The sequence below is a fragment of the Loxodonta africana genome, chromosome 5 (assembly GCF_030014295.1).
Source record: "Loxodonta africana isolate mLoxAfr1 chromosome 5, mLoxAfr1.hap2, whole genome shotgun sequence".
Lineage (NCBI taxonomy): Eukaryota > Metazoa > Chordata > Mammalia > Proboscidea > Elephantidae > Loxodonta > Loxodonta africana.
The window spans coordinates 23,244,627-23,377,621 of NC_087346.1; the positions used below are offsets into that span (position 1 = coordinate 23,244,627).

The 132,995-nt window shown below is 38.9% G+C and overlaps 1 protein-coding gene across 3 annotated transcripts; it reads left to right on the forward strand.

The window, feature by feature from the left end:
* Positions 1-33,588: 33,588 nt before the first annotated feature.
* On the forward strand, positions 33,589-120,833 carry TRPC3 (transient receptor potential cation channel subfamily C member 3). Of its 3 annotated transcripts, XM_010590530.3 has the most exons (12): positions 33,589-33,803; positions 60,725-61,496; positions 67,494-67,682; positions 79,313-79,477; positions 82,186-82,402; positions 83,959-84,192; positions 89,465-89,729; positions 93,774-93,969; positions 95,135-95,344; positions 98,690-98,773; positions 115,607-115,682; positions 119,629-120,833. In XM_010590530.3, exons 1-12 carry the CDS (start codon positions 33,589-33,591, stop codon positions 119,769-119,771), a joined length of 2,766 nt encoding a protein of 921 aa, XP_010588832.2. In that variant the 3' UTR covers positions 119,772-120,833. The 3 variants fall into 3 exon arrangements, with proteins under 3 accessions (XP_010588832.2, XP_064141463.1, XP_023404400.1); XM_064285393.1 differs by lacking the exon at positions 98,690-98,773; XM_023548632.2 differs by lacking the exons at positions 33,589-33,803; positions 67,494-67,682; positions 98,690-98,773; positions 115,607-115,682; positions 119,629-120,833 and having other exon boundaries at positions 60,451-61,496; positions 95,135-95,505.
* Positions 120,834-132,995: the final 12,162 nt, after the last annotated feature.

Here is a 132,995-nt window from a genome sequence, read left to right on the forward strand (position 1 = left end):
ATTGAAGGGTTGTGAGCAGGGGAATGACATAAGTTCTACAAAGGTCATTCTTGCTGTTTTGTAAAGGAGGACTTTAAGGGGAAAGACTGACAGAGACAACAATTAGAAGGCCATTGAAGTAGTCTACGCAAGGGAAAATAAAGAATGTTAATATATAAATATATATATAAATATATATATATCAGCCAGAAAAAATGGATTTGCCTTGGCCATATCTTAATCAACAGTGTTATTTAAGATGTAGATGAAATTACAGAAATCAGTCTTTCAAATTTGGGAATAATGTACAGTTAGGAACAAGGGAGGCTAGGTGACAAAATTAGTACCCAAGAAAACTTAAAATTCTTAGTGGTGGATCAAAAGGTACAAGCTGAAATTAATCAGCGTAAATGTAATATAGGAGTGACTTAGGACGGCTCATATAAGAAAGCTAGAACGCTTTCCTTTGACATTCAGCCCAAGAGGAGTGAACAATGATTTCAATCTTGTGCTCATTAGTTGCTCTAAGTGATAATACTACTTTGTACTACTTAAATCAAACCTTAAGTGTTAAGGTTATTCATGGGCACCTTGATAAGAAAATGGGGACAAGGATGATAAGGGAAGGCACAAAACCATATCATGTAAAGGAGTTTGGAAGGACAGGGAATATTTAACCTTGATAGTTCAATTAAATTTCATTCCACCAACATCTGTAAAGCATTTCCTTTGTGCCACGGACTGTTACAGGGATGGGAAATACAAGAATATATAGGACTGGCTCCTGTTTTCAGGGTGTTCACAGTTTCATCACAGTGTAAACAATAATAAAAATTTCAGGGTAAACAGGGCACCAAAAACCAAACTTGCTGCCGTTGAGCTGATTCTGCCTCACGGCAGTGCCGTGTGTTACAGAGTAGAACTGAGCTCCATGGGAATTTTCATCCTGAAGCAGATCACCTGCTCTTTCTTCCATGGCACCACTCAGTGGGTTTGAAGTGCCAGCCTTTTAGTTAAGCATTGTTGTTGTTAGGTGCTGCTGAGCCAGCCCTGACTCAAAGCATCCCTGTGTTCAAAAGAAGGAAACACTGCCTGGTCCCTTGCCATTCTCATAATCGTTGTTATGCCTGAGCTCATTGTTGCAGCCACTGTGTCAATCCACCTCACTGAAGATCTTTTTCTTTTTTCACTGACCCTCTACTTTACCAAGCATGATGTTCTTCTTCAGGGTCTGGTCCCTCCTGATAACACATCCAAAGTATGTGAGATGCAGTCTCACCACCCTAGCTTCTAAGGAGCACTCTGGCTGTACTTCTCCCAAGACAGATTTGTTCGTTCTGGCAGTCCATGGTGTACTCAGTATTCAATATTCTTCGCCAACACCATAATTCAAAGACATCAATTCTTCTTCTGTCTTCCTTATCCAGCTTTCACATGCATACGGTTAGTAGCTGAGTGCAAACCATTTGTGCCACCCAGGGATCTACATAAACATGATAACTGTCTTCAAATATTTTAAGGTCTATTATGTAGAAGAATAAATAGATATGACACCTAGGTAAGAATAAAACAACCAAACTCATTGCCATTAAGTTGACTCCAACTCATAAGAACCTGTGAACAAAATATTTAATTTATCAAAATGATTTCCTAAAAATTGTAATTTCTCCAAGATATAATGGACTACCTTTTGGATTAGTGAGTTTTCTGTTACCTGAGGCATTTAAACATAATCTAGACAGGCACTTTGAGGAGACTCACATTATAAGGTAAGGTTGCACTATGTGACTTTTTAAAGTTTCTTCTCATACTAAGAATCTATGATTCTGTGTATATTCTCTGTTAGTGCCTAACAAATTTAGGGGCTTAAGTAATACACATGTATTATCTCACAGCTTCCATGAGTCAGGAATCCTCTCCTGGCTTCACTGGGTCCTCTGCTTCCAGATCTCGCAGAAGGCTGCAGTTAAGGTGTTAGCCAGGACTGGCGTCTCTTCAGAAGGCTTGATTGGGGAAAAACTTGACTGTTGGCAGAATATCTGTTCTTCAAGGCTGTTCAACTGAGAACCTCAGTTCCTAGCTGGCTGTCAGAAAAGGCTATCTTCATTTCCTTCCCGTATGGGCCTCTCCAACATAACAATTTGCCTCATCAAAGCCTGCAAGAGAGAGACTCTGCTAACAAGACAGAAGTCACTATCTTAACCAATCTAATCATGGAAGTGACATCTCATCATATTTGTCATATTAGGTCCTGCCCACACTAAAAAGGAGGTGATTACACAAGGGCATGACCATCAGGAGTTGATGGGCACCATGTTATAAACTGCCTGCCACACTACAAATAAGTACAGCAGAGTGTAATTGGAGTCTTGAGGAGAGTGGGAAAATTTGGAGAGTGGATCATCTAGGAATGAAAAAAGAGATTGCGGAGTAGATTTAAGAACCCAGCTATATTTTATTAATCTGTAGTAAATGTTCTTTAGGATAAAGTCTGTTATATTAGAAATTTCACTTTACAGAGAGCTGTAACTCCCATACCGAGATTTAATTAATGTGGTACAAGAAAGAAAACTACAGACCATTCATAAACAAAGATGTTACCACTAACAATAAAAGGCAAGAAAAGAACAATAAAACACTATAAGGCATGCAAGGAAGTGTCAATATTAGACAATCTACTAAGATAATTCACTACATGGTTCAAAGCAAAAAGACCTCAACCCATAATTATCTCAACACATGCCAAAAAGGCATTTAATACAATTCATTCTTGATTAAAAAGTCTTGATAAAATAGGAATAAAAAGGATATTTCTTGAATAAATGCTTTAAAGTGTTACAAGAACAGTTGCTAGTATGGTAGATTGACCACACTGATGGTCCCAATAAACAGCCACCCTGTATCCCTGCCTTTTTAATCATCCTCTTAATGGGAGGAGGGATCTATTTTCCATTTCTTTAATCTGAGATGGCCTTATGACTTCCTTTGATGAAGAGAACGCAGCAGAAGTGCCCATGTGTCAGTTCTAAGCCTAGACCTCAAGAAGCACTGCATGCTTCCACTTTCTCTCTCTTCCACTCCTACCTCTATCATGAGCACAAGCTCTGGCTAGTCTGCTGGAGAAGGAGAGACCTCGTGGACAAGAGCTGAGGGGTCCCAACTGACAGCCAGCCAAGCTCCAGAAACACAGTTGCCTACGCATCACACAGCCTCATGTTATGAGGGAGCCCAGGTGGGACCAGCCTAAATTGCCAGCTTGACTTGCAGAATTATGATTGAACTAAGCGGTTGTTATTTTGAACCATAAAATTTTGGGGATACAGCCAGCAAGTCTTCAAAATCCTCCATTGATTTCATTAGTTTTGGAATGAAAGAATACAAGGAAGGAAGGAAGAGAGAAAGTGGGATGGAGGAAAAAAAGGAGGGAGGAAGTTTAGATTGCCCCAAATTCATTAATTTCTGAATGACAACAAGTGAATGAAGTAATGAAATGATTATTCTATACAAAAACAAATAACCAAAACTGTTGCCTTCGAGTTGATACCAACTCATAGTGAAGGGCTTTTATTATTGATTTTTAGATTAGACTCAGCATAGTGATATTTCTAAGAATGCTTTGATGTACTTAAAAGACATTTGGCTTGAATGTAAATTTTTGGTAGTTTATGACTTTTTTCCTCATTCTTATGTTAAAATATAGATTCATGATAACTGCTTAAGTTTCTCATTCACTTTTTGCTTTTTACCGACCAAGACATGTTCTATAAGCTATAACACTTTAAATCACAGTGATCACAGTAGAGACATTGACTTGCCAGAGGTATAATATTACCTGCATATTCTGGTGCAAAATCCATTTGCCTCCAAAGACTTCTTGCAGCAGTTAAGCACTTTTTCCACTTGTTATGCAATAAAAGTAGAACACTCGTATTTCCATTTCCTTTTGGAAATTTTCCAGGATCCTCTATACAATCAAATGATGGTTTCAGAAGGATAATTTGGGGTACGCTTTCTCATTACCACTTAATGCTTTTTATTTTTATTACACATTACTAATTGCTCTGCATTAAATGTTCTTTTCCTTTTTCTGGTGCTGTGCAGGATTTACTATAATGTAAGATATAACTCAGGTATTCAAGGTTATCCTTTCAGGGTTAGCTAGTCATTCGAACTATTATGTGCCATACCAATTGGACCTCTACTTTAGATTATACAAAACAATGTTAATCTGAGAAAATAAACTGTCAAACAGCCAAAGTCACAATTAAGTAGTCTTTGTGAGGTGAGCTCTAACCTCAAGTTATGGACCTTGGGGATCCTTCATAAGTTTGCAATGATGCCCTTGAATCCAACATAATTGAAGGAGATGAGTAATTTGAAAATCTGTTTAGAATCTCCAGAATTGAGATTTCCCTCTAACATTACTTGCATCTCTTGAGTTAAATCTTAAATGAGTGAACCAAATGTCCCTCAGGAGTAGACACCTTTTCCTCTTTATTTTTTTCTAGGAGGATATATTTATTTTTCAATTAACTGGGAATAAGATGGCTCTCCTGGCATCATACCTTTGAAAATTATATCATTGGTTGGGATTTCTCCCATATTAGGTGTTTTCTTTTGCTACAATCTTTTCCTGATATTTATCTCATAAATACTTACGGAGCAACTGATATAACCAAGACACTAGACATTATGACAAATAGTCTATGGTTTTACCTCAGTAAGAGAAGATGTTGAAGTTATTCTTTTAAAACCAATACTTTAAAAAGGTATCGTTACCTCTATTGTTATCAAGCAAACCTTTTAGTGCCCATTTCCTAAAGAATACATTCACAGTTCCTCCTTTTAACTAATAAAGAAGAACATGCTTTGGGGTCAGTTCCAAGCTCAGTTTTCCTACTTAGCAAATGAATGTACTCCAGCCAGTAAACCAAATTCTGAAAAACCATTACAAAAATTCATCCTCCATTGTCTGACTCTGACTCAGTTCTGGCAGGTTCTGTTAGTGAGCTAGGAGGACAGTGCAGGTGCCAGGAGCTCCGAACAGGCTTCTCTTTCTGTTACCACCACTGGAATGCATGATTTTGTTGGCAAGAAGCTGTACTACCATCAACGCCATGAGATAGGGTCTGTTCCCGGCAAATTTTTTTACATATAATATTTCATCGCTTTGGGTTTTTTGTTTGTTTTATTTTGTTACAAATATACTCCAATTAGAAATTATTTCACTAGCAAGATGCTTATGGGGAAAATGTAACATGGTGCGAAAAAATTAACCAACCTCTGGGACCAGGTTTTTGTGTCAATGATCCAGTTCCTCTTAACAGAGTTTTACTGACACTCAGTCACATATCAATTCCTGTCAGCCTCACCCCTGTAAATTCTCTAGTTTCTCTACAGCTCATCACCTTCACTCTAATTCAGGCCCTCACTTCCTTTCCTCTGTTCTTTTGTGTTTGACTCCAACTTGATCTCCCACTTCCTGTCTTCCCCTGTTCTGGTCCATCCCGATTTTAGCTTCAGTCTTATCCCTGACATGCTTGAATGTGTCTTCATTACCTACAAAATAAAGTTCAAACCTTTTCTGAGGCATTCACAATACTCCTCCATCTGGATAGAACTGTCCATGGAAGTAGTAAGGTTAACCCTAGCCTGCTCCCTCTACCTCCTCGCCTTCCACTCCTGTTTCATCCAGGGTCATTTGCTCCTGTCAATATTTAAATTCCAACCTGGATCCTTCCATTCTGCCACCTCACTTCCCTCCACCCCTGCCTTCTCTCTCCTAGACACTTGCTCCCTCCCTCACCCTGCCCCTGCTGCCCTGGGGGAGGAATAGGAGAGAAAACAAATTCAGCAGTGTTTGAATGCCTAGCACTTCACAAAGCTCAAAAGAGGGATCCCTGAGTAAATCTGGCTCCTGGGTCTTTGTCTCCTGCACACAAGGCTTTCCGTTTGTAGACAAGAAGTCACCCAGGTTACTGTTAGTCCAAACAGGGAGCAGAGTAAAACTTCTCTTTCCAACTTTACACTTCCCTGTTCACCTTCCCACACCATCTGGCAGAGTCAAACTGAGCTACTCGCTCTTTCCTAGATCCACTCCACACTTTCCTGCCCTCTGACTCTGTATTTTCAGTTCTCTTTAACTGAAACATCCTCCCCATCTCTGTATGTATAAACTCTCTTCTTCACAGGTAGAATCAGATGCCTAATTCACAAAGTCTCACTGATAACCAAAACCAAAACAAACCTGTTGCCATTGTTGAGTCAAAACAAACCTGTTGCCATTGTTGATATTGCTGTGCAATATCCCCATCTAAATGTCACTGATCTATCTCACTTCCCCACCTTGGAGCAGAAAGAACCATTTTCCCTGTAATTTTTCTTTTAAATGACTCTGAGGCTCTACCTCACATAACTGGGGAATGTCCTTCCTCTCTCACTGGAACTCCAGGATCTCCAGGCATGCTTTCTCAGTCCTGGAGGTCAATATTAATTACTGTTCTCTCCAGGAAAGAAAGCAGAAAATCTGCTCCTTCAGCCAAGGGATCCTTTCCTTCACTCTGGTTGCTCTCATCACATTAATGATGTTGGGAAAACACCAGCGAGTGTGGTCATCCCTGTGCCAAAATTCATGTCCGTTACCTGAGAACCTTTGTCATCTTGGACACCTACTGTCACCAAAATCCGGTAACCCACTGGTCCTTGCAGTCCCTGTCCTCTGAAGAAACTCCCTTTGGCCACTTAAGGCTACATCACTGTTGTTGCTCTGACCAATAAACAGCCCATCTCCCAACTCTGGGGCGTTGCTCCCACCCCATCCTGGCTTGGCCCGGCAAGGCTGCAGGCGGGCACGAGCTGCGGGCAGAAGGTGAGGCAGAGCGGGCGCCTGCTGCGGGTCTGCGGAGCCCGAGAGCTTAGATGGGAGGCGCAGTCTGTCTCTGAACAGGGGCATTGCCGGCGGTGCCTGGCGCTGGCCTGAGTCGCCGGTGCAAAAGGCAGTAGCAACTGCTCTGCCAGTCTCTGCATCGGGATGTGATGGTCCTGGCAAGCTAGCCACAGCTTTCTGCAGAGCTGGCCCTCAAGCTCCGCCACTTTAACCACATGAAACTATGTAAATGTAAATACATTTAGGCTGTAAGTATGACGTTGTAATTTAAAGATGTAATTTTGATTTTGCTAGTTATTTCTGTCACTACTATTACCATTTATCCCCAAAAACCCACTGTGGTCAAGTGGATTTCTAAGCATAGTGACCCTAGAGGACAGAGTAGAACTGCCCCATAGTTTCCAAGGAGCGGCTGGTGGATTCCCACTGCTGGCCTTTTTGTTAGGAGCGGAATGCTAACCACTGAACCACGAGGGCTCTCTATTGCCATTACATTCAGTGATATACGGGAATTATGACTTGCAAGTAACATTAGTACAAAAAACATTACTGAGAATTCTGTATGGTCTGGTATGGGAGAAGGTCTATGGGGGCAGGGGGGTTGGCAGTCACCCAGCGCAGTAACTCATACCAGACCATACAGACCATACATACCAGATCATACAGAGCTCTTTGAGAATAAAGGAGAGAAGTGAGCAGAAAGACAGGGGAACCTCATACCACCAAGAAAGCAGTGCCAGGAGCAGAGCATGTCCTTTGAACCTGAGGATCCTGTGCGGAGATGCTTCCAGACCAAGGGAAGACTGATGACAAAGACCTTTTTCCTCCAGAGCCGACAGAGAGAGAAAGCCTTTCCCTGGAGCCGGCACCTTGATTTGGACTTGTATTCTAGACTGTGAGAGAATAAATTTCTCTTTGTTGAAGCCATCCACTTGTGGTATTTCTGTTATAGCAGCACTAGATGACTAAGACACTCACCATTCATTTAAATGTGCCTACTTTTTTTTTTTTTTTTTTTACTGGGCAATCATCCAAGTCCTTAGGAGATGCATCAGCTAAAATGCTTTCAGTTGAAAATATAAAACAAAAAAACTGGATTAATAGTAATGAAATTTGCTGGATCACATAACTGGAAACCTAGAGATATGACAGGCCTAAAGGTTGACTCAGTTCAGTAGGTCAGGTCCTGTTCCCTTGTGATTCTTAGCAATATTCTCTTTGTATTGGCTTCATCCTCAAGGCTAATGATGGGGTAACCTTAGAGATCTGAGCCTCACATTCATACACGACAATAAGGAAAATCAAAGTCCTGCAAAACATGGGTGGATCTTAAAAACATAACGCTGAGTGAAACAAAACAAGTTACAGAAGACTAAAAACAATACGATGCCATTTTCATAACACTTAAGAATAAACAAAACTAAACATAGAATTAAAGGAAACATACATATGTTGTTAAACATCTTTTCAAAAATCAAGGAAATGATAAACACAATTTTCAGGAGAGTGGTTGCCTGGGGATGGAGGGGGAAAGCTGGGGGCTCAGGTGAGAAGGAGCACCCATATAGCTTCAAGAGTGCTGGTAACAGTCTAATTCTTAGTTTGAGTGGGCACATTAGGATTCCTTTTTTATGATGCATCATAACTCCGGTACATTAAATACATTTACTTTTGTATATCAAATATGATACAATAGAAAGTATAAGTACCCAAGTACTGGGCATACCCAGCTCGAATGAGATGATAAATGTGAAAACATTTCAAACACCATAAGGGTTATTGTTCTTTTTAAAGTTTAGTATACTAATATTTTATCCTTAATAAAAATGAAGCTCTTTGAGAAAAAGGACTGTTTATATTCTTCGGTATTAACCCATGATATATATATATATATATTTTATATATTGAATCACATACTTACCTGAATGGACTCTAACACACACAGGGTCACCATGAGTAGAACTGACTCCACGGCAACCAGTTACTGGTGACCTTGGGAAGTCAGTTGGCTTCTTTACATCTTGTTTTTCTCCTTCTCGTGTGTAAAATGAGGGAGTTGGGTGGGCAAGACGATCTCTAAGATTCCAGCTCCAACATTCTGACTTAAGGATTTCAGAGCGTCGTTTCTTCCCAGCCCTTCAATAGGCACTATTGTGTGTACTCCTCATCTCTGCAAGGCAGGAGGACCCTTAGAAAGAGAACGGAGCTTCCTTTTTTCTGTTATTGTTGTCCCCTGGCAATATTCAGGATTTTTTTATTTTCAAGTAAAAATAACATCAGGACTCACCTGGCCAAAATTAACAGAGAAAAAACAACTAGCCCTTTCATTCAAAAACTGCAAGTTTATCTCAGAATTATGTGACTATCAAGTGAAGGCACAGTAACTTCTACTTTTAAGAAAGGTGGAGGAAGAACTTATTTGTGAGAATGTGTATGTCTATTCAATCAATAATGTGATCGGCACAATTTCTAGCTTCAAGTTTAGAAAAATATTCAATAATATCACTGTATGAAGATAATATATTCATTTAAATAAGTTATTTTGTGTTATAATTATGTAAGAGTAAGTGAAAGGTTAAGAAGTCATTTTCATTGAGATTTTTATTTCAGAGAAACAACTCCGGTATTAGGGGGAAATGGTGTTCAAAAATTTTGTTACACAAGATATATGACTTGAATAAAGAATTCCTTGGTTAGAATTTGCTTATTTTATTTCAAATAAATTAGTTATAATTTGTAAGGGAGATGTTGAAGAATTCTATCTCCACAGGAAGGCTGCTGTTGTTTTTGTTCGAGCAACCACTTTGGTTTATCCCCAGAGAACATGATTTGTAAAGTTTTTTATTTATTAAGTCAATGAGAAAAGACATGCACTCGTTCTTCAGCAATAGCTATAGAAATCTAATTCCAAACTTGTACATGCAATTTATTGGAAGAAAGGAAGGAAGAATTCAAGAAGAAATTGAATTTTTCATTAGATGGATATATTTCAAAAGTGCTGTGGGAAATATCTATCCCAGCATCATTTGCACTTATCAGGCATAAAAAAAATGTCATTGAGATCCTGTTATAACTTTCATGGTATCACTTTTTAAATTTATCCTATGCTTAAGGTCCCCTCTGGGGGAAATATACACATTCACAAATATAGATTTGAAAATCACTCTGGAACAAAATCTGTGAAACTCTGTATAATGCAACAGAATGTGAGTCAACAATTATTTGTGTTACCTACCCCACAGAAACCAGAAAAATTTAAACTGTCGGTTTCTGTTATTATAAAGTAAGAATACTATATTTCTTCTTGTCGCTAAGAACGTATTGCTTTACAGTGGAATTAGCTTCACTCGGTGACAATAATTCATTCCCAGTCTGCTTCATGGGAAGAACTAGCAAACATGGTTAAATACTGAAGGGGAAAAAACAACCAAAGTAAGGATTCTTATTTGAAATACATTTAGGTGTTCTCAACAGAACTCTGTTTATTTTGCCATTTCACTGACTGACATGCAGCATTATGACTTGGTGCTAGTACATTTCTATATCATTGTTGTTGTTGTTAGGTGTCATTGAGTCGGTTCCCACTTATAGTGACCCTATGTACAGCAGAACGAAACGCTGCCCAGTCCTGCACCATCCTCACAATCATTGTTACTCTTGAGCCCATTGTTGCAGCCACCGTGTCAGTCCATCTCATTGAGGGTCTTCCTCTTTTTCTCTGATCCTCTACTTTATCAAGCATGGATGTCCTTCTCGGGGAACTGGTCCCTCCTGATAATGTGTCCAAAGGATGTGAGACAAAGTCTTGCTGTCTTTGCTTCTAAGGAGTATTCTGGCTGTATTTCTTCCAAGACAGAGTTGTTCATTCTTCTAGTAGTCCATTATATATTCAATATTCTTCACCAACACCGTAATTCAAAGGCATCAATTCTTCTTCAGCCTTCCTTATTCATTATCTAGCTTTTGCATCCATGTGAGGTGAATTGAAAACACCACGGCTTGGGTCTATACACCTCTCAAGAAATACCTTTTGTGACTAAGTGACTGGTTAACTTACAGTATTCTACCTTCCACAGTTTAGAAAATATGTCAAGAGCTTCAGAGTGAAAAATATATGTCTCCCCCTCCCTTCCATCTTTTAATCCAAATTAGGAATAAGGGAAGGAAGAACATTATATGTGCTATATCTAAATTAAATGAAAGTCTCAAACAAAGGCTAGGAAATTGTCTTAATTTGGGTTTTCTAAAGGGTGCAAAATCAGTAAAGCCTATACATATAGAGAGAAATTTGCTTCAAAGAAATAGTTCATGCAATTGTGGGTGCTGGCAAGTTCCAAGCCTGTGGGTCAGGCAAAAGGCTGAAGATCTCTGCTGGCTCATGTGGTTGCAGGGGCTGATGAATCCAAAATCTGCAGGTCAGGCAGCAGGCTGGAGGCCTCTGCTGGCTCTTGGGGTTGTGGGTGCTGGTGAATCCAAAATCTACAGGTCAGGTGGCAGACCAGAGGCTTCTGCAGGCTTACATCTCAAGAACTGGAGGTCAGGTCACGAGAAGAGTGCAAGGTCTGGAAAAAGAGGGAGATTTGCAAGAACATACATTCACATACTGAAGGCAAGCCTCACTCCCAAGGAAATTCCCCTTTCAACCGATCGGCTGCTCATATCAGGTCACAAAATGGAAGGCAATTACATAGTGTCTGCCAAACCACTGTGCCAAGTTGACACATAACCTTAACAGTCACAAGACTGAAATGATAACTGTATATTCTGAAGTTCTTACATGTTACTAAGTGACTCGTAGCCAAGTAGAAAAAGAAGGCTCCAGAAAGTGTTTTATTAAACCCCACTGAAACTGAACTCTAAAACAATTTTATTCACAAATGATAAGGTCATCAGTGAAACACAACCACATTTTTGTACAAAAAGGAACAAAAAAGCATGGGTTGGTTAGATTCGCATTGTACCAGATTAAACACAGAAGTGATTAGCCCTCTAAATACCCTATAGCAACAATTTTTGATGTAATTAATCATATGCTGATTATTCCCTTTCTATCCTTCATTCCTGGCTAGATCTGTTATTTAAACCTCACTGAGTTTTTAACATTTCATATATTTGCATCCAAATTTTCTAAAATGAGGCTGAAAACTCCTTGAATGCAGAAAAATTTGTCTTTTTAAAATATCTTCCTACAATGTCTTATACCAGGCTGGTGTCCAATATACATTTAGTCGATTTGGTTAATAAATTTTTTTAAAGATTTTAATTTGAGGAACTAAATTAAAAAAAAAATGTTCTTTTTCTACTTAAGAGAGGTAACACATGGTCAAGTACAGAAAACTTGAAAACAGAAAAGCTCAAGGAAAATTTAAGTCTCCAAAAATCCTAAACATGACCCTATCTGCCTTTAGAGATAGATGTGAATTCTTACAGTCTTTTTCCTATGTCCATTTCTAGAAGAAAAAATATACATAAAATCATATATAAAGTTTGGTAACCCACAATTTTTACTTAATGTATATCATGAACTTTTCCCCATGCCAATAAATATTCTTCTATGTCATGATTTTTATGCCAGTTTAGTATTCCATTGCATGAAAAAAAAAGAAAGCACCATAATTACCAAACCCAAATCCTATTGTTTCTAATTTTCCTTTTATACATTACCGTTAACATCATGTTCGTAATATGCATAGCAATTAATAACTAAATGAAAAAAATGATGAGCTCTGATAAGAGTAGATGGTTAATTAACAAGAGGCAAATTTTTTTTTTTTAAAGAAAGTGCATGGGTAAGTATAATCATGTATTGCATATTTTACAGTTTTCACGTAGAAAAAATACTAATCTCTTGAGTATAAAGAAATAAGATACTAAGATTTTACAAAAAATATTTGCCTTGATAAACTAACTCCTTTTCTTAGAGCATAAAATGATTGTAGAGAAATCAAAGCCTTAAATCATTTAACAGTGGAGCAAATAAAAGACTTAGCATTTATTTTTTGTACCACTTACCATCTCTCAGTGAGTCAGAAAAAGAAATATGGAAAAGTTTTACTAATACAAGAATGTTTGAGGATAAGTGCTTTTTAAATAGACTGTATAAATGTTCAATACACTGATACATGATCACAGATCAATTTCAATCTTGACTTGCATCATGCACACAAAACTCTTTGGCCTTAAAACAAAACCCTATAATTGTATGGATTACACCTCAACATAAAGAAAACAAAAATCCTCACAACTGGACCAATAAGCAACATCATGATAAAGAGAGAAAAGATTGAAGTTGTCAAGGATTTCATTTTACTTGGATCTGCAATCAACACCCACGGAAGCAGCTGTCAAGAAATCAAAAGATGCATTGCACTGGGAAAATCTGCTGCAAAGGACCTTTTTGAAGTGTTGAAAAGCAAAGATGTCACCTTGAAGATTAAGATGTGCCTGACACAAGCCATGGTATTTTCAATCGCATAATAAGCATGTGAAAGCTGGACAATGAATAAGGAAAATGGAAGAAGAATTGATGCCTTTGAATTGTGATGTTGGCGAAGAATATTGAATATGCCATGGACTGCCAAAAGAATGGACAAATCTGTCTTGGAAGAAGTGCAACCAGAATGCTCCTTAGAAGCAAGGATGGAGAGACTGCATCTTACATACTTTGGACATGTTGTCAGGAGGGATCAGTCCCTGGAGAAGGACATCATGCTTGGTAAAACACAGGGTTGGCAGAAAAGAGGAAGACCCTCAATGAGATGGACTGACACAGTGGCTGCAACAATGGGCTCAAACATAACAAAGACTGTGAGCATGGTGTAGGACCGGGCGGTGTTTTGTTCTATGGTACATAGGGTCACTGTGAGACTGAACTGACTCAACGGCCCCTAAAGACAACATCACTCGGATTATGAGTACACATTACATTTACTTATAAAGTAATGAGATTGAGACCATGTCACATGACATCTTTTTTTTTTTTAATAATCCCATCACGAACATAGATGATGAAAAAACTAAACAATAGATAATCAGTTGATGAACTATTTATTTATGCTCCTTTTCATTAGTTTCATTCTTTGGTAGCTGGTGACCTTTCTTTTATTTCTTTTTTTTTAATCCAAAAAACTTTATAACAGATAATACATCATATTAGTAATAAAGAAAGGCTTTGGGTGAAAGGATTATTACTAAGATTATCTGCCTCTTATCCAATTGGACCTCTTGCTCCCGAAGTAGCTTTATGCCCTTTAAATATGGATTAACAAACACTAATATTAAAAGAAAGCAGTAAGAGGAAAAGAAACAAAACGGATTTAGGTCATAGGACAGATAGCATAAAGAATCTGTTGCTCTGAAAAGGTCACAATATTCTTAGAACTAAAAACGTGAATCTTGCTGTGTATGAGTATACGGTCACTGCATAACGAGGTCACGAAGACTGTCAAGATCTAGCGATAGAGATGTTTGGATAAAATACAGTCAAGTAGGGCCTAGGTCCATGTCATCACCATTACCACCATCTTTACTAGTTTCATATCATTACTGATAACAAAATGTCCTGGTTTAAATAAAATTCTCCAAGTATTTACTGAGTCCTAAATTGCTAGAGGAGCCCAGTGCTGCGGTGATTCAGAGCTTGGCTGCTAACCAAAAGGTCTGCAGTTCAAATCCACCAGCCGCTCCTTGGAAACCCTAGGGGGCAGTTCTACTCTGTCCTTCAGGGTCACTATCAGTCAGAACAGACTCGACGGCAATAAGTTTATTTATTTATTTAGTCTTTGATTTTTTTGTTTGGTTTAGGTTGCTAGAACTCAGGGATAATTAAACATAAGTTCCATCCTTAAGAGTAACATTTGGAAGGAAAAATAATTAAAAAAAAAAAAAAGTAATTGCTCATAAATAACACACAGTGAGACAGGAGCTAAAATCATAGAGAAATTAGGGATGGCTCAGGGATATGTAGATGACTGCAACAATGAGAGTCAGTTGGAAATATCATCTGAGGACAGATTCAAAGGAGGTAGGGAGAATGGTCTGAAGCAGAAAAACAAGTTAAAGAGACCTCCACCATTCTAGATCCAGAGATAGAAAGGTTGTGGTGGATAAAACAGTCCCTAGCTGAGAGGACTGCAGAGGGAGAAGCTGCCTCAAAAGACAGCCAAATTTTCTACAGAAAAAGAAGATGAAGGAAATTTCAAGCAAAAGGTTGAAGATGTAGCATATTTTGCTGAAGATGGATCTTGAGTTCCAGAAAGGCCAGTGGAAGGGACTCCGGACTTCGGTGAAGGATGTGTGACAAATGGGTTAGAAGTAGAAATGGGCAGAGTTGATGGTAGGAGGAACCTGGAATCTGGGGCTTTTTGTGGTGAGTGACATAGATGTCTTGGATAAGGGGCATAATGAAAACAGTCCTGGTAGACTCAAGTTAAACACAGGATGGGGGAAAGGTCGTGAGTGCCAGGGACAGGGAAGGGACATATGCAGGGCTCCTTCACAATGTCAGCAGTTATGGAAAAAAAAAAAATATATATATATACACATATTTTGCAGTTATGGAGGAGACTGGGAAAAGTGCTCTCTAAAGGCTTTTTCTTGGCACCTGTTGATGAGGGTCTGTGGTGGTCTGGGGAGATGGATCTTACTCAGTGAGTACGGGGCTCACTCTTGACCCATAATGGTCAAACTCTTGATAAACATTTAAACTATTAATCTACCCTGTTGGGCAATTTGTCAGTATCTAAATAAACATCTAATGTATATGTACTTTGACTCAAAAATTTTAGGAGTTTGCATGCAAAATACATTCACATGGTGATCAATTAAAAACAAGTTAAATGATAAATGGTTAAATAAGCTATGGTATATCCATATTATAGAATGAGGCATAAAGTGAAAAAAAAGAAACAAGTTGCAGAAAAATAAGGATTGTATAACCTCATTTACATGTTTTAAAGCAGGTGAGAGATGAAAAGAATTGTTAGTTTTTATTTTGAATAATTCAGGCTTGCTTAAACTACTAAATTTTTAATTTTCGTAGACCCTGGTGATTTTTCCCTGGTTTGGACTCAACTTTATATCTTGCATTTATAAACAAAACTAGGTTTAAACTCATAAGGTCTTAGAATTTCTTCTAAGAAGCCATTCTAACTCAACTATTTCATTTTTTCTTTCCTAGCAGTTCTTCATGCATGCTGTTCATTATAAGCTTTTATTATTCCTGTTAAATTCAATTCATTTCTGGATATTGGGTGTTTGCCAAATTATCTCCAAAGGTGTCTTTGTTGGTATTTCAATGTATTTGGCTACAGTAGGCATAACGTTTCTAGCCAAGGATGAACCGATTGTTTTAAGGTATTATTGGTGGCATAGGTCTTTCAATGCATTTTTGGTAAAAATCCACCTGTTATTCATTAAGCTGACTTTACATGAAAATTAGAACCATTTAAGGTTTGGGACTCTGCCATCTCCTTTTTGACATGTGAGAAGGCTCTCTTTCCTTACGGGATTTTAGAATATTAAGCTGCAAGCTAAACAGTTGAGCGGGGGAAAAAAATCCTCATAAAGCAAAACATCCTGAAGAAATGAATTCTTTTTGCTGTTCAGCAGCCAAGACAAATGTATAGCTCTTAGAAGAAAAACTTAAGTGTGTGGGAATTGTTTAATACAGATACCACTTTTATTATTGTTCTTGGGCTTTACAGAAAGGGTCAGCTTCACAAGATGCCAACAAAGTCCCTTGGACAAAGCTCCATTTCCAGAATAAATCAAATGTAAGCCAAGATTCAAAGCTTTCACTTTCCAATTATATTATAAACCATTCTCTTGTTTTGTAGTTAAACCTAACTCTACTGTATGCACAAATCGATAACCTGTCTCCTTTTTTACTTTACAATAACATATATGCTTACTAACTATCCTTCATTCCCATCTGCAACTCATAACAGAACAGAGGTTATATCCAAGGCTTGAATTTAAAAAGTCCAAATTTTCAATGAGGACTCAATCTTTTACTGAGTTTGGACTGGATTTTTCCAGAGTTTGCAGATATAGCAGGTGCTGAACATCAATGCTTTAGAGGAACCATACATCACCAAGAGGTGCAATGACCTTCTTTATAAAAGCAAGAACTCAAAGACTAGATTCATTGATTAAGATGAAAGCAAGCCACACCATGTATTTTTTCTAGCATCTAACGTCTTCTAAGGAAGAATTTATTCCATTAAAAAAATCAAAAGAAACAAATTAATCTCATTTTTTAAAAATTTTATGTAATAACAAAATGAATACAGTTTTTAAAAACTATATAATAAGATATAAATGTAAGTATATGAATATTTAGGCTCTCTGGTGGCACAGTAGTTAACAGCTTGGCTGCTAACCAAAATGTTGGCGGTTTGAATTCACCAGTCACTCCTTGGAAACGTTATGGGGGAGTTCTACTCTGTTCTATAAGGTTGCTACGAGTCAGAATCAACTCAATGGCAATGGGTTTGGTTTTTTGGATTATGAACATCTAACAAGAACAATGCAGAGGGATTCAAGTATTACAAGGTGATAAGACTAGATACCCTTTAAGATATGCCCAAATTCCACGTAGTTCATGATTTTATGGTCAGTATAATATTTTTTTTAATATAATATTCTCCCTTCCCTTTAGCTCTAAATTTTTATAGACATTATAATGATTATAATTTCAAAATTAACAACTGGGTTACATATTTTGATTTTGCTGTGAATCTTGTCATTTTAATTTTTAACCAAAATTTGCATCAGAATGAAACCATCAAGCATCATGTATATATGGTATAGCATATATTTTTAAGACAATTTGTTCTAGTTGGAGTCCTTTGAGTCTTATCTCCTATTTCTCTTTTCTTTTGCTTCCTCTTAATATTTTGCCTAAAGTTAAGGGCTACAGGATAAAGGAGTTACATTTGGAAAATTAGATATAGCTTGCTTGCTAAAATGGAAATTACTTGAAGCTCTTACTGATGAAGGTCAAAGATTATAACCTTCAGTGTGGATTATACCTGAATCTGAAGAAAATGAAAATCCTAAATACTGGACTGATAAATGGCATCATGATAAATGAAGGAGAAATTGAAGTTGTCAGTGATTTTATTCCACTTGGATCAGCAATCAACGTCCATGGGAGCAGCAGTCAAAAAATCAAATGATGTATTGCATTGGTCAAACCTGCTGCAAAAGATATCTTTAAAGTTTTAAAAAGCAAAGACATCACTTTGACAACAAAGGTGTGCCAGACCCTACCCACGGTCCTTTCAATCACCTCATATGCATGTACAACCTGGACAATAAAAATGGAAGACAGAAAAATTGAAGCATTCAAATTGTGATGTTGGCAAAGGATATGGAATATATCACAGACAGTCAGAAGAACAAACCAATTAGTCTCAATAGAAATACAACCAGAATCCTCCTTAGAATCAAGGAGGGTGAGACATTGGCTCACATACTCCGGACACATCATCAGGAAGGATCAACAGGTAGAAAAGGACATCATGTTTGGTAAAGTAGAGGCTCAGAGGAAGTAAGGAAAACCCCCAGTGAGGTGGACTGACACAATAGCTTCAACTATGGATTCAAATATACTAATGATCATGACGATGCCGCAGGACCAGGCAATGCTTCATTCTGTTATACATAAGGTCACCATGAGTCACAGTGGGCTCGATGTCAACTAACAACAACAAAGGGTAGTAAGAAAAGCATGGCCTAAGGCAATGAAGAGACAGTCTCCTTTATGTACCCAGGGCGCTTAAGTGAAGATCACGTTCCCCTCCCTAACTCCGTATCTGGTTAGACAGGAGTCTGCAAGTCAAGTCTCCCTGCATCCATTTGTGGTAAGTAGATACTTGTGCTTTTAAACAGAAGAAAGAAAAGGAAAGTGGTTAATCACTGACTTAGAATACGGAGACTAATAACCTCATCCTAATTCTATTACTGAACGATTCAAACCTTAGAATGAGATTGCATTTGGAAACTCTAAGAGATGTGTATGTAGCACAGAATAAATTTGACATAAAAGTCCTCTGAAAGCAGAAACAGGAAAGAGAATTACACTTCAGTTTTTATGACCATATTTAGTACATCCTAAGAATGTTTTGTTTTTTTTTTAAGAATGTAGCCTGTGGAGGAATAATATAAATAATAAACTATTTTAGCTCATTTCACTGAAGGTAAATCTCTCATGACTAGAAGGACTGAACTACTATTCTCTCAGCCTCCCTTTTTGACAGGTGAGTTATATAACATATTTCTGCCATTTTCCCAAAGAGTAAGTGATCAGTACTCTTTCCCTCCCTCATGGAAGGACAGATATAACTTCGAGGAACATTCCTTTAAATAGTTTTTGAAAGGGGCTATGTAGGAATCATAGGGTTTAGAATGAAGTAGGCATGAATCAAAATTGACTCAATGGCAACTAACAACAACAACAACAGAGTTGTTCTTAACTCTTGCCAAAATTAGAGGCTGGACAGATTTGATTTCTGTATGTGCAACAGAGAAAGGGTGAGGAAGCTAAACACCCACCCTACTTTTCCTAAAGGATCCAAATTCAGCAACATTCAAAGCCTCAGGTAGCTGTGTCTGAGCCAAGCCACGGCTAAGATTGGCAACACAAAACTGTAAGGACTCATCAAATTTATACCTTACTAGGTAGAAAGCATTGATTTCCTTTGCTATTGATTTCACATAAAAAAAAAAATGTATTAGCAAGTATGTTAAACAGTGCATAGACATAGAAAATTTGGCTAGTAAGGATTTAATTGCATTGAAAAGTTATTACAACCTATATAAAAGCCTAATTTTTTCTTGGGAATTTATGCTCTGGGGAAAGCTGGTGAATTTTTTCATCTGTAAAATGTAATAATTGTGAAGAGCTGTGAATGGTCTGAGATTTTACCCTATTTGCAAGCTACCAAAATCTCACTGCCGTCAAGTTGATTCCAACTCATAGCGACCCTATAAGACAGAGTAGAACTGCCCCATAGAGTTTCCAAGGAGTTCCTGGTGGATTCAAACTGCTGACCTTTTGGTTATCAGCTGAGCTTTTAACCACTATGCCACCAGGGTTAAGTTAGTAAGTCACAGCTTCCTGGATGCTATTAGAAGACACAAAACTCCTGGGTCAGAGACAAAGAACAGCTTATTACTCACAACAATAATGGCAGTTAGTGTCAGCATTTGTACCTGTTCCCTGAGTCCTAATTCCCACATGAAGAGAATCAGATGATATTTGCACATGCAGTAGCTTGCATTACAAGAGGAACCTTGAGCTTTTATAACCATCGGTAAGCCTGAGTCTTTTATAAGGGTCAATAAGCCTGTGTGACCTTTGCCTGACGGGAAGCAATATTTTCATTATATTGGACAGTAAACCAACCTATTCTTTGCCCTAGAGATAGACACTATCTCTGTCTTCCAAGACTGTTTGTCATACAATCATCCTTGAAAAAATATTCCAGGACAAAGGCAGCCATTGCCTCTGATTATATGATGTACAGAAATGTGAGACACTCATGGAGAACTGTCTCCCAAAAGTGACAAATTTCTGCTTCTGTTTTCCCAAGGCTGAGACTATACACAAAGCCCCTATCTCTGCTCTTAACTCATTTTCCTCTCCTTCCCCAAACTGGAAGCCTTCCTTGACAATGCTATGGGCAGATTCTGGGAGTAGGGAATATGGGAGGCGTGTGAGGAATGAGGGCAACTCAAGTCTGTTGGGAATTGTAGCTTTAGTAGCAGGGAGGATGAAAATTGGGAACCCTATAGGAGAGTTGCCCTGAGGGTAGCTTGCTACTTCGCATCTCCTTTTCTCCCTCATCAAAAGCATCTTCCTTTCACGTTAACACACAGTAATTCCACTAAATAGAGATTCATTGCATTTTTTGAAACATATAAATTCCTTGGAACATTAAAGGCTTTTATGTACTCACACATTAGTGTGAAATTGCATAAGATGTTGTTACCTGCCATCCAGTCGACTCTGAATCATAGCTACCTTATATACAACAGAAAACACGTTGTCCGGTCCTGCGCCATCCTCACAATCACCAGTATGTTCCAGCACATCATTGTGGCTATTGTGCCAATCTATCTCATTGAGGGTCTCTCTTGCCTTTGTTCGCCCTCTACTTCACCAAACAAGATGTCCTTTTCTAGCAATTAATCCTTCCTGATAACGTTTTTAAACCAGGCTACTCAGACAATGTTCTGTTGTGACCCATAAGGTTTTCATTGGCTAATTTTTGGAGGAGATTGCCAGGCCTTTCTTCCTAATCTGTCCTAGTCTGGAAGCTCTACTGAAACCTACTCACCATGGGTGACCCTGCTGGCATTTGAAATACTGGTGGCATATCTTCTAACATCACAACAATATGCAAGCCAGGTACTTTCCCTTTAAGAGCTAGCTGAGCTTGGATGTCCTGAGGAAAGAGAAATTTTGACTGCAGGGGACAGAAAGATAATTGTGGAGCATAGAGCACTTTTGGGGTATAGCAGGCCAGAGAGATAACATTGTGCAGAATTCAAACAACATGAAGTCACTGAGCCCTTAAGTGCCAGGGAAGATGGAGGCAGAAAAAGATGTTACAAAAAGAGAAGAGAGATGCCAAAGAGAAAGTTCATCCATTTTCAGGTTTTACTTGGAGTCGACACTGTGCCAACTCCTGGATCTCTTTATTCTAGAAATATTTATCTAATGTCTGCTGCTGCAACTGCCACTGCTACTACTACTGAACACCAAAACCGGACCCATTGCCATCGAGTTGATTGCAACTCATAGCGCCCTACAGGCACAGTAGAACTGCCCCCATAGGGTTCCCAAGGCTGTAAATCTTGACAGAAGCCGACTGCCACAACTTTCTCCCGCAAAGCAGTTGGTGGGTTTAAACCACCAATCTTTCGGTTAGCAGCCGAGCACTTAACCACTGTGGCACCAGGGTTTCTTCTGCTACTACTAAAAAATACTAGTTACCACTTATTGAACACTTGTTATGTTACCAGCTTTATGATTACACTGGTGTGACAAGATCAAATAACCCATTATGTCTACCCCTGAAAGAGCTTACTGTTCAGGGGGGCAGATGGGCTAGTAAATCAGCAGTTACACAATTGAGTAGATGCTATTTTAGAAGGGCATCAAATTCAGACAGGTTATATCCTTGTTTTAGGAACCAGACTTCAGACCTCTACTGTTAGTTCTACAGTTCACAGTAATGAATCCCTGGGTGATTTTGTTGTCACATGCCATCAAGTCAATTCCAACTCATAGCAACGCTATGTACAACAGGATGAAACATCGCCCTGTCCTGTGCCATCCTCACAATCATTGTTACGTTTGAACCCATTGTTGCAGCCACTGTGTCAATCCATCTCCTTGAAGGTCTTCCTATTTTTTTCTGACCCTCTACTTTACCAATTGTCTTAGTTATCTAGTGCTGCTCTAACAGATATACCACAAGGGGATGGCTTTAACAAACAGAAATTTATTCTTTCATAGTTTGAGGGTAGAAGTCAAGTTCAGGGCATCAGCTCTAGGGGAAGGCTTTCTCTCTTTGTCAGCTGTAGGGGAAGGTCCTTGTCTCCTTTTAATATCAGTGGGCCCGGCATTCCTTAGAGATCTCCACGTGTCTTGGCATCAATCTTCCCTTGAGTCTAGGAGGTTCTCAGCACAGTGACCCCAGTTCCAAAGGAAGTGCTCCACTCCTGTCCCTTCTTTCTTGGTGGTAGTAGGTCCCCCTCTCTCTGCTGGCTTCTCTCCGTTTTTAACTCTTTTAAGATAAAAAGTGATGCAGGCCACACCCCAGGGAAATCCTCTTACATGGATCAGGGATGTGGCCTCAGTAAGGGTGTCGCATCCCACCATAATCCTTCCTTATTAACATAACAAACAAAGTAATACTCTTTAACATAACCCAATCCTGCCTCATTAACCACAGGCAGAGATTAGAATTTACAACACATAGGACAATTGTATCAGATCACAAAATGGAGGACAACCACACAATACTGAGAATCATAGCCAAGATAAGTTGATGCATATTTTTGGAGGACACAATTCAATCCATAACACTAAGCATTATGCTCTTCTCCAGGAACTGGTCACTCCTGATAACATGTCCAAAGTAGGTAAGATGAAGTCTCACCGTCCTTGTTTCTAAGATGTATTATGGCTGTACTTCTTCCAAGTCAGATTTGTTCATTCTTCTGACAGCCCTACACCATAATTCAAGTGCATCAGTTCTTCTTTGGTCTTTCTTATTTATTGTCCAGCTTTGCATGCATATGAGGCAATTGAAAATGCCATGGCTTCAGTCAGGCACACCTTAGTCCTCAAGGTGACATCTTTGCTTTTTTTTTTAACACTTTAAAGAGGCCTTTTGCAGCAGATTTGCCCAATGCAATATGTCATTTGATTTCTTTATTGGTGCTTCCATGGGCATTCATTGTAGATCCAAGTAAAATGGAATCCTTGACAAATTCAGTATTTTCTCCGTTTATCGTGAAGTTACTTATTAGTCCAGTTGTAAGAAATTTTGTTTTCTTTGTATTGAGGCATAATCCATACTGTAAATGGTTGTCTTTGATCTTCATTAGTAAGTGCTTCAAGTCCTCTTAGCTTTCAACAAGCAAGGCTGTGTCAGCTGCATATTGGTAGTTGTTAATGAGTCTTCCTTCGATCCTGATGCCATGTTCTTCTTCATATAAACCAGCTTCTCAGATTATTTGGTCAACATACAGATTATATAGTGTAGTGAATGAATGCAGCCTTAACACACACTTTTCCTAATTTTAAAACACACAGTATGCCTTTTTCTGCTCGAACAGTTGTCTCTTGGTCTGTGTACAGCTTCCTTGTGAGGACAATTAAGGGTTCTGGATTTCTCATTCTTCACAATGTTATTCAGAATTTGTTATGATCCACACAATTAAATGCCTTTCTATGGTCAATTAAACACAAGTAAACATCTTTCTGGTATTTGCTGCTTTTGTTCAAGATCCATCTGACATTAGCAATGATATCTCTCATTCCACGTCCTCTTCTGAATCTGGCTTGAATTTCTGGTACTTCCTGTTGATTTTGTTGCTGCAGCTATTTTTGAATTATCTTCAGCAAAATTTTACTTGAGTGTGATATTAATGATATTTTAATTTCCACATTCCATTGGATCATCTTTCTTCGGAATGGGTACATACATGGATCTCTTCCAGTTGGTTGGCCAGGTAGCTGTCTTCCAAATTTTTTGGCATAGATGAGTGAGCACTTCCAGTGCTGCATCCATTTGTTGAAGCATCTGAATTGGTATTCTGTCAAATCCTGGAGCCTTGTTTTTTGCCAATGCTTTCAGTGCAGCTTGGACTTCTTCCTCCAACGCCATCAGTTCTTGATCGTATGCTACTTCTTGAAATGGTTGAATGTCAACCAATTCTTTTTTGGTACAGTGACTCTGTATTTTCCTTCCATCTTCTTTTGATGCTTCCTGCATTGTTCAATATTTTGCCCATAGAATCCTTCAATATTTAAACCGAAGGCTTGAATTTTTTCTTCAGTTCTTTCAGCTTGGGAAATGCCAAGCATGTTCTTTCCTTTTGGTTTTCTGATTCCAGCTCTTTGTACAGTATCATTAAAATACTTTTTCTTCCAGCACACAATATAGGGGAGGTCAGCACAACTTGACTAAACCAAAAGCAAAGAAGTTTCCTGAATACAACCAAATGCTTTGAAGGCCAGAGTAGCAGGTACAGGGGTCTGGGGACCATGGTTTCAGGGGACATCTAGGTTAATTGGCATAATAAAATGTATTAAGAAAACATTCTGCATCCCACTTTGGTGAGTGGCATCTGGGGTCTTAAGCATTAGGAAGTGGCCATCTAAGATGCATCAATTGGTCTCAAGCCACCTGGAGCAAAAGACAATTAAGAACACCAAAGACACTAGGTAAATATGAGCACAAGAGACAGAAAGGACCACATAAACCAGGGACCATATCAGCCTGAAATCAAAAGAACTAGACGGTGCCCAGCTACCACCAATGACTGGCCTAACAGGGAACACAAGAGAGAATCCCTGATGGAGCAGGAGAACAGTGGATGCAGACCTCAAATTCTCATAAAAAGACCAGACTTAATGGTCTGACTGAGACTAGAGGGACCTCGGAGGTCAAGATCCCCGGATCCTCTGTTAGCTCAAGACTGGAACCATTCCTGAAGGAACTCTTCTGACAAGGGTTGGACTGGGCTATAAGACAGAAAATGATACTGGTGAGGAGTGAGCTCCTTGGCTCAAGTAGACACATGAGACTATGTGGGCAGCTCCTGTCTGGAGACGAGATGAGAAGGCAGAGGGGGACAGGAGCTGGTTGAATGGACAGGGTGGAGAGGAGGAGTGTGCTGTCTCATTAGGGGGAGAGCAGCTAGGAGTACATAGCAAGGTGTGTATAAGTTTTTGTATGAGAGACTGACTTCATTTTTAAACTTTTGCTTAAAGTACAATTAAAAAAAAAACTGTCTTCTCGAGCTGCCCTTTGAAATCTTCTGTTCAGTTCTTTTATTTCACCATTTCTTCCATTCCCTTTAGCTGCTTTACATTCAAGAGCAAGTCGCAGAGTCTCTTCTGATGTGCATTTTGGTCTTTTCTTTCTTTCCTGTCTTTTTAATGATATTTTGCTTTTTTTGTGTGATGTCCTTGATGTCATCCCACAACTCATCTAATCTTCAGTCATTATTGCTCAATGCACCAAATATTTTCTTGAAATGGTCCCTAAATTCATGTGGGATATACTCAAGGTCTTATTTTGGTTCTTGTGGACTTTTTTTTTTCTTCAGCTTCAACTTGAACTTGCATATGAGCAATTGATGATCCTTTCTTCGTTTGCCCCTGGCCTTGGTTTGATTGATGACATTGAGCTTCTCCATTTTATCTTTACACAGATTGTTGTTGTTGTTGTTAGGTGCCGTCGAGTTGGTTCTGACTCATAGTGACCGTATGCACAACAGAACGAAACACTGCCTGGTCCTGAGCCATCCTTACAATCGTTGTTATGCTTGAGCTCATTGTTGCAGCCACTGTGTCAATTCACCTCGTCGAGGGTCTTCCTCTTTTCCGCTGACTCTGTACTCTGCCAAGCGTGACGTCCTTCTTCAGGGACTGATCCCTCCTAACAACATGTCCAAAGTATGTAAGATGCAGTCTCGCCATCCTTGCCTCTAAGGAGCATTCTGGCCGCACTTCTTCCAAGACAGATTTGTTCGTTCTTTTGGCACTCCTTTGTATATTCAATATTCTTCACCAACACCACAATTCAAAGGTGTTAACTCTTCTTCAGTCTTCCTTATTCATTGTCTAGCTTTCATATGCATATGATGTGATTGAAAATACCATGGCTTGGGTCAGGTGCACCTTAGTCTTCAGGATGACGTCTTTGCTCGTCAACACTTTGAAGAGGCCCTTTGCAGCAGATTTACCCAATGCAATGCGTCTTTTGATTTCTTGACTGCTGCTTCCATGGCTGTTGATTGTGGATCCAAGTAAAATAAAATCCTTGACAACTTCAATCTTTTCTCCGTTTATCATGATGTTGCTCATTGGTCCAGTTGTGAGGATTTTTGTTTTCTTTATGTTGAGGTATAATCCACACTGAAGGCCGTGGTCTTTGATCTTCATTCGTAAGTGCTTCAAGTCCTCTTCACTTTCAGCAAGCAAGGTTGTGTCATCTGCATAACGCAGGTTGTTAATGGGTCTTCCTCCAATCCTGATGCCCCGTTCTCCTTCATATAGTCCAGCTTCTTGGATTATTTGCTCAGCATACAGATTAAATAGGTATGGTAAAAGAATACAACCCTGGTACACACCTTTCCTGACTTTAAACCAATCAGTATCCCCTTGTTCTGTCTGAACAACTGCCCCTTGAATTATGTAAAGGTTCCTCATGAGCACAATTAAGTGTTATGGAATTCCCATTCTTCACAGTGTTATCCATAGTTTGTTATGATCCACACAGTCAAATGCCTTTGCATAGTCAATAAAAGACAGGTAAACATCCTTCTGGTATTCTCTGCTTTCAGCCAGGATCCATCTGACATCAGCAATGATATCCTTGGTTGCACGTCCTCTTCTGAAACCAGCCTGAATTTCTGGCAGTTCCATGTCGATATATTGCTGCAGCCGTTTTTGAATGATCTTCAGCAAAATTTTGCTTTCATGTGATATTAAGGATATTGTTCTATAATTTCCACATTCCGTTGGATCACCTTTCTTGGAAATAGGCATAAGTATGTATCTCTTCCAGTCAGTCGGCCAGCCTCTTCTACATTTCTTGGCATAGACGAGTGAGCACCTCCAGCCCTGCATCTGTTTGTTGAAACATCTCAATTGATATTCCATCAATTCCTGGAGCCTTGTTTTTCGCCAATGCCTTCAGAGCAGCTTGGACTTCTTCCTTCAACACCATCGGTTCCTGATCATATTCCACCTCTTGAAATGGTTGAATATCGACTAATTCTTTTTGGTATAATGACTGTGCATTCCTTCCATCTTTTTTTTTGATGCTTCTTGCATCATTTAATATTTTTCTCCATGGAATCCTTCACTATTGCAACTCAAGACTTGAATTTTTTCTCTGGTTCTTTCAGCTTGAGAAACTCCAAGAGTGTTCTTTGCCAGGAGTGTTCTTCCCTTTTGGTTTTCCATCTCCAGCTCTTTGCACATGCCATTATAATACTTTACTTTGTCTTCTTGAGAAGCCCTTTGAAATCTTCTGTTCAGTTCTTTTACTTCATCAATTCTTCTTTTTCTTTAGCTGCTCGATGCTCAAGAGCAAATTTCAGAGTCTCCTCTGACATCCATCTTAGTCTTTTCTTTCTTTCCTGTCTTTTCAGTGACCTCTTGCTTTCTTCATGGATGATGTCCTTGATGTCATTCCACGACTCGTCTGGTCTTCAGTCACTAGTGTTCAATGCATCAAATCTATTCTTGAGATGGTCTCTAAATTCAGGTGGGATATACTGAAGGTCATATTTTGGCTCTCGTGGACTTGCTCTGATTTTCTTCAGTTTCAGCTTGAACTTGCATGTAAGCAATTGATGGTCTGTTCCACAGTCAGCCCCTGGCCTTGTTCTGACTGGTAATATTGAGCTTTTCCATCGTCTCTTTCCACAGATGTAGTCAGTTTGATTTCTGTGTGTTCCATCTGGCGAGGTCCATGTGTATAGTCGCCATTTATGTTGGTGAAAGAAGGTATTTGCAATGAAGAAGTCGTTGGTCTTGCAAAATTCTATCATTCGATCTCCGGCATTGTTTCTATCACCAAGGCCATATTTTCCAACTTCTGATCCTTCTTCTTTGTTTCCAACTTTCGCATTCCAATCGCCAGCAATTATCAATGCATCTTGATTGCATGTTCGATCAATTTCAGACCGCAGCAGCTGATAAAAGTCTTCTATTTCTTCATCTTTGGCCCTAGGGGTTGGTGCATAAAGTTGAATAATAGTCGTATTAACTGGTTTTCCTTGTAGGCATATGGATATTATCCTATCACTGACAGCATTGTACTTCAGGATAGATCTTGAAAAGTTCTTTTTGAGGATGAATGCAACACCATTCCTCTTCGAGTTGCCATTCCCAGCATAGCAGACTACGTGATTGTCCGATTCAAAATGGCCAATACCAGTCTACTTCAGCTCACTAATGCCTAGGATATTGATGTTTATGAGTTCTATTTCATTTTTGACAATTTCCACTTTTCCTAGATTCATACTCCATACATTCCAGGTTTAATTATTAATGGGTGTTTGCAGCTGTTTCAGTTTGTTGTACTGTGGGGGCTTGTGTGTTGCTGTGATGCTGGAAGCTATGCCACCGGTATTCAGATACCAGCAGGGTCACCCATGGAGGAGAGGTTTCAGCTGAGCTTCCAGACTAAGACAGAGTAGGAAGAAGGACCCGGCAGTCTACTTCTGAAAAGCATTAGCCAGTGAAAACCTTATGAATAGCAGCGGAACATTGTCTGATATAGTGCTGGAAGATGAGCCCCCTCCAGGTTGGAAGGCACTCAAAAGATGACTGGGGAAGAGCTGCCTCCTGAGTCGACCTTAATGACGTGGATGGAGTAAAGCTTTCGGGACCTTCATTTGCTGATGTGGCATGACTCAAAATGAGAAGAAACAGCTGCAAACATCCATTACACAGATTAGTGGATTTGATTCCTGTGTTTTCCATCTGTATAGTCACCGTTTATGTTGTTGAAAAAGGTATTTGCAATGAATAGGTCGTTGTTCTTGCAAAATCCTATCATGTGATCTCCAGTGTTGTTTCTACCACCAAGGCCATATTTTCCAAGAACTGAACCTTCTTCTCTGTTTCCAACTTCCATATTCCAATCACCAGTAATTATCAATGCATCTTTATTGCATGCTTGATCAATTTCAGACTGCAGAAGTTGGTAAAAATCTTCAGTTTCTTCACCTTTGACATTAGTGATTGGTGCATAAATTTGAATGATCGTTTTGTTACCTGGTCTTCCTTGTGGTAGTATGGATATTACCCTATCACTGACAATGTGACACAAATGATTAATAAGCTCAGCTGCTAACAGAAAGTTTGGAGGTTGAAATCCACCCAGAGGAGCCTCAAAATAAAGGCCCATCTACTTCCAAAAATTTAACCATTGAAAACTTTATTGAGTGCAGTTCTACTCTGACACACATAGGGTCACCATGAGTCGGAATTCACCCCATAGCAACAAAAATATTTATATAGTGCTTATTATGTGCCAGGCACTGATTTAAGTGCTATAGGTGCTATGAACATATCTTCATGTTACTGAGGGAGAAACTGAGGCTCAGAGGGTTTAAGTAGTTTGCCTGAAGTCACAGAGCTAGTAAGTTGCAGAGCTGGGATTTGATCCAGGTCTTCCGGCCCAGAACACATGTTCTTAGATACTTCCTTATACTGTCACTGAAACATATTTAAGCTAACTAGGCATTTGTGAGCTTTCCAGGAAATACAGCTATCGCTTATAACTTATTTCTATGGTAAAGTAAATTTTGAGTTCCGAACTTCTGACTCATGAAGAAATTTTAAAAGCACATGTTTTAATTTAGGAAACTGCCTGGGACCTCCTTGGCCCGTAAGAAAGCGGCAAGCGTTAGTAATACACCATTTTAGGGCACTGTAAATTCTGTGTAAAAGCGACTAGTATATTAATTACTATATCATAAGTTCTTGGATTCTCCTTTTTTGGATTTAATTGTTTCAGTGTGCAGCACTCCCCATCTTATTAGTTCATGCTGCTAACAAATTATAAGTTTACTTTAAAAAGCAAAGCAAAATCCATTTATAAGACAGCTATTTTTTAGGAATGGAGCCCTGGTGCACAAGTTAAGCACTTGGCTGCTAACCTAAAGGCTGGCGGTTTGAACCCACTCAGCAGCTTTGTGGGAGAAAGACCTGGCAATTTGCTTTCAAGAAAATTGCAGCCAAAAAAAAAAAAAAAGAGACCCTAGCGGGGGGCAGTTCTACCCCATCACATGGAATACTATGATGGCGCCTTAAAACATTCTTTAGGAGAAAAAAAAAACTCACTGTTTAGAACATTATACCTGTTCACATGCTGTTACTCCCTTGAGAAAACGGCTAAGTCTTAACCTTTATCCTGTGGGGCAAGAACCACTGCTCAAATGTGCTATTCGACAGTGTCTTCTTACTAGGCATGTTATAGACAGTCCCGGAGACAGACAGACAGACAGACACACACACACAGAGGGAGAACAGGAGTCTTGCAACAACGTGCAAGAAGCATAGAATTTTAAAGAAGGCACAGAATTTTCTTAGAGATTTTAGATGAAAATTTGAAGCTTATACTCTGATAGCAGGTTTTAAAAACCACTTTTATTTTCTTAGGACGTCTTGTGAAAGTTATGTTTCACTTACTCCTCACTTAAACATAATCTTTCTTGGTAAGATTTCCTGAGTATTGACTTTTCTTTCCCAAAGGAGTAATGGACTTTGAATGTGTGTTAGGCAAACACTTTTCACTAGTGAACTAGCTAAGAACATATACACAATTGTGGACCTTCTTTTAGAAAAGCAGAAAGCAAAAAGAATAAAGCTGTGTTATGCCAGGGGGGCTATCAGTCTTTCCTCTCTCTAAGAACCTACTTGCTTTTAAGTTTTCTCTCTTCTGGGTTTTCTTCAACCCCAGGGATGCAGCTCTTAGGAATAAAGTCAGCTGTTAGCAGACTCTGGCTGGAGCAATTCCCTCAGCCCAGGAGGGCTGGGTGTGTAAGAGCAAACCCTGGTGACTCTCGTATTCCTGTAGTGCTTCTATTCAAGCCACATATGAATAGTTCATAAACTTGGTAACATAATTGTAAATAACCTGTAGACTTCATGAATTCATTCAACAAACATTTATTGAGCCTGTCCTGCTATGAGGTACTGGGCTGAAAGCAGGATGGATTAACCACTAAGTGAGGTATACATGGGCTTACAGTAAGCAAGGTACACACAATTGCACATGGATTTCACCACCTCTTTGATGTGGTGTTAAGCAGGTAAAATTGCACACTACAGATTAGTAAGCAAGCACAAGTAAGCCTATGGGTACCTTGCCTACTGGATAATCCGTCCCTGACTAGATGGAAGGACAAAAAGATGAGTCTCAAAGTAGCTCAAAGCTAATTAGTACGACCCAAACCCACCCTGAAGGCATTCACAATCTAGAGAGGAGACATGCACATAAAGAGTTAATTTTAATATACTGCGACCAGTGGTAAGATCCTGGTATACATAGAATGCCACAGATATGGACCAAGGGCTGTGGGAACTTCACTGGGATGTGAAAGAGTTGCCAGGTTGGGGGGAACAACTAGGGAAAATTAGAAGTTTTAGGGAAAGGGACATTTCAGTGACAGGAATACGATGAATGGGGGCCAGGAAACGGGAAAGTGTCTAGAATGTCAGATGATCAATGAAAAGTTCAGGGTAGCTGGAATTTGGGTGTGTACGTGGGAGGGCAGGAGGAAAGACTGAAGAATTAGGGCCAGATCTCAAAGGGCTGGGTATGCCAGATTTGGATTTTAACTTGAAAGCAGTGTGAAGCCACCAGACATTTTTACACAGAAGAAAGTCATGACCAGACTTGCACTGGGCATGATCTCTGTAGCAGAGAGAAGAATGACATGGTATGAGGAGAGACCAGTTGCAGGAAGACTAGACAGGCAGAGGGTAATGGGATCCTGAACTGAGGCGGTGGTATTGAGTTAGAGATAAGCAGCCCTGCTTCAGAGTCATTTCAGAGATAGAACTGACAGGGTCTGGTACCTTACACTGTCAAGATACTGACACTTCTGTATGTGGTAACATAACAAAGGGACTTGCAATGGTAAAGCACTAGACAATATTTTTTCCCCTGCAATATCACTGTTTTCATAAACAGACATTGTCAACTTAAAAAAGTACATAATATTTTATTTATAAGCATTAAATTCCAAAGCACTGCATTTCCTTATTTGTATTTTGTGTAAATTTGGAAAAAATTGTTCCTCAAAAAAAAAAAATACAGTATAATTGGATACAGTTAAAATGAACATCTTCTTTTATCTCATCATAGCATGTCTGGTATTTTTGTGATTCTTCAAGTTGAACTTACTGGAAAGCTGCTTAGTTGAGGCTATAGAATGTCTTGGAGAATATACTTGCCTGGGTCTGATCAGTTTAGCTACCTCTCTCTCTAGGCCTGTTTTCGAAAACCAAGCATAGACTCCTTGATCCCTAAAAGTCTTTCTGATTAAAATTCTGTGACTCTTCCCTCTCAGAACAGTGACTGCCCTCAATTTCAATTTTTTTTAGTTTTAAAAGGAGACCTCAATTTTACTGAACGATACTTCTTGGAAAATATATACATCTTTTTTCGATGCTTTTGAGATTCGTTAAAAGAACCGAAACATCATGCACGTTTAAAACATTACCATTCTGGGGTACGAAGGTATTAGAGAAACACACTTAAACCCTTTGTAGGTTCAACCGAGTCTTACACTGAGTAACACGAACAATTAATGCTTCTCCAAAGAAATTTGGAGAGCTGAATGGGGTAAATACGACTGCAGAGAAGATTAACAACACGCAAGTCAATTCCCTTTTCTCTTCCTTAGGAAATTTGTTATCTTTTTTTAAATGGAAATAGGACTCTCGATGTTCTGGAAGAGAAAAAAGGAGAGTGGGGAGGGGAAGTTTCTGTGATTTCTTTACCTGCTCTCTCAGTGTGATAAAGAATTGATTCTCCCCCCTCCTGTCCCTCCCTCCCTCTCTCTCCCTGAGTAACGGAGCTGTCCTAGCAAGTGATGCTGTCGGAGACTGGAGACGGACAACCAAGAGGCACTGCCGCCGCCGCGGGGCTCGAGAGCCTTTCCCAGCCCTCGCGCCCCGCTCGGCCCGGGCTTCCTCCTGGCGGCCACAGCCCGGGCTGCTCCCACGGTTTGATGGTGAGCGGCTGCGGCTCGGCTTTGGCTCCCGCCTCTCGCTGCTCCGTCGCGGGCCGCGCGGCTCTCGCCTCCTCCCCTCGCGCTCGGCTCTGCCCGAGGCTGCGGGAGCGCCGGGAGGTGGGCAAGGGGCGCCGCGGGGAGACCGCGCCGCAGCGGCAGCGGAGGAAAAGGCCAGTGGCCGGCACCCCCGCGCTCGGGCCGCTGCCGGCGGGATGTCCACCAAGGTCAGAAAGTGCAAGGAGCAAGCGAGGGTGACCTTCCCAGAGCCCGAGGAGGAGGAGGAGGAGGGCGAGGAAGAGGTTGCCGAGCCGCAACGCCGCCGCCGGGGCTGGAGGGGCGTCAACGGGGCACTGGAGCCGCGCTCGGCGACCTCCCAGCGGGAGCCGCCGGGCTACTGCCCGCCACCCTTCTCCCCGGGACCCGACATGTGAGTACCGGCGGGCCTCGGCCAGCGTCTCGGGAGGGCGGCCCCGGGCGGGGACAGAGGGCGCTCCCAGGGCCGGCTCCGCGACGTGCCGGGGGCCCGACACCCCAGCCTGCAAGCCCCGCAGGTCTACTCCGGGGGACTTCGCCGGGGCCGACCTCTGCCGGGGGCTCGTCCCCGCGTCCTGCTCCTTGGAGAATCTTGTCGGGCGGCGCCGATGGAAAGGTGGGGGCTGTGTCCCGGCTCAGGCACACTGGACAGACCCACAGACGGACGGACGGACGCCAGACAGCCGTCCCAGCAACCAGACACTTCTCCTACACCTAAAGACACGCGCGCGTCTGCTACAGGGGCTGGATACCCTCGGAAAACCGGCCCCGGGGTCCTGAGCCCACCCCGCGAGCCTCAAGCAAGGGAAGGAGTGCAGAGACGCAGGGCGCGCACTTGAACCCTGAACTCCTCCCCTGTGTCCGGGCCTGGAGCCAACCTGGGAACTTGTGCCCCCCGAAGCTCCCACCCGTAGGGGGCGGGGGCGGGGGAGAGGGGAAGGAGCAAGATACAGGGTTTGGGATAAAGGTTTGCCCGGACGCCTCCCCGTCCATTCACATTTGGGGGTGGGCAGTGGGGAAAGGCTGGAGCAGAATTCTCAGGGGTTTGGGGTGGGTTTACCCTAGGGGAGGGAATGGACGCGGGGCGGCCTGGGGGACCGCTTTTGCAATGACTTTGTCTGCAGTTTCCAGGCGGCTCAGCGTCAGTAGCTGTTTCTTCTTTAAAGATAAAGGTCGGCGTTCTAGTGCTTTGAGAAAAGAGCAACTTTTCTTAATTTCCAGACTTTGGAGGCAGCCAAGGCGCAGAGAATGTGAGAAAGAGAATGAATAGTTAATCAGGGTTTCTCTTGTCACGCACCCTCGGCGTGTCGCGAGGTTTACTGTCTTTTTTAGGACGAACACTTAGCCTTAGGGAGAGAACTTGGGATCAGACGGCGACGGGCGGCACTCATTAACAGGCGGGGACTGAGGGTCTGAAGCGCCCCCTGCTGCCCGCGAGCTGCCCCCGGCTCGGGTTCGAGGCAGCAGGAGCGACCCTAGACGCCTGGGAAACCCGCGCGGGCCGGGCCGAATTTGCTTACAGGAAACAGAAACAGAAATCAGTGGCTGGGAGTAGTTCGCCTACAGAAGGTTTCTGGTTGAAAACGAGCAACGCGTCCCGACAGGATGCGGTTCAGTTATTGCCAAAGATTAGCCTAGAGTGGAAATTGCCCAGGAAGTGGAGGGAAGATACCTGTACCCTTTGGGATTAAAGTGCCGCCAGCTCGCTTCTGCCTCTCTAAAGTTTTAAGACATTCTCCCTTTCTTCTTTGCCACATTGGTTTTTATAAACCAGCTCAATGTCTTAATTTTTTGTAATTCTTTTTTCTTTTACTTTAAATCCACACTAAACGGTGCAGTAAACCAAAATCAAACTCCTTGCCGTCAAGTTGAATTCCTACTCATAGGGACCCTATAGGACAGAGTAGAAGTGCCCCGTAGGGTTTCCAAGGCTGTAAATCTTTACAGAAGCAGACTGCCACATCTTTATTCCGCAAAATGACTGGTGGTTTCTAACCTTTCATCAGCAGCCAAGCGATTAACCACTGCACCATCAGGGCTCCTTAAGTGGTTCACTAGAGCACGCTTACCTGACAAAGTGGGGCGGCTCAGAGATCACTTGACCTTTTGAAGTTTGAGGTAAATTGATTACACAAAGCGCTAGGGCAAGTTCTATTGTAGACCGAATGTCTGAATGCTAATAGAACAACTTTCTTATCTACCTAATGCCTCTACATACTTCAACAAATATTGTGGTGTACTTATTTAGTACAAAGACTGAGAAGAAGATCCAGTCACTTTAAAGAAATATAAATTAATAAACAGGCTCTTCCTGTTTGAGGCCTGTCCTTGGTAACCAAAGACTAGCTTGATACCTGCAGGAGCGATTAGCTCTTTATTCCACCTCTGAGTCAAATATGGCCACTGCTTAATAGCTCAGCAAGTGAATGAAACCGCCCTAGAACAGAATCAGAGAAAGACGCTGAGTCTATCAAAGCCCCAGGGTCATTTTCAGTAGATAGAATATAATAGCTGAATTTTGAATTCAGCCAGGATGCTGCGGATAGAGTCCCACTTTTACTAAAAAGGTTCCACAGGGTAATCCTGTGGCTCATTTCACTGCTCTGTGTTCTAGTATTCCATTTGTGAATTTTAAGAAAACTGACTTAGAAAGAAGAGTGTCATCTGCTATATCACTAGATTTTTAAAAAAATCCTTTGATAGAACTTTCCATTCCACCATTGATTCAAACCCAGACTTACTTTATTGCAATTGTTTGCTAACCTAGGGTCAAGGAATATGTCATCAAGTTATACTACCTCATTCTTGAAAATTTTTAAGTTATTAAATATATCTGACAGACTCCAGAGAGGCATTTAAGAGCAGTTTTTGTGAGCTTCAATTCAAAGACATTTCTTGAGCATGTACATGTACAAAATGCATGCTACGTACAGAAAGTTTCAAAGATGAGCGTGACAACTTTCCTTCACTCAAGGAGTTTATAATCTTGTGAGTGGGAGATGGAGCTGAGGCTATGCACGAGCAGTTATGCTATAAACAAGAGTAAAATAAATACTGTACGAGACATATGAAGATAGAGACATGGAGGGTCAAGTGCAAAAAAGGGAAGTACAATGTCAAGTTGTGGAGAAATCAGAAAAATATTTATGGGCTTTGAAGGATAATTAAGGAGCCCTGGTGGTGAAGTGGTTAAGTGCTCAGCTGCTAACCGAGAGGTCAGCTGTTCGAACCCACCAGTGGGTCCACAGAAGAAAGATGTGGCAATCTGCTTCTGTAAAGATTTGCAGCCTTGGAAATTCTATGAGACAGTTCTACCCTGTCCTATAGGGAGGGTTGCTATGAGTAGGAATCAACTTGACATCAGTGGGTTTGTTTCGGTGAGGGATAGTAAGGATAAGTGGCAGAGACAGGGTGGGTAATAAATTCAAGCTTCCCTCCCCCTACAAAAGCCTGGCATATTTGGAGAATATAGAGTATGTGTAGTTTGGTTGTAATGTGGAATATGTGTAGAGGAGTAGTGAGATTTGGCTGGATATGTATGTTTGGGGCATTAATATGGAGGGTCTTGTATGCCAAGATGAGGCAATAGAGAGCCCCTGATTATTTTAAAGCAGCAGCAATTTGATCCAAGCCACTCTGACAGCAGGATGGATTGAAGCGGCAATGGATAGATGGGGAAGAAGCACAGTAGGAGGCTATTGTAGTTGTCCACACTGAGAAGAGGATCTCTAATAGTGTATGTAATGCCAGTGGGATGGAAATGGGAGAGATTGGAAGAGAGAATACACAGATAGAATCTGTGTGATTTTGTAACTGGCTGCTCATGAGGAATTTAAAGAGAAAGCAGAGTCAAAGATGTCAGTGAGTTTCACCTGGATAACTAACACCATTGATGCCATTATTGAAAAGAACAAGGAGCAGGATCTAATTTTTCAGATAATTCTGATAGAGGTGTCAAGCAGGAAGATGGTGTCAAGCAAGTTCAGAGCTTGGGAGCATTTGGGGATCTGTTGTTTGATGAGAATTGTTACAGAGTTATGTAAGTATATGAGATTGCCTAAAGAAGTGTAAAGAGAGAAACAAAAGGGGCCTAGAGTACTTCTCTTTGAGAGAAAAATTTCTGTTTAGAGGGCAGAGAGAAGGAGTTGCAAGAAAAGGACACAGAACAAGACGAAGGAACAGAGTAGTCCTAAGTCAGGATTACCTAGGGACCAGCTTTCAAGAAAAGGTAAGAACTGACACACAGTTGGTAAATATCCAAGAAATCAAGAGAAAAATTTGAGTCTATTTTTAGCAAGAAGACTCAGCCCGTATATGTATTAAAATTGGTGGATGAAATCATTAGATTTCTCAGCAATGTTATCTTAAACAGAGAAAAGCTTTTAGAAAAGAGAATTTTGTTTAGTTTTTTTCAGAGGAAGTGCTGCCAAAAATTAATCATCATAAAAGCAGTAATTTGTGTTTATATAATACTTCATGCTCTCATTTATACTAATTAACTGGAATCATACTCTCTTAGAGCAAGTAATAATATTGTCATTATTTGGTGAATGAGGAAATTAATACACAGAGAAGTAAAGTCATTTTTGAAAGGTTACCTATTTAAGATACAACTATTGGTCTCTACTTGCCTGGAGTAAAAGAGAATGAAGGAAACCAAAGCCTCAAAGAAGAAACTAGTCTGCAGGACTAATAGCCCACAGGAACCATGGCCTCTTCTATCCAGAGACCAGAAGAGCTAGATGGTGCCCAGCTACCACTACTTACCATTCTGACCAGGAACACAATAGAAGGTGTCAGTTAGAATGGGAGAAATGTCTGTAACAAAACTCAAATTCATAAAAAAAAGACAAGACTTACTGGACTGATAGAGACTAGAGGAATCCCTGAGACTATCACCCTAGGATACCCTTTTAACCTGGACCTGAAGCTACTCCTGGAGGTCACCCTTCAGTCACGTAATAGATTGGCTTATAAAATAAACAATAACACCTGTGAGTAATGTGTCCCTTAAACAATTGACTATATGAGACCAAATGGTCAACATTTATCCAAAAGCAAAGATGAGAAGGCAAGGAGGGGAAAGGAAGCTAGATCGGTGGAAACAGAACAAACAGAATGGAAATAATGAGAATACGGACACATCGTGAAAACTATAACCAATATCACGGAACAATTTGTATAAAAATTGTTAAATGGGAACTTAATTCACTGTATAAACTTTCACCTAAAACATAATAAAGTATTTAAATTAAAAATATATATATTTAAGAAAGAAAAGTTACCTAGCAAATCAATACTAGAGACTTTGATGCTCAGCTGTATATGACAGGGAAGTTGAAAGAAGATGGGTACACAGTACCTTGTAACCCAGATTATGTAGCTGAATGTTAGTTTCCATGACACTAGCATTGTCTAAACATTCTAGCCTAGGCTTAGTCTAGCTGTGGAATTAAGGATAATGTTACGGGTGTTGGTTTGGGCATCAGATTCGAAACAGCATCTCCCTCCCATTCCTGGAACAGAAATCAGAGATTCTCCAAGGGACTGTCGAACCTCCAGAGACAGGACTCTGGCCTTTGGGGATTAAAATCAGATTAGTGCTGTTAAGGGAAAGGCAGCTTCTCCCCATAATTACAGTTTAATTTTCAAGAGTAGCAGAGAATGGCATTGCTCTTCAGCCCTTTAATAATCTGAAACTTTTAATAATATTATCGGGTTTATTCTCTAGAGTAACAATTTCACAATGTACAATGTAAAGCAACAAACCAGTTGCCATCAGTCAATTCCAACTCATAGCAACTGCACGTGTGTCAGAGTACACTGTGCTCCATAGAGTTTTCAGTGGCTGATTTTTCCGAAGTAGATCTCCAGGCCTTTCTTCCAAAGCATCTCTGAGTAGATTCAAAATTTCAGCATTTGGTTAGCAACTGAGTGTGCTAACCATTTACACCACCCAGGAACTCATGTACAATATAGAGCTGTCATTTTTATTTGTTTTAAATTATTTTTATATAATATCAAAGTAATACATAAATATAGTGTTAAAAAGGCTTATAAGAACACCAGCAAGCCCCTAGCAATCCCTGATTCCCTCCCTCTTTCTTTCTGACCACTCTATTTCACTCCCTAGAAGCAACCACTTTAAATTCCTTTATATCGTGCTGAAGGAGCCCTGGTGGCATAGTGGTTAAAGAGCTCAGCTACCAACCAAAAGGTCGGCAGTTGGAATCCACAGGCACTCCTTGGAAACCCTCTGGGGGAGCTCTACTTTGTCCTATAGGGTCACTGTGAGTTGGAATCTATTTGCCTGCAACAGGAGCCCTGGTGACACAGTGGCTAAAGCACTTGGCTGCTAACAGAAAGGTTGGTGGTTCAAACCCACCGGCAGCCAGCTGCTCCACAGGAGAAAAAAGTGGCAGTCTGTTTTTTGTAAAGACTTACAGCCTTGGAAGCCCTATAGGCCAGTTCTACTCTGTCCTGTAGGGTCACTATGAGTCGGAATCTACTCGATGGCAATGGGTTCGATTTATATAAATCTCATCATTTGTTATTCATAGATTTTAGATGTTTTAAGTAATCTTGAGTGAGAATTTTCACTCACTTATATCCCTTGCTATGTTTCTGTCCTTCACAACATAGTTTATCACAATGTCTGGCTGATGTCTATATTTAATGTCTTCATTATTATGAAACTAATTGTTTACTGCTGAGCCAAGTAGTACAGGATGACTACCTTTCTTTCTTTTTTTTTTTTTAATATTTTATTATGGTTTAAGTTAAAGTTTACAGAGCAAATTAGTTTCCCGTTCAGCAATTTATACACAGATTGTTCTATGACATTGGTTGCAATCCCCACAGTGTGTCAGCACTCTCCTCATTTCCACCTTGGGTTCCCAATTTCCATTCACTCAGTTTTCCTGCCCATTCCTGCCTTCTTAACTTTGCTTTTGGGTAAATCCTGCTCTTTTGGTCTCATATAGTTGATTGTTCTGTGGAGCATGTTCCTTTGGGTATTATTCTTCACTTTATAGGTATGCCCTTTATGTGGCTGAAAGGTGATTTCCAGGAGTGACTTCAGTTCTAAGTTAGAAGAGTGTCTAATATCCATAGTTTTGGGTGTTCCACCAGTCTCTATCATACCAGTAAAATCTTTTTTGTGAATTTGAATTTTGTTCTACCTTTTTCTCCAACTCTATTCGGTATCTTCTATTGTGATCCTGGTCAGAGGGATCGGTGGCAGTAGCTGAGCACGATCTAATTCTTCTGGCCTCAGGTTAATGTAACATAGGCTGTGATTCATGCGGTCCATTAGCCTTTTGGACTAATTGTTTCCTTGAGTCTTTTGGTGTTCTTCACTCTTCTTTGCTCTGGACAGGAAGAGACCAATAGCTATAACTTAGATGGCAGCTCACAAGCTTTTAAGACCCCAGTTGCCACTTACCAAGTTAGAAGGCAGAACATTGTCTTTATGGACTCTATTATGTCGATTGACCTAGATGTCCCCTGAGACTATGACCCTTAGCCCTCAAGCCCAGCTTCTCAGTCCCAGGAGCTGTTTGGTTATGGCTAAGCGGTTTTCATGACTGTGCCCTCTGTTGCTCTATTATGTATGTGGGTATGCCTTTCTTTTCTTTCGTAATTACTCCTTGTTTTCTTTGAGTAAATATTTGTCCCATATTTTCCTTGCTTCTTTAGCTAAATCTTCTCCTGTCTTAAATTGTGTGTATTTTCCTAAAGACATTCCTTCTAGAGCCCTCTGACTTCCTTTGTATGCGCTCTTCATTTTTTTTTTTCTCCTTAGGAAGATTTTAGAATTGTCTCTTCATTAGTGAGGAGCCCTGGTGGTGCAGTGGCTAAAGCACTTAGCTGCTAACTGAAAGGTGGATGATCGGAACCCACCTGCAGCTCCATGGGAGAAAGATGTGGCAGTCTGCTTCCATAAAGAGTCACAGCCTTGGAAACCCTATGGGGCAGTTCTACTCTGTCCTACAGGGTTACTATTAGTCGGAATCAACTCAACAGCAGTGGGGTTTAGTTTGGTTATTCATTAGTGCTGTTCTTAAATTTCAAGATGATACGCCTTAGGTGTGTTGTTTGTTTATTTTTTTCTTACTTGACCTGGACACTTGGTGAACCCTTTCAATTTGGAGATTTTGTCCTTCAGGTCTGGGAAGTTTTCTTTTCTTTGTAATATTTTATTGTGTTTTAGGTAAAAGTTTACAGAGCAAATTAGATTTCCATTCAACAAATTTTATACAGTCTTCCATAACATTGGTTGCAATCCCCACACTTTGTCAACACTCTCCCCATTTCCTCCCTGAGTTTCCCATTTCCTTTCATCTGGTTTTCCTACCCCTTCCTGCCATTTCTTCTATGCTTTTGGGCAAATGCTGCCCTTTTTGTCTTATAATTGTTTGTTCTAGAGGGCACATTCTTTTCAGGAGTTATTGCTTATTTTATTGGCCTGTCTATTGCTTGACTAGAAGGTGGTTTTCCAGAATGGCTGCTATTTCAAGTCAGAGGGATGTCATAGGGCTATAGTCTCGGGGATTCAGGTCTGATAAGTTTTCTTGTATTATTTCTTTGATTATTTCCTACCAACTCTTTTTGTTCTCTCTTTCTGGAATTCCTAATTGGATATTGGATTTTCCTTGACTTTATCTCTCAACTTTTTCACTGAATTTTAAAAATTTTAGCCATCATATTTTTAATTTCTATGTGCTCTTTCTAATCCTATGAGTGTTCCTCATAGGATGACATCAAGGACATCCTACATGAAGAAAGCAAAAGGTCATTAAAAAGACAGGAAAGAAAGAAGGACCAAAATGGATGTCAGAAGAGACTCTAAAAATTGCTCTTGAAGGTCGAGTAGCTAAAGCAAATGGAAGAAATGATGAACTAAAAGAGCTGAAAAGATTTCAAAGGGCAGCTTGAGAAGACAAAGTAAAGTGTTATAATGAAATGTGCAAAGACCTGAAGTTAGAAAACCAAATGAGAAAAACATGCTCAGCATTTCTCAAGCTGAAAGAACTGAAGAAAAAAATCAATCCTCGAGTTGCAGTATTGAAGGATTCTACAGGGAAAATATTGAACAACTTGGGGAGCATCAAAAGATGATGGAAGAAATACACAAAGTCACTGTGTCAAAAAGAATTGGTCAATGTTCAACCATTTCAAGATGTAACGTATGATCAAGAACTGATGGTACTGAAGGAAGAAGTCCAAGGTGCACTGCAGGCATTGGCAAAAAAACAAGGCTCCAGAAATTGATGAAATACCAATTGAGATGTTTCAACAAAGAGATGCAATGCTAGAATTGCTCACTTGCCTGTACCAAGAAATTTGGAATACAGCTACCTGGCCAATCAACTGGAAAAATCCATATTTGTACCCATTCCAAAGAAAAGTGATCCAACAGAATGTAGAAATTATCAAATGATATTAATATCATAAACAAGTAAAAGTTTGCTAAAGATCATTCAAAACTGGCTGCAGCAGTACATTGACAGGGAAATCAGAAGTTCAAGCCAGATTCAGAAGAGGACGTGGAACAAGGGATATCATTGCTGATGTCAGATGGATCTTAGCTAAAAGCAGAAAATATCAGAAAGATGTTTGCCTGTGTTTTATTGACTATGCAAAGGAATTCGACTGTGTGAATCACAACAAATTATGGATAACATTGCAAAGAATGAGAATTCCAGAACACTTAACTGTGCTCATGAGGAACCTCTATATAGACCAAGAGGCAGTCTTTTGAACAGCACAAGGGGTTACTATGTAATTTAAAATCAGGAAGTGTGTGCGTCAGGGTTGTATCTTTTCACCATACTTACTCAATCTGTATGCTGAACAAATACTCTAAGAAGCTGGACTATATGAAGAAGAATGGGGCATCAGGATTGGAAGAAGACTCATTAACAACCTTCAATATACTGATGACACAACCTTGCTTGCTGCCAAGTGAAGAGGACTTGAAGCACTTACTATGAAGATCAAAGACTACAGCCTTCAGTACGGATTGCACCTCAACATAAAGAAAACAAAAATCCTCACAACTAGACAAATAAGCAACAGTGATAAACAGAGAAAATATTGACATTGTCAAGGATTTCATTTTACTTGGATCCACAGTCAACACTCAAGGAAACAGCAGTCAAGAAAAAAATGACATATTGCATTGGAAAAACTGCTGCAAAAGACCTCTTTAAATTATTAAAAAGCAAAGATGTCACTTTGAGGACTGAGGTGCACCTGATCCAAGCATGGTATTTTCAACTGCCTCATATTATATTTTCATATGCATGTAAAAGCTGGACAAAAAATAGGAAAGACCAAAGAAGAATTGGTGCCTTTGAATTACGGTGTTGGTGAAGAATATTGAAAATGCCATGAACTGCTGTAGAGCAGTCGCTGGAGAAGGACATCATACTTGGTAGAGCGTCAGTGAAAAAGAGGAAGACCCTCAACAAGATGGATTGAAACAATAACCGCAACAATGGGCTCAAGCATGACAACAATTGTGAGGATGCTGCAGGACCAGATAATGTTTCGGTCTGTTGTACAGCAGATGTCCTTCTCTGGGGGCTGGCCCCTCCTGATAACATGTCCAAAGTACATGAGAAGAAATCTCACCATCCTTGCTTCTAAGTAAAGAGCATCGTACTTCTTCCAAGACAGATTTGTTTGTTGATGGCACCCAACAGCAGCAACAGGCAGTGCTCTTTCTTATCCTCTGAGTGTTCCTTTGTTATGGCATTCTTTATTTCAGAGATGCAGTATTTTATTTTATTTCTCAGGGGAAGAGGGAAATAATTGGGACATAATCTGACTGCTGGTATTCTGGAACACTGTTACAATGTACCAAACAACGACAACAAAACAAACCTGCTGCCATTGAGTCAGCTCTGATTTATGGTGACTGCATGTGTAGAACTGCTCCATAGGGTTTTCTTGACTATCATCTTTATAGAAGCAGATTGCCACACCTTTCTTCCTCATTGCTGCTGGGTAGGTTTGAATTGCCAACCTTTAGGTTAGCAGACAATTGCAAACTGCTCGCACCACCTAAGGACCTTCTTATGTACACTTTTACTTCATTCCCCTGTTTTTAATCTCTTCCCTTGGCCTGGTATCTCACATTTGCAGCTTCACTGTCTCTATTTTCTATTTCTCCATAGATTTCATATCCTAACTCTCTTACACAGATGGGGGGGGGATAGTCACTTGATTATATCAGTTGGGGGTAAAGGATCTAGAAGGAGGGTTTCTACCTACTCCATTCACAGACTTTCAGCCAATTCCCCTGTTTTAGACTCTTGCCTCATCTCTCCTTTCTGGGTCTCCTTTTGCCTCCAATTTTTAGGTCTGTTCTGGCGTTGAGTGGGGTGGATAAGCTTGCTTCTTGTTACAGGTCTTCTCCTTAGACCTTCCTTCACTCTGCTGAGTAATTTAGCATTCTTTCAACTCATCTCTTTTCCATCTTCATATACTGTGCTTCTAATCTGTCCTATACAGTTGCTATGAGTCAAAATCGACTCGACGACACTGGGTTATACTGTGGTTTTAGGTTACAAGTGTCTTCTAGTTTCATGGAAGATGAAACGTGTGTTGCTGCTTTTTCTTATTGTTTAGAGAGGCAATTTTGAAGAAGAGAGGGATTGAAAAAAGCCTGTACTCTACTATCTTGAAACAAAATCCCTAGGATTGTGTTTTAAGTGTTCATTTAAGCCCTGATGAGGACAGTATTATTTAACAGAACCAAGATTGCAGAAGAAAGAATATTCTTATGGGCAAATGGAGTAAATAATAACCTACACAGTGTGATATGGGGTTATTTGAAGCCCCTCACCTAAAATCATCTTAGTAACACCCTCCCTAAATTTAAGTAACATGGAATATTTTGAAGAACAGTAGATTTGAGTTAAACAGAATTTCACCTAATCTAGTCTCTTACTTCATGAATTAAGAAACAGGCTGAAAGTTGACTTCTAATTCACAGTAGCCCAGGCTACCTGAAATCTCCAGGTTCCCAGGGCTGTTTACCTCGTGGCCTCCTTTGAGCAAAGGATTTCTCTCTTTATTAAATAAATTTTTTAAAATATTTACTCCTGGGAGGAGGAGCACAGGAAACAACTAATTAGTATTAATTCATTGATGAGATCCAATTAAGTCATCATTTTAATTTGACTGCTGATGGCAGAGCAACTTGAGAATGTTCACAAGCTAAGTAGGAGGGCTAAGAATGAGGAAAAAGGAGAAAAATGTATCCCAAGGCACATTTGACCCCCTGCCAAGTATCACTGATGGTTATACCTTTTCTTAGTATCAAAGAGGTAAGAGGATCCCAGGCCAGGACTGAACCACCACCTGAAGAATGAACTAGAATTTTAGAGATTTTTCATTACTGTACCAGGATAGCAAATACCTGTCTTTCTCATCTTTCTCTTTCTGTCTCTCGCTAAACCAATCTTAACCATTAAGATTTTCTTGTGCCCACGATAGCCTGTAAACCCTTATCCAAGTTTTTTATAGGCAATAAAATGCTACAGGAAATGTAATAAAAAGGAGAATACTCTTTTTACAAAGCTCCTGTGCCCTTGGTCAAAACCCATTGCCGTCAAGTTAATTCCGACTCATAGTGACCCCGTAGGACAGAATAGAACTCCCCGTAGAGTTTCCATGGAGTGCCTGGTGGATTGGGACTGCACACCTTCTGGTGAGCAACCGTAGCACTTAACCACTACGCCACCAGGGTTTCTGTGCCCCTGGTAGGAAGGAATATTTTGCACTGCCTGGCTAGGGATTGAGATTTCTTGCTTCCAGGAGCATGTTCACGTCACAGAGAATGGCCCCTGTACAATCGTCCAAGGAGGGAAGGCTCTTTTCTTGGCCAGCAGTCTTCCTTTTCAACCCCCTCGTTACTCTGCCCTCAACATTGCACAATATTGGTCTGGAGAGGGAGCCAAATAGTGCTCTGTGCAGGGTAAATGCATAGGAATCTTACCTCAGATAAGGGTTCTGGAGTTGTGGACTGCTTGGGGGCTGATTTCACACTTGTGCATAAGGGACTCAGCAGTGACTTTATGAAAATAATTAGAATTGTTACAGCCTTTTGTATTTAATTTACCGTCTAGGTCAGGGATATTTGGCTGCTATTATCTGGTCAAAAAACTTCCCTGTTTAAAAAAAAAAAATCCCTTTTTTTCTTTGCATTATTCAAATAATGTGACTTTACAGATTTGGTCCTAGACCTTTTTTTAAAATGAGATTTAAATATCCATCAATGTATGACCTGTTGAGGAAAGAGCTTGACAATGCTAATATTCTACATCAATTTTCCATTTCTAAATACATTTTGTCAGACAGGACTGATGCATGTGGCTTCTCTGATGAAAAGTAGGTCGTGGGGTGATGAGGTGGGAGCAAACATCTAAAAACCTCAGACTTTTGACTTCAGATATGGATAATAATGGTAGAAAACTGGATCTGTTTGTTCCTAATAACATTAAAGGTTAAAAGTATATAGGTGATAAAAAAATAATAGTGACTAATATATCTAAATAGTCAAATATGAACTTCTTGTAGGTCAGTAGTTTTTTTTATTTTATTATTTGAGTTTATTTTATCTCAGTTTCTGTTTAATTATAGATTGTATCTGACTTTTAATTTCATAGTCACTGATCACCCTGAAATAATAAAAATGAGTTTTAGAAAGCATTGTGAAAACACATTTATTTTAAAAGATAAGCTTAATTGTTGTTGTTAGGTACCATCAAGTCAGTTCCGACCCATAGCTACCCCATGTACAACAGAACAAAACCCTCTCCAGTCCTGAGCCAGTCCTCACAATTGTTGCTATGCTTGAGTCCGTTGTTGCAGCCACTGTGTCAATCCATCTCGTTGAGGGTCTTCCTCTTTTTCACTGACTCTGTACTTTACCAAGCATGATGTCCTTGTCCAGGGACTGATCCCTCCTGATAACATGTCCAAAGTATGTGAGACGTAGCCCGGGCAACCTTGCTTCTAAGGAGCATTCTGGTTGTATACCTTCCAAGACAGATTTATTTGTTCTTTTGGCAGTCTAAGGTATGTTCAATATTCTTAATCATTAAAAAAAGAGGCTGTTAATTCTAAGATCTGTCCCTTGTGTGCCCCCAGAGATAGCATGTATTTTTTATTCTCACACTATGATTGTCCTGAAAAAACATAATTTATATAGAATCAAAATCAAGCAATATAGAATTCATCAAATACCTTTGTGATATAACTAAACACTGAGTGTAATTAAGCAGAAATCTATTTTTAAAAAAAGATTGTTTACAGCACTTTAATTTCTGATTATTAGTTTATATTAACTTACTCATGACATTCTTTTTTATGGAAGAATTATTCCAATCCCCTTCCACATCACCTCCATCCATTAACATACGTGACCAAGGGTATTAATTAATCCAGAGGGGAAAAATGTCTGCTCCCCAGGTCTTCAGTCTTAGGATTTATGCATGTGTGCATCTATGCATCCTTCCCTCCAACAGATACTCATCAGCCATGTGCTAACAGCTGGACATGTAGAGATAAAAAAAAGGCAATCTCTGCTCTTAAGAATGTTATAGTACTGTTGCGTCAGCCAGGAAAACAATTTAGCAATACAGTAACTGGTTTAATGGTGTTATCCTCAAAATGCAGCTCCTGAAAGCATAAACATCTGCATTCTAGAAAGCATTTTCTTGAGTGCTTTCTTGGGCACATACCTTTAAGAAGGCATGCAGGCAGTGGGTAGAGAACAACACACTGTCAAACATCTTTTTGCTGTTTTTGGTTTTAGCTGCCGAAGGGTCTGGCAAAGAGCTATCCGTGCTTTCGTGAGAGGGACAACAGGGGAAGCGATGGAAATAGGGACGAAAGCTTCGCTCCTTAAATGTATAACAGCTTCTTGTGGTTCACATACTCTTTGGCGAATATACCAAAATTAGCATATATCTAATTGATTTATAAAAATTATACTTGAAGAATTCTGAATATGAATAAAACACAGACCAACAGAAACTCTCAGGAAATTACTGTGGAGACCCAAATAGCTCTCTAGATTTATAAGTGCTGAAATCTCTATATTTTAATTTTGTTTTTGTGGGATAGCAATCTTTAGAAATAAAAGCTGTGCTTTTATTTATTGTTTAATTTATTTTATTTATTTTTCTTAAATGGAGTGCCTTATCTTGCTGGTTTGGCTGTAACTGTGACAAATGTGTTATTGAGGGGCACATGGTGAAGGTAAATACAGGCTCAGGAGTAGGTGTGTGGGACAGGGGACTACCTGTAGCCCTGGACTTTCTGCACTGAGTGCTCTACAAGGCAGTTGAGCTGACTGGGCTGCCTTTTCCTCTAACCTTACACGCTGGTGCACGTATAGGCTTCTGAAGCCCAGAATGTCCACGACTCCACTCTTTTCGCTCCACAAACACACATACTAAGAGATTTTCAATCACATACACACAGGTGTCTCCAGAGGCAGCCATGTTGATCGACAGGTACCCGCCTGCCGGAGAGACTATGGAATTATTCTATTTTTTTGACTTTTCATCTCTAGCTTTCTTGTCCTTTTTCGGTGCCTGCTGTTTCCCATCCTTATTACCACTTCCAATTATCACCATCCGCAATACTGTAGCTAACGTGGCAGTTATTCTCTGACACTCTCCCCCACTCCTCCTTTGTGCTTTTCTCACTTATCTTCCGTGGCTCCTTCTGCTCTTCTTGCCCTTCACATGCAATGACTGACAGGATCCTGTCCAGTTGGCACATTCACTTTCTTTATGTGGTGAACTGATCAGTCAAAACATTTTGGGTATAATTACCACTGCTTTGGTTCACATTGATATTATTACTTTATTTGCTTGCTAGATGGATTGAGGAGTTCATTACGTCTTCATCTCATTTCAATAAAGGATTTGAGGTGACTCCGTTAATGGTATTCATTTGTTACTGAGTGTTAAGGATCTTGTGATCCAATCCAAAGACATATTGTAGAAGCTATTCTTTGTAGAACCAAAATGTTCTAACTCTTAAGCTAACTAAGTATGTATTTTAATAATGTTATTTTGATTTTCAGCTCATTGTTTATTTTCTTATTCCCTAGAGACAGCATAATAATAAGTAGAGAGAACCTGGGAGAGGACCTTTGAGTTCCAGTTCCCTAATTCTCTAATCTTCATTGACATTAAGGAAGTTATTTATTACTCTGGCTGAGTTTCTTTATCTACAGAATTAGCATCCATTGATAAGTATTTTTAAGTATCCTGCACTGTATTGGGCACTGTAGAGGTGATATAAGAAGTAGAAAATGTAAGATAAGAATCATGGGACACTTATTGTCAATCAAGCTTAGGAGGCATGACTATCACAGGAGATAATCAAGGAGCAAAATAAGATAAAATACTATTAAGTGTTTAGATTTTGGGGCAAACCAAACCAAAACTGGTGTCATTGAGTCAATTCTGACTTGTGGCAACCCTGTGTGTCACAGAGTAGAACTGCTCCATAGGGTTTCTGGCAATATTACAAATGCTCGGTGAAGGAGAAAGTAAAGGAAGGCTGACGAGTCAAAGAGGATCCAAGACTTGGATATTTCCAAATGAACAGAATCTTTCAGGTCACCTAGTCATTACCCTGTAAAATATCACCCTGCTTCACCAAGGTGTAAAGGAAAGACCTGGCGATCTAATTCTGTTAAGGTTCAGTCATTGAAAACACTGTGGAGCAGTTCTACTCTGATACAGATGGGATCGCCATGAGTTGGAATCCACTCAATGGCAATCGGTAATGTATCCTGGACTGTGGAAGGTAGGGAGGATTTGAATTCATGAAGGCAGAAATAAGAGTATGCCCAGGTATGGAAACAAGAGGGACATCATAAAGGCAAGTATAGCAACAGGGTCAAGAAATCATTCACAACAACTTGGATGAGCAGCAACACAAAGCTCATGTGGTCTACCTATAACAAAAGTCTTTCTCCTGAGCCTCCCACCCACTTGCTAGAGTAGAAAAATTACCAAATGTCCAACCTGTGGATTAAAATAGTTTTGTTTCATTTCTTGCTTACTAAATAGACACTTATTCTCATTCAACAAGTGAATTAGGCTATCCATAAAATTAATTAATTAAGTTAATTAAGCAAGTAAGGCACTATATGAGTGAGTTAAGGAGGGGAGTCTCAGCCCTACATTATTGAAGGGATTTGGTCAACTAGGACAGTGTCTCCCTGTGCCTTGAGACAATGTGTAGGTAGACTTCCTTCAATTGCTGATTTTTCTGCCCTATTTTTTATCTCTACAAGGGGTTGAAGACCCTGTATGGTCAGCATGTAGCCGTCCACCACCAATTCAGCACACTTCGGGGAGATGCTGGGAGGCTGATGTCTGTCTTGTTTATCTTAGTTTGGCAGTATAAAATAAATGATCTTTTAAGAAATACTCTCTCGCTTGGATAAAATTGCTTAGCGTCTCAGAAAGTTTACCCCTCCCCCTGCTCTTCTCTCTAGCATCTGGGCATTGAGGGTGAAAAACCATATGTGTCCCCTCAAGCAGGCAAAGAGTTAGTGTCCTCTGACTCTTTTGGTCTATGGGCAGTATTCCTTGACTTCTTGGATACTGCTTGTCATCTCAGGCAACTCTTGATCTTGCCTTTGTTAGAACCCAGTGGCGCTTCGTGACGTACTTGGTCTAAGTTCAGCTCCACGAGCTGGAGACCCAGAGTGCCTGCAACATCTTTCATTCTTCTTGCAGCTCCAGCAGTCTGTAATTTGAAAGATGAGATATGGAACCTTCGGGGGGCAGTGAATTTGTGGTAATGGGGGAGGAACAACTCAGAAAAGGAAGGTAAGAATGGTTACACAACTTGAAGAATATAATCAATGTTACTAAACAGTATATATAGAAACTGTTGAATTAGTGTGTATTTTGCTGTGTGTATTCTCAACAACAACAACAAAATAAATAAAATTATTTAAAAGGTAGGTTTGATAGTGCAGGAGTAAGCAGAATAGTATAGTATGATTATAAACAAGAATGAATCTGAGAAGCAAGGGAAAGAAGATTGGTTAGGCAGAGTGGGGTAGGCTGTGAACATCCCTGAAAGTCAGCTGGAAGAGTCTGGATTTGAGGAAATAAGCGTTAGGAGTCACCTTTTTTATTTTTTTTAATGATAAGCGTGACATGATAAAAGCAGGGTTTAAGAAGAGCACAATGCTGGGGATGGTATGGGCTGTAAAAAGGAGAATCAGGAGCAGCACGAAGCACTGGACAGGAAGGGACTGAGGAGTCAAACAGATCCTGGGTTGAATCCTGCTTCTACATTTTACTATCTGTGTGACCTTGGGCACAAGACATTTGACCTCATTTTGTTATTTATGAAGCAGAGAAAATAATACCTGCTGCATAGCGTTCTTATAATTAAATATGATAGTGCATGAAAAACGCTACAAACATACCAGTTATCCAATAAAATTTGGTAGCCTCCCTTATGCCGTCTCTTCTGGGAAGCTGTTGTGTTAATCACAATACGGTTTGATAAAGATCTGGACTATGGTTCTGGCAGTGAGAATTGGAGGGAAGACTCCAATAAAAGAAACATTCCAAAGGAGACACTTGAAAATTTTTTGTCTGATGGGATCAAGACAGTGAATCAAAGATGACCTTGAAATTTCTAAACCTGAATAACTAGACTGAGATACAAATGTTAGAAGAAAGGACTGATTTAAGGGAGATAGTGAGTTGGGGCATTTGGAGTGACCAGGGAACAGACAGTTGTACACATGAGACCTGAGAACAGGTGAGATGATGGGGCCAGGAAAGAGACTTGAAAACTCAATTGAACAGATACTTACTGAGTACCTACTTTCTATGGGGCATGGGGTTGTAGACTGTGAGTAACAAAATGATAAATAAAATAAGACCTTACCATCCAGAATGTGTACAGTGGTGGCACGCATGAGCGTGTATTTATTAATATGGTGTTTTTTTTGAAAGGAACTTTGACAGCTTATTATAAAGCAGGATGAAAACACGTGAAGTAAAGGAGAAATGATTTAAAATATAGATGAAAAATCATTTAGACGGAGGAGAAAGATTGTGCCACAAATCAAGGATAGGATAGTGATGGTTACTGAGCACTTTTAGACCTAAGCTAAAATTCTGGATAAAATTAAAAAATTGATGGGTTATATATTTTGTACTATAGATTAAAGGAAACAAACTCATCTGGAGAAAGAGCAGCTTCTTGATATACAATTCTAGGACGATTTTAGCACTTGAATCCTCATAAAAGATTCAATGAACCATATCTTTACTGCAGGTTTCAAGAAGATGCAGTAGCCTTTTAAAAATATCAATCCTTGATAAAAGCAAGGGCATGGTATTAAATTATAGCTGGTGAAGGCATTTCTGCAGACTGCTTTTTTATGGTGGTGGTGGTGGTTCAGATAAGTAGCTTCCTAGGGATCAAATTTCAAATAGTAATAGAGCATAGAGAATTTAAATGGATGTAAGTCTACCTGTTCTTTTGCCTTCACTGCCCAACATGTTACTTAGCTTCACTTTTGGCAGGGCCAGTGTGATAAGAGCTTAAAGACCTCATAGTCTGGCTCTTTGATCCAGGATAGCTTCCTTTTTTTTTTTTTTTAATATATTGGAAGTTCCCAACTTTAGTGTGCATATGAATGCAAAGGATACTAATTTAAAAATATATTTCAATGCTCCATCACTGAGAGATTCTGATTTGATCCATCTAGAATGGAGGCCAGAAATCTGAACCTTAACAACTGATCCTAAGGCAAGTTATCCTTAGGTCACACTTAGAGGAAAACTACTAGAGGTCAGATGAGGAGATGGTAAAGTTATTGTTTCGGTCCCTATGTCAGTCCATCTGGTTGAGAGTCTTCCTCTCTTCCGCTGATCCTATACTATATTAAGCATGATGTCCTTCTCCAGGAACTAGTCCATCCTGATGACATGTCCAAAGTACTTAAGATGAAGTCTCGTCATCCTTGCTTCTAAGGGGCAGTCTGGCTGTAATTCTTCCAAGACAGATTTGTTTGTTTTTCTGGCAGTCCATAGTATATTCAAGATTCTTCACCAACACCACAGTTCAAAGGCATCAATTCTTCTTTGGTCTTCCTTATTCATTATTCAGTTTTCATATGCATATGAGACGATTGAAGATACCATGCTTGGGTCAGACACACCTTAGTCCTCAAAGTGGTATCTTTGCTTTTTAACACTTTAAAGAGGTCTTTTGCAGCAGATTTCTCCAATGCAATACATCATGTGATTTCTTGACTGCTGCTTCCATGGATGTGGATTGTGGATCCAAGTAAAATGATATCTTTGACAACAATTTTCTCTGTTTATCACGATGTTGCTTGTTGGTCCAGTTGTGAGGATTTTTGTTTTCTTTATGTTGAGGTGCAAACCATACTGAAGGCTGTAGTCTTTGACCTTCTCAGTAAGTGCTTCAACTCTTCTTTGCTTTCAGCAAGCAAGGTTGTGTCATCTGCATATTGAAGGTTGTTAAAGATCTTTCTCCAATTCTGATGCCAAGTTCTTCTTCATATAATCCTGCTTCTCGGATTGTTTGCCCAGCATACAGATTAAGTATGGTGAAAGGATATAACCCTGATGCATACCTGTATTGATTTTAAACCACACAATATCTTCTTGTTTTGTTTCAATGATTGCCTTTTGGTCTACGTACAGGTTCTTCATGAACACATTTAGGTGTTCTGGAATTCCTATTCTTCAAAATGTTACCCATAATTTGTTATGATCCACGCAGTCAAATGCCTTTGCATAGTCAAGAAAACACAGGTAAACATCTTTCTGTGTTCTATGCTTTCAGCCAAGATCCATCCGACATCAGCAATGATATACCTCATTCTACATCCTGGTCTGAATCCAGCTTGAAATTCTGACAGTTCCCTGTCAAGTATTGCTGCAGGTGGTTTTGAATTATCTTCAGCAAAATTTTACTTGCGTGTGACATTAATATTATTCAATAATTTCCTCCTTCTGTTAGATCACCTTTCTTTGGAATGGGCACAAATATGGATCTCTTCCAGCCAATTGTCCAGGTAGGTGTCTTCCAAAATTCTTGGCATAGATGAGTGAGCACCTCCAGCGCTACATCTGTTTGTTGAATCATCTTAATTGGTGTTCCATCAATTCTGGGAGCCTTGTTTTTTGTCAGTGTTTTCAATGCAGCTTGGACATCTTCCTTCCATACCATCAGTGCTTGATCATATGCTACCTCCTGAAATGGTTGAACATCGACCAATTTTTTTTGGTACAGTGAGTCTGTGTATTCCTTCCATTTTCTTCTGATGCTTCCTATGCCATTCAATATTTTGCTAATAGAATCCTTCAATATTGGAACTCAAGGCTTGAATTTTGTCTTCACTTCTTTCAGCTTGAGAAATGCCAAGCGTATTCTTCCCTTTTGGTTTTCTAACTCTAAGTATTTACACATTTCATTATAATACTTTACTTTGTCTTCTCGAGCCACCCTTTGAAATCTTCTATTCAGCTCTGATACCTCATCATTTTTTCCATTCACTTTAGATGCTCTATATTAAAGAGCAAGTTTCGGAGACATCCATTTTGGTCTTTTCTTTCTTTCCTGTCTTTTTAATAACCTCGTGCTTTCTTCATGTATGATGTTCTCAATGTCAGCCCATAACTTGTCTCGTCTTTGGTCATCAGTATTCAATGCATCAAATCTGTTCTTGAGATGGTCTCTAAATTCAGGTGGGATATACTCAAGGTCATATGTTGGCTTTGTTTTTATTTTCTTCAGCTTCAACTTGAACTTGCATATGAGCAATTCAATAGGAAGAAGGGCCTGGCTGTCTACTTCTGAAAAAATTGGTCAGTGAAAATCTTATGAATAGGAGCTGAACATTGTCTGATATAATGCTGGAAGATGAACTTCACGTTGTAAGACACTCAAAATGTGAGCGAGGAAGAGCTGCCTTCTTAAAGTAGAGTCAACCTTAATGAGGATAGAGTAAAGCTTTCAGGATCTTCACTGGCCGATGTGGCATGACTCAAAATGAGAAACAGCTGCAAACGTCCCTTAATAACCAGAACATGGAATATACAAAGTAGGAATCTAGGAAAATTGGAAGTCGTCAAAAATGAAATGGAAAGCATAAAGATTGATACCTTAGGGATTAGTGATCTGAAATGGACTGGTGTTGACCATTTTGAATCAGACAATCATATGGTCTACCATGCCGGAAATGACAAATTGAAGAATAATGGTGTCCCATTCGTTGTCAAAAATGACATTTCAAGATCTATCCTGAAGTTTAACACTGTCAGTGATAGGATAATATCCATACGCCTACGAGAAAAACCAGTTAATAGGACTATTATTCAAATTTATCACTAAGGCCAAAAATGAAGCAGTTGAAGACTGTTACCAACTTTTGCAGTCTGAAATTGATCAAACATGCAATCAAGATGCATTGATAATTATTGGTAATGGGAATGCAAAAGTTGGAAACAAAGAAGAAGGATCAGTAGTTGAAAAATGTGGTCTTGGTGATAGAAACGATGCCAGAGATCGCATGATAGAATTCTGCAAGACCAACAAATTATTCATTGCAAATACCTTTTTTCAACAACATAAATAGTGACTATACACGTGGACCTCACCAGGTGGAATACACAGGAATCAAATCTACTACAGCTGTGGAAATAGACAGTGGAAGAGCTCAATATCATCAGTCAGAACAAGGCCAAGGGCTGACTGCAGAACAGACCATCAGTTGCTCATGTTCAAGTTCAAGTTGGAAGGTCAGCCATGAAGGAACTTAAATATGGCCTTTGTAGAGCACCTGATTTTAGGTCCGTGGTATTCTAATGCACTTACCAGAGAGAAATCCTTGCAGAATGTGTCCTTGCAACACTGAATGAGTTGACCTATTGGATGGAGATATGAAGACAGGAAAATGTCTGGCAAAATTATTTTAGTGTTAGCATTACTAAAGTTAAGCATTCCCTCCCTCTCAACATCATTCTTCCTCTCTTCTCTCTTAATCCTCAAGCCAACTAGGAGAGATGCTAAGTCAAAACCAGCTGAGATTGGGGTCATATTTATATGTTGTGGATGAATTGAAAGTGGACTCATACCATTCTATCTGTCCAGATAAATGAAGCTCGTCTGAATTGTTGTGGATTGAATTATGTCCCCCCAAAATATGTGTTGTAGATCCAAACCTCTATGCCTCTGGACGGAAACCGTGGTGGTGTAGCGGTTAAGAGTTCAGCTGCTAACCAAAAGGCCAGCATTTCGAATCCACCAGCCCCTCTTTGAAAACCCTATGGGACAGTTCTACTCTGTCCTATAGGGTTGCTATAAGTCGAAATCAACTCAATGGCAATAGGTTCAGGTTTTTTTGTTTGTTTGATGCCACAGGTTATAATCCCATTTGAGAATGAGAGGTCTTTGTTATGTTAAAGCAGAATTAGTGTACAGTGTATCTTTAGTCAATCCTTTTAAGATATAAAAAGAGATTAAACAAACAAGGGAAAGAATGAGAGATGGGGTAAAATAGATGCCAAGACACATGGAGATCTCCATGGAACCAGGAAGCAGGAGCTGAAGAGACAAGGACCTTCTTCCAGAGCCGACAGAGAGAAAGCCTTCCCCTAGAGCCAGTGCTCTGAATTCAGACTTTCAGCCTCCTAAACTGTGAGAAAATAAATTTGTTTGTGAAAGCCATCCACTTGTGGTATTTCTGTTATAGCAGCACTAGATAACTAAGACATTAATAATGTAAAGAAAGTAAAAAAAAAAAAGTACTGCCTGTTGTGAATTCACCATGAACATAAGTAGCAATAAGTCAGTTCTTTTATTTGGAAATGGCAGTATAGTTTGTTCTAACTGAGAAATCTAACTTCACACTTAACTCAGTGTTAGAATCTTTTAAAGATGAAATCAAAATGACTAATGTAACTTGTGTTGTGTAGGACAAAATCACATGTTTCAGCTTAAATATACAATATGGGAAATAGGTTCCAAAAGAAGAAGAAATACAAGAAATTTAAGAAATAACTTAAAAATACTGAGAAATACAAAGAAAAAATGCATGACAGAATCATTTCTTAGTATTCTGAAATCAGTCTCTTTTAGGGGAAAAGGTGAAGTTTTGCTAAGTCGTTTTCTTTGTAGGTAGCAATCATTAGATTAAAAAGCCCTTTGCATTCGATGTGTCACTTTAGTATTGAGTTTATTTCCCCAGAGATAACCCATCTCAGTATAGACTGGAATTCTGCAGACATGTGTATCTCTATGTGTGTGTGTGTGTGTGTATTCTCTCTTATTGACATATTCTGTAGTCATTTATAATGTCCACATATCATCAATGGTAAGCACAAAATTCACCTTTTATACCACATGAAACTTGCAGCCATTTGAAGAATGCTGGTTTGTAGCTTAATAGTAAAAATATTTAAATAACCCAACAAAGTCAATACCATTAATACTAATAAAACATACACATTTATTATAATGACACTATTAAAAGGTTTCTTTGAAATTTTTTGCATAGAGAATGGTCTTGAGATAAACTTCTTGTTCACTTAAGAACCATCATCATACCAACACACACACACACACACACACTCCACTCACACATCGTACACACCCAAACTTGTGGTCTCCCTTTGCCCCCCCGAAACTCCACACTGAATAGTGTGCAGACATACTACCAAACACACCACACACCCAGACCCTAGTAATAACAGACAAACATATGGGATTTGCTTAGCATCAGGAAAGATTATAATGTAATGGTGGCCAATAATCACCTATTTTTTTAATTTTTGTCAACTAAGGGATTAAAATTATTTTTTGTTTTTTGTTTAAGGGATTAAAATAAATAAAAATTTAAAACATGGATTTTATTTTCAATAAAAATATTCGATCCATGATTAAAAACTATTCAAAATGTGCAAGATGATATAAATGAAAGTAAAGGTCCCCCTCCCTCTATGGTTCTTTTGTCCCATCCTCTCGATCTCCAGGTATAACTACAAGTAAAAGCTTCCTGTCTTGCTTTCTAGACGCTGCTGTAAATACGCAAACATGGGCGTGTATGTGTGTGTGTGTGAGGGTTTCATTTTTAAAAGGTTAATTACATGACACTAGTCATGTCACGTAATGGGATGCTAGTTAGGACTCTCCACTCGTGGACAAGTTAACAAGCCTCTCTGGGCACCTCTTTGGTTTCCTCACTTCTGAAATAAAAAGGTTGACTATAGTGTTACCTTACATATTTATATCTTACAATTTTGTAGACCCAGGTTTCTTTGGTCTCTATCTACAAAAGCTTCTGCCAGTTCTTCTACTGGTTTTGGGCCCATGGAGGTGAGAACTGCGTGGGAGGCTGGTCACACCCTGGATTCCTCTTGTTAGAGACTCTCCCTAATTTAGTTGTCCAACTCCAGGCCGCCAGGGAGGCTAATGTCCTCTTTCATTAATTTTCAACCTCTGACTCTGTGAGTACTATTTTCTCAATGGAAGGAGGTATTTCTGGAATACATATTATACTAGGAGGAAAGCATTTTCTTTTCTATCCATTCACTTTTAACTGGTCAGTTATTTTCTTGGCAAGGCAGTAATGTGAATAGAGCTTTATGCTGGACCTTTTGATGCAACTCATGTAAAAAAATAATTGACTTTAAAAAAAGTCTCGAAGGTTTTCATCATCAAGAATGTTGGAACTGGGCAAAAGGAAAGACACGTATTTGTACTTATGATAATAGCCATTGAAATATTACAGATAATCACAATTTTACAATTACGTTATTTATGTAGCATTGTTTTTCAGATACTCAGAACTTCTAAAACAGCTTTTTTGTTTTTTGGTTCATAAGAAAAATATGGAGATGTTCATAAGTTTTCATTTTATATCTGGAGGAAGAAAGCACTAAGAAATGAAATTATTTACCCGGCATCACAGAAATTAAGATGTGAACTGGAATTGTCTCACAAATGGATTAATGAAATGATATTTAAAACCAGTTGCTGCCTAGTTGATCTAACTCATGGCAACCCCATGGTGTTAAGAGTAGAACTGCTCCACAGGGTTTTCAATGGCTGATTTTTCAGTAGATCACCAGGCCTTTCTTCCAAGGCTTCCCTGGGTGGATTCAAACCCCCATCCTTTTAGTTAGTAGCCAAGCACATTAACTGTTTGTACCACCCCGGGACTCTGATGTGATAATTAGCTAACTTTTATAATGCAGCTAAATCTCAACTAACATGATTGATAACAGGATTTCAGGTCGCTTTGTTCTGGATATACAATTAATGCCTACGTTGCTTTATTCACAGAGTAATGCCAATGATTTTAAAACCATAAATCAAACCATATTCTCTTAGGTCAAAGAGAAAACTACAATATTGAAAAACAATTCTTATTACAAAGACAGTTATTTTTCAATAAAATAAACCTAGGTTGATGTCCTAATTTGGTAATTACTTAATGTGAATCCTATGTTTTTATTATTTTGGGGGAGGAGATGCCCTAAGGAGAAAAAAATACCTGAGATCCTCCTAAAGGAAAGGTCAGGGGTTCTAACCCACTAGCCACTCCTCGGGAGAAAGATGTGGCAGTCTGCTTCCCTAAAGATTTACGGCTTTGAAAACCTTATGGGGCAGTTCTACCATTCCTGTAGGGTCACTATGAGTTGGAATGGACTCTAGGGCAAGGGGCTTTTTAAGATCCTGCAAAATGATGCTTGGCCTAAATAGTGCATTTTTTTTTTTTTTAGTTTAAAATATGCAAAGACTTGAAAGGACTGTTCTGACCTAATTCTTGAAAAAATTAACTTTCTTTAGCCTTAAAACCTAGCCTTTCTGTCAAGTACCCATTAGCCTCTATTTTCAAGACTTTTAACAGCAGGAATAAGGTTATAGCCACAAAATACAATGAGTCCCATCTTTACCAGGGCCACAGGGAGGCGTGGGTGTGTGGAAATTGTTTTTATGATTATTAATCTGGATGTCGTTTTCTACTGAACAAGATCTCTTGCTCTGACGGGCTGCCTGACTTCTCTGGGTTCAAGTAGGCTGTTAGGTACTGGTGTTAAGTTTCAGGCGCCTCTTGAGCAACTAAACCTGGGTGCCCTCGGGCCACAGGCCCGTGGTGCGTGCTGTGTACCCTGGAAAGGGCGCTGATATTTGGGAGGGGCCGTGCCAAGGAAGCGATTTGCACTGATATCCTACAGTTGCTTTTTCGTTGCTGCTGATTAGGTCGGTGGAGGGAAGCCCATCTCTGAGGCGCATGACGGTGATGCGAGAGAAGGGCCGGCGCCAGGCCGTCCGGGGCCCAGCCTTCATGTTCAATGATCGGGGCACCAGCCTCACCGCCGAGGAGGAGCGCTTCCTCGACGCCGCCGAGTATGGCAACATCCCTGTGGTGCGCAAGATGCTGGAGGAGTCCAAGACGCTGAACGTCAACTGCGTGGACTACATGGGCCAGAACGCGCTGCAGCTGGCCGTGGGCAACGAGCACCTGGAGGTGACGGAGCTGCTGCTCAAGAAGGAGAACCTGGCGCGCATCGGCGACGCCCTGCTGCTTGCCATCAGCAAGGGCTACGTGCGCATCGTGGAGGCCATCCTCAACCACCCTGGCTTCGCGGCCAGCAAGCGCCTGACCCTGAGCCCCTGCGAGCAGGAGCTGCAGGACGACGACTTCTATGCTTACGACGAGGACGGCACGCGCTTCTCGCCCGACATCACCCCCATCATCCTGGCGGCGCACTGCCAGAAGTACGAGGTGGTGCACATGCTGCTGATGAAGGGCGCCCGGATCGAGCGGCCGCACGATTACTTCTGCAAGTGCGGGGAGTGCACGGAGAAGCAGAGGCACGACTCCTTCAGCCACTCCCGCTCTAGGATCAACGCCTACAAGGGGCTAGCCAGCCCGGCTTACCTGTCCCTGTCCAGCGAGGACCCCGTGCTTACGGCTCTGGAGCTCAGCAATGAGTTGGCCAAGCTGGCCAATATAGAGAAGGAGTTCAAGGTAAGCTCTGTGCGCCATCCCGGCTGCCCTCGTGCTCATTCACTGCCTGGCTGCTGCAGGACGCCTGAATTCTTCTGTAGTTTGCCCCAGAACCAGTTTTCCCTAGTGGATTTAGAATTATGAGAGGTTGGGTACATCATGCAGAGTTGATCTGAGGAATCCCCCCCCCCCCCCGCCCCAACCATGGTGCAGTGAGATCCTTGGTTTGGGAATGTATATATTCTGGATAAGGACTGCTACTTTGTGTTCTGGATAAGGGTTAACTAGAACACTGACTTTTAACAAAAGGAGTTTGGTGTGACTTTCTACCTTCCAAATTATCTCCCCTTTTTTTTGTCGTTATTTGTATGTCGGTACCCACCACAGAAATAGTGTTAATTTTGAGCGCACTGCTTTTTCCACAAGCGTGTGTATATCCCTATAGAATTGAAGGTCAAAAGACCAATATAACGTCCTATCAGTTATCCATTAGTATGCCTCTCCCGGAAATCCACAAATGTGTGTTCAGAGTGGTGTGTCATAGATGTCAGATCAACCCAGAAATACAATGATAGTTTAAATCCATTAAAGTGGCTCACTTCAGTGGATTTCATTTTTCAGTGAGTGCACTTTTTTTCCAGATATCATCACCAGTTGAAGAAATAGTATTTTTATAGAACTATACATTAATGATAGAATATTTTTATTTTTTACTCAATTGCTACATCCTCCAATGTATCTTGAATGGCTCCATCTGTTAAATTTGGGGTAAGAGAGAATTTGATAGTTCTGATGAAAGTCTGATTCATATCAGAAGATTATCGTAGATACCCCTTCCTTAAATTAGTGTCTGGATGCTGAGTTAATCTTTTTAGTTTAGTGTTGTAGTGACAGATAACAGAAAGAGTGATTATTCTTTCTTCCACATCTTAATATTCCCCGTTTTCATATTCAGGTGAGATTTAGACAAGTGCAATTTGCGATATAATTCAAGTTAAGGAAAATCTACTTTTCTGCCTGAGGTTGCCAGAAAATGATGGGAAAGTATTGTTGGTTTTTATTCTGTGGTTTGTTTGTTTGTTTTACTTCCCTACACGTCAAGTTCCTTGGGTGCTTCCCAATTACCATCTCCCTTTAAAAATGTTTTTCTAATATAAAAGGAACACATTTATTGTAGAAACTTTGAAAACTGTGGAAAAGTACAAAGAAGAAAATAAATATCACCTGATTTCTAGCCCCTTTGAAGGGATTCATTAGATGGTATTTTAAAAGATTTATTTCCTTGGACTCAAAAAATTTTGGGGGGGGAGAAGATTAAAACTCAGGAAGCACATTGAAAATGCACCAATTCTGTTTAGAGAGGGTAGAAAAATGTTCAGATAAAATAGTTCTAAATAGTGCTTTGAATTTATTTTTAAATATTGAGACAGTAATAAATATCATAATTCTAATTTTATTTATTTGCTGTGTTTCAAATGCCAACATAATCTTGTTTTATGCATTTTTCTTGGTATATATTGCAAGCTTGCAAAAGATATTCTATAAAATGGGCTATTTTGTAAGATTATGTTTTAATAATTTGCTGAAGATGGCAATGTTTGCAATTCCACCTAGAGAAATCATCTCAGTGAAGCGATGGTAAGAGAAATTTTTGTTATTCATGGTTTTTCCCTGAAGCTGATTATTCATAAGGCTTCAGATTTCCTTTAACCTGGCTTAGAGTCATCTCTGATAACCTTTCAGAGGTGGGAAAATATCACAAGAGGCAAAAAGAGGAAAAAAGACAACTAGGTTCAAGGGGACACTCATAAAGCTGTCGAGTATCTTAAGGATACCCAAAGCTAGTCTAAATTTCAGTCCGTTTTCTGAATTATATGGAAAGGCTTGTACAGCACAGCCCCCTCTGAGCCAAAATTAGGACAGTTCTTTAGAAGTTATCTTCTCTAAGGACTGCAAGTCTCTCTCCCCAACTAAATGTCCCCTTTTTTTTTTCTGTCTACTCTTAACTGTCCTTATTATTCCTTTTTTATCTGCCTTCCTTTCACCTCTTTGCCCTCTCATCCCAAGCTAATGTCCATCTGTCAGAGCTTTAGACACAGAAAAAGTAGTGTTTTCACAGCACTGACCTAGAGACTCCAAGCTCTGAAAGGGCAGTGGAAGTGAAGCTCATATCTGAGGAAAGCAGATAACCTAATTTGCCCTGTTCCATGATATTAGCTATATTCTTTACACAGGGACTTTGAGCTCAGAGTGCTAGCCTTGAAATGAAAAATAGATAATGTGTTCCCTAGTGAAAAAGAGGTGGTTTCTTTCCTTTTCAGACACCTATACCTATTTTATCTAATCAATGTCCTTTAATATCTAGTTCTCACTCCTCAAATTGCCATCACTCACGTGCTTCAGAGGAGGTTCTCAGCCACTGTGCCATTTTCAAAGTTCCTTGAGGAATACGATAGTCATGGTGCTGAGAACATATGAAGGTCATTATCCATAGAAGGTTGAATATTCCAGAATATAGGTTTAGATAAATTAATGGAGGACAGCTCAGTGACAGGTTATTAAAGAAATATTTTGGATGTGCAAACCCTGTCTGAAGCTATTCTAAGGAACAGAATATTGGACAGGGTGGACTCTAGGTCTAATCCTCCAAACGTCAGTGACAAGAAAGACAATCATTTATTAAACTGTGAGGATACAGATTGAAATTCCTAGTTCTGACTGAGTCAGTGATGCACTCTCTGTCTTTGAGCAAGTCATCTGCCTTCATTGTATCTCAGTTTTCTTATCTTTAAAAAAGAAAAACAGTTTCACTATGTATCACAGAAGAGCCATAAAAAGAGGCAAGGAAGATGAATATAACCCAAAAGCAAGCTTAGTAATTATTATTTTTTTTTTAGTAAGAAATATTATATTATAGTAAGGAACTACTCTAGGAATCATCTGGTTATACTGACCACTCACTTCAGAAATAAAATAATAAAAAAAAAACAAAGTCCCATCTGCTAAGCCTAAATTTTTTAGATCTCTTGGGTCCCAGTCCTAGATATTCTATGTAATGTGCTGTACCTGATAATATTGAAGCAAATATATAGTATTTAGAGCCACAGTTCTACCCTGCACACATGGGGTCTCCATGAGTTGGAATCAACTTGACAACAACCAACAACAGTGTGTACCAAGCACACTCTAAGCATTTTATATATATTGACTCATTTAATCCTTACAATAACAATATTGTTGTTATTAACTTTAATAGTAATTAGTACCTTCCACAAAATCACGCAGCTAGGAAGTGGTAGAAGCAGTATTTGGCTTCAGATTCAGTGCTTTTAACAGCTACTATACAAAACTGGGACACCCTGGTGGCGCAGTGGTTAAGTGCTACAGCTGCTAACCAAAAGGTCAGCAGTTCAAATCCACCAGGTGCTCCTTGGAAACTCTATGGGGCAGTTCTACTCTGACCTATGGGGTTGGTATGAGTTGGAATCAACTCAACGCCAATTTTTTTTTTTTTTTTTTTTTAAGTACAAAACTGCCTCTTTTACTACTAGGGCAAGAGTCTTGTAGAACCAAGCATGATCAGAGTTCAATTTTTCTTTAAGGATAAAAAGAGATGAGAATGGTGATTAAACCATACACATTAGAATAAGTGTGCTGATACCTGTAGGCTAGTTGTACTAAGACAACTTCATTCTTCCTTTGGCTTGAGCAGGTCTTCAAGGTTTTGAGTTCCTGCTTCTCACAGTGGCCAGCAGGTCCAACTGCTAACCTTGTGGAAGGCCATGGCAATGGACAAGTGGTACAATGAAGATCATTAAGCAAGACTAAATTAAGAGAAAATTATTAGAAAATGTGAGACCAGACAAACCATGTGAGCTGTGAAGTATTCCTGTTGGAACCGACAGTCCCCTCGTGGGGCAATGCAGACTTTAGATCTTGTAACTGAGGGAAGGCTGCTTTAGCTGCTGCTCTCTAGCTTCTCTGGTAACTCTGCGTATGTTTTAAGAATGGTATAAAAAAAAAAATTTTTTTTTTTATCCTGTGATTACAATAGAAGAAGTCGCCATTTTCTCCAGCTCTGATTACTTTCTGCACTTGGGCAAAAGACTTCTTCTGACAGGAATTGTTCAAGTTGTTAGGAAAACAAAGTGTTACCTTTGCAATTTGTATGATTACCAATTCCTTGTGTCTTGACTCATGTTTCAGTGGATGTGAAAAAAAAAAACACAGCCTTCTTTAAGGCTAGACAATTTACAGATTATAATTTTTTAAAAAATGAGTCATTATTTGGGTAATACTGAAGAAGCAGTTACTAAGATTTCTTTTCAAAGCATGGAAAGTAGCCCCTTTTGTTTCTGAACAGTGGAGAAATGACCATTCTATGTTGTACCAAATCTCCCAGAACAGTTTGAACTGAAGAGTTACATGAGGAAATTTCAACTAAAACATTTGTATTAAATGGGGAGCTTTATATGGAAACAGACATGGATTTAATACTTCTTCTGGATGCTATAATAAAATATTCCATTAGTCTTTCAGGAATGGAAGGCAAATGAATGTTTAACTGACACTCTGCATAGAAACCAGAGGCTGGACATTTTATTAATTTTATCAGTTGCATGGTACCAATCTGAATGGAAACCAGAAATTGAAGTTTTTATTCATTTTATCTGTTCCCTTATGAGATGAAAAGAATTAACTGTAGCTGTTCTTTGTCTGAATTTCTCATATCTGAAATGGAAACTATTCTAGTCTGTGTAGCCTTTAAGCAGTCTCTTTTCTTCTTATTTTTGTTGGTGCCATGGTTTTTCCCATCAAATTAATTATTTAGGGAAAAGTTTGAAATTCTTTGTGTCTTTTTTTTTTTTTACTATGATTTTGGAAGCCAGGAAACTCTGCTGTGCTAGGTATTATTTAGTTATTTAGATACATACGGTGTCTCAGAACATAGTGAAATGAAGAATTCTTCTTTCCTCAAGTGTACCAAATTAGATTATCATCTAGTAAACTAATGGGCTAGAATTTCAGTGAAAGTCATAGAAGTGGGATGGAGGTTTCTGAAAGTGAGACACTTTTCCAGGAGATGGTTATTGGCTGGAACCAATGAGCTAGAAATAGAGGTCCATTGATAAGGTAGCAGGGAATGCTGCCAATTGACTTCTTTATACCAGTCTATGGCACTATATAAATATGCAAATGAAATTAAAGATTCACAGATTATTTTTAGAAAGGTGTTAGTTCCAGTGGCCTGGAAAATTTTCTGTCAGGTATTGGTATTCTGCAACCCTTCAGAATCCAATTACGTATAATCAGACATTTCTCTCCTTCCAGTTCTTCTAAGCATGTTAATATGTCTTCCAGACAACAAGAAAAAAATATCCTCTCTATGTTGGTACCTGTCCACGCTTTACATGTGCTGTAAACCAGCCATTTCCAAAAGTTAGCATGTATAAGAATCACCTGGAGGACTTGCTAAAACACAAATTGCTGGGGCCCATTCTCAGGGCTTGGGGTGGGGTCTGAGAATTAGCATTTCTAACACATTCCCAGAGTTTGTTGCTGCGGCTGGTTTGAAGATCCCACCAAGAAAAGCAATGACTCCAACGAGGCAAGTGGTAGTAAACTATTTTCACAGATAGTCTTCTATGTCAAATTACCACTTTTCACTACAGAAATAGCCTTGTTTTGGCTGTAAAAGAACTATTTTTTGTCTGAATCCTTTGGTCATCCAGCATTAGCATTTAGCCAACGTCTCTTAATACAACCCTGTGACTTAGGTACATACCATTTTCAGAGCTGTTTCATATGGTAGGGCAGGTTGCAGAAGGGTACCTGGCCAAGGGGGTGGGTAGAGGCAAATCCATCCATTTCAGACTTGCCAAGCCTTGCAACCAGCTAGGGACTGAGGCTTCCCACCCAGAGGAAGGGATGCCTTTTTCTAATTCACTCAAACCCTGAACACTTTCCATTGAGTTAAAGCACATTCTTTATAATATACTCTAAACATCTCTTTCTTAGAATGACTATCGAAAGCTCTCCATGCAATGCAAAGACTTTGTTGTGGGCGTGCTGGATCTTTGCCGAGACTCTGAAGAGGTGGAAGCCATTCTGAATGGAGATCTGGAATCAGCAGAGCCTCTGGAGGTGCACAGGCATAAGTCTTCATTGAGTCGTGTCAAACTCGCCATTAAGTATGAAGTCAAAAAGGTGAGTGAGCACGCTTCCATCCAGCACCATATTGGAATAAACATGCCAAATCCCAGGATTTTTTTCTTAAATAATAAGAATAGGTGTTATTGATAAATTGTTTTTTTTTTCTTCATGAAAATATTAAGAGAAGTGTCACGGTAAAGTTGGGAGTCAAATATCCTTTCTACCTTTTACTGGTTGTGGTACCTTGGATAAATCATAAATCTTCTTTAAGCTTCATTTCCCTTATATATAAAAGGAGCCCTGGTGGCACAGTGGTTAAGAGCTTGGATGCTAACCAAAAAGTTGGCAGTTCGAATCCACCAGCTGCTGCTTGGAAACACTATGGGGCAGTTCTACTCTGTCATATCGAGTTGCTATGAGTCCGAATTGACTCAATGGCATCAGGTTTTAAAAAAAAAATCTTTATGGGAAGGCACCCTATTGATGCAGTTAAAGCACTTGGCTGCTAACCAAAAGATCAGTGGTTCGAATCCACCAGCTGATCTGTGAGAGAAAGATGTGGCAGTCTGCTTCTGTAAAGATTACAACCTTGGGAACCCAGTGAGGCAGTTCTAATCTATTCTGTAGGGTAGCTATCAGCCGGAATTGATTTGATGGCAGCGGGTTTGGGTTTTCTTTTTTTTTTTTTTTTAATCTTTATGGGAGCGGTTTGCCACGTCTTTCTCCCATGGATACTCTGGGTGACTTCAAACCACCAACATTTTAGGTCAGTAGCCAAGCATTTAATTGCACCGACTCATAGTGACCCTATAGGACCGAGTAGAACTGCCCCATAGAGTTTCCAAGGAGCTCCTGGTGGATTTGAACTGCCAGCCCTTTGGTTAGCAGACATAGCATTTAACCGCTATGCGACCAGGGTTTCCGAGGATAATATAGTAACTACTTATTCAGTTGTTTTGAGGATTAAGTGAGATAATGGATGTAAAGTAATTAGCACAAAGTGAGTCTGTGGTAATTGTCCAATAAATATTAGCTAATAGCATTTCTGAATTATGAAAATTCATATTTAGAATGATAATTCTTTAGCAAGTTCAGTCCTTAGTCATCAAAGACAGATTTCATGTTCATTGCACTGGTCTCAGTCCTTAGCAGTAGAACACGGTCAATTTCAGCAGAAAGGAGTTTGGTAAGGGACATTAGGAAGCTCACAGAATTGTTGGGAGAGGTGGAAGAACAGATTTATCTAAGTTGAGCTTCCAGAAACCTCTCCCAGAACCAGGAGCAGAACTGTCCTGGTAAGGAAGTTTCTGTGGTCCAAACAGAACAACTCTGCCTCTGCTGCAGATGGCCTGGTCCTATAGGAGCAAAAAGGATGCCCTGACCTCCGCCTATTCTTATATGGCCCCCTTCCAAATGAGAGGCTTGCACACATGCATCTGACCAGTGGAACCTAAGTCAGTGTCTGCATCCTAGCAGCAAGTGAGGATAGGCAAATGTGTATCTGTGTATATGCGTGTGTGTTACACACACACACACACACACATTCATTCTAGCACAGTGTAGAGAACCTCACAAGATTTTGGCCAGCTGTTAATGACAGATCTCCCATCTATTTACTAAAAGAGTGAAATACGAAGATTCTCAGTAAAGACTCAAGTAAAATAACATTTTAAGGAAGCTACCTGTTGCAAAATTATTAAATTGGCTACCCTGCTCCTTTCTCAGAGCGTTCTTGTTAGTTGGAGTTTTGCTAAATTGGAGGAAAGGGAGAATTTTGAACAAGATTGACATAAAACTGTTCTTAGAAACTCTTTGGACATTTATTTACAGATCGTGCAGTACACATCTCTTTGACCCCTGAGAGAAGAGAATTGATCTCCGTTGTCACTGGTTCTTTATCATTACTTTGAAAGTGTCATATTAGCACAGACAGTTCATCTGCAGATGTGCTTCTGTGAACCAAACTGCTCTGTAGAGTGAATGTCTTCCTGCATGTTCATTTTAAATAAATCGATGTGTAGGTTACAATGTACGAGGTGTCATTAACAATGAATTTGCTATCAGTCAACCAGCAGGAGACAACCAACCAACCAACCAAAAGTGTATTGGGAACTGAAAGAAGATTTAGAATTTTGCAGGCATTTCAGTTTTGTTTGTTTTATGCTATAAAAAGAATATTAAAGTCTTTGATTTGGAATCCTCACTCAATAAATATATAAGAGAACTCTTCTGGAATACCCCAAAAGTCCCAATTCCCCTTTGACTCATCCTTCCAAAGCCTACCTTATCCTTTGTTCAACACTTACCCATCTCTACTTTGACAAGGAGGGAAAATATCACCCTTACCTACTCCTGCTTCTTCCTTTTCCCCTCTCTCAATACTAACCCCCAAGCAAACCCACCTCTTGGGTTATAACAATGGCTGAGTACTATCCACAGTGGCCTGGAGGTATTCTACAGCTATATGCAAGGCATTGGGATTTCACAGTAACTTGTTATGTTATGGACTTTTTTCCCTGATAACATAAGAAACTCATTTTTATTCAAATCAATCCATGATTCCAACCAGGAAACCAGCTTTATGTAATGGTGAGCAGTTTAGGCCCCATAAGAGACTTAGAACATTTTTCTTCTGCCACCTGCCCAATATCTACTCTCAGCTCTGGTTCTGAGTCTCATGGACCAACACTAGGTCTTTAGGAAGACCCTGAGTTCATTGGATTCTCTCTAGTCTCAGAGTTCTCTGAGTTTAACCCAGGCCTCATAATGCTCAATGGAAGTTAATCTAGAAAATTCAAATATAAAAGACAGAGTAGGGAATATACAAGTGTGTATTTAGCGTTTATGTGGGAAAGGACTTTACAATATAAAAACTGAAGAAGTCACAAAGCAACATTATAAATAATTTGTCCACATGCTACCTAAAATGTCTGTACACCAGGAAGATCATAAACAAAAAAGCAAAGAGCAAACTGGGAAACATGTTTTTCTACAATTAAAACTTACAAAGGATTGATATTCTTAATAGCCAAAGAGGTCAAACAAATGTATAAGGAAAACAGCCTGTAGAAAAACAGGCAAAGGGCTTGAATGGGTAATTCACAGAAGCAAAAATTCAAGTGGCTAACAAACATATTTATAAAATTTTAAGCCCTCTAGTTTTTTTTTTTAGTAATCAAAGGAATGTATACTAATATATAAATACCATGCCCCTTCTCTCGAATTATCAAAGAATAAAAAGTAATAATTGTCAGTGCTGTTGATGAAATGAGAAATCATATGCTGCTGAGACGAAAATAAATAATGCATCCTTTCTGTCAGGGAGTGAATTTTGAAAATTATTCATTCTAGAATAATTTCTCAAGGGGCTTTAAGGTAAATAATAGAACTGGAACGGTCTGAAACACTATGACTGTTTGTAGAGTTAACCACATTATTCTACAAAAAGAGAATGGAATAGAGTAGAAGATGAAATTTGATTTTTCTGAAAATGGATACAAGAAAACTAACTTTTAGGCAAAAACACTATTTTTTCCAATCAGAGTAATAGACTATTTGTTAGGAAAAAAAAAGTCTTGAGCTCTAATTATGACTGTCCCTCTGCGCCATGGTTTGAGGCTAAACATCAATCCCCTCCCCCTATAGAAATAATGAGAGTTCTACCCGCTTACTGCTGCCCTTGACAAAGATAAAAGATATTTACAATAGCAAAAAGATGGAAACAACCTAAGTGCCCATCAACAGATGAATGGATAAACAAATTATGGTACTTACACATGATGGAATACTACACAACAATAAAGAACAATGATGAATCTGTGAAACATCTCACAACATGGATGAATCTGGAGGGCATTATGCTGAGTGAAATAAGTCAATCACAAAACGACAAATATTTTGTGAGACCACTATTATAAAAACCTAAGAAAAGGTTTACTCACAGAAAGAAACAATCTTTGATGGTTATGAGGGAGGGCAAGGGATGGGTGAGGAGAGGAAAGCACTAACTAAATAGTATACAAGTGGTAACTTTGGTGAAGGGAAAGACAACATACGATATAAGGAAGTCAGCACAGCTTAACCAGAGCAAAATTACAGAAGCTTCACAGACACATCCAAATACATTGAGGGACCAAGTTACTGGGGCGGAGGGCTGAGGACCATGGTCTTGGGGGACATCTAGGTCAATTGGCATAACATAGTTTATGAAGAGGAAGTTCTACATCCTACTTTGGTGAGTAGCGTCTGGGGTCTTAAAAGCTTATGAATGGCCGTCTAAGGTACGTCTATTGGTCCCATTCCATCTAGAGCAAAGAAGAATGAAGAAAACCAAAGACACAAGGAAAATACTAGTTCAGAGGACTAATGGACTAGAGGAACCACAGCCTCCACCAGCCTAAGCCCAGAAGAACTAGATGGTACCCACCTACCACCACCGACTGCTCTGACAGAGATCATAATAGAGGGTCCTGGACAGAGCAGGAGAAAAATGTAGGACAGAATGCAAATTCACAAAAAAAGACCAGACTTACTGGTGTGACAGAGACTGGAGGAGCCCCTGAGACTATAGCCCTTAGGCACCCTGCTAACTCAGAACTGAAGCCACTCCTGAAGTCCACCTTTCAAAGATTAGACAGGCCTATAAAACAAACAATAACACACTTGAGGAAGGTGCTTCTTAGTTCGATCAAGTATGTGAGACGAAATGGGCAACACCTGTCCAAAAGCAAAGACGAGAAGGCGGGAAGGGACAGGAAACCTGGACGAATAACACAGGGAACCCAGGGTGAAAAGGGAAAGGGCAAGAATGCAGACACACTGAGGGGATTGCAACCAATGTCACAAAACAATTTGTGTATAAATTTTTGAATGAGAAACGAATTTGTGTTGCAAACTTTCACCTAAAGCACAATAAAATAAAATAAAAAAGATACTAGAATGCAATGGACCATTGAATCTGGAGAACTGGGCTCTAGAGAAGAGAAAGGGAAGATTTCCTGAGTCCTTCTGCCAAAACCAAAAAAGCAAGCCTATTGCCATCCAGTGGATTCCAACTCATAGTGACCCTATAGGATAGAGTAAAACCGCCTCATAGGGTTTCCAAGGCTGTAATCTTTACAGAAGCAGGCTGCCACATATTTCTCCCTTGGGTTAGAACCTCTGACATTTTGGTTAGTAGCTGAGTGCTTTAATCATTGTACCACCCAGGATCCTTAGTCCTTGCCCAGGTTTTTGCTCAGATAAAAACCCAATGCTCAGATACCGAGGGAAAACAGAGTGCAATGTACTCAGCAAGTCTGAAAATCCTGAAAACCTCTACAATGTAGGGCTTTGGTTTATACATCACAATTCAAAGACCTTTAAAAAGAAATTGAACTGTATAAGTTTTTATTCACAAGGATATTTTCTTTTAAATTGTATGAATTGTAGGCCTGACAATGTCATTACAACAAAAACAGTGTCCTACCACATCTTTGCACACTGGTATTCCCACAAAAGCAGTTCTTGGGAAGGGTGAGCTAATGAATATACAGTTGTTATGGTTTGAATTGTATCTTCCCAAATACGTGTTGGAGCTCTGGTGGCATAGTGGTTAAGAGCTCCGACTATTAACCAAAAAGTTTGGTGGTTCGAATCCACCAGGCTCTCCTTGGAAACCCTACGGGGAAGGGCAGTTCTACTCTGTCCTATGGAGTAGTTATGAGTCAGAATTGACAGCAATGGGTTTGATTTTTTGGGATACCAAAAGATGTAATCCATTTGCAAGTAGGATTTTCTTATTATGTTAATAAGACCACATAAGTCTAGGGTGTGTCTGAAACCTACTCACTTTTAAAATACAAAAATAGCAGGTTAGAAACTGAAAAGTAAGCATAGATGGAGGGGAAGATACATGCCAAGTGGAGATCACCAAGGAATCGAGCAATGCTGGGTCTACAGAAACCGAAAGAGATCTTCCTCCAGAGATGACATGGAGAAGGCCTTCCCCTAGAAACTGTGCCCTGAATTCAAACTCCTTGGAAACTCTGGTGGTGTAGTGGTTAAGAGTTTGGCTGCTAACCAAAAGGTCAGTGGTTCAAATCTGCCAGGCGCTCCTATGAAACTCTATGGGGCAGTTCTACTCTGTCCTATAGACTCGCTGTGAGTTGACTCAACAGCAGTGGGAAATGGATTAGTCTCCTAAGCTGTGAGAAAATAAATTTGTTCTTTAAAACCACCTACTTGTGATAATTCTGTTACAGCAGCATTAGATAACTAAGACAACAGCATAACATGAGTCTTTGTTTAAAATTGCTCAATTGTTTTCCATCTTCTGCCATCATCAGTGTACAATCTATTAGTCATTTGGCAAGGAAAAAATGTTCTCAATGCTACAGTGATTTTTTTACCATGAAAGACTGAGATTTTCTTATGTGTCAAGTATTCTTCCCTGAAACCAGAAAACCTCAAATAAGGGTATTCTTTTTGTAATGATTTCAATTTGCTGGTCCACTGAAGTCAGGAAACAGCACCCAAATCTTATCCAGCTGGCTGTGACTGGTGTGGCAGCATTAGGAGGCTTTTTTAGGGGGTAAAACAGTTTTAAGAGATAAAAGTCATTGCTCTATTTTGAAGGCATTGAAAAGAGCAAAACTCATCTCTTAGAGGGATTAGCTTTTTTGCTTTCCACTTGCTACTCTTGATTTTATTTTCTTTTTTAAAATGCCCTTTGTGTACTTATATTAGGATTTTAAATCACTGGAGGAAAATATCTATTTATGTTTTCTTTCTGTGGATTAAGAAGAATCAACAGGTGCCATGTGATGGTATATTATTAGCTCAAATAAGAAAAGGATAGAAGTAACCTGACAGGATCACAATAGAGGGTCCTGGACAGAGCTGGGGAAAAATGTAGAATAAAATTCTAACTCACATAAAAAGAAAAAAAAAACAAAACCAGACTTAAGGTCTGACAGAGACTGGAGAAGCCCCAAGTATGTGGCCCCTGGACACCCTTTTAGCTCAGTAATGAAGTCACTCCTAAGGTTCACCCTTCAGCCAAAGGTTAGGAAGGCCCATAAAACAAAATGAGACTAAAGGGCACACCAGCCCAGGGCAAGGACAAGAAGGCAAGAGGGGACTGCGAAGCTGGCAATGGGGAACCCAAGGTCCAGAAGGGAGAATGCTGACATGTCATGGGGTTGGCAACCAATGTCACAAAACAATATGTGTATTAATTATTTAATGAGAAACTAGTTTCCTCTGTAAACCTTCATCTAAAGTACAATTTTAAAAAAAAATTAATAAAAAAAGAAAAAAAATCAACCAAAATAATAATAATAATGTCTTTCAAAAAAAAGAAAATAGTAAAACTAACATTGTTGGTTGCCTTTGAGTTGATTTTGACTCATGATGACCTCATGTGTGCAGAGTAGAACTGCTCCAAAGGGTTTTCAAGGCTTTTGGAAGCAGATCACCAGGCCTATCTTTCAAGGTGCCTCTGGGTGGGTTCGAACTGTCAACCTTTGGGCCAGTAGTTGAGTACTTAACTGTTTGCACCACCCAGGGACCCTTGTAGAGGTAATAGTAAAGGAAATAACCTGTTAAGCTGAATTTTAAAGTGTAATAAATAAAAAGCAAATACCATGGCCTGTGGCGCAGTGGTTAAGAGCTCAACTGCTAACCAAAAGTTCAGCAGTTCAAATCTACCAGCTGGTCCTTGGAAACTCTATGGGGCAGTTCTACTCTGTGTTCTGGGGTTGTTATGAGTTGGAATCGAATTGACAGCAAGTTTGGTTTGGTTTTTTTAGGCTAGTATTTAACATATATTAAGTGTTTGTACCATATTGTTCAAGTCACCACAAGCCAAAGACCTCACCTGTATGCCATGTGAGAAGGACTGCTGTCTATCAAGTTTTTTAAGCTGTGCAACCGTGGTACAAATGTAATTACTGCCATAAAGCATATCTTCAGATTTAAAAGGTTAGCATAATGAGAAGCAGGAAAAGGAAGCTGTACTACAACGTTAATATGTCTTCCCTCAAGAATTAATAACCTAAAAAAGAAAAGCCAAACATTCACAAAAGGGCAATTTTTCCACCAATTCCATATGGACACATATCTACCTATGTCTTTGTGGAGAATTTTCTGTCTTGCATCAGAAACTCTTGACCTATTAAAAAAAGTGCATTGTTAACTTCCCAAATTGTATTCTGCTTTGATGACATTATTTAATCTACCTGTAGTTTCCCCTAAATGACCAGGTGGGCATTTGCCCAAGCTTGGGAATTATTACGGGTCATTAACAAATCAAGTATGAGTGCCAATATATTTTATCAAAAACAAATTTTTATTAACAAAATATTTTAATCAAAATATAAATAATATATTTTATTGGTATAAACAATTAAAATAAGAGATTTTAGCAACACAAAAATCAAGTTACCGCTGTCTTTGAAAGAACGGAATAAACAATGAACCTGTTAAGAAGTAACCGTGAAATGTTCTTGAGAACTCTGAGAGGCAAAGAGAGTAGCTGGAGTAATCTTTAATTAAGCTCTAGTTAAGAGCCCTAATGATTCTTAGTAACTCCAGGAAATTCCTTAAGGGATTTGGCTATTTACTGATAGTACCAGAACCAAAAAAGCAAACACATTGGCATCGAGTCTGTTCTGACTCATAGAGAGTCCATGTCTTGCGATGTAGCACTACTCCAGAGGGTTTTCTTGGCTGTAATCTTTATGAAAGCAAGCCTTTCTTCTGCAGCACTGCTGAAAGCGCTAAGCTTTTGGCTAGCAGTCAAGTGCAAACCGTTTGAGCCACCCAGGGGTACTATTTGATAGCACACGTACAAGGAAATAAGCAAGTGTCTACACATTGATGTATAGTTTCCCGTAAGCTCTTTTATTTATAAAATAAAAAATTTTAAAAGCCCATCCTCTGGTGGAGGTCCAATTCCACAAAATCCCAAATCTTGCCCCCAGTATACACCCACCCCCCGGGGAATCCACTGATGACCCCTCTGGCAGCCACCGCTGTGCAAACTTGGTGACCCACTGACAGAGAAGTGATGAGGGTGTAGTTATAAGTATTAGATTTGAAGTGTTTAATTCTTTACAACAATACTAACTAAAACTCATCGGCATATAACAACGGGGCTTGGAGGATTGAAAGTATTAGAAAGAAGGTGTTATCTTTTCTAGCTTGATGAGTTCAGTGTAAAAAGTTCAATGTAATAAAGCACTAGTTTTTTTTAATAATACCCTTATTTGAGGCTTTCTGGTTTCCACAAAGAATGCTTGACACATAAAAAAAATCTCAGTCTTTCATGGTAAAAATTACTGTAGCATTGAGAACATTTTTTTTCCTTGCCAAATGACAGATTGTATACTGATGATGGCAGATGACGAAAACAAGTGAGCAATTTTAAACTAAGATTCCTGTTTTATCTTGTAAATTCCTCTCAATTCAGTTGTAAAAAATGCCAGATTCTGATGCACACTAGTCATTGCTAAGTGTGTGTTAGATCTTCTTTCCCAAATTAAAGATTTAGTTGTTCTCCCAACGTTCTGATTTTGTAACAGTATTCCACAGAACAATGTAGCCATTATTTGAACTCATGATAAAATGTATGGATATAATCAAGATATAAAGCTTCCTGGGATCTAACTGACAGCTTCCTAGGATTCTTGCTGAGAACGTCTCCAAACTTCCACTTCTACCCCTCCTATATTTGGATCACTTTCTTTCCTCCTTCACCCTCACTCCTGTGTCCTATCTACATTTCCTTAACGTCTGTCTTAGCCATCTAGTGCTGCTATAACAGAAATATCACAAGTGGATGGCGTTAACAAACAAATTTATTTCTCACAGTTTAGGAGGCTAAAAGTCTGAATTCAGGAGGACAGCTCTAGGGGAAGACTTTCTCTTTCTATTGGCTCTGGAGGAAGGTCCCTGTCTCTTCTGAGCTTCTTGCTCCTGGGTGATCATGTGTTTGGCATCCCTCTTCTCTCATCTCTTCTTCCTAACTTGCTTGTGTTTAATATGTTTTATGTCTCGAAAGGAGCCCTGATGGCACTGCGGTTAAGAGCTCTGCGGTTCCAATCCAGTGGCTGCTCCTTGGGAGCCCTACAGGGCAGTTCTATTCTGTCCCATAGGGTCGCTATGAGTCAGAATCAACTGAATGGCAACAGTTGGGTTTGGTTTGGTTTTGGTATATCTCAAAAGAGATTGATTTAAGACACACCCTACACTAGTCCTGTCTTGGTAACATAACAAAGACAATCCATTCCCAATGGAATTATAACCACAGGCATCAGGTTAGGATTTAGAGCACATATTCTTCCGGGACACGATTCAATCCGGAACAATGTCCATTCCATTCATGCATGCGCTCATCAAAATCTCTTAAGCCTCTCCTAAGAGCCAGGTGCTGTGGAAGACATTTAGTTTAAGAAGATAAAAAGATACCATCCAACTTTTAGAAGTCTAATAGATCACCTGTGTTCCATTAAGTGTTAAGTGATCATTGTTCTAGGGCACAAAGTAAGTGCTCCCTAAATGTGAACTATTATGATAGAGACTTGTACTCAGGGTACAGAAACAGAATTTTAAATAGTCTTAATTGAATGTTGGCTCAGGTGTCTCAGTGTTTTCAGGATGTGCATTTGTGGGAAGTTGGATAGATGCAAATAAAAAGTAGTTCTAGTGACTCCAGTAGGCTAGGCTTAGGCCGGGGAATGGTACGAAAGGGCACCTTTAGGCATAGGGGCCTTTACGTGGTCCTGACTACAAATAAATCCTGCTACATGAATTAGGATAAGATCTTAAAGAAATCCCAAATCCAGATCAAACCCACTGCCACTGAGTCGATGCCAACTCATAGCAACCCTGTAGGACAGAGTAGAACTGCCTCCGTAGGGTTTCCAAGGAGCGCCTGGTAGATTTGAACCACCAGTTGTTCTAAATAGATGCAGGCAGATGATTTAGCAAAATCAAGTGGCAGGCCTGAACTAAGTATATATGCTCATTCTTTCCCCAGTTGGAATTGGACTTACAAGAGAGCTGCTGGAGATAAATGTTTGAGTTCTTTTAACCTGTGATATAGGAAGCAATGGGAACCAGTTTCTAGAATAGGAAGGAAGTAGCCTCGATGCCTGTTCCTAGAAGCAGTGCATGTGTGGGGCAAGCGCAGTATCTTCAGGTTCGTGGATTTTTTGCCGATTCTCTGTGGTAGTATGTACACATAGCGCATCACACCTGTATTTTTTATCCTTGTAGCATTTTAGGTGTTGCTCATGAAACTAAATAACACATTTAGTGTTATTTTAACGACGGTCTACAATAAGCCAAATAATTTTTCTTTTCCATTGTGAACTGAATGCAAGTCAACTGGCAGACAGCAAGATATGACACGTTTTCTCAAAGGCAACCAGGTGCCACCCAGATCCCAGTGGGGAATCTGTGAATGGTGGAGAGTTTCTCTCAGGAAGAACAGTGTTTCAGGGCAACATCCATTTTACCCTCTTGTTGCCACTGCAGTTCTTCTTTCAGTTCTGAAGCAATTTTGAAAAATGGAGGGAAAACAAAGGAGAATATTGCCAGAACCTGCTTATGTTCTGGGAAAATGTTCATTAATATCTTCAGGATGCAATACATTCGGTAGTTGATGGCGTGCTAACCGACCTCTCTCTCTGTACCAACAGTTTGTGGCTCACCCCAACTGCCAGCAGCAGCTGTTGACGATCTGGTATGAGAACCTCTCGGGCCTGCGGGAACAGACCATAGCTATCAAGTGTCTGGTGGTGCTGGTTGTGGCCTTGGGCCTGCCGTTCCTTGCCATTGGCTACTGGGTTGCACCTTGCAGCAGGGTATGAGGACTTTCTACATCCATTTCCTCTATAGCTGGTTTACCATGTGCCTTTGAGGTGAAAAAAGAAAAAGCTTCCTGCTTAAGGATCTTATCTGTCTTACCCTGAATGTTAATTGACTCAAGAACACGGATTCTGCCTTTTAATTACTGGATTAACTCAAGTAAGGGATGAAAAAAGGATTTGGTATTAGCGGGCTGGATCACATTTGCAGGCATATAATACTTGAGCTTTTAAGATAAAGTCTCCATGGTAGAGAGACTGGAAGAAAAGCTGACTGAGTGAAGTAGCATGCGTGCTAATTCTATTGACAGCTTAATAAGTAGAGTGATGACTGGCCTGGCCTGGTCTGTGGAAAGAAAGGAGAATAGCCCTACTGAAATAGTACCAAGAAACAGTTAATCTGAGAACTGGAATGGCGACTCATTTGAACCCATCAGAAGAAATCTAAGGCTGTGTGTATTAAGTAAAGTTGAGACCAGTGGTATTAATTCAAAGTCTTTAATAAAACGCATGTCAAGTTTCCCTAGCCCCCTGTTCCTTCAGAAAGTTCCAAAAAATTTAGGCTTTGGGTTTGGGGGCTTTGGGTTTTTCAGGTTGTTTATTTTTGTTTGAATCATTTTGTCGGCCACCTTTATTGCCCTCTCAATTTACCATGTAGACTCAATTTAATTGTGCTTAAGAGAGCCCCCAAACAAGATGTGGAAAGGAACCCGAGTCATGCTAGCAGAATCTGTATTAGGTTAATAAAGGGCACTGCCAGGGAGAAGGAGCTGCTCTGGGATCCTTTAATCCTGTTTTTATATTCCAAAATCTGGTTTTGTTTAAATCAGAGGCAGTTTCAGGCAAAATGAGTCAAGGCCACTTATAAATGACCCTGGACATCCGTCTTCTCTGGTTCGGCAGTTCCCCCGGCAGAGTCCTGCTCCACAGACATCACATATATGTGAGAATATCCATGCCTCTCACTCCATTTTTGACCTGTCCAATGCAATTTAAGGACAGGATTTGTCACTGGTCAATTCTGATGACAAAACTTTTGTATTATGGAAACCTACCTTAAGATTCTTCAAGTACATAAACACTAAAGACCAAAAACTGTAAGTAATATGAGACAGCGTGCCATAAAGCAAAAACCGTACTCTCCTAACCAAATCATTTCCCTTTCCTGAGGGAAATGAATTGAAAAGTACAGGTTTACAAGTGTTTGTCTTTTAAGGCAGGGTAGTCACTTAAAATATCACAGTAGGCATCTTTCAGTCCACTCCTTTTTTTCTCTTTCCTTGTAAAAGTGAAGCCAACAGTGTGGTGAACTCTTTGCTGAGCACAGAGGGGAAACGTGGGAATTGAGCCCTTTCTGGAGCTCACATTTTTCTAGCTGCCTGCCTGAGTATACCACCTACCTTAGGGTGAAAAGGCAACGTAACAAAAACTCTGCACATGTATCTGAAGTTTAAGATAGGCGTGCTGCTTTCTTTTCATGTTATTTCAAGTTTTAAAAGATTACCTTTTAGGAAGAAACAGACTTGGCAACCCCCAAGAAATCACTATGTGCTGTGGATTAGCTATCTCACGTGTGCCCTTTTGGCAGCTGCATAATGGGTCGGTGGTGTGTAAATTTGTTGTTGTTTAGTTTCCTGTGCCTAATATGGGAAATGTGATATTTGTCTGTGTGCATTCTACACTGAGTCCCAGAAATACTTGACATTTGTTGGTGATTTGTTGATGTCAAATTAAGGTTCTGAACATACAAAACATTTGCGTGGAGCGATCTTTTAAAAATGAGCCTCAGTCCTTTTTAAGGTCACAGACTGAGTTAAAAAGCAGGGTTTGAGTAGGTAGTATAGAGAGATTACTTGATAAATCTACCAAACGTACCTAATGCTTGGACTGCAGAAGCCCTTGGGACGGGAGGAATTGTTTTTCATTTCTGCGAGAAGGTGGGACTTTTAAGGACATTGTATCCGTGGAGTTTTGAAAGAGTCGGCTTAAAATAATTACAAACTGAACTTTAGAAGTGCTTTTTGTACTATTTATGTTTTTCCAAACTCAGAAATAACTTTTAGTTGGTAAACTTACTTAGAGATTTTAATCATAGTATAACCTTTTCCCTTTATTGGGGCAGTAGCAGTTAAAATACTTATCTTGATTCTAATAATTTCTGCTTTTTCTAAATCATATAAGTTACAACTTGATTTTGGGATATTTAGAAATGAGAACTGTAACTTAATTCTCTAATACTATGATTCCTTTTTTTTAATCTTCAAAGGGTTTTTAATGTGCTGTATGAGTCTGCAAACGCATCATAAGTATATGAGATGTTGAATTTCAATTGCAAAGCAATAAAGATTCGTGCATTAAGATTTGGGGTTCCTTTCCCTAGCCCCTAAAAACCTTGACTTCTTATCATCCTTCATATAAAATAACAATAGCCAATATGTGCCCGGTGATTTCTAGAAATGTATCTGCGTATCCTAAATTGGATATTTACAAACAATACATTTTGAAGGCTCCTTAAATTATTTTTGAGGAAAACATCCCCCTAGAGGAGAGTTTTCACAATGTATAGCTCTTTGGAAACAGAAGCAGAATTTTGAAAATGTTCTCATTCCATCTCTCTCTTTTTTTTTTTCACCCTGTATAATAATTATCGTAAGCAGAAGCCAGATTTTCCGAAGCAGACTTTTCCTCTTTTTGTTCCGTTCCAGCTGGGGAAAATTCTGCGAAGCCCTTTTATGAAGTTTGTGGCGCATGCTGCTTCCTTCATCATCTTCCTGGGCCTGCTCGTGTTCAATGCCTCAGACAGGTTCGAAGGCATCACCACGCTGCCAAATATCACTGTCATTGACTATCCCAAACAGATCTTCAGGGTGAAAACCACCCAGTTCACATGGACTGAAATGCTAATTATGGTTTGGGTTCTTGGTAAGCCATTTATTTTAAGTTCCCTAAATCATGGCTCAGTGGTTAAAGCACTCGGCTGCTAGCCAAAAAGTCAGCAGTTCGAACCCACCAGCCGCTCCATGGGAGAAAGATGTTGGTGGTCTGCCCCTATGAGGCAGTTCTGTTCTCTCCTATAGGGTCACTATGAGTTGGAATCGACCCGATGGCAGTGGGTTTGGATTTTTTTTTCCCCATTTCTACCAAAAATTATGCCTATGTAATGATTGGCATTTTCTATTAAAAATGTTACTATATCTCATATGGTGACGGAACCTCCATTGTAAGAGAAACTTAATAGTAATATAACTTAAGAATTTAGCATTTAGATAATGCTAAAAGATAACCCTTAACACTGAATAAAATTTTTATGGCTAACGTAAGCCTAACCACAAACACACCAAGTTTCAGGAATTTAACTTACTGACCAAAATGGAGTCTTTTAATGTGGTTCACTGGAATGATCAGTTATTTAAATACTTGTGAAATAACCCATTGACTATTAACTGCTTATGAGAGAATTTCTATATGCTTTAGTTTTTTTTTTAGTTTCAGAAATTTTGGGAGGGTTTCCTTTTTCAGAATGTCTGTTGCTTCACCTCACAATAGCCCATTTTGAATAGCTTGTATGAAATCAAATTTTTTTTGCTCCATCCTAGTCAGTTTATCTATTGATCCTAATCCAAAGTCATAATATTCTATTTCAACCAGCCTCTTTCTTGGTATCTTTATTCCTGAATTAATAGCTTGGTTCTTTCCCTCACTCACTCCTGTGGCCTCAACCTGGGTCAAGCAATTATTTTATGAATTTTATTTTGAACCATTACATTTCTTTTTTAAATTTTGACAATATTTTCCCTTTATATAGTTGAGACTAGTTGTTAAATTGGAATGTTTTGTTCCTTTCTCCCAGAATGGCATTTTCTGCTTTCTGTTTCTCCGTAATGTCTTAGGGCCTCCTACCAAGGGTTTCTTTTTCAAGCGATAGTCCTCACCTCACCATCACGGATCTGAAATGAAAAGAGAGGGTAGGGGAATGATGTAAGTGCTCCTGGACGACTGGGAAATTTTTCTCCACGTTAAAAGTCTGCCTTACATTTCTCACTTGGGGGCTCATTTCTCCATTCATCACTGTGATTTGATGATTAACTGTTGTGATTTTATAAGTACGTATTTTCTCCTCTCCTCCAAATGTCTTATGAGGCCAAATCGTTTGACTTGAAGAAGCTTCCTTGGTTATCCCTTCTCTCTTTCCTTCCCTCTACCCCTCTGTATCAGTAGAGACATTTCTGGAGCCCTGTATAGTAGTACTGCTCCAAATTCGAGCTCAGTGGAGTGAATCATTAATGGAAGCTGCTTCTTCCATTTAACTCTGCCCAGTGCCTCAGTGAGCTGGATAGTCAGTAGATGCCTTTGTGGTGCCTAGGGCACTGCTAAAGAGGTAAAGCATTTTGTAGATGTGCACTGAGGATGGGCCAAGTAATAGCTTCTCAGTCTAAGCTGTAAAATTGAATCTGTACCCTCTGTGGTTGTTTTGACAGGAATGATGTGGTCGGAATGTAAGGAGCTCTGGCTGGAAGGACCTAGGGAATACATTTTGCAGTTGTGGAATGTGCTCGACTTTGGGATGCTCTCCATCTTCATTGCTGCTTTCACGGCCAGATTCTTAGCTTTCCTTCAGGCAACTAAAGCACAACAATATGTGGACAGTTACATCCAAGAGAGTGACCTCAGTGAAGTCACACTTCCACCAGAGATACAGTATTTCACTTATGGTAAGTTATTAGCTGCAGGGTCCTCTTAAATTTCAGGAAAGACATTGGAACTGTCTGTTGGAAGAAAATGCCAATAAGGAGTATGTTTCGCATGAGAGGTATATTGACAGTTTATGTTCACTGGAGAGGGCATGAGCTTTGGAATGATCCCAAACTGAATTCACATCAAAGCTATGACTCTCCCTTGCTGTGTGACCTGGATCAAGTTAATTCTCTGTGCCTCAGTTTTCACATCCAGAGAAAGAAGATGTTGCAGGGTGGGGGAAGAGTACCCTTCAGTCTAACCACGTAGTACTCTTAAGATGAGAAACTGTCTTAGAGAAAAATATAGCCTGATAAATGCTTGATGTAGAAGGTGAGTCCCTGAGAGCCGTGAGTTTGAGATGAGACAATAAAAGATGCTAAATCACTCTACAGGTAGATAAATAAATAAAAATTCAGCAGAGCAGGAATTAGGAGCCAAAGTGACCATGAGAATGAAGGCCCTGAAGAATTGGCAGAAATACTGGGGAGGCCATTGTGTTCTTCACGTGGCATGTCATGGAGTTCAAGCCAAACTTCCGTATACCAGGAAGTACAGGGAGACGACCCCAGCTGGCAACCAGCGTGCCTTCCTTGCCCAGCACAAACTGAGGTTAAGTCATGTTAGCCTCCCTTCCCTTGAAGCCAGGTTGGGTTGCCGCAGCTAACAAACCTTCATATAGTCACAAAATTGTAAATCTAGAAGAGTTTAGAAGTTATTGTGTAACCCTCATTGTACAGGTGAGGAAATTCAGGCACAGAGTTTAAACGTGGTCCAACTGCGAAGAAAAACTCTTTATAAGTGTGATTAAGGCTTATATTTTGATGAATACCAGCAATGTGTTAACATTACTGAAGAAGGCGGGGCTCCTACTTGAAAATATAAGATGAATATTTCACACATTAAAAAGTTAAGCACATTATCTCTTACTGTCAGCAAGCAGAGATTTTAATATACTGAGGAGACTGGTTCAAATGAGCAAATGATTGCCATTTATAATTATAGAATTAACTTAGATTGTATTTTTATGTAATATGTATCTTGACTATTTCAATAACCTATTTATTTAAATTTATTCATATGTATTTCGTAGCTGTCATCTGGAGAGAAATTTGTAAATCCAGGCTCCACTACTTCCTGTGTGTACGATTTGGGACAAGTTTTTAACTTTTCTAATAGCTCTGAATTTGTAGGGTCATTGAAACCACAGTATCTGACACATATTAAACACTTAACAAATGGTAATTTGTTGTTGTTGCAAATATATAATGTATTCGATTTTGTGGGGAGTGACCCAGTTCACACAAAATTAACTGCATAGTTTTTCTTTGACCTGCCAGGGAAGCAGGTACCCAATAGTCTGCTGCAAACTTAACAAGTCACCTTTCGAGATCCTTAGTGGTTCTAAATTCAGAACCCACTTTCAAAGTTTTTGTAACTCAGTAAGTAGCATTTTACATTTTCCAGGAACAAGTTATATTGCTTGGATATCACATTGTAACTCTGACACTTTTTGGTCTGTTTTTCGATTAGTATAGTGACCCCACTAAGGGCATCGCCACATTCTGACTGTCTTGGCAATACCCAAACCATGACTTTATTTCCTTGTAAAATACACAGACGCAATCTCCTCAGGTGACTATAGCCAGTGGTGAGTCCTGTTCACAGCAGAGCCTTCTATCCCACCTGAAAGGCTACTTGCTTTCCCTGCTGGCTCTGTTTTTCTCAAAGTTTGTACTTTCTTCCACTTCTTCCCCTGAAGCTGGAAAACAGTCTTAAGTCTTTTGGTCTTACTGAAGTTATGCTGACTTATACCAAACTGGAGAAGCAGCTCAGAACATTTGGGCCAGCCCCCAGCTTCCCCTATCACCTGAGTGTCCAAGCTCCCAATATAATAGATACTACCCTGTATTTGTTCTGAATGTACAGTGATATCTCTATTAACAAAACTCCATTATAGAAGTGAAGTCTTCATGTTGTTGTTGTTGGGCACTGTAGAGTCGATTCCAACTCATAGTGATCCTATAGGACAGAGTAGGACTGCTCCACAGGGTTTCCAAGGCTGTAATCTTTACAGAGGAGCCCTGGTGGCGCAGTGATTAAGAATTCAGCTGCTAACCAAAAGGTCGGCAGTTGGAATCCACCAGCCACTCCTTGGAAACTCTATGGGGCAGTTCTACCCTGTCCTATAGGGTTGGCATGAGTTGGAATTGACTGAACGGCAATGGGTTTTAACCTTTACGGAAGCAGACTGCCACTTCTTTCGCCTGTGGTGCAGGCTGGTGGGTTCAAACTGCCAATCTTTCAGTTAGCAGCTGAGTGCCTAACCACAGTGTTACCATGGCTCCTTGAACTTTTCATAGAGGTGTCTTTATAGAAGTCATCTATTAGAAAAAATAAGTCTTCAAAAATCATGTAGGGTTGCCTGCTTTGTAACCGCATATCTAAACAAACAAATGAACCAACATCTTTTATCGCTTCACTCGTTTAGGGTAACCAGAGCTGACCATAGATAAAATTGTAAAGTCTGAAATTAGCACCTTTGCTTTTTCTACTTTTTCTGCATTCGTAGCTTTAGCAGTATATTTTCAGATAGATAAACACATTGTATTTCAGGCAGGGGGAGGTGGTTGTGGTGGTGGCTGAGAATCACACCAGTCCTACCCAGATAATAGTATTGTGATTTGGGGATAAGAAAGATTTCAAACAAATGGTATTGTTCCTCTCTGCCCTCAGGAAGGGTACTCTTCCCCGTGAAGAAGTTCCTGTTAAAGTTTTTAGAACTCCTACTGCTTAAAGTTTGGTCTAGAAGAGTTGTTTCTCATATTTCCAGGATGCGAATCCTCCTTTCCCAAGCCTTCCTGAACATTCCTATTTCTTAATCCAGACCTGGCTGTCATGGATTGGATTGTGTGCCCCCAAAATGTATGTCAGTTTAGCTAGGCCATGATCCCCAGTATTGTGTGGTTGTCCTCCATTTTGTGGTCTGATGTATATATCCCATGTGTTGTAAATCCTCTATGATGTTAATGAGGCAGAATTAGAGGCAGTTATATTAATGAGGCAGGACTCAATTTACAGGATTAGGTTGTATCTTGAGTCAATCTCTTTTGAGATATAAAAGAGAGAAGCAAGCAGAGAGGAAAGGGACCTCATACTACCAAAAAAGAGCTGGGAGCAGAGTGTGTCCTTTGAACTCGGGGTCCCTGCACTGAGAAGCTCCTAGACCAGGAGAAGATTCATGACAAGGATCTTCCCCAAGAACAGGCAAGAAAGAAAGCCTTCCCCTGGAGTTGGTGCCCTGAATTTGGACTTCTAGCCCCTTAGATTGTGAGAGAAAAAATTTCTGTTTGTGAAAGCCATCCGCTTGTGGTATTTCTGTTACAGCAGCACTAGATAACTAGGACACCAGCTTTCAAAGTCCTAGATGCGTAGCCCGTGTTTCCTAATATATTTCACCTTATCTCAATTAGTGTTTAATGAGTTTTCCTAGGTGATTCTGCTCTATGTAGGATCCTATAATGCATCGATATATCACTTATATTATTTCCATTACTGACCACTGGTATCTGTGTGTTATTAGAACTTCTATTTCTTAATAGAGTTAATACTATACAGCATTTTAATTTATGTGCATGTTCATCAATTTGCATATGGCAAGGATTTTAACTAAATGCATGAAATAAATTATTTCACATTTTCATTGCAAATTGATTGATTATCCTATACTCAAGAGAAATTGTGCTATTTCACCATAAGTAGTACACACTAATATTGTAATAAAATATAAACAAACACTGTTAATTTCCCAGCTATACCCAATCACTGCTACTTAATCTGTACCATCTGTGATAATTTCCAAGTAGCATGAATAGTTTGATGGAAAATTAAGTCAATAGCAATTTTAGTAATCACCTTAGCAATAGCTTCTTCAACTTCTTCATTTTACAGATCAATAATTTTAGAATAATTATATTAGCCCATATATTTTGGAATGCCCTGACTTTCATTACACAGGTTTTCTTTCTTTGCTCTGTTGCTTGTTAATTTTCTGAAAGTCAGCATAATGATATCTGTTTTATGACATACGATTTTTACTGGTTGTTCTTGTGTGCCCTTGTGTTGATTCCGACTCATAATGGCCCCATGTGACAGAGTAGAACTGTCCCATAGGGTTTTCTAGGCTGTTATGTTTACAGGATCAGATGCCAGGTCTTTTCTCCTGTGGAGGGGCCGGTGGGTTTGAACAGCTGACCTTTTGGTTAGCAGGCAAACACTTAATCACTGGGCCACGCCGGCTTCTTGACCTTGAGATTGGTGGGTGAGAAATGTTATGGACCCTAATATGAGACTACTAGATTCTTGAACCATGACAAAATAGAAACCATAAAAGATAGAACATAAGGAATCATGTGTGCGTATGTTGAGAAGATTCCTCTGGCCATGTTCCAAAGAGTTTTTAAGGCAGCTCTGTGGAAGGGGAAAAAAACAAGACAAAACTGTTTGCTGTTGAGTTGTTTCTGACTAATGGTGATCCCATGTGTAGAGCTGTGCTCCATAGGGTTCTCATAGGTTTAGTGGCTGAGCGCTTAACTGTTCGTGCCACCCAGGTCTGGAAAAGAGGAAAGGAGCATCCTTTTCTTTGATGTGGCTGGTGTTATTTGCTTTGGAAGGTACAAAGGTAGTGTGTTGTCAAGCAGTGTCTGTGGCTCCCCACGTCATGCTGACAGCTTCATACTTCAGTCACGCTGTCAAAAGAAGCACCACTGTGATTGGATGGCATTCTCATGCCTCACAGTACGACATTTTACTTGTATAAACTGTTAGATGAACGAATTTCCCCACAAAATAGGGGGAGAAAGTTTCACACCAGCTGTGCTTGTAGGATGACAAGATAGCCAGTCAATACACCTGGTAACTTCGGGAAAAATCGGTCACATCACCTGCTTGGTCATCGTGGACACAGCCTGTTCCTAAAGAAAAGTTTTAACCTCTTTCTTCATCCTGTGCATTTTTTCCTCTTTCTGCTCGATGCAAAGTCAACTTCGTATCTTTACGATACTGTTTCCACCATTGAAAGTTACGTAGAAGTCACATGATTCTAGATAGACAGTTACTTAAATCGACAGTAGTTTCAACTGAGGCAATAACCACCTACCTACAATATAGAGCCTATTTAAGGTATTAGTTTGCATACCTAGCAATGACTAGAAAGCTCCATTTTTAATCTCTTTCTCTGTTTTTTTCTAGCCAGAGATAAATGGCTCCCTTCGGATCCTCAGATCATATCTGAAGGCCTCTATGCCATAGCTGTCGTGCTCAGCTTCTCTCGGATCGCGTACATCCTCCCTGCAAATGAGAGCTTTGGCCCCTTACAGATCTCTCTTGGAAGGACTGTAAAAGACATATTCAAGTTCATGGTCCTCTTTATTATGGTCTTTCTTGCCTTTATGATTGGCATGTTTATACTTTATTCTTACTACCTTGGGGCTAAAGTAAATGCTGCATTTACCACGTAAGTAAACCCTATTAAAAGGTATGATGAAGAGATATTCTCACAAGTCTAGAGGAAGCAAACATTTCAATTATTTTTAATAAATAAAGATGACTTTATAAGCAAAAAAAAAAATCCCTTAAAAACAGTTAGTGCTTGGGGATGCTTGCATGGCCTCTGAGGGCTTATTCTCTGAGCTTGGTGAACATGTGACTGCAGAACAGACGAGAATTTGGAAAAATCCTAGACAAACCTGGCTGTTTTAGGAGAATCAGGTAACAGATGTCTAGTACTGGATGTCTCTTGCATTATGTATAATATTAAATTTAGTTTCATCATTTTATAGCCGGTCCTACTATTAAAAATAAAAGTATCAGCTTTTATTTTAATGAATTCATTAATCAGCACAGGGAGTTGGGTAAGAGGAAATGAGAGCTAAATGTTCTACAGCCCACTATAAAGGTGATAGGAGTCCCTGGATGGTACAAATGGTAAATGTGCTTGCTGCTGACCAAAAGGCTGACAGTTCAAGTCCACCAGATGTGCCTTGGAAGAAGGGCCTGGCGATCTACGTCCGAAAGATCAGCCATTAAAAATTTTATGGAGCAAAGTTCTACTCTGACACACACGGGGTCGCCGTGAGTTGGAGTCGACTCAAGGGCAGCTGGTCACTGGTCAAAAGGGTGATACTGCTTCCTTCCTTTGGTCATGCTGGTTTCTGCTTTCAGAATTTAGTACTTACTTTCTCCATGAAGTCTTCCTGGTTAAGCTTCCTCAGTGGCTGTCTCTTTTAGTTCCCTCAGCGTGTGGACATCCATATTTCTCCCCCACTGGTATTTGTTGTCTGGGAGGCAGAGTTCTCCCTCTGTGTTGTAACCATTTGAGGTGGAAAGAGCACAAGCCTTCTCTGCCTGCCCTTTGTACCCTTTAGCAATGAGCTGAAAGCAAAATAGGCATTCATTAAGTTCTCTGTAGACTAGTGTATCAAGCCCCCCAGACATCTAAATTGTTTTGAACTAAATTTTTTTTATAGTTAATATAGAGCAGATTGTATAGACAGAAGAGAATTAAAACTCACTTTATTGTAATGAAGGAAACCCTGGTGGCATAGTGGTTAAGTGCTGTGGCTGCTAACCAAAAGGTCAGCAGCTCGAATCCACGAGACGCTCTTTGGAAACCCTGTGGGGTAGTTCTACTCTGTCCTGAAGGGTCGCTCTGAGTCAAAATTGACTTGATGGCAATGGGTTTGGGTTTTTTTTTTAATTGTAATGAAGGAAAAAGCTGTTTGAATCCTGTGGGGGCAACGACATAGGTATCCCCAAACAGTTCCACCCCTGCCTCCTTCCTCCTTTTAACTCTGTGGTAACTCATTTTATACATTCCATTTTCTTCACCGTTTTCTTTGGGGAGGTGGTAACATTATGTAGTAGAAACAACATAGGCTTAAAAATCAAGCTAACTTGGATTTGAATGCAAGCTCTGCTGTTTTCTAACTATGGCCTTTGGTTTCTCAGTATCAGTCTCCTTATTTGCAAAATGAGCACCAAAAACCAAAAAAATAAATAAACCAAATCCGTTGCTGTGGAGTTGATTCCAACTCATAGCGATCCTATAGACTGTTTAAATGGAAGGCAGTGGTAGTTCCTTGCAGGAGACCAGGTTCCGTTCCTGGCCAGTGCACCTCAGCACAGCCACCACCTGCCTGTCAGTGCCTGTTGCTATGATGCTGAACAAGTTTTAGCAGGACTTCCAGACTAAGACTAGGAAGAAAGGCCCAGTGATCCACTTCTGAAAGTCAGCAAATGAAAACCCTGTGGATCATAATGGTCCCATCCTGGACAGGGTCGCCATGAGTTGGGACCCCACTCGATGACGACTCACAACAACAAGAAGAAGGTTTAAATAATGCATTAGATGAAATAGCTGTGAAAGTTAAGGTATTTTATATAAAGGTATCATAAGGTAATTTATATAAAGCTCCTTGCCCACAATAGGTGTTCAGGAACTGCCAGCGTGCTTTTTCTTTTCTTTTTTACCCCTCTCCTTGGAAACCCTGGTGGTGCAGTGGTTAAGAGCTATGGCTGCTAACCAAAAGGTCAGCAATTTGAATCCACCTGGTGCTCCTTGGAAACTCTACGGGGCATTTAGTTCTGCTCTGTCCTATAGGGTCACTATGGGTCGCAATCAACTCTATGGCAACGAGTTTTGTTTTGTTTTTTCTCTGACATACACTGGATCTAGATTTGAAGAAAAGTCAGCTGTGGGATGGTTTGCAAAGGAGCGATGGAAGGGGAGAATATTTGATACTCTTGAATTCATGACAGGAACAAAAAGGTTGTAGATTTTCCTAGCCTTCTTTTAGCTGTATGCTTCTACATGACATAATCAAATGTTTTTCTAATAGAGAGTAACTCTATGAGGGATAGTTACTGTTCTATTCACCCCTCTATCTTCAGGGTCTAGCACAATTTCTAGAACATAAAACCCAATGCCGTCGAGTCGATTCCGACTCACAGCGACCCTATAGGCCAGAGTAGAACTGCCCCACAGAGTTTCCCAGGAGCGCCTGGCGGATTTAGCTGCTTAATCAGTATTTGTTTAATTAATTAATTAAAAAACAAGTACTAAAACCTACTGATCTATAGGATTGATTGTTGTTTAGAACCTGTTTTAACAGATTTTTTAAAAGGTACTGTTTCCCCCATAAATATTCCTCTGGATAAAAGACTTCCTTTAAAACCCTTCTTTGTAATAGAATTTTGCATATGGGCTTGTTTAGTTTAAGGATTATTTATTCAGCTCACACATCCATGATTACAACTTGGTTTTATGACAAAATCTGCCAAATGGGGATTGGCAAAGCTCGTTTAAGGAATAAAAGTGAGTAATTAGTCTGGTCAGAGCCTAAGTGCTAATTACTGTGATAGAAGGACCAGGAGGTAGATTATATAAATTAAGGGAAAGAACAGGAATATTTCATTCTGCTTCCTCCTTTTCATTTCCTCTTCATATTTTCATTTTTATTTCTAAGTAGGCGCTATATGCTTGTGGCAAAAATGTCAAATACAGAGGTGTCTAGAGTGAAAAGCCTGCTCCTTCCCCACCTCTGGTCTCCAGTCTCAATTCTCCCTAGCTCCCAGAGACAATGGTTTCTTTTGGATACTTTCAAAGATATTTTTTGCATAAGCGAAAATAATGTTTATTGTCGTCGTGTGCCCAGGAGTCAATTCTGACTCATAGCGACCCTATAGGACACAGTAGACCTGCTCGATAGGGTTTCGTGGGCTGTAATCCTTATGGGAGCAGATCACCAGATCTTTTCTCCCTCGAAGCCACTAGGTAGGTTCGAACCACTGACCTTTCAGTTAGCAGCCAAGCGCTTAGCCATTGTACCACCAGGGCTCCTTACGTGTATTTGTATATCCCTCTTTTTTATTTAAAGGATAGAATAGTCTGCACCTACTATACCTTATTTTTTTCACTTAATAATCTCTGTTGGACATCATTTCGTGTAAGCACGTGAAGACAGGTGTGTTTGATTTTTGTTCTCAATAGTTGCATCGCATTCCCTTGCAGGCACGTACTCAAATGTATTTATTGGGTCCCCTTTTGTTGGATATTTAGGTTGTGTTTATTCTTTCCTATTGCAAATAATGGCTGCCAGGGATACGTTTGCACATACTTTTTTTGTATGGGTATTTAATTTTAATCCTAACAACGTAACAGTCCTACTCCAGAAAACCTGATTTAAATTTCTAAACCATCTATCAGAGCAAAACCCAAACTTTCCACTTTACAGGAGGAGACAAATGGGGTACTGCCGAGTTCAGGGGATTTGCAATTGATGACAAATTATGGAAAAGCACTGGCACCATTTAAATATTACTTCCTGAAAACTTGAGATAATTTTTATTAAATATTGTAACAGAATAATTTTACTCATGGAGTTTACTGTGATGGAATTTTACATGTGTACAATATTCAGACCCTAACTTGTATTTACTTTTGACTTTTTAATATTGAAAACTGTTCATTTACTTACTATGTACCTTATTCTTTCAACAGTGTAGAAGAAAGTTTCAAGACTTTGTTTTGGTCAATATTTGGGTTGTCTGAAGTGACTTCCGTTGTGCTCAAGTATGATCACAAATTCATAGAGAATATTGGATATGTTCTTTATGGAATATACAATGTAACAATGGTGGTGGTTTTACTCAACATGCTAATTGCTATGATCAATAGCTCATATCAAGAAATTGAGGTAAATCTGTTTCCTATGCATGGTGTCTCTCCTTGCCATCCCATCCCAATATCTGCTTAAATGCTCTTATGGTGAAACTCAAGCTCATATAAACTGAAGAGGCTTATAGCCAAGCAGAGAGAGCCTGGGCCTTTTCCACCTGGATAGATAGTATAGATTTTCAAAGTCATCTTCTAGGAGTGCAGCCAGGGTCCCCATGAATTTACTACCACACCTAGAATTTTTCTTGCCTTTGGAAGCAAGATGGAAAATGCTAGTTAGATTTCAGTGGGTACAAACAGACGCTCGTGGAAGCGAAAAATAATAAAAAAAAAAAATGGGCATCATAAAAGTGATACTCAGAATATTATGTAGACCCATAGAAAGTATAGGCAGAAAAATGTATATAAGTCACTTTGGCAACTGGTGTCTTAAATGCTAGCAAGTGGCCATCTAAGATGCATCAATTGGTCTCAACCCACCTGGACCAAAGGAGAATGACGAACACCAAGGACACAAGGTAATTATAAGCCCAAGAGACAGAAAGGGCCACATAAACCAGAGACTACATCAGCCTGAGACCAGAAGAACTAGATGGTACCTGGCTACGACTGATGACTGCCCTCACAGGGAACACAACAGAGAACCCCTGAGGGAGCAGGAGAGCAGTGAGTTGCAGCCCCCAAATTCTTGTAAAAAGACTGGACTTAATGGTCTGAGACTAGAAGCACGCTGGTGGTCATAGTCCCCAGAGCTTCTGTTAGCCCAAGACAGGAACCATTCACAAAGCCAAGTCTTCAGACAGGGATAGGACTGGACAATGGGATAGAAAATGATACTGGTGAAGAATGAGCTTCTTGGATCAAGTAGACACATGAGGCTATGTTGGCATCTCCTGTCTGGAAGGGAGACGAGAGGGCAGAGGGGTCAGAAGCCAGCCAAATGGACATGAAAAGAGAGAGCGGAGGGAAGGAGTGTGCTGTCTCATTAGGCGAAGGGCAATTAGGAGTATATAGCAAGGTGTATATAAATTTTTGTATGAGAGACAAACTTGATATGTAAAATTTCACTTAAAGCACAATTTAAAAAAATGTATATAAGTCTCTTTAGGTTCAATGCAAAACCCTACTGCAATCAGTTACAGTTCAGTTTTTAAAACCAGTTGTTCTTTTCTTTTGCGACCCAGGATGACAGTGACGTAGAATGGAAGTTCGCTCGTTCAAAACTTTGGTTATCCTACTTTGATGATGGAAAAACATTACCTCCACCTTTCAGTCTAGTTCCTAGTCCAAAATCCTTTGTTTATTTCATCATGCGGATCATTAGCTTCTCCAAATGCAGGCGGAGAAGGCTACAGAAGGACATAGAAATGGGAATGAGTAACTCCAAGTCCAGGGTAGGTATTAAAAACTTACCAAGACTTTAAAATAAATGTTTTGTCTCTTTCTCCTCGTCTTTTACTGTTTGTTCAATAACTTCTACGTGTGAACTTAGAAGATGTTGAAAGTCACTGTCCATTTCGTGGTCTTTCATAGACTAATACTTAAGATCCTTGTAATGTTTCAAGAAGTCAGTTTATGGACCGTTTTGGTCATGTAAACTATCAGTTTAAAAACAAACAAACAACATAAAAACTTCTTTAACTTGTTAAAAGTAAACAGAAAAGTTATTGTTAGAATACAGTGTGGTTTTATGTGTTCCATGCTTCCTAACCGTTACTCTAAAGTTAGTTTCCATCTCAAATTTTCCTCTTAGTGTACGTATTGTTCAACACCATTGTATTCTTTCTGTTTGTGGAAACTCTTTATTGGACTAAATAACCTCTTTTCCTTTAATTTCATGAAATTGATACAGGCCTCAGACCATCCTCAAATATTTACCATAAACTTCCCTTTTAATAATAAGCAGAAATGGTTTGTTCTTGAGTTGTCCCAGTTGAGCTATACTTTAAACAAAGAAAAATATTTTCATGATGGCATTTTATTTTCATAAACTTAATTTTAAGACATAGAATTGGAATATGAGACCACAGGATGTAGGCAGAACTGCAAATAATAGGAAGGGAGGCAGATAGAAGCAAATGTGTGGGGTTTAAATATAATTTTGCCCGGGGCGGGGGGGGGGGGCGGAAACACCTAGGTATGGAGACGCAATATGCGGCAAATGATCTGTAGCTGTAATTCCCTAGAAGTCCACAAGATGGCAATATTCTCACCATAAAGTAGACTTTCCTGAACAGAGGTAGATATTTTTGATTAGTTGGAACTGGGAAAGAAGATAATACAATTTATTTCTTGCTTTAGCAATTAGGAGTATATAGCAAGGTGTATATAAAGTTTTATATGAGAGACTGACTTGATATGTAAAATTTCACCATTAAAAAAAATGTATATAAGTCACTTTAGTTTAGGTTCAATGCAAAACCCTAGTGCAATCAGTTAACAGTTCAGTTGTTAAAACCAGTTGTTGTTCTTTTCTTTTGCGACCCAGGATGACAGTGACGTAGAATGGAAGTTTGCTCGATTTGTAATGGCCTGGAATCTTATTCTCTAAGAAAGTGACCTTTTTAACTCTTTTGTGTTTGACCTGGATGTGGGCTCTTCAGGCTACGAGGTTGTAAGGCATTGAATGGTTGTGACATCCTGTGATTTAAATACCTCATATGTACATAGTAAGAAGCGCTGTAATGTTAGGAAAAGAGCTTGGGTGTTAGAACTAGATTTGAATTCTGCCTCTGATTACTTATTAGCAAGTAACACAAATCACTTAACCACTCTGAGCCTTAATTGCCTCATCTGAAAGAGAAAACTCCATAGAGTTCTTGTGAGGGTTATATGACATGTGTCAAGTGCTAGCCTCAACAAATATCAGTGCCCTCCCTCATTCACTGTTTACAAAGTGCTTTGCTGTGCATTTGAACCTCATGCAATGCTGTGAGGTAGGTATTATTATTCTCACTTTATAGGTAAGACAACTGAAGCTATTAAAGTAACTCACTATGTAAGGTCGCACAGGCTGGTCAGTGTGGGTCAGAAACTCACGTTTTGTAACACCAGATGCTTACTCTTCCTGCTGCACCTGGCTGCCTCTGCTGTTCAGCAGCTGCAGCCCTGGCTTGATTTCTGCCGGGTTCCTCACCGCTAGCTGTACCTACAGCTGGTCTTTTAAAGGGGCCAGGCTCTAATTGTCATTCTGGGCAGCTCCTGCTATTGATAAAAAGGACTTTGCTTGGAAGGAGCTTTGTTCCCGGCAATGTGTTAACTGAGACTTTATTATTTACAAAGGAAACCACTCAAGTGTGGGAACTCACTGCTCTAGCATTTCACAGAGCACACCTTGAAGTTTTCTTTCTGTAGGCAACTGGATTTCACCCGCTTCTTTCCTGATACCGTTGTAATATGGAAGGGGGAAATACCAAGAATCAGGTTTAAGAGTGCAGATGGCTTGTGGCTGGTAAGATCCCTGGAAAGGAAAGGCAGCTTGTGCACAGGGACTTGAGGGGAGCGGAAGTGCTGGCCTCAGGGTGCTCCCTCCCGCTTGTATTGCACCATGGACGGGAAAGAATAGCTTTTCTCAGAGTCCTGGAAATGGAAGGAAGGTTGAACACTCACCCCTCTCGGGACTCATGCTCACTGGCTTCTCAGTTACCCCTTATCTCCTTAAAAACTGCCATTTTGTTTAATTTTTAAAATGGTGCATGGAGCTATTTAAATTCCTTTAATCTTATTCCTATTCATAGACACTTTGTAGTAAAAGTTGGGAGAAATTATATTTGTGTGTGTGCGTGGGTGGGGGGGGCTTAAATTTGAGAAGAAAAAGGAACCTCAAGAAATCTTTTCTGCTAACCTAGGCAGCTAGCCTCAGTCAACAGTGAGATACTGACCTCCTGTGGGAAATGGGAGAATTAACTTTGCTAGCCAAGGTTTTTTCCTGGCACAGTGGTAAGAGAACAAGTCAAAAAAGTCCTTTCCTGCCAGTACCACTTCCTCCTTTCCTAGTATCCCAATCTGAATTAAAGGTGGGAAGTCAGATGGTGGGGTGATTACGGATTTTTGGATAGAGGGCCGTGCCTTTGAATCCCAGGTTATAGGTTGCAGCTTGCCCACCAGTAAGAGGCAGGCCCTGCTCATATACGTGAAGAGTAGACAGTAACTGACGGGGTGCTCCTCTTGCCTACTGTTCCTACCCACTCAAAAGTTAAACCTTTAAAAAAAAACAAAGGAAAACCAAACTCTTTAGCCCAGTTCTCCCCCAGTGTTGTAAACCTGGCTCGCTATAAGGCCAAGATTCTTGGGAAGATGTAATATTTTGGCTTGTTTTAAGGCTGAAAAAATATCAGATGGTGTGTCTGTTAAGGCTAGGAGAAGAACTTAGGTTCAGGGTCAGACAGAACCACTTCTGTGGAATATTTTCTTCCAGATACTGTGAATTCATTTTGAAAAAGTGTATAAAGTCTCCAGGAAAAATTACGTTTAGCAGGAACCAACTTTTTAATAAATATAGTTTCAATTAGAAGTTTCATTATAGAACATCTTACCAACATTTTGATAAATGCGAGCACATGTTGCTTACATTTTTACCTTTTGAAATATATTAAATCATTTATAACACTCAACTCCCATAATACGTTCCTCAGAAATGTTGACTCCAGAAATGTTATCAAGGAAAATAAAGTAGATTATATTTTTTAATTCAAAACAAATGTATTCTGATTTACTAGGTTAATTGTATTTTTTCCTAGTTAAACCTCTTCACTCAGTCTAACTCAAGAGTTTTTGAATCACACAGTTTTAACAGCATTCTCAATCAGCCGACACGTTATCAGGTAAGAATTCATTAGATGTTTTCTTTGTCTGTAATTCCATATATGTCTGTGTTTGTGTTGTGTGTGTTGGTGAATAGTGAGTACAACGGTATTCTTCATATGTACTATTAGAACAATCCAGAACAGAGAAAACATTATTTTAATTGGCCAGGACTTTAGAAATCAGAGTCCAAGTCCTTCGTTTTTTGTTTTTTTTTTTTAGTTGAGGAAGAAAAGTACCTTTTGCAATATTGAAACAAAAGTGTTACCACAATTTCCAAAGAACCCTTACGTATACCTTGAGCTGGAGAAAGTAGTAGGAGATATGGTCTGTTAGGACAAATAAGGCTCCCACAGTCGAGGATACGAAAACCTGATACATTTCTCCAGGTTTTCTTTCAGGTGATCCATTTTCCACATGGATTGTTAGGCTATACTGTTTCTTTAGTACTACTTTAAAATAGCTTTTGCATTTGGATATTGCATGGGATATTGAAACACTGGTCTCCAGTTCTTGGAAACCCTGGTGGCGTAGCGGTTAAGAGCTACAGCTGCTGACCAAAAGGTCGGCAGTTGGAATCCACCAGGCGCTCATTGGAAACCATATGAGGTAGTTTTACTCTGTCCTGTAGAGTCGGTATGAGTCGGAATTGACTCGATGGGAATGGGTTTGGTTTTTTTTTTTTTTTTGGAATCTCCAACTCAGAAGAGATGATAGTCTTTTATTTTCTATCTGGTTGATCATTGTGGTTATCAAATGTTTAGATTTCTGATGTATACACGGTCACAAGAAGGAGTATTGAGGAATTTATCATTCCCAATGTTTGTTTTTTTTTTTTAATGTTTTTAATGTGTTAGTGATGTCAATGAATGGGTATTGTCCTCTTCTTCATGTTTCTCAGAAGCAGAAAATTCTGCAAGATTGCTTGGCACACTGAGTGCCAAAGCCTTACTTTTTAATGGTTATATTATATTCCATGGTATGGTTGTATTTAATGTATTTAATCAGACTTCCACTGAGGAAAATAGAAGATGTTGGCAATATTCAGCTATTACAAGCAATGCTGCAGTAAGTAACCTTGTTTACATGACGTCTCAAGCACGTGCAAATATGTAGAATTGTCTGATTAAAGTATATGTGCGCTTTCAATTTTTTTAGCTATCACCAAATTGATTTCAGTGGAGCTTGCAGCAATTTACACTCTTAAAATAAATGTGTGAGAGTACCCATTTCATCTTTGATTTACCAATGGTGTTACCAAAGGTTTTTTTTATCTTGGTCAAATAGGTGAAAATGGTATCACAACGAGTTTTTGCTTTGCATCTCTTTATCGTAAAAGAACGGCCGTCTTTGATGTTTTCTATGATTAGGGTCCAATTTTTTGTTTTTGGTTAAGAAGAATTCTTCGTATTTTAAGAAAATCAACCCTTTTTCTGTGGTGAGAGTTGAGACTTTCCTTTGCAGTTTGTTGTGTTCTTTTTTTTTTTTTTTTGCTATTTACATTTTTTTAATCCAGAACTTTATTTTTGTGTAGTCAAATTAACAAATCTTCTATGACTTCACATTTTGTGTTATATTTAGAAAGATCTTCCTCCATGTGAGATTATTTATGAAATTTTTTACTCCTCTTTTCTTTAGTAGTTTCATGGTTTTACTTTTCATATGAAAATATTTGACCCATAACCATTCCAACTCATTGCGACCCCATGGGACAGAATAGAACTGCCTCATAGGGTTTCCAAGGAGCAGTTGGTGAATTTGAACTGCTGACCTTTTAGTTAGCAGCTGGACACTTAACCATTGTGCACCAGGGCTCCATACGACCCACACAGAGTATATTTTAAGGTGTAGGGTGGAGATCCAATTTTTTTTTTCAGAATATTATACAGCTGGGTGTGTTGAACAATCTATGTTTTCCATTGATTTGTAATACCACCTTTATTATTACTAAATTCCTACATCTATTTAGATTTCTTTCTAGGCTTTCTCTTGTGTTCCATTGAGTTATCATTTTATGCTTTAGAACCACATTATTTTTAATAATTACATCTAAATACATACATGCACATGCATGCAAACACATTAGTCCTTACTTCAGGACTTCTATTTTACAGAAGCTTCCTGGCTATTATTTCGTATTGTTCTATTTGAACTCTGCTGCTAATTGAAAGGTCAGTGGTTCAAACCCACCAGCAGCTTTGCGGGAAAAAGACCTGTCGATTTGCTCCTGTAAAGATTACAGCCTAGAAAATCCTATGGGGCCGTTCTACTCTGTCCCGTAGGGTTGCCATGAGTCAGAATCGACTCGATGGCACACAACAACAATGGTGTGATTCTCAAAATAGCTTGTTGGTATTTGTATTGTGATTGTGTTAGATTTACAGATGAAGGAGAATTGACATCTTTTTATAGTACTTTAAAAAAAAAATTTTTTTTTTAGATGAAGGTTTACAGAACAAACTAGCTTCTCATTAAACAGTACACATAGTGCTTTGTGACATTGGTCACCAACCCCACGACATGTCAACACTCTCTGATCAGTATTATTTTAAAGTGATCCTCATGTAGTTCATACTAATTAGGATTAAGTTGGGGACAAATCACACCAAACCACCAAACACCAACCACTAAGTGGCTTAAAAGGAGGGGGGCGACGCAAGCAGTTTGTGATCAGCTGGTAACCCAGAGGCTGGTGGCTCAAACCCATCCAGCAGCTTCACAGAAGGAAGACCTGGTGAACTGCTTCCATAAAGACTGTTGCTGCCATCAAGTGAATTCCGACTCATGGTGACCCCATTCGTGCAAGTAGAGCTTCTTCGTAGGGTTTTTAATGCTGCGACCTTTCAGAACCAGATCATCAGGCCTGTCTTCTCAGGTGCCTTTGGGTGGGCTCAAACTCCCAACCTCTCAGCTAGTAATCAACTATTTAGCCATTTGTGCCACCCAGGGGCAATCCATGAAGATGAAGGCCGAGAAGACCCTATAGAGCAGTTCTACTCTGCAACATATGGGAGTGCCATGAGTCAGGGGCCAATTCAACTACAGCTAACAAGGACAACAACAAGTGGCTTTAAGAAGATGGAAATTTATTTCTTTCTCACTTTCAAGAAGTCTGGAGGTAGTAATTATAAGACTGGTATAGCGCCCAACAGTGCCAAAGATGGGTGGCCCAGGATTTTTCTATCGTATTACTCTTCATGAATGGCTTTGATTCTAACATCATCTTTCAGTCCAAGAAAGCTGCTGGTGTTCCAACTATTATTTCTACATTCTGAAATACAGTGAGAAGGTGACAGGGAAGAAAGATATGCTTCCTTCCTATCAGAAACTTCTATAAAGTTGCACAAACCACTTCCCTGCAAAGGAGGCTGGAAAATAAAATCTTAATTCCAAGTGGCCATGTGCCTAGCTAAACAATGTGTAGAGATTTGAAAAGAGAATTGACGGTGTCTGCTGCAGTGGTTATATTATTTATCTTAGTATTCACCTTTATGCTTTTAAATATACTTATATCTCTGTTACTTGATTTATCTGTTTCAAATTATATCTTTTAACCCTCTAGCACTAAAATGTGATAAAATTAATGCACTTATTTTATCTTTCACCATTGATTTCCTTTCCCTTCCAGCTCTTGCTAGTTAAATCAATAATACCTTGTCAGGATTATAACCCAAATTTGTTTTATTTTTTCTTTCTTAATAATATTTTATTGTGTTTTTGGTGAAAGTCTACACAGCAAATTAGGTTCCCATTTAACAATATCTACACAAATTGTTCAGTGACATTGATAAATTTTTCACAGTGGGTCAATATTCTCATTATTTCTGTCCTGGTTGTTTTGTTTCTGGTTATCTCATTTTGTTTCCTTGCTCCCTTGCTTCCTTGCTTTTGCTTTAGAGTAATTGTTGACTGTTTGGTCTCATATAGATGATTTTTTAAAGGAGCACCTTACTCATGGGCGATATACTTTATAAGCCAATCCGTTACTTGGCTAAAAGGTGATCTCAGGGAATAGTTTCCATTCAAGGTTTAAAGAGTATCTCAGGGCGGTAGTCTCAGGGAGTCTTCTAGTCTCAACCAGTCCAGAAAGTCAGGCCTTTTTAAGATTTTGAAATTCTGTGCCATATTATTCTCTCATTCTTCAGGATCTACCTATTGTGGTCCTCATCAGAATGGTTGATAGTTGTAGCCAGGCACCATCTAGTTCTTCTAGTCTCGGGGTAAATGAGGCTGTGGTTCATGTAGACTATTAACCCTGTAGACTAGTTTCTTCTCTGGGTCTTTGGTTTCCTTCTTTTTCTTTTGCTCCAGATGAGTAGAGACCAATAATTGTATCTGAGACAGCCGCTCACAAACTTTCAAGACCTCAGACACTACTTACCAAACTAGAATGTAGAATATAAACTATATTATACCAATTGACCGAGCTGTCCCACAAGACTGTGGTCCTAAAATTTCAGACTCAGAAAGCCAATCCTGCAAGGTGTTTGGTTATATCTAAGAAGTACCTGTAACTGTGCCCCTGATGAGCTTTATTACATATATGAATACATATGCAGGCACACATACATGTATATACATATAGCTAGATATACATCTATATATGCACACATATACATACCTATACACATACATGAATACATATGTAGCCAGGCATATAGTTTTTGGTTGTTATTGCTGTCATTGCAAAATTATATATGTCATGAAAACAAAAAATACAAACCAAACCCAGTGCCGTTGAGTTGATTCCGACTCATAGCGACCCTATAGGACAGAGTAGAACTGCCTCATTTGTATATATGTCATAAAAAAAAAAATAGCTTTTAGCAAATATGTCCTTTTTTCTTGTGTACTTCTTAGTGAGATCCTTTACCTTGGTCAAGCTGTGCGTACTTCACTGACATTCAGTGTTACCTTTCCCATCACCAAATATAGCAAGTGTCTACGATCTAGAGAGTGATTCCCTCCATCCCCTCTCCCCACCCTTCTTTGGTAACCAGCAATGAACTTTGATTTCTCTATGTATACCTATTCTTGTCTTTTTTTTTAAAGTGAGATCATACAATATTTGTCCTTTTGTGATTGACATTTCACTCAGCATTATGTCCTCCAGATTCATCCACATTATAAGATGTTTTGAGGACTTATCATTATTCTTTATGGCTGCATAGGACTTCATTGTATGTATGTAGTACCACATTTTGTTTCTTCATCCATTCGTTGATGGACATTTAGGTTGTTTCCATCTTTTTGCTATTGCGAATAGCACTGCAATGAACACAAGAGTAACCCACAATCATTTTAGTTTTAGTCCTACAGTTAAACAGAGTCAGTACTCACCACTGGTCTTTTTGTCATAATTTTTCTGTTAATCTCTTTGTTGGCTAAGTTTGTTTTCTTGAGTTTCTTCAAGAAGGGCTCATGGGAATTATGTTCTGTGAGTTATTTCATGTTCTAAATTGTTTTCTATTGTCTATATATTTTTATGGACTAGCTTTAAAATTATTAGGTAATACTTATTTTCCTAATATATTTTTAGACATTGATCCTAGAATAGAAAGTTGATGTGGAAGAGTTTAAGGCCGATTTTATTATTTTCCTAATATAGTTAACCTGAGATTTTGGTTTGAATGCTCAAATTTTTCTTTGTTTATCTTTTAAAACCAGTAACTTTCTATTGATTGTTGTGTAAGTGGATCTCTATCAGTTTTTCCTGAAGCACAGTATATCCTTCCAATTTCTACATTCTTTTATTGATTTTTATGAATTTTATCTTGAATTTTTTTAATGTTCGATTATTTTAAGTCTCTTCTTCAAGAACACCAATTAGATGTCTATTGAATCTTCTGCACCTACCTTTTATACCTACCTTTTTTTCTCTATTTATTTTCAATTTTTTATCCATTTATACTTTTTACTTATTTTTTCTCATACTATATTTTATTCTTGTCTATCCTAATTTGTGTTGCTTCCAACTTAGCTTTTATTTCTGTAATGATTTATTTATTTTTCTCCTCTTCCTGCCATATCATCCCTGATCTTATGTATCTTTGCTTTGTGCTCTTGTTCGAAAGACATGATTGCTTCATCCTTTTTTTTTTTTTTAATCATGTTTAAATAATGGTACTATGTATCTTCACCTTTTCCTTAACATTTTTCTGGTGAGGGTTCTTTATATGCTATTTGTTTTATCCTTTTTTCTTGGGTTATCTTAATGTAGATCCTGTGTAGTTTTCTTATCAACACTCAGTTTTGAATGAAATAAGTTCTTTTCAGACCAGCTGCTTGCAGGAGGTTGCAGTGGGGTTGGAGGATTCCAAGATTACATTATAGGCTAGTAGGAATTTTCCTTTGGGTACAGGATTTTATATTTGAGTTCTGTTATGCTTAATTTCTTCTTGTCATAGAATAGCACTGCAGGACTACTCACAGGCACATTCTTCTTCCTTACCTCACTGGCAGAGTACTTACAGAAAATATGGCTTTTCTTTATAATTTCTCCTTCAACCCTGCATTTCAAGCTTCTATAGACTTTGTATCTAACAGGCCAAGGAAGTTCCCAGTCATGAATATCCGATCTGAGCATTTTCCCACATTCTCGTATGACTTTCTCAAATAGAATGGTTAAGGGTTATAGAAGCCTCCAAGTTTAATTAAAGGAGTTTACGTTTCTGTTTCTTATTCTCCTTGTTGCTTTTTAGTAATTTAGGAGAGATGGAGAAATTCCTAACTTTACTGTCAAATTCAAACTTCTCGTTAGCCGGAAATCATTATGTTTCCATAGGAAATGATCATTGCAAAATGCACAGACAGTCCAGAATCCTGGGAATTTTTCAATTCTTCTATCTCTAAATTAGACATCATGTATTCTCTAAGCAGAATAATTCTCTTATGTTTCTGTAGCTCCTAAAAAGTGATAGTAGAAAAAGAGAAACTGAGAAAAAAAGTTTCAGTCAGCTATCCACATACCAATAAAAACTTTATATAAGTGCCTCTATTATAATTCAGATCAAATTTCTTTACTATGAATTCTTTGGGTAATAACGATAATTTTTTAGTTGTTATGGATTTTTGTTTAATGAGGTGTTTACAATATATAGGACTTAAAAAAAAAAACTGCACAACTTAGTCTGCTAAATAAGGATTTTTCCTTCAAAGTGAGAGCCTTTGGGATAGATTAATTCTAATGGTGCTACCATAGCTCAGAATCTTTTTAGGTCATTGTTTTGGGAATTACTTTTATAATTAGTTTCTAAGCCACACACACACACAAATCCTTTATTATTTTCTAGTTACAGAACTCAGCTAATTCCCTGTCTTATTAACAAAACTTGGTACCGCATGACTTTACCTTCTTTGAAAAATAGTCACATCCACCTTCAAAAAACACGTAGCCTCCCTCAAACTGGTCATCACCTTGCATGTTTTACAGCCAGACGAATGCTTCCCCTCCAAAAGAATTATTTCAAAGACAGATTCAAATGTGCCTCAAGGGGCAAGTGAGGAAGGGTTTCAAAAATTCTTTCATCAATGGCAGCATTATTTATGTTAACATTAATAATAGCATGCTGTGTAATTCTTTTATGTGTGTAAAGAATTTTTTGAAAAACTGAGTGATTTTTCTGAAGAAGAGAACATAAAAACTTAGAGGGGTGGCTCTGATTGATTCTACTCATTTTAGCAGTACTTTACGGAATATATGTGTTAGTTTGGTTATTTCAAGTTAAAAGCGCACAGATATGCTAAGGTACAGGTTGCTGGGGGTATGAACAGTTTGTGCTCGACTACTAACCCAAAGGTTCATGGTTCAAACCCACCCAACAGCACCACAGAAGAAAGACCTGGCAACCTGCTTCCATAAAGATTACAGCCAAGAAAACCCTACGGAGCAGTTCTACTCTGTAACATATGGGGTCACTATGAGTTGGAATTGACTCAACAGCAGTGGATTTTTCTTTTAATGCTAAGGTAACCTTCAGAAATAAGAATTTTTTATAAGACCCCACAGAAGTTATGCTATAATTCTTGGGTTTTACTCTCTCCAGTGTCTCTTGTGGCAGCTCTGCTTTAACAGTCTCCTTTGGTTTGGGAACACTTTTGGCCCAGGTGGTCTCTGGTTCAATCTCGGAATGCCACCATAGATAGTGGTTTTATTGGAAGCACACGGAAATTTTCTCAAAAGGGGGCAACATGACATAGAGATTATGAGCTTCATGGCACATTGAGGACAACCCTTATGATGCATGGTCTTAAGTTATAAGGATACAAAGATACAGTCCATGCTTTCAGGAATCTTTCAACTGGAGTGGAAGGGTATTGTTGAGGTGGAGAAGAGGGGAGAGAAAGAAAAAAGCAAGCAAGCATTCACGCAACCCCATGACGTATAACTGTGCTGTGTGGAATAGTTTAAATAAAATGGTATGAGAAACCAGGGGAAACTTTGAAGGCCTTTGAAGGAGGGGAATATTTGAAAGCCAATTGTCTTAGTCATCTACTGCTGCTAGAACAGAAATACCACAAGTGGATAGCTTCAAAGAAGGGAAAATTATTTTCTCACAGTCCAGTAGGCTAGAAGTCCAAATTCAGGGCATCAGCTCCAGAGGAAGGCTTTCTCTCTCTGTCGGCTCTGGAGGAAGGTCCTTCTCGTCAATCTTCCCCTGGACTAAGAGCTCCGCATAGGAACCCCAGATCCAAAGGATGCGCTCTGCTCCCAGTGCTTCTTTCTTGGTGGTATGAGGTGCCCCTCTTTGCTTGCTTCTTTTCCTTTTATCTCCTGTAAAATAAAAAAGTGGTGCAGGTCACACTCCAGGGAAACTCCCTTTACATTGGATCAGGGATGTGACCTTAGAAAGGGTGCTATAATCCCACCCTTATCCTCTTCAATTTAAAATCACAATTGCAAAATGGAGGATGACCACACAATACTGGGAATCATGGCCTAACCAACTTGACGCATATTTTGGGGGGACACAATTCAATCCATGACACCAATCAAATAGAAGAAGAAGCAAATTTATTTTCCATTCTTCCAAAAAGCAGAATTTGGACCAGTGGTTAGAAGGTACAGTGAAGCAGATTTTGGCTAAATACAAAGGAATTATTTTCTAACAGCTACAGTTGCCCAAAAATAGATTGAACCAGCTATCTGGAAAGAGTAGCAAGCTATGAATCACAAATGTTTATACAGAGGCTGTGCAATGGTAATACGTCAGGGAGTCTCACAACGATTGGCAGAGAATATGAAAAATGGAGTGACTTCTAAGGTCCTTCCCTTTCTAAAATTCTACTCCACTAAGTTCTTCATGTTTGTTCAATCAGTCCCATTACTCTGTATTTATACTTTATAAAACCCACTGCCGTTGAGTCGAATACTTTATAGATTGCTAAAATTCGTATTATAGAACCCACTGATGGCAGTCAAATCTGGCTTCTCTGTGGGATTAAATGAGAAAATGAGTGTAAAAGTGTCTAATAAAATGGTTAATAATTGAATATGAATTAGTAAAAAAACTAACAAGTGAAAAGGAAGTCTTCAGCTCCTTTCGGGAACAAAGGACATAGCCAGATACCCAATCGCTCATGTCTTATTCTTTCTCCAAATCCTGAAACAAACTCGATGGAAGGTTGAGAAATGAACTTGGATTTGTTTGCAAGAGGTAATATTTAAGGTATTTACCACCTCTGGCACTCATGTGGCTACGACTCAATTCCAAATTTGGAAATGCTCTAGGCTTTCTACCCCTTGGACACAGAAAATCCAGTCTTCAAAGTCACAATGTCTTCCTTAAAGTGTGACTTATAGACTTCTGGGCTCATGCCAAGAAATCTGGATAATTCTCGGAGATTTTGGAATGTGGAAGGTAATCTATTGACTTCCATTGTGTTAGTTGGCAATTTGACCATACGGAAAGATGAAGCCGTTATTGGTCAATTTAAGTTTTTGGTACTTACTGGCTTTGATTAAAAAATCACTTGGAAATTTAGCTAAAGGTAATATTTTTAAAAGCCCTTGTACTTGCTACATATGAATTTCATGCTGCTTGCCTTCAGCTGTTATTATTAAAACTGACTAATCAAGATATATGCTTTACCCATAAATCCATTGCTGTCGAGTTGATTCCAACTTATAGTGACCCGATGGGACTGCCTTATAGGGTTTCCGGGGAGCAGCTGGATTTGAAGTGCAGACCTTTTGGTTAGCAGCGGAGCTCTTAACCACCACACCACCAGGGCTCCAAGATTTGTTTTACAGAAGCATAAATGGTTACAAGATAATACTGTTATTAACTGAGCACTTACTACGAGATTTATATGTACTATTTCTTTTAGAAGATAGATTCTAATATTTCCAATATACATATTAAGACTCTAAGGTTACACAGTTTGCTACTTATGGTGACAGAAATCAAACCCAGGCAATTTGTCCTCACAGCCCGTGTTCTTAACTGCTACACAATACTGCCTTGGGTTCGCAAGACAAGCTTCCTACTACAATAGAAATGGCCAGTCTTTGTCCCCTTCTCTGAGCTGCAGATCATTCTGGAAGTCACATGAATTATCCTTCCAAAGTGAAACTGATGAATGTGCTATTACCAGATAGTGTCATGTGTCGTGAGAGTGGTTTTGACCCAACACCAGGTACCTTCTTGCCTTGTGGAAAGGCTCACCCAGGGGACAGTAGTGAATATGTACATTTGAACTGTAAATGTTAAATTTAAAAAGTTTCTGGATGACAAAACAAGCTTAAAACACCAAATTTGGAAAGGAAAAATTGAGACCTGCAACCGTAATTTTTTCTGAAGGTGGAAGATGAAATGGAGATGAATATGCCTCTTCTTTCCCTCTGCCATAAGGGAATGTAATCTCAGTGACTCTGGTGAGGATGTTTCTAGGGAACGTGGATTCTATATGAATTTTAAAAATATTTTCTTTTCCTGTTATTTTCCCTTCTGGCAGTAAATGTAAGCTCTATTTTTCATATACTTTTTTCTCAGCATGGTTTCACATTGTGTTAAATACTTTCAAGAGTATTACTAGCAAATGTGGGTAAAACCAAAACCAAACCTATTGCTAGCAACCCCATGAGTGTGGTAGCAGTATCTTAATCTTCAAACTTTATAAATAACACTGATAATAGCTAACCTTTTCATAAGCAGGAACTGTAGCTTACATGCATGCGCTTACTTAATCTGCATGACAATTTATGAGTTGAGTTTTATTATCCCCATTTTATAGATGAGGAAGTGGAAACTTGGAGAGTTTAAGGACCTTAAGTTCTATTAGAAATAAAGGTCTGTATCCAAATTCAGCGATTTTCTTTTTTGGTCCAAAAGTCATTCTGCTTCACTTTAATTTTGAAAAAGTTTTATGTAGAAATAGAAATTCTAAATTAAAGCTTCTGATTGGCTCTGAATAAGACCCTTATTTTAAGCCCCGAGTTATTCTCATTTTCTTTACCAGCTAAATTGTTTACAGTTTTGTTTATACACTTTAAAATACTTGTCTTTTTATCATGCTTGTAGTATTAATGCTGCTGAAGAGGGCATGAATTTCCAGGCTAAAGGGGCATATGAATTTGCTTGTTCTTGTTGTTCTTGTTAGGTGCTGCCCAGTCAGTACTGACTCATAGCAACTCTATGTACCATAGAACGAAATGCTGCCTGGTCCTGTGCCATGCTCACAACCATTGTTATGCTTGAACCCATTCTTGCAGCCACTGTGTCAGTCCACCTCATTAAGGGTCTTCCTCTTTTCCTCTGATCCTGTACTTTGCCAAGCATGATGTCCTCCAGGGACTGATCCCTCCTGACAACATGTCCAAAGTATGTAAGACGCAGTCTCATGCTATCAGTGCTTCTAAGGAGCATTCTGGTTGTACTTCTTTCAAGACAGATTTGTTCGTTCTTTTGGCAGTCCATGGTATATTCAATATTTTTCTCCAATACCAAAATTCAAAGGCGTCTGTTCTTCTTTGGTCTTCCTTATTCATTGTCCAGCTTTTGCACGCATATGATGTGATTGAAAATACCATGGTTTGCATCAGGCGCACCTTAGTCTTCAAGGTGACATCTTTGCTTTTCAACACTTTAAAGAGGTCCTTTGCAACCGATTTGCCCAATGCAGTGTGTCTTTTGTTTTCTTGACTGCTGCTTCCATGGGTGTTGATTATGGATCCAAGTAGAATGAAATCCTTAACAACATGAATTTTTTCCCTGTTTATCATGATGTTGCTTATTGGTCCCGTTGTGAGGATTTTTGTTTTCTTTATGTAAAAGCTGTGGTCTTGGATCTTCATCAATAAGTGTTTCAAGTCCTTTTCACTTTCAGCAAGCAGGGTGTGTCATCTGCATAACACAGGTTGTTAACGAGTCTTCCTCCAATCCTGATGCCCCGTTCTTCTTCATATAGTCCAGCTTCTCAGATTATTTGCTCAGCATACAGATTGAATAGGTATGGTGAAAGGATACAACCCTGACGCACACCTTTCCTGACTTTAAACCACGCAGTATCCCCTTGTTCTGTCTGAACAACTGCCTCGATCTATGTAAAAGTTCCTCCTGAGCATGATTAAGTGTTCTGTAATTCCCATTCTTTGGAATGTTACCCATAATTTGGTATGATTTACGCAGTCAAATGCCTTTGCATAGTCAATAAAACACAGGTAAACATCCTTCTGGTATTCTCTGCTTTCAGCCAGGATCCATCTGACATCTGTAATGATATCCCTGGTTCCACAACCTCTTCTGAATCTGGCCTGAATTTCTGGCAGTTCCCTGTCAATAATCTGCTGCAGCTGCTTTTGAATGATCTTCAGCCAAATTTTGCTTGCGTGTGATATTAATGATATTGTTCGATAATTTGCACATTTTGTTGGATCACCTTTCTTGGGAATAGACACAAATATGGATCTCTTCCAGTCAGTTGGCCAGGTACCTGTCTTCCAACTTTCTTGGCATAGATGAGTGGACACTTCCCGCACTGCATCCATTTGTTGAAATATCTCAGTTGATATTCCATTAATTCCTGGAGCCTTGTTTTTCACCAATGCCTTCACTGCAGCTTGGACTTCTTCCGTCAGCATATGCTACCTCTTGAAATGGTTGAATGTCAACCAATTCTTTTTGTTATAACGACCTGTGTATTCCTTCCACTTCTTTTGATGCTTCCTGTGTCATTTATTATTTTCCCCATAGAATCCTTCACTATTGCAACTTGAGGCTTGAATTTTTTCTTCAGTTCTTTCAGCTTGAGAAATGTCGAGTCTGTTCTTCCCTTTTGGTTTTCTATCTCTAGCTCTTTGCAGATGTCTTTAATATAATACTTTACTTTGTCTTCTCGAGCCACCCTTTGAAATCTTCTGTTCACTTCTTTTACTTCATCAATTCTTCCTTTTGGTTTAGCTGCTCGACGTTCAAGAGCAAGTTTCAGAGTCTCCTCTGACATCCATTTTGGTCTTTTCTTTCTTTCCTGTCTTTTCAATGACCTCTGGCTTTCTTCATGTATGAAGTCCTTGATGTCATTCCACAACTTGTCTGGTCTTCAGTCATTAGTGTTCAACGTGTCAAATCTATTCTTGAGATGGTCTCAAAATTCAGGCGGGATATGCTAAAGATTGTACATTGGGTCTCGTGGACTTGTTCTTATTCTCTTCAGTTTCAACTTGAACTTGCATATGAGCAATCGATAGTCTGTTCCACAGTCAGCCCCTGGCCTTGTTTCGACTGATAATATCGAGCTTTTCTATCATCTCTTTACACAGATGTAGTTGATTTGATTTCTGTGTATCCCGTCTGGCGAGGTCCATGTGTATAGTTGCCATTTATGTTGGTGAAAAAGGTATTTGCAATGAAGTCGTTGGTCTTGTAAAATTCTATCATGCGATCTCCAGCATCGTTTCTATCACCAAGGCCATATTTTCCAACTACCGATCCTTCTTCTTTGTTTCCAGCTTTTGCATTCCAATCACCAGTAATTATCAATGCATCCTGATTGCATGTTCGATCACTTTCAGACTGCAGAAGCGGTAAAAATCTTCAGTTTGTTCATCTTTGGCCTTAGTGGTTGGTGCATAAATTTGAATAATAGCCGTATCAATTTGCTAGGCAGCATTAAAAGGAGCCTTGGTAGTGCAAAGGTTTTGTGCTTGGCTGCTAACCAAAAGGTCGGTGATTCGAACCCACCCAGCAGCTCCATGGGAGAAAGCCCTGGCAATCTATATCCACAAAAGTTACAGCCAAGAAAACCTTATGGGGCAGTTGTACCCTATAACATGGGGTCACTAAGAGTCAGAATCAACTTGATGGCACTCAACAATAGGCAGCATTTAAAGCCTATTGTATATGAATATTTTAATAGCTTTTCATTTTATTATATTTTTAAATTTTAATTATGAACCATTTCAAAATATCATAATTTTTATTTTGTATTTAATAATATTTTATATTTTAGTAATAAACAAAATATCCTATATTATTTTGTTATTCTAACAAAAAATACCACAAATATCCTGAAATATTCTATTAGACATCTGTGCCACTACCACCTTGATTTAATAAAGCTAACATTCTTGAAATTTGTTCTGGATATTTTTCTAAGTAAAACATTACTGAAACAACTAAAACACCCTACCCTATCACATTAACCTTCCTCTGTCTCCAGAGATCTCTACTATCTTAAAGTTCACCTGTGTTCTTTCCATGTATACTTTTATACATTTATTACATACATTATTTGTCACAATAGTACTTGTTTTGTGTGTTTTTGAAATATATATAGGTAATATAATACAGTATATATTTTTCTGCTTTTGTTGACTTTATGCTTTTTAAAAATAATCTAGCTTTATACATGTATATCTAGTTTCATTTTAACTTCTGGATAATGTTCAATTATTTGAATAAACCATTTTTTGTTGATTCATCCCCCTATTGATAAATATGTAGCTTAGTTTTCCATTTTATACTATTCTAAATAGTGATGTAATGAACATCCTAGTGCCTCCTTCACACTTTTCTAATATTTTTTCTGGGTTATATACCTGGAAGTGATTAATGAATTTGTATCCCCAGCAGCAACAGGGTAAGTTTCCCAACCCTCTCACAAGTACTTGGTACTAACAGATTTACAAATGTTTTCCTACTACAAGACAACTGTCCTGTACTCTTCGAAAATATCAACATCATGAAAGAAAAAGAAAGGCTGAGGAACTATGGCAGATTAAAAGAGATTAAAGATACAAAAAGAAATACATGATCATTCTTTGGGAAAATGATACAGTACTGGAACAATAGACAAAATTTGATTATGGACTGTGTATTAGATAATTTTTGTTAATTTTTCTATGTTTGATAACTGTACTGTAGTTATGTAAGAGGAATAACCTTGTTATTAGGAGAGGTCCCCTGAAGTATTTAGGGATTAAAAAAAAATGTTGTCTGTAAGTTACTTTCAAGTGGTTCAACAACATAATATTAATAGACACAGAGAGATAAAGCAAATGTGGCAAATTCTTAAAGTTGGTAAATCTGGGGGAAGAATGTACATGAATTAGTTTACAATTTTGTGAATTTGACATTTTTTTCAAAACGAAAACATGTTTACCAGACTTATGGGAGTGAATTGGTATTTGTTGTTTTAATTTACCCTTCCATGATTACCAAATTGTACATCTTTTCATTTGTTTGAAAATGAAAAGTCACTCAGTTTTCCTCATCTGTGAATTTAAATTTCCTTGCCTAATTCTGTTGGGCTGTTTGACTTTTTTTAGTAACGTGTCTAAATTCTGTAATGTCCTGGGTACTGATTCTTTGTTGTTACAGATTGCAAACAACTTCTCCCACTCTTTGGCTCGTCTTTTAACTTCATGTAATGGGTTCATGCAGAACTCTCAGTCTGTACATGTATAAAAGTGGGTTTTTCCCCAATAATTTCCCACTAATTGTCCAATTTTGAACTTTTCTGCTGAATGGAGGGTTACTTTACATCTTGGCAAGACTCCATAAGTTTCCAATGACTTTTGGTTATTAGAAAAATCTATTTTTGTGTTAAAGATATAGTTATTTTTATTTAAAAACTTAAGACTCCAAATCAAGTCTAAAGCTACCCACCTCCTAAGCCACAAACCAAACCCACTGCTATCGAGTTGATTCCGATTCATACCTGCCCTATAGGACAGAGTAGAACTGCCCCATAAGGTTCCAAGGCTATAATCTTTACCGAAGCAGACTGCCACATCTTTCTCCTACAGAGCGGTTGGTGGGTTCAAACCTCTCACCTCTCCGTTAGCAGCCAAGCACTTTACCACTGCATCACCAGGGCTCTTTATATATTTAGAAAACATAAAATGTAATACACGTAGTAATTAGTACATATGCAAAATGCAAAGAAAAGATACTGGAAGGACATAAGCCAAAATAACAACAGTGATTATATTTAGGTAATAGAATTATAGATGATTTTGCTTATTTCTTTTGTTCTTTTCTGCATTTTCCAAATTCTCTGCATTGAGCATAGACGCATATGTTTTTAAAAAATAGTGAGAAAATACAAACGTACTGTCTCTAGGCAATAATATTGTGTCAAGTTACCTTTAAGAGAAACCTTGAGTTGAAATCTTCCAACTTGTTAAAAAGTTTCTTCCATTTCTGAGGTTAAAAAACGTGTTTGTGGTTTATGTAATCTGTCTCCGTAGAAAGCAAAAAAAAGGTTAACTTCTGAAACCTTCATAAATAGTTAAATGAAATTTCTCTCTCCTGAGTTGTTTGTTTTGCAGGTATGTAAGCCTCTTTGGAGAATAGGATCCAGATTACTTAGCTGTATCACTGGTGATATAATCCTTTCTTTTTGCCCAACAGCAGATAATGAAAAGACTCATAAAGCGATATGTTCTAAAAGCACAAGTAGACAAGGAAAATGATGAAGTTAATGAAGGTAAGCGTTTCTAGTTTGAGAAACTTTCTTTTACAACTAACTTAATGAACTTGGAAAGCTTCATAAGAATTATACTGTAAAAATCCAATCCCAGGTTACAATTTGGGTTCCTTCAAGATTATATTTGTAAACCTTTTATTTTTAAAGAAACAGTTATCAAATATGTTAACGAGAGGCAATTTACCTCTGCCTAGAATGCACCATCTGATTCTGAGGTTGTAAAGAACGTCATTTTTCTGGGAGATTTTAATCCCTGTAACAACATTACATCAGGTAGCCAGTACTATCAGTTTTGTTTCATTGATTTCAGATTAGTGATAATTTTCCAGTGCTAAAAGTAAAATACTAGTTGACTCAGAATCCACATGTCTTTTAGAAAAACTTCTACTTTCTTGTCTAGAAACAAAGCCCTAATCCATTTTTCTTGTCTGGTATTTCTCTTTTGCCTGTCAATTTTCTCTTTGGCTCCTTACTTAAGTGTACCTATTTTTCTAGGCATATTCTGGGCAGACTATATGTCTGAACCATAAAAATTTCTCACCAAAGGCTGGGGTTAGGCCAAAGCATAGGCTCAGAACTGAAAAAGAAACCAACCTGGAAGAAATAAGCCATCCCCCAAATTTAAACTGTAGCTTCTAACACTGTATTAGTTTCTAGGTATGTCATAACAAGTTACAACAAGCTTTGTGGCTTAAAACAACAGAAATTAATTTTCTCACAGTTCTGGAGACCAGAAATCTCAAATCAAGGTATTGGCAGGGCCATATTCTCTGTGAAGGCTCTGGTGAGGAATTGTTCCCTGCTTCTTCCACCTTCTGGTAGCTCCAAGCATTATTTGGCTTGTGGCAGCATAGCTCCAATCTCTGCCTCCAAGTTTACATGACTCTCTTTTTGTGTCTTCTCCCCTTTTCATCTCTTGGAAGTGGGGAACAATGACCAGTAAGCATGGTAGGCACTGGCTTACAGTAAGCAAGCTACAGTGAAATTGTGTACTACAGATTAGTGAGTAAACACAATTAAGCCCTTGCGTAGCTTTCTTATTGTGTAATCCATCCCTGCTTATAAGGATACTTGTCAGTGGATTTAGGGCTCACCCTATTCCAGAATGATCTTATCAAAAGATCCTTAACTACATCTGCAAAGATCTTTTTTCCAAGTAAAGTCACACTCAAAAGTTTTGGGGCATGAAATATCTTTTTGAAGATCACCATTCAACTCACTACAAACACCAATGGTACACCACTAGATCTAAGTGTACTGGTAAGAGAAGAAAGGACTAGACTTAGTAAAAATGTTAATGGGCTTTGGAGATTTAAAGATGAGCTGTGATTAACACATGGAATCCATTGCAAATGAGTCAATCTGATAGTGCCATTTTTTTGCAAATAATGCACCCATGTAAATAACGTGCCCACACGTATAATGGGCGGAAATGATGAAATTAAGTAAAACAGTTCTGGCAGAGCACCCCGTGCATATATTGCACGTGTCTTTTGAAATTTCCAGAAGTGAATTTCGGCCTCATTCACCCATCCTCCCATATTACAGGTAAATCATAACTTTCTGTTTGCTTTCATTCTGTTCATTTTCTTTAATCTCCTGCTTATTTGTATAAAAATTCTCTGAGAGTATTACTTTTGATCATAATTGTATAATAAAGGTATATGCCATGGTCAAGAAGTCATGGATTGAGTTTGGTAGTCCCTCCAGTAAACAGAAAATAAACAATCAAAATTGTGCATTTTTTTTTATTAAGTTGATAATACTTATCTTGAGTGAAGTTCCCATGTAATCAGAAATAAGAATTGAAGTCAGCAATGTGTAAGGAAAAATTGGCATAGTGCGCTTAGGAAAATCATGCACAGGAGGGTTGCACAGTTGGCAAAAAATGTGTAATGCATGCATTTATTGTGTAAAAATACAGTGTGTGTATGTACAAAGACATCTGTGAAGGTGTGATTGAGGAGTTTGAGAACGAACAAAAATCCAGTTAGGGAGACAGGATTGGAACGAGGTTGTAATTTAGAAAATAGAAATCTGATCAGTTGTACCATAACCTCCCTGAAAAAACTAAGTGATTAAATGGGAATGGGACAGCCATAACATCATAGAAAACAAGGAGCATCTTCTAGGCCCTTGTATAAAAGAAGAAATGAATTAATGAGCATTTGGAGTTTTGAACAAAGTTATAACTATGATAAAGTAGCTCATGTAGCTTAACCTCCTCATTTAATAAATAAGGAAATTGAAGCTCAAAGAAACTAACTCGTGTTTTCTGTATTGTATTAATGTGTGGTCTCCCAAGACTCAAGAACAAGGAAATAGGGTATGATAATAGGAAGGTGAAGGGGAGACCACTGGACTTATGGTCTAAGTATGGAACTGAATAGAGTGAGAAGTCACTTCTTCCTCCAAAGGCCGATCTTGTGATTTCAAATTAGATCAATTTATTCCCCTACCCACCATCTCTCTGTCAGTTTGTCATACTATGGTTGCTTGCATGTTGCGAAGATGCTGGAAGCTATGCCACCGGTATTTCAAATACCATCAGGTCTCCCATGGTGGACAGGTTTCAGCAGAGCTTCCAGACTAAGACGGAATAGGAGGAAAGGCCTGATAATCTATTTCTGAAAATTAACCAGTGAAAACCCCATGGATCACAACAGAATATTGTTCAGTACAGTACTAGAAGATGAGACCCCTAGGTTGGAAGGCACTCAAAACACAGAATAACCACAATGATGGACTCAAACATAGCAACTATCCTGAAGATGGTACATGACCAGGCAACAGTTCATTCTGTTTTACATGGGGTTGCCATGAGTAGGAGCTGGCTCAATGACAACTAATAATTGAAACAACAGTTACCTTTATATTCCCATACATGAAAGGGAAAATACTTTTTTTTTTTTTTTTTTGCCACAAAAAGAATCCACAAGTGTTTTGTGTGCCTCTTTGAGGAAGAGTTAGAATTCCTTAAAATAAAAAGGTTCTGACTCTTACAAAACAGAACATAGAAATTATATTTAAGGCATCATAAAGATACCAGGAAATACCATAACAAGTGTGTTTTACATGCTATTTATGCTATTATAAAAAGCTAAGCCAACTTACCATGACTTGAAGAATCATTGTTTGGATTCAAGGTAAATTTTTACCCCATTGTTCACTTCTGAAGATCAATGGCTTATCTACACTACAGTCATTTGCAAGCTGCTAGAACTGAATTATGACAGCAGTGGTGTTTGAATAGTCAAACATCTACCCTCTTCAAGAGCTTGGTGTTACATATTGCTAGCAGTATCATACCTCAACTCCTCAAACTCATCATTGCTTGTTACATAGATCCTCTGTGCTGGCAAAACTAATCTATTTCTCCCTTGGCTCCATGCTTTTGTTCATTACCATCCCCCCCCCCCAATAAACACGCCAACTCTTTTCCCTTCCTTCAAAACTTGACTTAGAATTTATTTCTTCTATTTTTTTATGTCATTAGTATTTGTTAAATAGATTGATTCATTTTCAGTAAATTTCAGTTTTCCTAGGATCCCTTTGTAACCTGGCATTGGGAGGTGAAAGATAGGTCTCAGCCCTTATGCCTGAGGGAGCCAAACGGACTCCCTGTAGACAGAAAGGAGATAACCTGGTTGGGGGTCAGTTACCTGAGAAATCACCCTCTGTTAAAACTTGAATGATCAATACAATGAATTGGGTCAATACGTTAACCCAGTTTTTACCATTAAAACATAACTATTTTTATAGCTGTTTTCAAATGTCAGTATATTTTTAAAGACAAGTGTTTCTGAAAGCATTTTTATAAAACTGATATAGATACCTTGAAGATTTTATGAAGCAACTGTATTTATATTACATGAATTTCGCTCCTTTTTTTCCTAAATCCAAAGGGCAAGGTACTAATTTTATGTTTTAATACACAATACTATAGGTGAATTAAAAGAAATCAAGCAAGATATTTCCAGTCTTCGTTATGAACTTTTGGAGGACAAGAGCCAAGCAACTGAGGAGTTAGCCATTCTAATTCATAAACTCAGCGAGAAACTGAACCCCAGCATGCTAAGATGTGAATGATGCAGTAACCTGCAATTATGACCTTGACTATAGCACAAATGTGGGCAATAATATTTCTAAGTATGGAATACTTGAAAACCGTGGTGTAAATTCTTAGTACTTTATCATGTGAATCTCAAAGCTAGGTCTTAATTATTTTACTGTTTTGTCACATGAAAAATGGTGTTCATTTTAATTGTCTGCCTTGACATTATGAACAATGATAGACCATTATATTTAAAGGCCTGATATTTACTACATTACTGACATTTTTGTCCATTGTAGAATAAACTTTAAGTATTTGCACTACCTGTTTGTTCCCAAGAGACTGTAAGCTCCTTGAGGGCAGGGACCATGTCTTACTCATCTTTGTGTCCCCATCTTCTAGTACAGTGCCTGGTACATAGTAGGTGCTCAATAAATATTGTTGAAACCAACTGAGCTGAACTGCCAACAAAATACAAATAAAAACAAAAAAGCCATGTCTATGTAGCATACCTTCCCTTGTCCAAGTGTTCAAAAGTTCTTTTTTAAGATACTGAAGAAGTTTTAAAACCAGGTATGATTTGGTGAGACAGTCTGAGAATGCTTTAGCATCACTGATCATCATAAAACCATTGAGCCTTGAGTGAAGAATTTAACAATGAAATGCGTTAATAGATAATATAATTACATTACATATTTAAGTTTCATAGAATGTTCAAAACAACACATTAAAGATTTTTCTAAAGTATATTGTTTGCTTCCTGTCTTAAACTTTCATTTGTTGCTGATCAGTAATGTGAATTAAGTCAGTGGGGTGGCAAATTTTTTTTAAAGTTGGGGGCTATGCAGGGTCGTTAATTTGTTATAACATGCTAACGTCTGCCTCTGATGTTTCAATGCTAGGTTAAATATCAGTAACTGACTTTATATCTTGCCCTGTTATCTCCATTCTGAGTTTTGGAGGGTATGCTATGGGAAGAAGGAAAGAGCAGTGACTCTGTACCTGGAAAGAGTCAGGCATCACCAGCTGTATTTCATTTCCCTTTGAGGCTTCTCTTGCTATCATTGCCCACAGTGATTGACAACTTTCATCTTATTAAAGCATTTCAGTTCCTCTTTACACACAAAAATCAATTTTGGCCTATCTGTGTTTGACTCATTGTATAACTGAGCGGCATACTGGTAATAGTCACAACAATCACAACTTTGATAGGAAAGGGGATACAAGCCAGCAAGTTCCCTTGTCTCTTAACAGACATAAAACATTCCAAGTATTATTTTTAACCAGCTAGTTTTGAATCTCTCATACAGTTATGTTTAGCATCTCGATTCTCTTCAGCCCATTCCTGTGAAGTCTTACTTACTTACACAAATTATGATCATAGCTCAAAGAGAGTTTTATAGATCCTGAAAACCAATTAAATACATGATGCTTTATGAGGAAGGTTTTCAAATGTGAAGACAAAATGGAACATTAAGTGGAACTACAGAAAGCTCTTTAAAAATTAGCTATTTCTTAATTTCTACCTTTTTGTGAGTTAAAAAATTAAATAAAAAATTATATATTTTTTGCTGCCATTGTGGAATATTTCATTAGCTTTTGTGTTATGCTAATAGTATTTTGATCATAGTATAATAGTATTTTTTTTTATATATATAATAGTATAGGGTCGCTATGAGTCGGAATCAACTCAATGGCACTGGGTGGGTTTTTTAGTAGTATTTTGTCTTAAACATTTTTCTAAGTTTATGTATTTTATGGTTAAATATTTTATGTTATGCCTCAGAACTTAATAAAATGCTGAATTTTTCCTTATTATATGTTACTGTATGTTCATATTATAGTAACATAGAACAAGGAAAAATCCAATATTTTCTTAAAATGCGTTTATAACTACTGCTGATTGGAATGTGAAAGTTGGAAACAAAGAAGAAGGATCCGTAGTTGGAAAATATTGCCTTGGTGATAGAAATGGCACCAGAGATGAAATGATACTATTTTGTAAGACTAACGACTCCTCAGATGGAAAGCACAGGAATCAAACTGACTACCTCTGTGGAAAGACAATGGAGAAGCTCAATATCATCAGTCAGAAAAAAACTTAGAAATGACATGAAGATGCTGTGATTATTAAAAGCCAATTTAGTATAATTTAAGATAACTATCTTACCTAATCATGTCCAATAGATTTATATTTCAAATGCCTAAGCCAAATGAAAGCAGTTTTTGTCAATAGAAAGGCAAATTGTGGGTAAAGAGAACTCAGCCACCATAACTGCTGATTGTGTGGGCTGGGACAAGTCATGTAGCTTCTCTGGGCTTGGTTATTTAATCAAACAAGGTTATGTTTCAGCAGAGGTTCTTTCTTGGTCCCTGGGGGTGATAGAGATGTTTCACGGCATTGATATCATCATCCAAGGTGGTAACACTCTTTCCATTTCTTTTTTTCTCTCTCCTCCTCTTAAATCAATCTAAAATCTTTTTTTTTTTAATATAAAAATAAGATTTTGAGAGTTTATCAGTTTGTACCAAGGACACATGTGAATGGAGACCAACATGTATACTTTTGACTCAGTCACTCAACAAACCACCACTAGCTACATTGATGGTTTTAACTTTAATGCAATTTAAATTGCTTTTATCCTAGTCATAACTTGGTTAATTTATACACATAATGGTTGCTTTAAGACTACAACATAAGGCTACAAGTTACTGAGGAGCATGATAATTTTGCAAGTTTGTCTCAAGGAGATCTACATCAAATCTGAGATGTAGTAGTCCTCTTAATTTTTACGTAGCCCACCAAGATGTTTCCGGTACCTTAAATCATGTTTAAAAGATAAAATATAGAGACAATTTTATCTGAATTGACATTTCATTTGTTGTAAATAAAAGGCCCCATACCTACTCATGATTTGAGAAATCATTAAAATTAGTAGTTTGAAACTTTTGCTAATCATTTAGGAAAAAAAACACAACATTTAAAATACATAATAAATCACTTGCCTTTTTTATATACAAAATGAAATAATTCCAAATATATTAGGCAAGATCTTTTTGTCCATTTTTAATGCCATAACATAGCTTTACTTCAGTGTTTTAAAATAAATTTGATTTTTAAAATAAACTCTTACTTTTTTTTTTAATAATGAATTTAAAGTAAAATAAACATGGGCTTCACTTGTTAAATGGAAAACTAACTTGGCCAATATGTTTTTATTACAAATATTGTAAAGATTGTATAAAGATGGATTTTTTATAATGCTACCAAAATAATCCACCACTCGTCTGTCAGTTTGTCCTACTGTGGTGGCTTGTATGTTGCTATGATGCTGGAAACTATGCTGCTAGTATTTCAAATATCAGTTTCAGCAGAACTTCCAGACTAACACAGACTAGGAAGAAAGACCTGGCATTCTACTTCTGAAAATTAGCCAATGAAAACCTTGTGGATCACAACAGAACATTGTCTGACTTGCTTGCTTTGGACACATCATCAGGAGGGCTCAGTCCCTGGAGGAGGACATCATGTTTGGTGAAGCAGAGGGCCAGCAAGGAAAATCCTCAGTGAGATAAACTGACACGATAGCTGCAACGATGAACTCCAAGTGCTGGCGATTATGAGGATGATGCAGGAGCAGGCAATGTTTTGTTTTGTTGTACGCAAGGTTACCATGAGTCGGAGTTGTCTGGGTGGCAGCTAGCTACCTATCTCTCTTAACTAATATAGCAATCTCAAAATACTTTTTCTTTAAAATTATCTATCACAGACAGTAATAAAATGACATAATTTTAAAAATTCCTAAGAGCCTCAAGAGATTATATATTCCTAAGAAAGGAGTTTATGAATCAAAAAAACAAAAAACCAGCATGGGATTAGAGGGTTCCTAAGATTTTATCCAGCCATGGGATACTCATCATACTCCCCAAGTGTAATTTTCAAAAAAATAATGTCTGCCCACTTCACCAGGTTTTCAGTATTTTGATGGTTGGTTTGTTATAATGCAAATACATAATAGTAATGATCTGAGTACCAGTTCCCTTAATTTGTTAACATGCATTGCTAGTACCTGAGCAGGTAAACCAGAAAATAGTGGGAGGCTTTGGTACCCTCTGTCTTAGATCACACTTTACCAGCATGTTGCAATCACCAGGAGAGTGAGGCACCTACTATGGCAGCTATGCACTGAGTTAAATAGCTGATTCTTACAATCTCTTAGTTATTAACTTTGTTAAAAAATTTTGTTTTTAAAATGGAAATTTTGAAGATGGCGGACTAGGCAGACGCTACCTCAGAGCCCTCTTACAACAAAGACACGGAAAAACAAGTGAATCGATCACATACCTAACAATATACGAACCCTGAACAAAAAACACAGATTTAGAGATGGAGAATGAACTAATATGGGGAAGCAGCGATTGTTTTCAGAGCCTGGAGCCAGCGTACCAGTCAGGTACGGCACAAGCACAGAGAGCTGCTCCACCCCCCTGAACTAACCCCAGGAGGGGGACCAGCCGGTTCCACGGGCGGCGTGGGACGCAGCCGGTAGAAGAAGTCCCCGGGAGGCAGTGACTGGTCTTGGAGCAGGAAGAGCAGCGTCCCAGCCAGGGAACCATCCTGCCGGGATTTGGACTGGACGCAGTGGATTTTCTGGAAAAACTAGTTTCCCAGTGATGGCTCGGAGACAACAATCCATATCAAACCACTTAAAGAAGCAGACCATGACAGCTTCTACAACCCCCCAAACAAAAGAATCAAAATCTTTCCCAAATGAAGATACAATCCTGGAATTATCAGATACAGAATATAAAAAACTAATTTACAGAATGCTTAAAGATATCACAAATGAAATTAGGATAACTGCAGAAAAAGCCAAGGAACACACTGATAAAACTGTTGAAGAACTCAAAAAGATTATTCAAGAACATGGTGGAAAAATTAATAAGCTGCAAGAATCCATAGAGAGACAGCATGTAGAAATCCAAAAGATTAACAATAAAATTACAGAATTAGACAACGCAATAGGAAGTCAGAGGAGCAGACTCGAGCAATTAGAATGCAGACTGGGACATCTGGAGGACCAGGGAATCAACACTAACATAGCTGAAAAAAAATCAGATAAAAGAATATAAAAAAATGAAGAAACCCTAAGAATCATGTGGGACTCTATCAAGAAGGATAACCTGCGGGTGATTGGAGTCCCAGAACAGGGAGGAGGGACAGAAAACACAGAGAAAATAGTTGAAGACCTCCTGACAGAAAACTTCCCTGACATCATGAAAGAAGAAAGGATATCTTTCCAAGATGCTCATCGAACCCCATTTAAGATTGATCCAAAAAGAAAAACACCAAGACATATTATCATCAAACTCGCCAAAACCAAAGATAAACAGAAAATTTTAAAAGCAGCCAGGGAGAAAAGAAAGGTTTCCTTCAAGGGAGAATCAATAAGAATAAGTTCAGACTACTCAGCAGAAACCATGCAGGCAAGAAGGGAATGGGACGACATATACAGAACACTGAAGGAGAAAAACTGCCAGCCAAGGATCATATATCCAGCAAAAGTCTCTCTGAAATATGAAGGCGAAATTAAGATATTTACAGATAAACACAAGTTTAGAGAATTTGCAAAAACCAAACCAAAACTACAAGAAATACTAAAGGATATTGTTTGATCAGAGAACCAATAATATCAGATATCAGCACAACACAAGGTCACAAAATGGAACGTCCTGATATCAACTCAAATAGGGAAATCACAAAAACAAACAAATTAAGATTAATTAAAAAAAAAATACACATAACAGGGAATCATGGAAGTCAATAGGTAAAAGATCAAAATAATCAAAAAGAGGGACTAAATACAGGAGGCATTGAACTGCCACATGGAGAGTGATACAAGGCGATATAGAACAATACAAGTTAGGTTTTTACTTAGAAAAATAGGGGTAAATAATAAGGTAACCACAAAAAGGTATAACAACTCTATAACTGAAGATAAAAGCCAAGAAAAATGTAACGACTCAACGAACATAAAGTCAAACACTATGAAAATGAGGATCTCACAATTTACTAAGAAAAACGCCTCAACACAAAAAAGTATGTGGAAAAATGAAATTGTCAACAACACACATAAAAAGGCATCAAAATGACAGCACTAAAAACTTATTTATCTATAATTACACTGAATGTAAATGGACTAAATGCACCAATAAAGAGACAGAGAGTCACAGACTGGATAAAGAAACACGATCCATCTATATGCTGCCTACAAGAGACACACCTTAGACTTAGAGACACAAACAAACTAAAACTCAAAGGATGGAAAAAAACATATCAAGCAAACAATAAGCAAAAAAGAAGAGGAGTAGCAATATTAATTTCTGACAAAATAGACTTTAGACTTAAATCCACCACAAAGGATAAAGAAGGACACTATATAATGATAAAAAGGACAATTGATCAGGAAGACATAACCATATTAAATATTTATGAACCCAATGATAGGGCTGCAAGATACATAAATCAAATTTTAACAGAACTGAAAAGTGAGATAGACACCTCCACAATTATAGTAGGAGACTTCAACACACCACTTTCGGAGAAAGACAGGACATCCAGTAAGAAGCTCAATAGAGACACGGAAGACCTAATTACAACAATCAACCAACTTGACCTCATTGACTTATACAGAACTCTCCACCCAACTGCTGCAAAATATACTTTTTTTTCTAGCACACATGGAACATTCTCTAGAATAGACCACATATTAGGTCATAAAACAAACCTTTGCAGAGTCCAAAACATCGAAATATTACAAAGCATCTTCTCAGACCACAAGGCAATAAAACTAGAGATCAATAACAGAAAAACTAGGGAAAAGAAATCAAATACTTGGAAAATGAACAATACCCTCCTGAAAAAAGACTGGGTTATAGAAGACTTCAAGGAGGGAATAAGGAAATTCATAGAAAGCAACGAGAATGAAAATACTTCCTATCAAAACCTCTGGGACACAGCAAAAGCAGTGCTCAGAGGCCAATTTATATCAATAAATGCACACATACAAAAAGAAGAAAGAGCCAAAATCAGAGAACTGTCCCTACAACGTGAACAAATAGAAAGTGAGCAACAAAAGAATCCATCAGGCACCAGAAGAAAACAAATAATAAAAATTAGAGCTGAACTAAATGAATTAGAGAACAGAAAAACAATTGAAAGAATTAACAAAGCCAAAAGCTGGTTCTTTGAAAAAATTAACAAAATTGATAAACCATTGGCTAGACTGACTAAAGAAATACAGGAAACAAATAACCCGAATAAGAAACGAGAAGGACCACATCACAACAGAACCAAATGAAATTAAAAGAATCATTTCAGATTATTATGAAAAATTGTACTCTAACAAATTTGAAAACCTAGAAGAAATGGATGAATTCCTGGAAAAACACTACCTACCTAAACTAACACATTCAGAAGTAGAACAACTAAATAGACCCATAACAAAAAAAGAGATTGAAACGGTAATCAAAAAACTCCCAACAAAAAAAAGCCCTGGCCCGGACGGCTTCACTGCAGAGTTCTACAAAACATTCAGAGAAGAGTTAACACCACTACTTCTGAAGGTATTCCAAAGCATAGAAAATGACGGAATACTACCCAACTCATTCTATGAACCCACCATCTCCCTGATACCAAAACCAGGTAAAGACATTACAGAAAAAGAAAATTATAGACCTATATCCCTTATGAACATAGATGCAAAAATCCTCAACAAAATTCTAGCCAATAGAATCCAATAACACATCAAAAAAATAATTCACCATGATCAAGTGGGATTTATACCAGGTATGCAAGGCTGGTTTAATATCAGAAAAACCATTAACGTAATCCATCACATAAATAAAACAAAAGACAAAAACCACATGATCTTATCAATTGATGCAGAAAAGGCATTTGACAAAGTCCAACACTCATTTATGATAAAAACTCTTACCAAAATAGGAATTGAAGGAAAATTCCTCAACATAATAAAGGGCATCTATGCAAAGCCCACAGCCAATATCACTCTAAATGGAGAGAACCTGAAAGCATTTCCCTTGAGAACGGGAACCAGACAAGGATGCCCTTTATCACCGCTCTTATTCAACATCGTGCTAGAAGTCCTAGCCAGGGCAATTAGGCTAGACAAGGAAATAAAAGATATCCGGATTGGCAAGGAAGAAGTAAAGTTATCACTATTTGCAGATGACATGATTATATACACAGAAAACCCTAAGGAATCCTCCTGAAAACTACTGAAACTAATAGAAGAGTTCGGCAGAGTCTCAGGTTATAAAATAAACATACAAAAATCACTTGGATTCCTCTACATCAACAAAAAGAACACCGAAGGGGAAATCACCAAATCAATACCATTCACAGTAGCCCCCAAGAAGATAAGATACTTAGGAATAAATCTTACCAAGGATGTAAAAGACCTATACAAAGAAAACTACAAAGCTCTACTACAAGAAATTCAAAAGGACATACTTAAGTGGAAAAACATACCTTGCTCATGGATAGGAAGACTTAACATAGTAAAAATGTCTATTCTACCAAAAGCCATCTATACATTTAACGCACTTCCGATCCAAATTCCAATGTCATATTTTAAGGGGATAGAGAAACAAATCACCAATTTCATATGGAAGGGAAAGAAGCCCCGGATAAGCAAAGCACTACTGAAAAAGAAGAAGAAAGTCGGAGGCCTCACTTTACCTGATTTCAGAACCAGATACAGCCACAGTAGTCAAAACAGCCTGGTACTGGCACAACAACAGGCACATAGAACAATGGAACAGAATTGAGAACCCAGACATAGATCCATCCACGTATGAGCAGCTGATATTTGACAAAGGACCAGTGTCAATTAATTGGGGAAAAGAAAGCCTTTTTAACAAATGGTGCTGGCATAACTGGATATTCATTTGCAAAAGAATGAAACAGGACCCATACCTTACACCATGCACAAAAACTAACTCCAAGTGGATCAAAGACCTAAACATAAAGACTAAAACGATAAAGATCATGGAAGAAAAAATTGGGACAACCCTAGGAGCCCTAATACAAGGCATAAACAGAATACAAAACATTACCAAAAATGATGAAGAGAAACCAGATAACTGGGAGCTCCTAAAAATCAAACACCTATGCTCATCTAAAGACTTCACCAAAAGAGTAAAAAGACCACCTACAGACTGGGAAAGAATTTTCAGCTATGACATCTCCGACCAGCGCCTGATCTCTAAAATCTACATGATTCTGTCAAAACTCAACCACAAAAAGACAAACAACCCAATCAAGAAGTGGGCAAAGGATATGAACACACATTTCACTAAAGAAGATATTCAGGCAGCCAACAGATACACGAGAAAATGCTCACGATCATTAGCCATTACAGAAATGCAAATTAAAACTACGATGAGATTCCATTTCACACCGGCAAGGCTGGCATTAATCCAAAAAACACAAAATAATAAATGTTGGAGAGGCTGCGGAGACATTGGAACTCTTATACACTGCTGGTGGGAATGTAAAATGGTACAACCACTTTGGAAATCTATCTGGCGTTATCTTAAACAGTTAGAAATAGAACTACCATACAACCCTGAAATCCCACTCCTGGGAATATACCCTAGAGATACAAGAGCCTTCATACAAACAGATATATGCACACCCATGTTTATTGCAGCTCTGTTTACAATAGCAAAAAGTTGGAAGCAACCAAGGTGTCCATCAACGGATGAATGGGTAAATAAATTGTGGTATATTCACACAATGGAATACTACGCATCGATAAAGAACAGTGACGAATCTCTGAAACATTTCATAACATGGAGGAACCTGGAAGGCATTATGCTGAGCGAAATTAGTCAGAGGCAAAAGGACGAATATTGTATAAGACCACTATTATAAGATCTTGAGAAATAGTAAACCTGAGAAGAACACATACTTTTGTGGTTACGAGGTGGGGAGGGAGGGAGGGTGGGAGAGGGTTTTTTATTGATTAATCGGTAGATAAGAAATGTTTAGGTGAAGGGAAAGACAACACTCAATACATGGAAGGTCAGCTCAATTGGACTGGACCAAATGCAAAGAAGTTTCCGGGATAAAATGAATGCTTCAAAAGTCAGCGGAGCAAGGGCGGGGGTCTGGGGAACATGGTTTGCGGGGACTTCTAAGTCAATTGGCAAAATAATTCTATTATGAAATCATTCTGCATCCCACTTTGAAATGTGGCGTCTGGGGTCTTAAATGCTAACAAGCGGCCATCTAAGATGCATCAATTGGTCTCAACCCACCTGGAGCAAAGGAAAATGAAGAACACCAAGGCCACACGACAACTAAGAGCCCAAGAGACAGAAAGAGCCACATGAACCAGAGACCTACATCATCCTGAGACCAGAAGAACTAGTTGGTGCCCGGCCACAATCGATGACTGCCCTGACAGGGAGCACAGCAGAGGACCCCTGAGGGAGCAGGAGATCAGTGGGATACAGACCCCAAATTCTCATAAAAAGACCAAACTTAATGGTCTGACTGAGACTAGAGGAATCCCAGCAGCCATGGTCCCCAGACCTTCTGTTGGCACAGGACAGGAACCATTCCTGAAGACAACTCATCAGACATGAAAGGGACTGGTCAGCGGGTGGGAGAGAGACGCTGATGAAGAGTGAGCTAATTATATCAGGTGGACACTGGAGAGTGTGTTGGCAACTCTTGTCTGGAGGGGGGATGGGAGGATAGAGAGAGAGAGAAGCGAGCAAAATTGTCACGAAAGGAGAGACTGAAAGGGCTGACTCAAGAGGGGGAGAGCAAGTGGGAGTAGGGAGTGAGATGTATGTAAACTTATATGTGACAGACTGATTGGATTTGTAAACGTTCACTCGAAACTTTAATAAAAGTTAATAAAAAAAATAAAAAAATGGAAATTTTTATTACAAATTATGCAAGCATTTTATGGAAACAGAAAAAATAGGGGGTGAAAGCCCATAATCTTTCAATTAATAACCAACTAAAACTTCCTAATGTATTTCTCAACAGTCCTTTCACGTAATTGTGGTCATAGTATACACACCATTTTATTTCCTGCCTTTTAACTTATCCGTATAACTGGAATGCTTTTCACGTTGCTATACAGCCTTCATTATTTTCACTTGTATATAGTCCACAGAGTCGATGCACCATTCCCCCATTATTGGACAGTTAGGTCCCTAATTTAAAGATTGTTTCAATTATGACTTCTTAACTACTTCCTGTTGTTTTCATAGACTAAATATTCAGAGTTAGGTTTATGGGGTAAAAGGTTAGGTTTATAGGTTGCCATGCCTATTGCTAAAGTGACTTTGAAAAAGGTTTTATTACTAGTTTATGCCATCACAAGCAGTTGATGAGTGTGTCTTACAGCATACAGTGTTATCATTTAAACCTACATTCCAATTTGAAAGGCAAAATAGAAAGACATCGTGCTTTGATATGATTGATTACAGTGAGAGTAGTAGTTTTCTACATGTTTGTTCAGTAGTCACCTCTTTTGTGAACTGTCTATTCATATCTTTACCTGTTCATTTATTGGAGTCATAGTATTTCTTAATTTTATTAATTTGTTTAAAGAAGTTAACTCTTTGTAAATGTTTTCCCAAATTTTTGTTAATTTTTTTTTATTTTTGTGACATAGAAATGATTCATCATTACTTCTCATATCTGATTTTGTTTGTGGTTTCTTGTATTCCCTCTGAGACGAGACAATTCCCTTCCAACATATTAAATTCTATAAAATTCTACACAATTTTATTTCCTTTGATCTCCTGTATGGTTTTACTTCTCTATTAACTTCTAAAATTTCTCTGATAAGTATTTTTCTGTAAAGTCTAAATTGATAGATGTATTTTCCCCAAATTGCTGAACAGGTAACCCATCCTCATGTGTTGTTGTCTGTTATTTTAGCCTCAGAAAAGGAATTGGCCAGAACACCCTGGAAAAACCCTAGGCAAAAATCTTCTCAGATCCTCCTGCAGGAATTCAGTTCTCTTCCTAATTTCACTTTTTCTCAGGGATTTAATTCTTCTTGTGTTGTTTCACAATCATTTGTGAACCCTCCTCTCTAGTAGATCACAGAAATCAGGAAAAGGGCTCTATCATATTCATCTGAATTTTGACAGGCAGATCGCGTTGTGAACTAAGGAAGAATTGACAAAAGTGAGTCAAGGAATGTCAGCTCTCAGTCAGATTCTAGGTCACCATAAAAAAAAAAAAAAGGCCAGTGATGTTCAAAGTGTAGTCTGCAGACCCCTGGGGTTCTCTTAGGCCTTTTCTGGGGTCTGCAATTTTGAAACTATCTTCATAGTAACACAAAGACATTATTTGCCTTTTTCACTGTGTTGACATTTGCACTGATGGTACAAAAGCAATGGAGGTTAAGACTGCTGGCGCCTAAGTATGAATCAAGACGATGTCTCCAAACTGTATTAGTAGGCACTGTATCCTTCATGCCACACACTGGCAGGAAACCAAATAAGGTTTTATATGAACGTGTCCTTCATGGAGCAGTAAAGATTGTTAACTTTAAGCCTCAATTTGAGTACATGTCTTTTTTTTTTTTTTTTAATATTGTGGGATGACATGGGAAGTACGCATAAAGCACTTCTGCTGAATACTGAAGTACATTGTCTCAAGGAAATGCACTTGTGTGATTATATGAGTTGCTAGCAGAACTCTGCTGTTTTCATGGAACATTAGTTTTATTTCAAAGAACGACTGACAAACTAAGATTATTTGGACTTGTTATTTAGCATACGTTTTCTCATTAATTCAAGAAGGAACCTATCGGCTCAAGGAAAACAACTGACATTTGTCGCCCATGCTTAAAATTCGGGTTTTCAAGTATAAATTAGAATTTTGGAAAATTTGTATCTACCATACGAGTTTGACAGCTTTCCCATGCTTCAAGAATTTTCTGATGAGATTTGTGGCGGTTTTAACAAATAGGATTTTTTGATATTGTATCATGAAGCCAGATTCCGTATTGCAACTAACCTTTCAAAAACGACTACTTGACTAGTTTGGACCAAATTTTCTCCATATACTTCAACAAAAATAACAAATAGCAATAGATAGAATGCAGAAGCAGATCTGGGACTCCTGCTGTCTACTACTAAGGCAAACAATAAATAGAGGCAAACAACGCCATTCTTTTTATTTTGGAAACTGTATTTTT

Excerpts from the sequence above, each read along its gene's own strand:
- TRPC3 (XM_010590530.3), top strand. The coding sequence starts at position 33,589 with ATGTCCACCAAGGTCAGAAAGTGCAAGGAGCAAGCGAGGGTGACCTTC. Across the intron at positions 95,345-98,689 it reads TGAGTAACTCCAAGTCCAGG|TTAAACCTCTTCACTCAGTC; the intron begins GTAGGTATTAAA and ends ATTTTTTCCTAG. Across the intron at positions 115,683-119,628 it reads AAATGATGAAGTTAATGAAG|GTGAATTAAAAGAAATCAAG; the intron begins GTAAGCGTTTCT and ends ACAATACTATAG.